This window comes from Solea solea, chromosome 19 (genome assembly GCF_958295425.1).
Source record: "Solea solea chromosome 19, fSolSol10.1, whole genome shotgun sequence".
Classification (NCBI taxonomy): domain Eukaryota; kingdom Metazoa; phylum Chordata; class Actinopteri; order Pleuronectiformes; family Soleidae; genus Solea; species Solea solea.
The window spans coordinates 15430764-15544715 of NC_081152.1; the positions used below are offsets into that span (position 1 = coordinate 15430764).

Consider the following 113952-nt stretch of genomic DNA (forward strand, 5'->3'; position numbering starts at 1 on the left):
CACTGGCACCCACGGTTGTCTGTGGCCTCCCATAGGGTGACAACAAGAGAGCTCACCGGTGTGAAAGTAAGGGGGGGGCAAAAGTGTGATATTTATAAAATAAAAGCAGGACTACAGACTAGTATTAATCCGCATGATACTGATACATTTTTGGCAGTTAATCTGAGATCAAAGTTTTATTCTTCAAACATTCAGATTAATTCAATGGAGACTCGAAGTGTGGGGGTTTGTGTGTGTGTGTGTTCTTGTTTTTGGTGCCTCCTGAGGACCATCTTCTGCGGAGAACACTGACCTTGTCAGGACCAGTATCGTCTTCATGGAGACTAAAAACCTGGTCCCAGTGAGAGAACCTCATTTCTGATTAACTGGTTTAAACGGAGGATCAAATGCAATGTGTCTGTGTGTGTGTGTGTGTGTGTGAGAGAGAGAGAGTATTCAACAAAACAAATATGGTAAACAAATAAACAAACAGAAAAAGTGCTTCTCTTCCATGTTGTCCTCAGGTGCGTTATTGGCGCAGCTGCAGCAGCAGCATGGACCTGTTGATTTTGGTTTGACGCAGTGACACGCGTGGATAAACTTGTGCAAACTTTGCAAAAACTCACTCGGAAAGTGTGTGTGTGTGTGTGTACCTGGTTTTCCTTATGTTGTGGGGACCTACATCTGTTTATACAGTCGCATTATGGGGACACAAAAAGTCCCCATAAAGTAAATGACGACATTTTAAGGTGAATACGTGTTGTAAAGTTAGTTTAAGGTTAGATAAGGATTAAGCCAGTAGTAAAAATGGTTATGGTTAGAGTAAGTTGATGCAATGTCCTCTGGTGTGTGTGTGTGTGTGTGTGTGTGCGAGAGAGAGAGGGATAGAGCGAGAGCGCGAGCAGTGTGACATCACAATCTGACCCTGTGTAAACTCCAATGACCACCTCTCTCTCTCTCCCTCTTGCACTCACACACACGTGAAGCAGCAGCAGCAGCAGTGGTCGTACGTGTATGGAAGTGAGTGTGTGTGTGTCCGGGCTGCAGCATGTCTCTGTCCGGCGGTTTGTCGGATACTTGTCAGCTCGTTTCGCGTGACCGCATGGAGCCCGAGCCGCGGTGGGAATAACAGCCGCCTCCGTCCATGCGTCCACACTCTCCGCGGATCCGCCGCTGCGACACGTTGTTGTGAAGCTGCTACCGTGCAGACTTTGGAGGGACAGCGCTAACATGCGGGTCACTTTGGGCGCTTTCATTCAGTCCAGTCTGTTGCTGCTGGTCCGTGCAGACCAGTGGAGGCTGAAAGACTCCACCAACTGCGAGTTAAACAAGAAAGTAAGTTTGTTATCAATAAAGTTTGCAAGTTTGTGGGCACTCCAGAGCAGCAGCATCACTTTCCTTTATTTGGGATGTGTGTGTGTGCTGTGAGTGCTGAAGCTCTTCCCTGCCATTTACACTCTTCTTTCACTCTGACACGATATTATTCATCTGATTTAACAGCAGGGAGCAACGTCTCCACGCTGAGCTGCATCTACTCAAAGGCTGCTACTTGTTGAATGATTAAACCTGGATCCCCAAGTGTTTTCAGTGTTAATATATTGGAAAAAGTTCGGATTGTCTGAAAGAGATCCCCCTGTAATGTTATGTGTAAGTTAATGCTTCTTTGTGTCATTGATTATTTTTTCCTATTAAAGGAAAAAAAAAAAGATAAAAAATCCCAAAGCCAAATCATTTCAAACCAACTTAACAATCTGATACAAGGGAAATGAATTTGATGATTTATGTTATAGACATATAATATATTTTATGATCTTTCGGTTCATTTTCAATAGACTAAATTCTTAATAGTTAACTGGAAGGGTGTAAGCTGAAGCTAAAATCTTATTCTTTTACAAAAACATAGTTATGGCAACAACACAACTTGAGTTATGTGAACATTATTTGCAGTACCTTACAGTTTATTAGTGTATTGCAAAGTTCTATTCTTAAGCGAGTCTTAATTAGTTATTTGTTGAGCAATCATCAATCACAAACTGACTGCTTGTCTCTGCTGTAGGTTTGTGTATTGGATTTATGCAGCACACAGGTGTGTTTACAACAGAGTTCTATAAACACTATGTGATTTATTAACCCCCATTTTATTGATCGCCTGCATGTCTTTCTTTTTTACTTGTGTTTTTTATTTCAATCACTGGCTTGATACGACAGAATCAAGCCCCAGTTTGTGGGGGGAAAAAAAGTCTGACAGTCACTGACGTGTGTATTGTTTGTTTGGCACTTGGGTCCTAAGTGGCCTGTTAATAAGTCATTAACAGTCTGTTAGTCAGTCTGTCTACTAAAGTCTCACCGTTGGTGTCAGACAGACCCAGTGACACATGAAGAAACAAGTTCAAACTTCTCACGTGTGATTATTTTGTACTGTTTCATTTAATTTTAATAGAAGATGTTTGGATCTTAAAACTGATGGTGAGACAAAACAAACTTCTGAATACTAGGGATGGGACGATGCCACTTTGTTGTGTCCGATACCGATATCACAAACTGGATTATCTACCGATGCCGATATTAGTCCAGTTTTAGACCATTTATGAACTATGAAGCTGTTAATAACACATTTGTGCCAGAGGCAATTCAAAGACACAATTTTCCAACTGTGTAACAAATATTGATCTCACAAGAAGAAGAACTAAACAGCCTTAACATGACTCAGCTAAAATGATTTTACATGATGGAAATAACCCCAACATTTTCATCCTGTCCTCCAGCAAACGGACTTAAACTCCTTCCTGTGGACGATCAAACGGGATCCTCCCTCATATTTCTACGGAACCATCCACGTTCCCTACACACGCGTTTGGGACTTCATCCCAGAGAACTCCAAGCAGGCCTTCCAGGAGAGCAACATCGTCTACTTTGAGCTGGACCTGACGGACCCTTACACCATCTCGGCCCTGACCAGCTGTCAGCTGCTTCCTCAGGGTGAGAACCTGCAGGACGTCCTACCCAGAGACATCTATCGGAGACTCAAAAGGCACCTGGAGTATGTGAAGCTCATGATGCCGTCGTGGATGACGCCAGATCAGCGAGGGAAGGGACTGTACGCCGACTACCTGTTCAACGCCATCGCTGGGAACTGGGAGAGGAAGAGACCGGTTTGGGTGATGCTGATGGTGAACTCTTTAACGGAGGCGGACATTAAGACGCGCGGGGTGCCAGTGTTGGACCTTTACCTCGCTCAGGAGGCAGAGAGGATGAGGAAGAGGACCGGGGCTGTGGAGAAGGTGGAGGAACAGTGTCATCCACTCAATGGCCTCAACTTTTCTCAGGTGAGTTGGAAACTTTCATGCTCAGAAATGCTTTTTTTGTTGCACACCTTAAGCGATTGTGTGACTGCACAGTAACATACCAGTGTAAAAATCAGAAATGCAGAATTCTTCATTCTACCATTACATAAAATCATCTAAAAGTCATGACTGGTTTTTAGGCTATAATTGAATCTTACCAAAGGACTTTGATGTGTAATTTTTCTCCATATTGAAAAATATATATGAAACCACAGCTACATGTCAATTTAAAGTGGCAACCGGTCGGGACGTCACCCGTAAGAGTCTGAAATCCAGTTTTCAAACCCTCACATTTGCGGTTTATCCAGGGCCATTTTGTCCTCTGCAAACACATTCCTACCATACGCTGTCAATCACACTGGTGTCCACTCACATGTGCCATATCTAATCATTGGTTTTCTTCTAAATGGCAACATAATTTACAAAATTGACATTGTGTGCTGTTGAAGAAGATACGGAACTAGTTATTGAGGATGTTTACTGATGTTCTGTATCAAGTGAAAAGTAGGCGCATTTTCCTATAGACTTTCTTTCAAAAAAAAATTTTTTTTTCACAACTTATGGAGTTGCCCCCTGGTGGCTGTTTACTATATATTTACTTCCTTTTTGGCTTCAGTAGGAAATTGTAAGAGTACGCCAATTTTATTTGGTTAACTTACACATCTTGATCACTAGGGATGAGCCTCTATGATATTCAGTATCAATCCTCTACTCCACACATCCCATCTACCAAGTAAAGGTACCGTACTGTACTGTACCAAGCCAGACAGGTTTTGGCATCAACTAATGCTTTGTTATGTGGTGCAGCTGTTGGGTTTGACCCCTCGGATTTGTTAGGCTTGTCTCAATAACAACGGAAACACGTCTCGGCTCTTCTGAAGAGGCCCGTTTTTTCCTCAAAGACTGTAGCGCAAGAGACTCAAGATGTGTATTACTAATGACGCTAAGTCAGATTTGTATTTTCTTGACAACAGCGGCGTGCACTTCTCTCTTTTCCCACAGCTCAGCCGAGCGGATAAAGGTGTGGTGTTAATCAGCTGTGCAAACATTCAGCCGTGCTCCACCACGTCCTTTGTTATTAAAGAAAAATGGATCCTAATGACTCAAGTCTGAAATTGCCAGAAAAAAAGAAAAAAAAGGGGGAACCCTGTTCCTCAAACCAGCGCACTTAAGTCCCCTTGTCCGCCTGCCTGTCTGTCTGTCTGTGCTCCCGGTGACCTTTCTCCAGCACTACAAACATCGCCCAGAAGCAGCCATCACTGTGAAATCATGTCGAGTATTATTGAGGAATTTCTGCTAATGTTGGGGGGGGGAGCTAAGGGGATTACACTTGACCGTTTACCCTAACACCCAGAAGCTTTAAAATATTGTTATTTTAAAGTGGGCCTTGTTGGCCCCTCAGACAAGTCTGCGCCTAAACCACTGAGCAGCAATTTTATCAGGATTATCCCCAGTTGTCACGGGGGGATTTCAACAATTACGGCATAGTGTGTAACGTGTAATTAATCAAATTTAAAACTACATGACATCTTGTTTGCGTAGGCAGTTAAATGGAAATCAGTCTTAATGTAATGTTTATTTTTTTTGATAATCACAGGGACAATGGGTAAAAATTAATAATTGCTTGGAGCATAGAATTTTCTTCCCATAGTTGAAATGACAGTAATGCTAAAGTAAATTTCACCTTCTCTTTCTCGCACCTGAAATCGTAACTTTTATTTACTTCTGTCAATTTAAATCAAATTTCTTTGGAAAGTGCCCTCTTATGGTACATGTGAGAGATTAATTCTGACTATTCAGAATACAGTTCAAGATATCATTGATTCTCATTATAATCTAAAATTGGAATTATGGGAAGCCATAATTTAGTTGCAGATATCTTCATTTTGCGTTTTGGATACTGTGTATCTATAATGGAATTAAAGGTAATCCCATGTGCATGAATGGAAAAAGTTAGCTCTAGGAAGAATGAATGTGTAGATATGATCTAAATCTCTAAAAAAGATTATCTTTTGTATTGGACGTGTTGTGATGCACAGTCTAACAGAGAAGAAAGTGGGACTTGTCAACATACCTTTTAAAAGACTGAAAACATCGCTTATCGTTACAACTCTCTGTGAACTCGGTCCACAGTATGTCGAGGTGGGCTCAACAATGAATCCTAGTGTCCCAGGAACAACCTCTATACCCCGACACGGCACCGGCAAGCACACAACTTGGCACTCCAGTATTTCCACACTCAGTTTCAATCTAATCAGCAGCAGCTTGATGGACGCCCTCACCCTGCTGGCTGGAAGCAGGCAGCCCATTCAGTAAACATTGTTTTTTTTTTTTTCATACTCAGTTTTTGCTTTGGCATAACTGAAAAGGGCAACTCCATTTATGACCTTTTAGCTCAACTCGACTGTAAGAATGTGTTGAGTGAGATACGCTCTCGGTGAAACAATGCTGTCGCCTCAGCCGCCATTCTTGACTGAAAATGCTGTTGAATCAGGCTACAACCAGAACACAGTATTTGTGGTCTGTAATAGTCTCTGCAATGTTTTCTCTGGCAATTTGTATATTTGGCATGAGACGGACCGTAAAAGAAAGGGGAAGGAAAATGGAAAATAAAGTATAGGTGTTTTGGAGTTGTGAGAAGTGCTGTCCCCGTGCTCTGGTTTAAGGGGAAACCAATATTTTAGGTTAATTATAATCATTCAATTAACTCTTCACTTACAAAGACTTATTTTCCCACTAATCTTCAAACCCTTTATTGAACCATTGTGTCATAGAAATACTCCTTTCTATTAAGAAAGTGCCAAGAATCAAACGTCATCTCTTAGTAATTCAAATGTCTATAAGTCCATCATAAATTCAGCCACTTTAAATTTTGTCAAATGTGATTTTTAAGACACCACACTTCATAAAAATGCAGCCTTGTCTCCCAGACACTGGGAACCAACTGACAAAACCCACTGGAAGAGTCCAAATACTTACACTGCTGTCTCTGTATTTGAGGTCAGAAAGCCTCAGGATGTTTTTCTTTGAGATGCTTGTGCCGTTGTTCTGCTGTGGTGGAACATTTCATTTTAACACAGCCTGCAAAATAAAAATTTAAGTAGGGTCTCATTTTAAAGAATTATCATTCTTTTGATGATTGGACACAGACTGTTTTGGAGGAAAGTGCTATTTTTAGCCCCCCCGGGAGCAGGAGGAACGTAAACAGTGTAACACATTTCATGTAAATCTACATGTACGCCAATTTCCGTTGCTATATTGATTGCTTGCTTACTTCACGCTGTTCTGTTCCATTACTGTGGCAAAATTCCGTCATCTGTTGCAGTGTTTCCCTGAACACACACACACACACACACACACACACATCACTTTGCCAATCAAGTGGACGTCACCCAACCCAGTTGATATCTAGATATAATACAAACTGGTTTTCAGTCCGAGTTGATGCAGATGTTTCCTCTTTCAGAGAACCATCAACACAAACCCTGATTGTATGAAAGCACTGGTCTGTTTCTAGACTTTCTTTCTTTCTTTCTTTTTTCATACTGGAAAATCATGGTGGCCCTTTTGGTTTAATACTAAAAATGTAGATCAGAAGTCTGAGGTAAGAGTCAGTCTTGCTATATCCTTGGCCAGGATATTCTAAACCACCCCACATATTTAAGTGGATGGTCCATCCACCAGCTGTCAGGCTCAGTTCATTCACAGTGGATGGTTTGTTAACTCCGAAATCTTAGACTACATCTATACTACTGCCATTTTTACGACAAAATGTATACATTCTCATCCGGATGTGTCTGTCTTTACACCACTCAAGCATTTTAGAGTCCCCAAAAACTGTGTAAAACACAAAACTCTGCGGCTGCATTTCAGTATATACCAAGAGAAGTTAGGAAACAATGACGCAGTTACTCACAATCATCTCGACTGGTCCTTAGCAGCCACGACACGCCTATGGGATCTGAATGAAACGCTTAATTTAAACACTTTAAACACAGTTCTAGCACAACTGGGCTTTTTCTTTTCCATTAGGGATAGTACGTGGTACCTGGTGCTTTTTTGTACCTGCTCTGGCGAGGTTCCAGGCGAGTTGAGGCGATACTAAAATGTGACGTCAACAGTCGGCCACTGATTGGTCAGAGAGTTTCGTTAATGGAACCGAACGGTAGAGCAGACTTAAAAATCCTGAAAACATGCGTTAATCTCCAACATTTAGCAAAGGAAATGTATAAAATCTCAATATTTAACAGAGGAGTCCAAAAGCCGGCGCCTGTGAGCCGAATCACTACCTGTTCAGCCGTATTTCAGTTCAGAGACTGTGTCAGACGGAGTCTGCTCTCCGGTCATGCAGGGAAGCACTGAACTAATCTTTTTAATGAACTGATTCTAATGATTCAGTTACACTAGTTTGTGTTTGTGTCGCTAGAAAACAACGTCACGGCAGTTTCATGCAGTCATGCTATGACCACTCCACCCATGTTGAGGAGGTACTATAGTAATGGAAAATGAGAAAGGAGAATGTGTTGATATTATGGATGAAGGCGTGCACCACCTGCTTTGTTGTTTTTAATGCCTGTCGAATCCTTTTGCTCTTGGAGCGATGTGACTAAAAGTTGGCCTTATACCTTAGCAATGAGTTGAACTCATACAACATGCATACATGTTTCCCGTGTTTTCGGCCTTAGTCTTTTGCCCAGTGCTGTACACTTGAAATGGAGCTAAAGCGCTTGTTTGGACACTGATTGCTGTTGAATGAATACATAGTGGGCGTAGATTTAGCCTTATCATGGTGAGAATGGTTGTTCTTGGCTTTATAGGTCAGCGTATGGACACTCGTCTTTTTTAAGTGAGCCTGTTGAGGACAACAATGGCTGTATGAAGGCCACCGTTCTCTGTCACTGTTGTCGGAAACTCGCGGGACATTCCACACCTCAGTGGAGCAGACCTGCTGATGAAAGTGTTGTTTCTTTTCCTCTCATCACTGGGAGTAATGGTGCATGGAGAGGTGATGAATGCAGGTCTCAGTGCACGTCTATGAGAACAGTGGAGGAATTTTGGAAGCCCCATTTGGTTCATTCATGACCAGGAGGGACTGAAATGAGGAGAGTTGAGACGCAGACTGAGATCAGTAGAGGAGCCATTAAGGAGGGACGGCGTCGCTCGGCCTCCATTAAAGGTACCGTGACGTTACCTGTGTTTGACAACCTTGTGACTTCACTTGTGGTATTTTCTTTTCATTTGAACTTGATGGGCTGCAGGGCTCTGGGTTTCACCAGCCGCTGCCTGACAAAGACGAAATCCCCCCCAAAATAAAACGTACTCCTATGCAAAGTTGTCAACTGAAACTACGGTTTGTTTTCTCGTTTCATGGAACACTTCAGTTCTTGTTAATTCTCATCTCGCTTTTCTCTTTTTTTTCATCTCCCGAAAAGAGGCATAAAATATGAGGACATTATTTCACTAATCAAAACCATGTATTAACTTCCCAATAGGAAACTGAGCATGAATCAGGCTCAAGAGCACTGGTGATTTTAACGCAATTATCATATCTTCCTGCCTGACTGTAATTTAGATGTTTCCATACTCAATTTCAGAAAAATGCTCTTCCGTGGTTTCAACAAGCATATCAGGCTCACATCCAAAAACTCTTGTGTCCTGCTTACATCTCCTTATATAACACCTGTAGAATTGAGGAGTGCAGTGTTCAGTTTCATTTTTTTTCTTTTTTTCAACGGAGCATCTTGATCCCCGGGTCAAGAAATATTATTTGCTCACATGGAGTGTGATCTGTTCTCAATTACAACAAAAAAAAGGTTTGTTTTTTGATTCAGCAGATCTGTGGGAAAACGTCCACTTTCAGGATTCAGATCTAAGAGGTCACGTGCAAACAGATGTCCTCATTCTGTATTCAAACTCACTGTACAGGAAGGACAGACACTGTCACAGAGTGTGAGTGTGTTATCTTGTTAAGTGCGATGGTTTTGTAAAAGTTCTCCAAAGCAGTGAAGCTTCACGTTGCAGACAGTAGAGCGGCTCTCCTTATTTTCCAGCCCCGGCTTTGGGCAGCGCTTTGGGCAAACTGATCTGCGAAACCTACCCACAAAGGAAAAATCTGTCTCAACCCCCACAATAATCTGATTAGATGGCAAGATGAGAATGATGATGAGGATGTGTGCGTGCAAAATGTTCTTTTGTTGTTGGCGGTCACTTCGTAAAGGAATGTCAAGGTTGAACTGTGCGTTGTACAGACTTAACCCTGTCGGCTCCTAACAACAAGAACTTATTATAAAGACTGAAAAGGCAAATTATTTGCAAACAAATAAAGAAAGCAGCTGAAATTACAGAGCTCCTATTAGCAGCTCAGCACATGGTTGGGTACAGGTGGAAAGTGCATGACTATACCTGTATCTTTGGAGCCTACACTTTACACTCCTGTATATCCGATTTATATTAACAAACAGTACAGCATATAAGCATTACATGTCCAGTGTGTAAGAATGAGTAACATCTAATAATTAGATAGATTTCACAATTAGATTCTAATTGACCAATATATGCTGGCCTTCACTTGTTAGAAACGATGTTCTTCATTTGCATAATTAGCTTCAAACTACTTGTTTTGTCTGTTCAGGCTGCTGCAGAAACATGATGGTGCAAGATGGTGTGTCTTTATTAAAATACATAGAAAAATGCTTTTTTACTGGGTTAGGTTTAGGGTAACTTCATACTTCAACTTTGAAGCAAATATACACTTATACAAACTTTACAAACCAAGTTTACAAAGCACGGAGTTCTGTCCCAAGTTTTAAAAAGCAAGGATTGCTACAAATATTAATGCTAAATGGCTGGAAGATGGATGCATGCATGGTGCATCTCCGGCAAAAATAGAATAGATAAAGAAGATACGAGCAGGTCCACTTGTGTCTTACGTTCCCAGAGCCAAAGCCGATAGAAGCTCTCGTCGTTTGGACTGATTGCTGATTTCCACTGGTCAAAAACATGTTTAAACCTGGGATTAAGTGGGTTTTTTGACCAGTAAGAAAGGGATATAGGGTCGTAAAGTTTGCGGGTGTGAGTGACTGAGTAAGAGATAGAAAAAAAAAAAAGAAGAACATATGCTGGCATAATGACAGTAATACACAGTGACACACAGACAGCCCAACAAATTAAATCTCATTTGTCCTAAAGTGGAAGGAACCACAACTACCTGGCACTGATTCAGTGATACAATGATCATTTAAGCAGAATAGCCTGCAGTGATGTTACACGTGTACACATGTACTCACACCGGTAGACACCACAAAAAAGAAAAAAAGAGACATGAACAGCTATAAATCTTAACCTGCACAGAGATTTATTAAGCTCATTATAGCTTTAATGCTCTGCCAGATGATCGCCTCAGCTCCATTTGTCATTTGGAGAGATGATGGATGGTCTGGACACTTTTTGAGAAATGGATGAAACGTTTGTTCCAAGTAAATGTCGTCGTGTGAGATATTAACAGGAAACTGTATAATTTCTTTTGTGCCGGTCAGACTGAAGAGAAATATTAAACAAAACCTCAAACATTCACCTGTTAACCAGTTCAGTTTTTTGCAGCACAGCTACACATGACCTCCGTTCTCATGATGCAAAGTGATTTTTCATTTGATTCATGAGCTGTTGATTTGAAATTCACCTGAGGTAGTTTTGTAATTTTACCCCATTCTACTGTGATCAAAGGGAGTCAGTGTTGCTTGTTTAAAGGTTATCAATGTAAAATATGCACAACAGTGCAGCAGCACCAGAAGTAAGAAGCGGCATATAAGCAGCATTACACCGTATTCATGCACACACACACACACACACACACACACACACACACACACACACACACACACACACACGTAACAGTCACTTCGTCTATCTTGTTTTCATAATTACTGAACCTATTTGGTTGATTTTAGCACCTCGGCAACAAGCGGAGATTGAAAGTGAGAGAACATCAAATTACATTACATTACATGTCATTTAGCAGACACTTTTATCCAAAGGGACTTACAATAAGTGCATTTCAACATTTGGGTACAAACGAGAGGTAGATGTAAGTAAGTATACTATATACTAATATACTATATACATTCAATCTCACCAACAAAGTGTAAGAGAGCGAGTGAGAGACGGTCAGTGTCTTCAATACAATACAAGACAATAAATCGGGTTTTTTTAATGTCAGTAAACATGTTAGTGCGACTAAAATCGAGCTAGTCTTAGTCAGACTAACATACATGGATAATGCGATTCATATTCCGATTACTCCTGCATGTTTAAGCATAGTCGGACTGGTGTCTGACTTGGCGTTCTGCGCATACTCCAACATTTCCTCCCTGGTCTTTTACCCGGAATTAGAAGGAGACGAGGTATAAACTGCATTACTGTAGCCAGACATCATACGATGGCGTCGTCTTTTTTCCGACAACACAGCAACCACTAGAGCCATGCTCCATCTAATTTGTATCACGATGAACATGTACAGCAGGTACGCAACATGCATAAACCACAGCACAATCCATCTCACCGTCCATCTTGCTGTTGGTTTTGTTTTTCTGTTAAACTGCATGTAAATGTACAGACTGTTTTACCTCCCTGTCTTGGAGAAAAACATCCCTATTGGCATGTTCTCATCTTGTTCTTTGCCATCAGCAGTCTATATTTGAAGGCATCTCCACCACAGACCCTTGTTTTTCTTCGTTGAGATGTTTTTCAGAGGTGTACCAAGACTTTTTTTTGGGGGTTTGGCATCGTTGAGTATTTCTGCTCTCTGCTTGCTCTTCTGGTGGCATCCCATGTGTTAAACCGCTACTAGCTTAATTACTGAATGGCAGTGGATGGTGCCGCCGGGCAAAACACCAAACCAAAAACATAAACACAGTTTGCAGCCCGCAAATTAAAATGTATTTATTCATTCACCATTGAAGCCAGTATTTCATTTTAACATGTGTATAATTTCTGATGACACATCACAGTCATTTTAGGTCTTAATATAATCCATTTTTTGTGCACAAATTCATATTCGTGCATGTATAACGTCCCGTGAATTGAATTTCCTACGTGTCTTCACAGCGTCCTCGGTCTCATGTGGCACGGAGGTGCTTGATTTCCTCCCCACTGTTGACCAAACAGTTCTGTATTAGATGTCTGGCATTTCCTCACACACTATCTGTCCATCTCTGTGGTTACGTGACACCGCAGACAAAGTTGCAGAGCTCCTCTCACTTTAAAAAAAAAACAACCCCTTCTTCCAAAAGCTTTATAGACGGAAATTGAAGTCTGTCAGCCAGTTAATATAAAGAAAAGGCTTCTGAACAAAGAATTTTGTTTGCCCTGCCGATAATTGATCACTGAGAGCTGTGCATCACTGCCGATTCGTGCTGCTTCTTTGTGAAAAACAAGGCAGAGGTTGGATTCGGCTTGAAACACGCAAGTAAATAAGAATCTGATGATGTGGTCGTCCACCAGAACAAGTGACAAAACACTTGCAGGTTTGCATTTGGTCTTTGACTTTTTTTTAAAAAATACTACAAAGTTTCCAATAATAGCTTAAAGCACTCGATTTTCCATTGCTGTGCAAATCCACTCATTTGTATGATTTTTGTTTTTCAAGCTTATTTCATTGAAATTGGATCAGATGGCGCTGGTGCCAGCTGTGTGCCAAGAAAACGCGCTCAGATCCCTGAAAGCGTGTACAGTAATACACTGGAGTGGAGAGGAGAGTCAGACCTCTGTAGACTGCCCTAGGCTTTTCCTGGTTGTGTAATACAGGCTTCTGGAGCTCATAGGGATTTAATAGCTTGTCTCCCTTGACTTAACACCGGGTCAAGAATACTTATGCAGATCACTGCTCTGTACTCACACTCGTGTTTGGTGCTGATAAAGAATCTGTGTGAGCTGATGCAGTAATTCTTGTTGAAAAAAAATGTATCTGCCCTTTTCAAATGGACATAAAACTCCTATTTTGAGGCCTTTACAGCCACTCGGCAGTAAATAAAATACTTTGCTGATTTTGGCGTCTTTACAGTACAGTGAAGTGCCCTCGGGGGATCGTTACAATTTATACACAATCGCGTTTAACTCAGTGTTTTATTGTTATTTTTAAATAGACCGTAGAAATGCATGTGCAGTCGATATTTTACGTCCTCTGTGGATTTATTTTTAAGATGTCGGCGCGTAAAAATACATCGGGGCTGATTACACAGACCAGAGCTCGCCGCGACGCCTCACTTGGCCAAATGGGTCCGAGGTAACAGACATTTTCATGACAGATAATTAATCAGTGATGCGATCTTAATATAAAACAACTGGAGTGAGACGAGTGAAAGTAACTCTAATTACAGATAAAAATAACACTTATCTACAACAGTGCTTTTTTTTTTTTAGTTTTCCATTTCTTATCCCAAACCATGAAACCATGCGGAGGACAAACAGCAGTTGTGTTTCTGCTGTCTTGCAGTGTGCCTCCCCTTTTATTGGCGTTACAAAAGCGCGGCATCCACATCCAAACGCACTTAGCACTCACTTAAGAGCGGCGTTCCCGTCCCTTAAGGCTAATGAAAGTTGGACTTAAAGGCAATTAGAGCCATTATAATACCAATTTCAATTTGTTTGGTGCCCATCATCCCCTCTATTGTTGTGCAAGCGAAGGTTTCTGCTGGCGAGGTTGTTGTTATTGCTAAGCTACGACCAATCAGCACCGAATTAGCACGTGAGTGATACGAAATTAAGGAATGCCATACATGCTGCTTTGGGGGAAGACATTAATTAATTACAGTTCTTATTGTGTATTGAAAATAAATAAAATAAAGCTTGAGTTTGCAGGAATAATAAACAGATAAGAGTTACAGTAGTCTTATTGTGCAGGTTGGCAGATGTCTTGTGTTCCATAAAAGAGGGGAGATTTAAGTTAACGTTTTCATTCAAAACACTCGTAAATCGCCTCGCGTTTGGGGATTTATTGTTTCAAAAACAGAACTCAGAGGTTCACAGCTCACAGTGACTCTTTTGTTGTAAAGATTTAGGCTGCAGTAAAATTACTCCTATGTATGTATAGGGTTTTTTTTATTGTGGGATAGATTAATAATGCATAACTTTCTTAAGGTTAAAACTGTGACTAGGTAATTCAAGTTATTAGAAAAGATGTGACCTGATTGACTGCGTTGTTTGTGTAGAGACGCAGGAAATGGACACTGATGAATTTGCATAATGCAACATTGAAGTCAGCCGAAAGAGGAAATCACAAAACACGGAGCACTTTGACTTATAACACTTGTATCTAGGGATGGGACGATGCCACTTTTTTGTTTTCGTACATTTTTATCTGCCCAATATCCGATCCAGTGATTCTGACAAGTATCGGACCGATACCGATACTGATACTGACCGATACCGATTCCCATGCCTACTTGTATTTTCCCTTAGTTGCAAATTTGACTTTAAAGCTTGGGCTTTGATATTAGGTTTTGCCTGTGTGTGAAAAGAACCGAGAAGAAGAAAAAAAACACATTAAAAATTCATCCTCAAATAGAATTTGAGTTTCTAAATGAACATTAGCCTCTCACAATTCCACATGAGTCTTTCAAATTGCTCCCAGTAGCTCATACTTTTCTCTGCACCGGCCAGGTCTGTGGATGGTCTGGATTAAGTCCAGCATCTCCACCGCCCGCAGGCACGAGCCAAACCTGACTGGACGTCAGCCGAGCATCACAAGGCCAAAGCTGTCCACAAGCTCCAGCACACAGGATGATTAGTGTCACCTGGAGCTGGTGGAAGCTTTTGTACGGCAGCCACTTTGCCGTTTAGAAATGAAATTGATTTAATAATTGTGACTGCAAAAGTGAGAGAGGATTAATCTTTGCTTTGAGGTAACCGCGCAAATGCACAAAAAAGAAAGCAAGTATTTGGGCATGTGCTCGGTTTCCCAAGTCCCAAGGCTCTTTGAATAGCATGACGCTATGTCGTAATGACTGCAAATTGCAAAGCAAATCGTATTTAAACTATCACAAGTTGTACAAAATTAGTATTCACCACAAAAACAAGGGTGATTTTACATGATACTTTCCAAAACTATTTTCTTTTTATTTTTTTTGGCGACTTTAGTGGAATTTCACAGGTGTACGGCACACGGGAAGGATTTGTAAGACTTTGCTGTTTTCCACGTATGTTTTGACCTCAGACATATCTTCACATGTGACCAGGAGTGTAAGGTAAAGAATTTCTTCCAGCCAGGTGACGTTTTTCATGTGACACTGCAAAGTTGCTCTTTGACATTCATGTCGTCGCTTGTCTGTAACTTGTCGAGTTACTGTCTCGATAACTCCAGGTTGTTTGAATCATCTGTATGCGTGCTTTAGACATGGTCAAGTGTGATTTAGAGGTGGATGTATGGCTATGGAAACACCAGACATAGAGTTCTACTTTGAGAATTTGGATCTTAAGGAGATGTGGCACCAAATAGTGTGTTATTTTACATTATTTGTTGTATTTTACACTTCACATTCTTACAAGTTCATATGTGTGATCATATGGTGCTTTTCCATTGTACAGTTCTAACACGGCTTGGCTCGGCTTCTACTTTTTTTTTTTTTTTTGCTTTTCCAGTAGGGGTAGAACCTCGTACCTGGTATTTTATTTTTTTAGTACCATCCACTGATAGGTCAGAGAGTGTTGTCACTGGAAGAGTCACGAGCCACGTGACTCAGTCACGACGTCTGACACAAGAATCGAACCGAACATTGACGAACTGTAGATCAGTTAAAAAGACTTTAAAAATCCTGGAAACATGCGTTAATCTCCCACATTTAGCAAGTGAAATGTCTAAAATCTCAATATTTAACAGAGGAGTCTGGTGTATTTAGCGACGGTACTGATGAAAGCCGGCGATCGTGAGGCGAATCACAACCCGTTCAGCTGTATTTGAGTTCAGGTCATGCAGGAAGTACTGAACTAATCTTTTTAATTTAAGTACACCGAAAACAACGGCTTTCCTCTTCATTAGTTAGTGTTTTTATGACAACCTCGCCCACACGGAGGAGGAACTATGGAGTAATGGAAAACTAAGTGCCTGGTACCCAAACTGCGCTTGTGCTAGAATAGTTTACATTAGTCAACACTTGATTTTCAACCTGATTTTCCAGTTTTCTGGTAATTTTTACCAAGCGCTGTCAAAAGCCCCCCCCCCCCAAACATTACTTGAAATGACTTTGTGTGAACTCTTGTGTTTAGAGATCTCGCTGATGTGTAGCAGGCCCCCCGATCAGATTTACAACAGAATTGACATCGGGAATTACTCTCATTTTGTTGCTCCTTCTTCTCGTCATTAGTATCGCTAGAAGTGTCCTTTATTCCCGTTCCAGGTTCCAAACAGATTTCTTCAGTGACAGCTCTTTTTTTTTTTTTTGTCTTTTGTCAAACAAGGTTTTGTTCTTAATCAAATCCAGTTAAGCGACACACTGCCGCAGTAATTCTACATGTACTTTGAAAGGTCTGTTGCCTTGTTTCCTTCCCCCAAATAGAGTGTAAACCTGTTTGAACTTTTCTGTGTCCTGACTCAGAACAGTCGAATGTTGGATTGTGTTTCTCGTGGTCTACACATTTTCCCTGCAGCATGTTCAGAAAAAAAGAAGAAAAAAAAAGAAAAGGGGGTGAAGACAGCGATGCCAGCTCTAACAGCCTGTCATTGTAGCTTTTAGATAAGATCTTTTCAGGGGGAAGACATTTCATTTTGATTAATAGCTGTTGCTTCTTGGATGACTGACAGATATTGGTCTGAACACAACTGGAAATGTGATGGTCCACTGCTCTGACTTGTTATGCATCCGTAAAGGAGAGAGCGGGAGAGGAAGAAGTGTTGTATAAACCTGTGGTGTGTGGTTGTGTTCTCGTGTGTGGTGCACACTCTGTGTCTATTTAAGGAAATATGACATTTTTCGTTTCTTCTGTCCTCGTCTTTACAAACACAAACACTTTACAATGATGCCATGTCAGTGAAATTGCAAGAAAAAAGGTCAAAAACAAATCAACCAGCTTATCGTACGCCTGATTATGTCCTGACAATCTAATATGTGTGACACAGTGAGCCTTAGCCTCACCTAAATGTGTATCTATGCAGATATCTGCTTACGGATTACATGGATAACACCTAAATATTGCTGCCTCGTGCTGTGTTCATCAATGTTATTTGTGCATGTTTCCTGTGGTTGTTTGTTGTTGATGTTAATGTAGTTGTCCAACTGTACGAAACAAGGGACTGAGAGGCCTCTATTTGTTCAAATTCAAGCGTAGTTACACAAATGTGCACTGACACATTATTAGGAAAAACCAAATGATTGTGCGAGTTCGTCTACGGCAAGACTTTTAAACTACACGCCCAACTGATACTAAGTTAATTTGAATTTCTCCATGTAAGACTAAGACACACAAAGTGTTTGTGATTGAGTGGGAGTTAAATTACTATTGCGTAAAACTGGCCTTGGCGCTCTGCACATGCTCCACTGATCCCACCCTCTCTCTCTCTGGCTTTGAGCTGGAAATAATAGAAGAAGCCGGAACATAGCGAGGAAAACTTGGCTGGCGTTGTATAGACTGTGGAGGAGACCATTTTAATTTAATTTTAGGTTATTTTATGTTATTTTATTGAATCGGCTCTCAAGTATCATGATACAATCAAACTGTGTCAAAAGCATATCGTCCCAGCCCTTGAATTTATGCTGCATTAAATATTTTGAAGTTGATGGATTGTAAAATACTAATATTCTCATACTAAAGTCGTGCGGAACGGTTCGGTTTGGTACAGTATGTATTTTTTTTCATTTCCATTAGGAATAGTGCTCAAATAATTGGCCCTGACCTTTCAATTTTTGGAACCCGCCTCTTGGGATACCAGAGTAATGGCACGGTATAGTATGGGTGGAGCTAGACCCACAACAGTGAGCTGATTGGGTGACAGAAAAACGCCGAGCAGAAAAAAAAGAGCTGCTGGATTTCTCCTTTGTTGTCTGTTGCGTCGCGTTATATGCTGTTGTCCACACACCAAGTAACGGTACAAATTCTCAGTCGAAACGCAAGCCTGACCAAACTGACCAAACCGTATCAAACCGAACCGTACCATGGCAGAAACACGGCTTAACAAGCTCAAAGGTGGACAAACTTCATCCAATAAATGGGCAGAAGTCCACTCAATGATACATGAGTACACACTCAAGAGCCCACTGATGTGTGTGTGTGTGTGTGTGTGTAACCTATTATAGTATTTTTGCAAGTGTCCACACACGTCAGACCAACACATGCGTAAACATGCATGTCAGATTCCTCCTGCCACGCGGACTCAGCCCCTCACACTTCAAGGTTCTGTACCTATAAAGACTGTTTGTGTATTGGGGGGCCGGGTGTGTGTGTGTGTGTGTGTGTGTGTGCCTGCAGTAGCTGAGATCATAAAACCTCTGTGAGCTTAACAGCAACGCCACTGTTTGGACTCCCACCTCATTTCAACACGGTGTTTCCCCCTCAAACGGTGTGTTTGTTCTCTCTTTGTTCTTCTCCCTTTGTAAAGGTTAACAACTTCAGTGTTACTTTTATAGTTCTGGAGGACGTTTTTCAGTGTAATAATATATGAAGTGAATTGCATAATGGCCACACACGTAAAGTGAGTTAATTGAGAACATGTACTGTTGAAAACCAATTCTCAACGGTTCAGTTTTCTAACTTATGATTTCATATTGAGCTGCTCTCTGTCCCGTTTATTCACGAGCAATTCTTCCCCATTGCTCGACTTGGTCTTGGAGTTGTTTTTTGTGATTTGTATCATTTGAGTAGATTCGACAGTTGTTATTTTGGTCGTAACCTCACAACACACGAATGTGTTTATGTGTGCAGCATCTTTCGAATGCAAGGAGACACTTTTCTGAAAACAGAACGCCCAACACATTTAGGTTGTTTGAATTTTTGACATATTTTGTTGGCTGTTTAGAAGTTTGTGGTCGTGAGGCTGTGGGTCGAGGCAGACGGCTGCATAAAAACATCTGTCTATCCATCTATTTGTGCCTGTTTATCACTTGTATCTGGGTTTTTTTTTCCTGTTGGCACAGCTCTGTCTTTCCATCCACTGACCTTCTCTACATATTGCTTTTGATGTCTATCTCTCTCGTCTCCTTCTCCGTTGATTAGTCTTCAGATACGTCTCGCAGATGGTGTGTGATGTGTGCATGGTCGCTTGCCAGAGGTGCTTACTTTGGTTCTGACTCTGAGCCAGAGGTTTTGAGGGATTCGCAAGATTCTCGTGAAAACTGCTGTGTGGGATTTTTGCTGCCTGCTGTCTCCGTGTCAGACTTCTACAAAGTCAAATGTGAGAGACTTGTGTCTGGCGCTGTTGTCTGCTGCTTTTGTTTTCCAGTGCCAAGAAAATGTTGTCTGAACAAAGTTGTTTCCATCATCCTTTGCAGTGGGGGGTATTCAGGGTCTGTTTTTTTTTTTTTTTTTTTTTAAAAGCAGCTTTTAAAACAGCAAGTAACCCCCAATTTGTAACATTTAATATAAATTTACCTTTCAAATATTGAAATTGTCATTCTCAAACCAGATTTTTGACATGATTGGAATGATTTTTCACCCGGAAACACAAAATTATTAGTTGCACACAACAAAAAATACTGCTTTGTTTGACATAGCATTTCTCAAAGGTAGTAGAAATTTGTCAGAATGTTTGGATTAAGGATTATGGCAATAGCGATAAGAGATAATAGAAAAAAAGACTTGCGGAAAAAAGTATTTGATTGATAAACAGGCAAGTAATTAGGGCTGTCATAATAAATTGTGATTAATTCAGGGCCCAAACCCAATGTGTTGTTTTCTAAATCACGTTAATCTTGTGTCACGTCTTGTGCACCATGTTGTAAATGTAGCGTTTTTTTATCAGTGACGACAAAATTATAATTAAATGGAAGTCACTTTAGATTTTAACATATTGCAATGAAAATAAAAGTGTTACAACGCTAAACTACTTTTGCTATATTATGCAGTTTTAGTGAAATATTACGGGAAATTCCTTGACATTCTTGTACATTATACATTTGTGATTTCTATAACAATCTGTTTCGCTCTATAGAACAAAAATAGATGCATTCATACCAAGGTTATTTATGTTATTGTCAGTTTTAAGGAAGTCCATTCATGACATTTGGTCTTGGGAGGTGCAGAGGTCTATGTTCCTGTCCTGAAATATGAAACACAACTTAAGTGTGTAGTAAGCGCTTGTGACTTAATTCTCTTTTATTACCTTGCTAAGTAAATCACCTACAAGTGTGCTTGTAGGTGATTTTAGGAGTTTAGGACTTCAGCTCTTATAGGAGCTGAACTGTAGAAAATCAAGCACAGGACAGTTAACAGTCAGTGAAGACATAAGACATCCTCACCCAAACCCAACTCCTTTCAAAGTTGAGAGGACCAACCAGAATGTCCCCACAAGGTCAATATGTCCTCACAGCCTATTGCAGATATGTTCTCTCTGTCACACACACACACACACACATGCGGTCAGATGTGGACACCTTGATGGTCAGTGTGTATCCACACTAAGTGCTCACAGCTGCTTTGCTTTGACTCTCGGCATGAAACAGTTGCGCAGTGTTGTTTTTGACTCGCGCCGTCCCGGAGATTTAACAGTGTTCCCTCAGTCAACAGACAGTCGTGGAGATTGATGGCTGTTTTCCTTGTGGCTCGCGGTGTTTTCAAGACCCACGTGTTGCTTCGTAGTGGGACTGATGGACAGAGAGGCTCTGCCGGCAGCTCTGTGGGGTTTCGCGTGTGCATATGTGTGTGTGTGTGAGAGAGAAGGGGCAAAAGGGAAAATGACAGAACGACTGAATATCTAAATTACGATGTTTCTGACATTATTATATGACACATATATATTTCTTAAGTCAGTTGCTTATTGGCTATAGCTTTAAAAAAAGAAAAGGCATTAATTACATGACACCATCAAAAGTAGTATGAACTAATGTACTGCAACACAACAGTGAGAACTTAAAGACACATATTGTTTCCAAAATGCACAATCAACTATTTTCATTATCATTTCATTTTTGATTATTTTGATATTCAGTTTACTGTCACAAAGAAACCAGAGCATATAAACATTTAAGAATTTAAAATCTTATAACAAACTAATAAATAGTTGACATTAATTCATTAGTTGATTAATCGATTAATAATTGATAAATTGTTGCAGCCCTAACTAAAAAAACCTTGACAAACAGAAAATCAGAGGCAGGAAAGCTGGACTAAACTATAGTCTGACTAAAGATGGACTAAACTGTAGTCTGATTAAAGCTGGACCCAAACTATAGTCTGACTAAAGCTGAACTAAAGTGTAGTCTGACTAAAGCTGAATTAAACTGTAGTCTGATTAAAGCTGGACTCAACTATAGTCTGACTAAAGATGGACTAAATTGTAGTCTGATTAAAGATGGACTAAACTATAGTCTGACTAAAGCTAGACTAAACTGTAGTCTGAGTAAAGCTGGACTAACCTGTAACTGAAATTGTACTAAATTGAATTTAGACTAACACACCCAGACAATGTGTTTCATAGTCGAACTACTGCATGTGTATCCTCAGTCGGACCAGAGTCGGACTTAAGTTGACCCGGGTGCCAGAAGAAGCCAGGACACAGAAGAATACGACAGCAGAGACAAAAACACGGAGACATTCATGCTGGTACATTTATTGGACTGACAAGCAGAGCGATTTTATGCTCCGTCAGCTTAAAGAATTTGATATTTTGAAGTTAATGGATGGTAGGAAGACATGTGGTAGGCATTCGATATACTAACAACGAGACAAATGCTAAACTGGACACCACCTAATACTAACAAGTTAAAAGGGGGGAGCACATCGTCCTGTAGCAGAGCCGAGGTGGGACAAGGACAGTAATCCGAATGAACGCCGTAGTCGAGCTTCAACCGTGCACGCAAACGTACTGACTTAGAGCTTGTTCAGGGTATAGTGAAGCAGGAGAGAGTTGGGGGGTTTGAACGGTTGCCATTTCACCCACGTGCACATGCACACACACCACACACAGACACACACGTGCACACCACACACCTTCAGCCATTTGGCTTGAGACTGATTCTTCTTGACAGCCTAAATATTTGGCTGTGCCCGAGCACCAAGGTAAATGCCCCGTGCAAGAATGTTTTTAGAGAGAGAGGCGAGATTTTGGACAGAGGAGATAAAGAGAACACACAAAGCAAAGGACGGCTGTATTCACACAGCTTCATATAGTTCATGTGTTTATATGTGAATTATTTTAAAGTTCATTTTCATTGTGACAGCAGATGAGGGTTGGATTAGTGTCAACCAAAAATACAGGGATATTACTGTGGGCACTGGGATGTGTAGATATATTTTAAAGAGTATGATTTAAACTAGAGGCAGCTCAATTAACTGGATGGGCTGAATAATTGGAATTGGTCGATTTTTGTCAATGGGCAAATTAAGAAACTTGAAAGATGCTGCTAAAATCATTAAACTGTTTGCACCAGAAGTTCATAGTTTTCTCAACAAGTTGTGTGTATTGTACATTCAGCTAGGGCTGAACAATGAATTGTAATTTGATCGAAATCGCAACACAACCTACTGCAGGAGGCGCAATATTTTTTAAAACCAAAATGTTTGCCAAAAATCAAATTTTAGATGAATTATTGTGTTGATCTATACACATCTTATTCGACAGACTGAAGATGAAAATGAGGATAATGATTCATATAATATATATATGTATATGTTCCTGTCCAAATAATCGCTAGATATTCATTAGATATTATTCAGAATCGCTCACCTGTACATTTAGCCTATACATGTGTGTTTTTCTGTAAAATATCTTTAAGTAAAGCAATTTTGTGTGTAATTTGTCAGAATTAAACTTTTGTAATTGCTTTGATGGTGGTAAAAATTTAAATCGACCAGTAAAAGCAGCCAAAAAAACCTCAACCACATCAGTGTCAGCCATAGACTGATGCACTTATTTCTAAACATCAGCATCCGTCATAGAACAACCCATGTCACTCGACTTCTGATTTTAATTATAGGAACTGGAAGAGCTGTTTCGTCCAAAAATGAAAGTAATAGGATATATCACTTACGTAGAAGATAGATTGTCCTTACAAAAATACAAGTTAGGGGATTTTTCACCGTGAAGTTTGGCGAGGAATCATATTTTTCTTCAGGTTTTTCTGTTTTTTGTATCACTTTTACCCCCCCCCCCCCCCCATTTTCTTTTATTACCATGTATTTGAAAATTAATAAAGATTAGTTCAAAGGTCTGTCTTTTTTGCTCTGGAGAAGCTGCAGTAATCCATGATAATGAGGCTTTGAAACACACACACACATACATTGTGCACATAAACACACACAGAGAAACAACCTAATCTTGCACAGGTGTATACACACTTACATGCCCGAAAAGACACACACTCGACGAGGAGGTAATTAGTGACCTGTGGAATGTAGGGGTCAAATCTTAAAAGACCTGGCTGATAGAGGGGATATGTAGGATCAAAGGGGGAGAATAGAAGGAACGAGAGAGATGGATGGAAGGAGGGACAGGAGGAGAAGGAGGGAGGGAATGTACAGGATCAAAGAGGGAGAGAAAGGGAGGAATGAAATAATGGTAGCATGAATGGAGGAGTGTGAGAGCAGAGGTGTAGGCGAGGTGGGAGGAGGAATGCGATTATGTGCTCAGGAGAGTTGGAAGAAGGGAGCGGAGAGGAGGAAAAATGGGGAGACGGGGTCGGAAAAGGAGGCAGAGGAGGGAAAAGGTTGGAGGGAGAGGAGTAGAAACAATACAGATAACTCAAAGTGACAGGTGTGTGTGTTTCTGGGTTTAAATGGCCGCGTTTCAGCCAGAAAGTGAAAGCTCACTTGTGCGGCGGTGAAAGATTTATGCATATATATATATATATATATATGTGTGTGTGAGTGTCAGTGACTTTTTTCTGCCTGCAGCCGCAGTATCCATTAGCTACTGTTTACACAACCATTTCTTTACCAGTGTGAATACATGTAAAACTACATGTTTTTTTTCATCTCCGTTTTGGTTTTCTGATCCACAACAAGCGACAGTTCCCACCACAAAAAATATATTCTTTGGACACGCTCAGGAGTGTCCCATGTCCGACCACTTGTGCCGTACAGGATTTTTTTTACCACTATGGTCGAAGCTGTTTCTCTCCTCCTGCTAAATACTCGAAATACTGCACTGTCACTACGTCATGTTGGCAAAGCAACAAACCAAGAATAACGGTGGCAGTTAAAGCCTCGTGGAAGAAAATGCATTTCTGTAATTTGAATGGAATTGTCAAAGTCTCCGAAAAAATGACATTTTACCAGTCCTGAATGAGAACTTCACTTTGTCTGGAATATGGAATGTCAGACATGGTTACTTCCTGCTTTTAAAGGGGATGTGCGTAAAATATGAACAGCAGTGATCCAATTCAGAGTTTTTGGACCGAGCTGCACTAACCTGGCGTTACACTGTTTTCATACATATGCACACTCATATGAAACTGTCCCACTGTCTAATATTCATACTATTTGATTCATTTTTGTGTGTCAGTGGTCTACATATCAATGCATCTCCACTGCAGACCCTGGGATTTTCCCCCCTCTGGTTGACATGTTTTTGAGAAGGGTTGTGAGGCTTTTAGGTTTGGTAATGTTGGGCATTTCCGACTTACAGCAGGCAGCTAACTCTACGTGTTAAAACAAACCAAACATCAAACAAACATGCACAGTTTTATCGAGCTATGGCCAAAGTCCGACTAAGACAGGCAATTGGACAACTTGCCTAATCCGAGTATACATGTCGTGGACAAAATAGATTTATTGTTTGTGTACGTCTGACTCCGCCTCTGTAGGTGGCGCTGTATCTCTCTATAAGCTAATATAGCTAATAAGACCTTTTAAAACAGAGAATGGCAAGATGGACTGTGCTGTGGTTATGTATGTTTCGTATCTGCTCTCTTGTGGTTGCTTTGTTGTCTGAAGAAAGACGCTCCTGCCGTATGTACAGTTTATACGTGGTCTCCTTCTACTTCCGGGTCAAAGACCGGGGAGGAGATTTTGGTGCACGCGCAGAACGCCAAGTCCGACTCCAGTCCGACTAAGCACATACATGCAGGAGTAATCGGACTATGAATCGTATTCTCCAGGTATGTTAGTCCGACTAAGACCAGCTGGATTTAAGTTGGACTAATGTTTTTATATGATATTAAGAAATTCAAATTATTGTCTTAAACAAAAACAAACAAGCATAATAACACTGTATAATATTATATACATCTTTGGGAGTCAGGGAGATGTATATTTCATCATGAATCGTGTTTATCATATTTTATGTGTGCGAAGCTCTGTGCGTATGCTCGTGTTTCCCGCTGTTGACCGCGCCGCCGCTGCGCTACAGGAGCTCCCGCTGCACATGTATCCTTCAAACAGATTAGAAAGTACTAGTTTAATGACAACAATACAGTGCCTGTGCTGTTCACAGCCATCTGTGTGTGCTTCGGTAAAGGAGCATAATTGAGGCTTAAATGTTGGGACTGCCCGAGGACTATACTTGAGTCAGTCTGAGTCACTTCTCTGTAAAATCCTGGCAGTGCTGCCATGCTCCTGATAGGTCTTGTTTTAAGGCTGACTAGCATTTCACTGATAACATCACTAATAAGTAACTCACAGCCCATATCTGTCTTTTTTCTGTCTACCTGTGGCTCCCCTTCTCTGAAATTTCACAGATAAAATCAGCGCGTCACTGTCCCCCCCCCGTCACTCCATCTCTTCCTCTCTCTCGTTGGTTTGATTTGGCAGTTTTCTGATTTCTGCTCTAAGACAGCGTCTGGTCTCCTGTTTGAATGCTACATTTACATGTGGGTGTGTTGCAAGAGGGGAAGAGAAAGAGGGGGTTATGTTACTCTGATAACATCGCAGACTCGGGAGGAAACTGAGGAGCTGTTGGAAGTCTTCATTTGTGCTTGGGAAATGGCCAATGCCCACTCAGTTGGCTGCAAGTCCTGTGTGTGTGTGTGTGTGGACAAGCTACTCTTGAGGCACCTGTTAAAACCCACTGAATTGTTCATTATGTTACTATAACATTTGCTGGCGCTTACAATCAAACAATGAATTAATCCTTATGATAAGAAGGTGTTCACTTTACATAGAGTTTGCAGACAAAATGTGCCGCTGACATATTGTTGCACGGGTTAAATACTTCTAGTTATCCAAGTTATATGCTTATGATGTGTAATAAGGTTCAAATGTTGTGCAGATGAAGTGAACAATGTGTTGGAACTGCTTAAATTCCGGCTCGGTCAACAACGAGGAGTCAAGACACGCGGTAATGACAGGGAATAAGGGAACATCTCGCAAATAAGATGACACACGCAGATGAGCTCATATACAGTTAGATCAGATAAACCTGACCATCTAGAGTGAGCATCTATGTGATGATCGAGTGACAAGGAAAACGGATTGTGTAGGTTATATGTGCATGATGCTGCTTTTTCGTGGACGAATGCAGTCTACTGCCATCTGCTTGTAAGGAAAGTCATTTCCTCTCACACTCAAAACTTTTTGTTGGTCAGTTCTATTCTGTTGGCTAATCCCAGACTTTACAGCCTAATCTGATCACTCTTTAAATTACATTATAGTGACAATCTGGTAATTGTGTGGCAATGATTTTCTTACCGGAAAGCTAAACTATTGCAATAGCAACTTATTTTATAGTAGTCACCAAGTAATAGCTTGGGAATGGCAGTGGGAAATGGGTGTTGGACAAAGACAGGTTGAATTTCCACTTAATAATAGTGGTAAAGATTTATTTTCATGTGAATTTATGCACACTGTAGCCTACACTAATTCTCACTACTAAGCAGTTTCCTGGATATAACTGTGGCTATAACATGGTATATTACCCTGCTATTCCAAATTTATTGCCGTACTATTACCGTGTAATCCCACATTTGCCTTGTTGTTAATTACTGTAGATGAAAACCACAGGTGATATAATTACAAATCTGTTAATCATAATTAACAGATTTGTGTCTTTCAAGTGACTCATTTGGTGGAGCTCATTCTCCGTTTTGGGGCCATTAGTTGCAGAAGAAGAAGAAGGTGCAGGGAGATGAACAATAAAATAAGGCTTCAGTCAAACAGCAGATGCGAAAGGAATGTGGAAAACAAGAGGGAGATATAGCATTTCTGTTTGTTTTATGTATTATTTGGGAGTGTTACACTTTCTTGATTTAGCCTGATATTGTCTCATCAGTGGCGCCGATGCCTCAGTGCAGGATTTGTTTCCATTCCATTGACACATCAACTTTTCAGCCAAGTGTTCTCTATTCCTTAATTACCCACACTGACATCCAGCTTTTTTCTTTTTTCATTTTTTTTAATGTGCAAGTTGAAAATCCACTTCAACAGGTTGTCTTCACCACCACTGGCTTCTTCCAATTGGGAGCCGTTCAGTACTAACTGTTCAGGAGGTTTTTTTTTCCCTGGCGCCAAATAACCCCCCAAATAAGTCTCCCAAACAAACAGTTCATGCAATTTAAACCAATAAAAACACTGAATAAACGAAATACACATGAAACGTTTGAGCATCACAGACCTTCTGACGTGTTAGAGCTGTGTGAGCTGATGCGCCGCCAACGTTTTGTTTGCACGATAAGTTAAAATCCCAACATCTGATGACGGAAATCCATCATTTGATTAAAAAACATGTTTAGAAACAACAATTTGGACTGTTTTTTGGACAGACAGCCTCCTCACTGGTGCATGCATACTACCTTGATTAAAATTACGGACTCCTGAGAATTGCTGCAAACGTTTGTTATAACGTCTCATACACAGCTCATCAAACCCTTTAATACACATCCGGTTGATTTAGGAGCAGGTATACATTTCCACTCATGTTCAACAGATTTGAATTTCTCACGAAATGCTACCGCAACTCACTACAGCTGCGTCTCTGTAGTCCACCGCGTGTCGTACGCTCGTCAGACGGGCCACAGTGTCTCGTGTCTAATGATGCCACTTGTGCAGAGCAAACGTTTTGACTTTAGTGCACACTTGTTCCACACAATTCCAAACACAAACTGCTGCCATCTGTTTTTGTAATTACATTTCTCTGCAGATTAATCATCTTTTAGGACTGTTGGACGGTTTCATAAATGTAATTAACGTAAGCTCTCCTCTGAGATCCTTGACTAAGCTCGGTCGCAACTTTTTCTCTTTTTTTGCCAACACTAAAGCCAACACACTGCAGCGAGAGCAACAGTAGTTTTTTTTTTTTAAGCAGAGGAGCTGAACACTCCAAATCTCCACATGTGGGAATCTGTCTGTGATGATGTTTGCTCTGGATGCACACAGCCATCCCACTCCATCTCAACAAGAGGGGGCATTTCCATGACAAAGGGCAATTATTGACTTTCATTGGCTCCGCTTGCTTTGATATCAGTAAGGGGTGTGTCTGTGTGTCAGTGTGTGCGTGCTCGAGGGGCGGGACAGGGGGCAGCAGTGGAGGAGAAGAAGAAATGATGAAAGGGGCCGAGTGGGAAAATGTACCCGCTGACCCACAGAGCACAAACAGAAGTGGAGGATCACGGCAAAAGCAGAGAAATCAGTCGTTTCCACTGTCTTCTCTCTCATTCCTCACTTTCTTGTTTGTGGTTTTTTTTTTTTTCCCCTTGTCCCATCTATTTCCTTCTCTAAACCTTTAACTCTCTCACTTATTATCAGGCAAACTCCGATCCTCCCCCCCTCTCTCTCTCCCCGCTCCCTCATTCTCCTCCTCCCTTCACAGCCATAATTTAAGGGGCTGAAAGGCACGGCGAGCAGAGAAAGAGAAGGGAGAGCTGAGAAAAAAAGGGGAGACCCTGCAGATGAGGGCCTTCCTTCACGGACGTGGCACAGATGTGAGGGTGTTTTTTTGTGAAATGAGTTGGCGGGGGGGGGTGGCGATAGGCTAATTTGCGCGGCATAAAGACAGGACTCTTTTCATATGCAGAGCGCCACTTTGATGCGCGGCCGATGAAAGCTTGAGGGAGCGCAGAGGAGAGGAGAAGAGGAGAGGGTGACGGAGGGCTCCTTTGTCCCATGACAAGAAGGCATCTGCTCCACATTGCCCTCCTCTCCTTCTCTCCTCGGCTACACTGTGGCTCCCACAAAAGTGTCATCGGAGCACCTTAGAGAACGGAACACAGAAAAGCCTCTGGGGTTACAGCGTACGGGCACGCATAACAAAAAAAAGAAAATTTGACACAAGATGCACACACGCGCATTGATGAAGTCCACAACATTTGTAAAAAAAACACGCAGACATACCGCACTCCTCCGTGCCACCACAGCTGACAAAACCCATCTTCACTTTGACAAATTGTTCCTTTTGAGAAACAAATTCACCATAGAGTCCTTCGTCTTTTGTTGCCGATCAAAATCACAGGCCTGCAGGGTGAAAGGTGTGCATGTGTGTGGTGCAGAGATCAGACGGAGACCATGAATCGGTCTGAAGTAAAAGGGCTGACAGCCTCAGCTTCTGGGAATGGACAGTGTGGGACCCCCAGTGCGAGCGCGTTTGTGTGTGTCTGTGTGTACACATGCATGTGCCCTCGCGGTGGGGATCAGAGGCGGCAGGCCTCACCGGGGCCCTCTCACCAAGCACAGGCCGATTTCACGCTCACACAATGAGCTGAATCCCAGCGGCAGAGGAGAAAAACTTAAAACTGTCTGCTTTTGCAATTGCCATTATTAGTTCAGATCTAAACCATTTACTTGTTTCACACAAGAAGATTTATTTATTTATAAAAGATTAAAGATAATAAGCTAAGATGTATTTTCTGCCTGTTCTTGTCTCATCATAAACATACAGTATGTGTTACTGTTTCTCGCGTCATTTATTAGACTGACGAGGAGCACGGCTTGAAGAATGATGGTGTCGTTCTTTTGGTTTGATCAACCTTCAAATGGAATTTACATTCATTCAGAGGATTAATTCTATAAGGACTGCTGTGATCCTCTGCCTTGTAGTGCCAATGTGAAGTTTAAAATGTTGTATTTTTGTCCCTGATATGGCCACATTTTAAATGTGTTACCAAATCTAAATTTCACATTCGGGTTTATGACTAAATACTTTAAAAATGCAGGGCATAACTTTTAAATATACATACAAACCAGTGTCAAATGAGCCTATCAGCTCTATATAACTGTTTAGATCTCGTCACCCAACAAAATCCGTACACTGCACACAGGAAGTGATTTGTTTCATGTCGAGACAGATGTAAAACAAGATGGTTGCCCTCGAAAGGTTTCAGGAGTGAATTTTACTTGGATAAAAGAGGCCTAACTGATAGTCACTGTGTTGTCTGTAGGTAATCTTTGCCCTGAACCAGACGTTGCTACAGCAGGAGTCTCTGAGGGCAGGAAGCCTTCAGGTTCCCTACACCACTGAAGACCTCATCCGGCACTATAACTGTGGAGATCTCAACTCCATCATCTTCAATCATGACACCTCGCAGGTGAGTCGCTTATACTGTTGTCTTGTCCAAGCGGCAAATGGTTGTGATGTCCATCCATGGGAATCTATCCTACCTTACACTGAACCCTCGATATTTACACTTTGGCCAGCGCCATGTGGAGGTTTTGCATCTGTAAAATAACCCTAACGCCACCTGCAACCAGGCTCCTACTGGACGATACCAGTTTTCAGTCACACTGGTGTCCACTCATATGTGCCATCGTCTATTTTCATCCACTTGGAAAGATCATTAAACTGACATCATGTTTTATTGACCCGAAGACCTGAAACAAGCAACTGACGCCATTAAATCCTCAAGAAAATGAGAGATAGGCAAACAGGAAGTCCATTTTTTTACGATACCGTCTTTTCTTTTAATCTGTAGCTATGCAGTTCACTTTCGCCGCAGTTAATAAGCAAAGAATCATTTTGACCCCTTGACCTGGTGGAGTGTCTCAGTGACACAACCCTTGACCTTCTGCCTTCACCCCTAACCCTTTAACTGACCCTTCATCCCCCACAACTTCTCGGGTGTCCTGTGTATTCTATTGCAGCTCCTCTATACTGTTGTGCATTTACTTATCCTGGTTTTCCCTCTGCTCTTCATTGTCCCTGCCATGTTTCCCTCACGTTTTCAGTTGGAAGTGGAATTTTGGGAAAAAGAACAATCCAAAAAAAACTGAGCAAATCCCACTGAAATCCTTCCTATTTTGTGGGTTTGTGTCCAAACTGTCCCCTTCTTAACCAACAGGTTCCGAACTTCAATAACGTGACACTGCCACCCAGCGAGCAAGTGACCGCCCAGGAAATCGACAGCTACTTCCGACAGGAACTCATCTACAAAAGAAATGAGAGGATGGGCAAGAGGGTCAAGGCCCTGCTGGAGGAACATCCCGACAAGAGCTTCTTCTTCGCCTTCGGAGCAGGTTAGTGTTCGTCGGCTTCACAGAGTTTCTGTCCAAAATGTCCGCCCAGAAAGAAAGGCTGCAATTTACATCTTCATTAGTCTTCAAAGCACCTGATAAGCTTGCTTTTATCCCTTTGACAAAATGATTTCAATTCCTATTTTTGTTGGGAGAGCACTTCGGCAAAGGGAGACAGAGAGCGTCTTAGTCTGAGCAGCTTAACAAAAGACAAAACAGAGACAGGGAAATGAAACTGGGGCCAAAAATCCCAGCCGACCAGTGTAGTAGTTCTCACCGAGAAGACTTCTTCAGAGCTTTTAGTAGATACAGAAATATAGCATGCAATTTATATAAAATACCAAGATTTCACAACATACTTTGTCGAGACAGACTGTAGAGAAAAGGATCACAAAATCCAGGTCTACCAGTGACAATAACCTTAAGCTCTTTAACCGCGTCCCTCTATCAGTTCAGGACAGAACAGAGACAGACACGTGGCCTGTTTCAATCCGTTCACATACTGTAGCTTTAAAAATGTCACTTTAATGCTTTGAATTCCTCTGTAACTATGCGACAACCTCATGACTCATACTGCATGTGTGATAAGATAAGATACTCTGGGTGAATCAGGAAGAATAAAGCTGATAACAACGGAGAAGATTAGACAAAACTTTTCTATCTCGCCTCGGATGTCTCTGTGTGTGTGTGTGTGTGTGTGTGTATTCGTGCTTCTTATTGGGGGGGGGGAGTTGTATATTTGAGGCAGACATTCTTTGTCCCGGCTGGAATCTTGCCGCTTGTTTGTTTTGCCTCAGGTTGTTCAATCCATGTGTTGTTTACACGTAGTAAAGGTGACAGATGTGTCGTAATCATTAGTCTAAAGTTAGTTAGTACGTACCTCACAAGAACAAGACTTGTTTCTGGCAAAAGAAAAGCATAATATGATTTCTTTCTTTTTAGTCATGAGATTTATGCACTTCATCGGATAAATTATGCACTGCATCATGCAGAAAAGATACATGTCTTAGGCAATCTTGCATTTGGAAAGCATCTTGCATTTGCATTTTATATTCTTCTGTTGATGTATTTGTATTTACGCCTGTGCTGTTTTTGGAACATGTCCAGTGAGAGCTTCTACTACTTGATGCTAATTTGAAATGAAATCAAGATGCTAAATTTACATTAAACAGACATCAAAGAACATCAAAAATAAAAACTGATCTAGAAAAAGAATCATTCTGTCTTTTCCATTAATGTATGGAAAAATGTAGTTCAACTTCAATTTAATAAATATCTCTTTTGCACACTATGACGTTCCACCACGATTCACAGTTCGTAGTTCATCATGGGATAAGTTCGACGGGGAGAGAGTGCCAACGATATATTCAGAGTCAATTTTTCCCTAATAATGACATTGTCAGACATTTGTTTAAAAAAAAGAAGTTCTCCTCAGTCCGAAACTGCAAGTTTTGCAGAAGGCGGAGAGAGAGAGGGAGAGTGGGAGAGTCGGTCACAGTCTGCTGGTCTCTGAGCTGGCAGGAAACAGCTGAGGAAAAGCAGACGCGCACTCACTCACACACACACACACGCTCGTACCCTAACAAGGAGTACATTTCACCACGTATCCCTAAGGAGGCACCTTTTCAAGGGCTAGGTCTAAAAAGGTGTGTACCTCTGTGTGTACGTGTGTGTCTACATGTGTGTGAATGAGCCGCTGAGTGAAAGCGATACGACCAATCAGCCCAGAAGCACCGGTTTTGACACACGGAGGGCAGGTTGGGTCGGTGTATACAAGGAGCGGAATGGGGCACATCGTCGGGGTGCAGTAACACACACACACACACACACACACACACACAGAGGTTAGCTCAGCTATTCCTCTGAGGACATGACATGGACTTCTATTCATTTGGACAGCCTAAACTAAGTTTTCTCCCTAACCATAACCAGTTAATGGCTAACACTAACTTTAATCTAACCACAATTCAAATCTTAGCCTTAAACTTAACCAGATCCTCAGAAATGAGGACCAGGTTTTGGTCCCTGTGAGGACGACTGGTCCTGACAAGGTCAGTGTGTTTAGAGGTAACAAGTACACACACACACACACACACCAGCCCCCCCAGTCCATACCCAAGGTAGTGCAGGGTAAAATGTGTCCTTAATTATCCCTAGAGAGGTCAAAGGAGACCCACACACTCGTGCACACACACACACACACACACACACACACACACTACAATGGCGTCCATTATGTCGCTCGACTCAACTTCCCTGTAACAATTTGCTGTCGGTTCTATCGGCGAGCATCTCATGTCTCCCTGATACTGCGGACAAACACGCCGGTGAAAGACGTTGTTATTGTCTTTTGTGCATTTTGTGTGTTTTTATAACGTCTGCCACTTTGACACTGATTTTACTGTTATTTTGACAGTTATTCTGATGGCAGTATGATCCATACTTGGTATTGGATTGATCCTTTTTGCATTATGTGTAATTTTTCTGTAAAAAAAATCAACAAATCAATCAAATTCTCTCATCTGTCGAACACATTTTTTTTTTGCAGAATTTAATCATAATCCTGTTTTGTTGCACATCTTTCACAAGTAAATGCACTGACATTTGATTTGCATATGCCATATGATTATTTTGAGATGAATTGAATAATTCTTTATCCTTATATTGTAATGCAGCGTGTTTTCAGACAGCAGGATGTTTTGGCTGCTTGAACTCCCTCTTGACATTATTACAAACTAAATTGGATTCAGAGGAATTAGTGTAATGCTTTCTTCTTCTTTTTTTCTTTTTTTTCTTTTTTTAAAGCAAAGCACATATTTAGCATATTTCTCTTCCCAAGTAATGATCCCACATTAGCCTGCAGGGGTTGGCCTGCAGATTCCTGACTGACCCATATGGAAAATTCTTGAGGGCTTCCATTCTGCCCTCTATCAGCTTTATCACCACAACAAGTTAGCAAAACAGTTTATTCATTATAATTAATTTCCTGTCAAACTGCCGGGCTGGATGCTGATTACGCTTTGTGAAAGGAAAACCGAATGAAAGTTATCGGCGGAGTGTTTATGGACGTTTTTTGAGAAGAAAGGATCAACGTTTTATCTGATAAATTAGATGCAAGTTGATTATATGAACGTTTGATAAGATATAAAGATATAGTTATTTACTGAGGTTTGGGGAATTGTTTAGGGAGAAAGACTGCCAACAACTGGAGTTAACATTTTCTGAATTAGAAAGGGGCTTGAGACCAATTTTGCATTCTGTCCTGATGTTTTTTTTAAAACAATAGTCCAGTGAGTGCAGAAGACAGGAAAGGAACAGTCAAATAAACACAATACATAGCTGGGGAGTTAGCCTTTAGCCTCTTTACACTAAAGTTAGTGGATATACCAAGGTTTTTTAAACCTGTGGTTAAAGCTGTTTAAAAAAAACAAACAAACAAAAAAAAAACCTGATTAACGCCATTCCCAGTGGTTGTTCTGCTCTGTGGTGTTTTGTTTTTTTTGCTTGTGTGTGAATTTTGACATCGCAGCTGAAAGTAAACTACTCAGAGGAAGAAAGATTTAGCATTTTTTACTTTGGTCTCTCTATAAGATCCTTTAGATGAGTATGTGATGAAATAAAGGATATTGAGTGCTGTCCCAAGTAGTGATGGGACAGCATTAATCATGAATGAAGAAAAAACAATATTTTACGTGAGACACTTGGAAATCCAGTCTAATTCAGTGCTTTTAGTTTATTTCTTAATGTGCCTATGGGAGCTGCATCTTTCCTCATGACTCATGAGTCAAAGTTAGATCTTATTAACTAACTTTTCCCCAAAAATATGTATCCTATCTGCTATCTCTCACCTCCGTAACTGCAGACCAAAGACTACAACTGTTTAAGGATCTAAAAAAATACTTTAAAACACATTTTTTTCAGTCATCGCAATAATATCGTTGATTGCAATTGTTTTGGTCGGGATAATCGTGACTTTTAAAATCACCCCGATGCCTAGTCCCGAGTTTTAGAAAAGTAAGGATTACAGGATTAAGGATACAAAGTAGCATTTTGTGCTCCCATTGATACCAATCAGAGCCAAAGCCTATAAAAACCCAGGTCCGTTGCGGAGTCATTTGACCCGAGGTAAATGCTGATTAAACACATTCCCACTGGTGAAAAAAAGAAAAAGAAAAAGAAGTTTAAACCCAAGATTAAACAGGTTTTTTTGACCAGTGGGAATGGCGTATTTATCTGACTTCAATATGAAGAACAGACATGAATAAGAGACTGAGCAGTGATAAGAGCTACTTACAACAGTATCACACATACATACACACACACACACACACACGACCACCCAGTGGTTGATAATTTGGATTTATTGCAAGATGATTTACGGAATAAAAAAAGAAAATGAGTGTAATGCAAAGTTCCAACTTGCCTTATTACAACCAAATGCTGAACGGCTTCCAGCTTCCCTCCGCTAAATTAAACAAAACAAAACGAAAAGGTCAGTAGGGTAACAGGGCCGTTTCTTTAACATTTACTGACATTCACTTCCATCGCTTTGTGAATAAAAAGGCCCTTAGAGCAGTTTTTTGGAACTTGGCAGGCGTTCATTGATCTGCTTATTTTTGTAAAGCAAAAGAACTCCGAACCTTGCTCACCGCCTGGAGTAGTGTTTTTTTTTTTGACAGATAACGTTTGCCAGTTGTTGCTTCAAGAAGCGTTTGACTCTCGACAGGCCTGCAGTGAATTTCAAAGACTATCATAGGACTTCTGTTCATGAGGTTAGACATGAGTTTTGTTTTTTTCCTTCTACTTTGTATGTGCAAAACTAAACTCCTTCCCTATTTTGTGCCTGCTTCGAGTGTTGGGGCATTGTCATGCCTGTCTATGCTTCACTCTACTGTAAGTAAATACCTCCTAGAAATTTGTCTTTTCCCTCCGTCTGTTTGTCTGAAATACCACGGCCATCACTCAGAGTAAATGATGATGTTGAAAAAGAGCCATATGTTCAGACAGGCATATGGAAGCTGTTATTGCTCTGCTCCATAGGTACAGTAACCAAACCCATGTATATAATCCCAACCCCATGTTGCCTTTATAATCTCTGTCATACCCTGGCACTCTTGACTCTAATAAAATGATGTGTTTACATATTGCTGAAGGCTGAGGGCTCCGTTTCGGACGGCTCTTACAACATTTCTTTTTTTTTCTTTTTTTCCTCTTCTCTGGGATCAACTTGAACGCATCCGTGTTTCAGTGTCGGCCCGCGAGCTGCTTAGCACATCATGATTCCCCTCAAACTCGGCTGCAAAGCCACAAATTTAAATATTTGTGGCGATGTAATTGCCAGTGCGGTCGACGGGCTCTAACGGTTACTGTACTTTGAAATGTTTGACTCTTTTCACAGACAATTAAGGTTTGCCTTTTGGATCTTTTGCTATTTAGGTTGGTGGGGCCACGCTAAGAGAATATCCCCCGGTTAGTGAGCTGTGATGTGCGGTAATAAAATGGAATGCCTTTGGCTCGTGCCGTAAGGTTGACATGAACTCATAACTCACACGGCAGCACCTTGACTTGTCAGTGTGTGGGTAGCTCTCCCTGCTGGAGCGGGGGAAATATTCTCTTAATACACTGTACTTACTTGGTCCGCTGCAGCTTAGGACTCAGCACCGTGAAGTGACACATCCAAATGGTAAATAGTGAATTAGAATTAAAGCTGCTGTAGCTAAGATTCCTAGAAAAAATGTAGATTGATGCCATTACCAGGTCCTTAAAAAATTAAAAAAGGCTTTGTATTCTCAGCCAATAACACGGCCGTCTCTCTCTTAACTGCCTCGTGATTGGTTTGGTAAAAAAAACTCAACCAAGGCTGGAAACAGAGGAGACATTAAGGTTAAAATTTACTCTCAGACCACTTGATTTACATTAAACTAAAATTATTGATCAATAACGCCACAAATGACTTACCCACTCTGCTGCTTTTGCTGTAGAATCAGCTTGTTTGCAAATAAGAAGATAAAAAAGGACACAAACAATATCAAAACTGTGCATTATTACAAGAAATGCTGCAATAAATAATACAATTACTCGCTACAGATAAAAATACACCATATATTTCGTTTTATTTGTGACAACGGCAAAGTGAAACAACAATCTGAGTCATTAAATGGTGCATAACTTTTTGTTTTTGTTGTTGACGCTATTATTCTGCCTCGGTTTGGTCTTCACGAGCAGAAATAATGTTACTATATGCCGTTTTTCTTTCTGAAAACAGGCTCTGTCAAGCAAAACTATCAGACGTGATAGTTTGTGTGTATATAGGGGCAGGTGGGGTTTAGCTGCTGAGTAACTGGGTTTTTTTTGAGCAGTAGAATTCACGTCTGAAACTTTTTGTGGACGCTTCTTTGTAATTTACGTTTACAGAAGTCTCACTTTACCACTACAATGTTTCTTCCGTCTGTCAAATGACACTAAACACTGCTATAGTTGTGTGGAGCTGACAAGACTTAATCTGCATTGTGTAAACTCATTTGGTAATGATTTGAATGGAACTAGCAAATGTTTATATGTAAAAGTTAAGTACCACACATTTAAAATCACAAAAACACCACACACTATGGGCGCTCACATTGTGCAGCCACACAATGAACTTTATTCCGAAGGTTTCTGAAGATGCCACATGGCCCAGAAAACTGTCTAAAAAATGTATTTCCATTGGATTAAACAGTGCTGCTGCCATGAAAAGCATGCAGTCTTTTCCTGGATCAAACTGATCCAGAAAAAAAACAACTGTCTATGATACGAACAAAGCGTTTGGAATAAATTCATTTTAACTTTATTCAGCAGTGACACCAAAGTAAATTCAGGGAGTCTGAAAAACTAGATTCTTCTTTCTAAGCCTGAGTGTATACTGTATAAATTAGCCTTTAACTACCCCCATGTGCGTAATACTTAAGGCTCAGAGTTATAGCCAATTGACTGGATATTCCCACCCAAAGTTCTGTCCTGAATTCTGAGGCCAAACCTTACGCACGCATACCTGGCCCAAATCCCTCCAGTGTGTTTTCACACCGAGCACTACTACATCACTGCGGTCACGGGCGCCGCTTCCTTTTTTTTTATATTCCTCCCCCTTTTCTTCCACAGATGGTGTGAACGTCAAAAATGTGGTGCTTTCTTAGCAGCGCCTCACCTTCATAAACAGCCAGTTTACAACTGTTTGGGGCAGTTGCTGACATGAGTACACACATGTCATGCGGCACCATTAAAACCCAGACCAGACCTACCACACACTTGGTGGGGAAGCGGGCGGGCAGGCGGGTGGGCAGGGTCTGAAAAATCTGCCAACCCTGTTCCACATTCCAGATTTTAAGTTTGAAACCCACAGAGACACTTTTTTTTTTTTCAAACTTTTTTTAAACACCACATAGAATTAATATCTGTCTTTAAGTCAGATGTTGAAAACACTTCACAAGTATTCAGTACTCGCACCACTGCCTAATTCCAGAGGCATCCGTACCTGGAGGCGATATTAATTATGACTTGTCTCCCAGATGCAAAGATGGACATGAGAGGAAATTGCTAAAAGCACTGGGATGTTAAGATGAACAGGTACTTGCTACAACAAGAAGTTTGACATGATTGACATGGACGTTCACGTCCCACTTCCTGTTTGAGCAACAGCTATTTTTGATTCACTTTTAACCATTTTGGGTCTAAAAGTGTTATATTTCAATGTTTTGGGAGACACTTCCAAAACATTTTCTTTTTTATTTGTGGCATTCTTCATATATATATATATATATATATATATAATTCATAAATTTGGTGTTTGGTCTCTGAAAAAAGGAGCAAAAAGTGATGATCGAACCCTCAAAGTGAACCAAAGATTCAGATTCAGTGCAGATATTCACATTCAGGTTGTTTTAATTATTAAAAACAAACAAACAATCAAAGTGGTTTATTAACTGTCAGTATAGTTGGCAATTATTGTTTAGAATTGATTCATTGTTTAGCCAAACAAACTTATATTCATTTATTAAAGAAGCCTGTAATGTAAAAATGTAATAGAACAAGATTCCTAAACAATGAAAATCACAATATTCAGACACTGATTAGCTACAATATCATACATGAGACAAATTCTCATGAATCTATTTTACAAAATTGTCAAATTGTAATAAGAACATTTCAGATGAATATACAGGTATTCATTTTGGCCACATCGCCCAGTAAATTAGCTTTAATAGTGTCTTATCAGTGACTTTCAACTCCCTGTCTTTGTTTATTCTGCTTTAAAATATCTTTTGCAACAGATGGTCAGTGTTACAGACTGGACAATGTTCTCCTGTCAGTCTTGGTGGGGCTTCCTCTTCCTCTTCATCTTCTCTCCCTCCCTCCCTTCAGAAGTCCTAGCGGCATATTTATAACCTTAAAAGCAAAAACGTAGATAAAGATGAAAAACATAGAACAAACGTTAGGATGTTAAGATGTCAGGAGCATCTGTAAAGTGTCACTGGTACATCTTCTTAAATGGGAACATAAACCTGTCAGCCACTCCACGAGTAACTAACTGGCTGCTGAGTGAAAAGCGCCCTAAACATATACATTTTGTGGCACTCATCAGGTCAGAGGCCTCCGTCTCTGCACTCCAAAGACATAGTTCATGCAGCCAACACTTCTGCCGCAGTCAAAGCAGCAAAACGCTTGTCACAACAGCTTGTTGTGATTTATTGAAAGCGTTGAACTCCTCACCCCTGATCCCATTCAAGCCCAACAGTGTTTTCTTATGCACCTGGAATGGGCTCTTTTCTTTTTCGCCCACAGGCTAAACTTTCATTTGGGCCAGAAATTCCTCACTCCTATATGAAAGGAGGAAAAAGGGAAAGGGAAAATTATATATCTTTACCTCGCGAGCAGCAGCAGCAGCATCTATTGATGATTCTGAGTGTGGGGGAATTGTTGTAAAGGAGCTGTCCCTTTTCATTTTGGGAAAAAACATGAAGGAACATAGAGGAACGGCAACAACGCCTAGAGGGGGGGTGAAGATATGAAGAGACAGACGAAAACATGCCGTGTGTGATTTGTGGCTTCCACTCTCTCTTTCGCTCTCACTGTGGGAATATTGAATTCTTTTTTTCTGATTCAGCCAAAGCAGATATTTTTCTGGTTCAAGGTAATGAAAGAGCCTGTGTTGTTTGCCATGTGTGTGTCATCAATCACACGAGCAGAGCAGGATGCCGTGATGCCACAGAGCACTAGTTTCAGTATTTATACTCAAATAAATTTAATATCCGTACGCCCAGACCTTGTGATGTACTGTATTTGGCGTTACAGTCAGACACATGTAAGAGTTAGGGTGTCTGGGTTGACATCTAATCATTTTTTTTTCTTTCATCTTCTTTTTCATTTTTTGGCACACGTGTATCTTTAATATTTTGTGTTATCCTTGTGTCTTAGAATGTTAAAAGGCACAGGTTTTGGCACACAGAGCATTTAGGCTGCTTTTTTTCTTCATTACTGTGTTAAAACGTATGTACAGAGGCTATAAGCATGTTCAGTATGTAGTGTCTTATATCCTTTTTTCAGCTCAACCTACAGGCAATCTGATGATATGATTTTCTTTTTCCATTTTCACCAACTATACTGATACTATAACTGATCAAAAAGTACTCACATTTTTAAAAATTAGATTGAATTTGTTCGCTTGGCTCGTTTTTATGAACAAAATAAAAATAAAAACTGTCCATTTTGTGACTTCTGCACAAGTATCACTACGACAGTAATCATGACTTTTACTCAACAACATAAGAAGACAAAAAAAAAAACCCTGTCTTTTATAAACCCTGAAGATGTGACCTATAAACCCTGGATGTCCATATAAGGAATTGTGTCACAGCTATAACGGCAACATTTCATTCTAGTATTTATAAAACCAAAAGACAAGGAAACTTAACATGATGATGCTCTTGTGTAGTGTAGTGAAATTAAGTAATTAACCATAGATGCCAAAGCATCTGGCAAATGAAAGAAAAGTCTCCTGCCATAGCAGGTTTTCTAACTTCTGTTTTACGTCACCTGCAAAGGTCTGGAGCAAAGGAGAGATTGCAATCGCTAATCTAGATTTGCCGTCGTAAAGCGTTGCTCTGTAGATGTGAAATTTGTCGATTGTGATGGAAAAAGCATTTGCAGAGAGGCTGAAATGGTTAATGAGAAATGGAGAAAAAAGACGGATTAGGGTTGAAATGGGATTAAGATGCGGGTTAACAAACATTGTTATAGTAACAGTGATGTATAGGAGGAGAGATACCGTGACACACGACACCCCAAATTGCGTCTGTGATAACTTACAGGCATGTGTCCTAAAGATCTGCTCTCTGTTATAATCTAGACAGATGATACGCAGGCCTTGCTGGACATCTACAAGATCTCTTGCAGATTACTTAAACTAAATAGGCACAAAATTGCTCTCTAAGCCACATGTTTCAGATGTGACGTGGAATGCCTTTAAGAAAGTGAGCAGGCACCGGGAGTCTCCTCCGGTATCCTTTTTCGGGAACTGTGGGAGTTGGGAGAGGCTGTGTTTGAGAGGAAGCACAGATTTACAGGAAAATAAAGAAAGAGAAACACTCACTTTTGTTTTGAGACTCTCCTCACTCCTCTGAGTGATTATAATCAAACCCCTGTAGTGCACGACGATCTGCGCTTGCTCTAAAAGCATAAAATGGCTGGTCATGTTTGGAGAAGCCACAGAATCACAGTTTCCCCGCATCAGTTCAGTGGCATCTTGGAACAATTTAAGATAACGCGTTACTGAAGAGTCACAGTTCTATTGCTGCTCATCGAGTTCCGTTCAATCAACGATCCCCCCCCCCCCCATCTATTGTATTTGGCTCGAGATCACTTGGTCGATTAACAATCGAAAAGAAGTAGTTAAAAGTGTTTGCAATTCTTCTGCAAAACAAAAAACCCCCTCAACATTTCGTAATGATATAATTTATCTGAAAATGCTGCATGAGGCAGAATTATTTATTCATTTTTATAGTGTATAGTTGAAAAGATAAATGTAACCATTTGACGCACTGTAGCAGATTAAAGTAAACAAAGACAATGCTTCAGACTGTTAAAAATATCAAATGAAAAGATATAAAAAATATTCATTTAAATGGGGTATTTTAAAAACTGCGTGTCAACCGAAACATTTGTCCAAATAATCCAATCTCATAATTAATTTAACAAGCAAAAAGAAAATGTATTCTTTTCTGTACATATATTTATTTACATATTAATGCATTATTTTTTTAATGCTTTCAGATAAAAAAAAACCTTTAAGTTAAGACCTTGTTGGATCTTTGTATCTTGTTGACATAATTGCTCGTACCAGCACTTTTGTGGTTTCCATAAAAACCCTGCTTTCAGCCAGTTTCAGGTCACATGACAGGTACGTCCACTCCTCTCCCCCACCTCTGTGGAACGACTCATAAAATCCTTACACTCGCTTTCATATTAAGAATAAATAAAATGAGACATCCTGAGTTGGCGGCACTCTTGTTTACTTTGTCAGAACTGCTCGTTTGGTTTTTTTATTTATTTATTTTTTTCACAGAATTTTTCAAACTTTGATCATTCTTTGATTCAACCAGAGCGAATGAGCCGGCGTGTGTTCAAGCGCCATCGTTTTCTTGGCAGCGAGAGAGAGAGAGAGAGAGGGAGAGAGAGCAAATGGCGAGTGCTGTGCCGAGAGCTTAGAGACTGTTGAAGCCTGACATATGTAATCCCGAACACGGCTCCAAAGTGCTGCGTGCCACCACAAATTTCAAGTGAGGGTTTGTTTAAAAAACAACCTCACACCACAGCCCCTCTTATGTGCACTGTTTCTCCTTTATTCGCCGCATAAATTCAAAGCTGCTCCACGCGATCTCAAGTAACCCCCAGACAGGCACTTAAGCAGCTTTCACACTGACGTTTAACACCGTGAATTATAATTTATATTTAAAAAAAAAAAGAAGCTATTCTAAGTCGTTAAAATGAAGGCGTTTTTACTCCGGGAGCATTGTAAGCTAAACAAACCGCCTCTCCCATGATCCTTCCTCACATTCACACAAATACCACCCTTAATAAATAAAAAAAGTCTGCTTTTTAAGAGGACATAAGTCTGAGGCGGGAGACGTTAGACTCGGAAACCTGGAGAGGAAATAAATTAGCATCAACAAACAGCAAGCCGTCGTCATACGTGTGAAAATGATGGAGTTTGTGGTGGATCGTGAAGAAAGCCGTCACTCACATTTCTTCTTCACTATCCTTTAAGTCTTTCCACTCAGGATTTACAGACATAAAGAGCCCTTCACGTCTCTTGTTGCTGCGTATTTGCTTTTCCTAGAATATTCTTGAGCCTCTTTCCTCACTAAAGTTAGTGAGAGTACACCCAGGATTTTTAAACCCAGGTAAAGCCGCCAAAAAAAGAAAACGGTCACTAACAACATTCCCGTTGCCAGTGTTTTTTGTTTTTCCTCACTCCTGCATCACCCGTGCGTCAGTTGTGACATCCTCGGACACAAGAAGAGTCATAGAACCCCTTCATACTGTAGCTCTCAGTGATTATGTTATGGTGGTTACTATTGTGGAAGCACAATTATACAGGGAAAGGTCAAAGGCCAGGGAACCAGCAAGTTTTCATATACAGTAACTTAGGCTGTGTTGTATTTGGTTCCAAGTAATGGTTGTTTCTACTATAAACTATTTTATTGAAGATAAACTAAGACTTTTTGGATGACGTTAATGTTTGGAAGCGAGGGTCGATTTTGTCTCTACTTTTACTTTTTACTATGTTCATTCCCTCTCCAAATCAGTCCTTTAGATCAGTGCTCCCCAAACCTTTCCGACCCCCGTCAGACATTTGACCTCCAGCCATTTAGATAGATCTATTCAAAAATGACCAGCATTTTCATTGAGCAACACTAGTTCACTTTTTGAAAAAAATAAATAAACCTACCAAACATTTCTAAGAACATATTCCGTTATGAATCCACTTGATATTTGCCAGTTTCAAAATGTAATCCATTTTGGAATCTCTGCTTTAGTGGATGTGATTGATGATTAAAAATAAATGCATTTCCTAAGTTTATGTACAAGTGTATTCATATAGCGCTTCTCTCTTTTGATGACCGCTCACATTCACCCATTCGCACCCATATTCATACAGTGAGTGGTTTCTATCACACATTTTTCATGTCAATATCCACATTGGCACGTAGACTAGCGGAGCCAGGAATCAAACCCACGACCTTCCACTCGTTCTACTACTAAGCTATTGTCACCCCGAGAAAAGAAAGAAAAAAAAAACAAAAAATAGCAAAAATAAAAACAGACAAAGACGAAATCAATGTGTTTTACCTTCAGTCAGCATGAAAACTCTACATTATGGCTCATTCTGGGTTAATGAAAAACAACAATTCATAAGATCAGACCACGGCTCCATTCCCTCGTTGTATAACAGATTTTACGTGGGCATCAATACAAACGTGTTCAAGGCCTGACAGGATTTTGTCCTCAGTTATCACAGTCTGGGATCAGATGACTTAACATTCCTGTGTTGTGTTATGCACGCTTTATTCCAGTCTGTATTCCTGTTTTTACTTCTCTGGCAAATTCGGCATCCGCCCGTCCCTGCTCCCCCCCCCCTCCTTCATCAGCCTCCTGCGTCTGTGTATGGAACCGTGATCGGTATCAGTTTTACAATACAGAGGAGCGACCCCGTTGAATCCAGCCCCGCGTTTGAACTCCAGGCCTCTCACGACGCCTGAGAGAAATAGAAAGAGAAATGTTTTGGTGCTGGTGGAGATGTTAGCATTCTTTGGCTCATTTTTTGTGGAAGGGGAGGTGTATTTCTGCCCTCGACTTGTGGCTCCGGGTCTTTCAAACTCACGCGGCCAAATCACAGCTGTCTCTTATCACCGTTTTTTCTGTCACATGTATTATACGCTCATGTATTATCACACCTCCGGGGATTTTTTGAATCGGTCGTACATTCTCAGATTATTCTCAGATTCCGTAATGGACGGCGTCTTTCGAGAAGCTGCCAGTAACAGCAACTCGGAGACTTTTGCGAGGTGCGATTTATTTTTTTATTATTTCAAATCGCATCGCAGCTCGTAACTCATCACACGGATTTCAAAAACAACAGTCAACAACAGTCAGTCTCTACAAGTTTCCTTTGGCGGCCTCGTTTGGCAAAAACACTCCCCCGTGTCTCAAAGAATAAAGCTGTGCCTCCAAGAATTTGAATTATGTCGAGAAACACACCAGTATGATCCATAATGCTTATCCAGACGGTGTTAAATCAAGAGCAACTGCAGAGATTTTACACTTTTGGATAACCAGGACCTGGATAAACGAGAATCTTTACACAACTTTTTAACACATTTTAGCGGCATTAGTAGTCAGCATGCTCGGTCCGGTCTGTAAACAGAAACAGCCTCTGGTGCATCGTCAAAAGCTTTGAAAGGTTCGTTGACTTTACTCTTTTCAAGGAAATTGTGACATCATCTTCAGAAAGCAGGCCCACACAGCAGGTCATTAACGACCGAGCGGTGGAAGCACTAAAACAACCTGTGGAGGTTTGGCTTGGCTCGGCCTGTGGTTTAATCCTTAAACTGGACATGTCTGGTTCTGCGTCATTCTACTGTATATGTGTGTGTGTGTGTGTGTGCGTTTGTATTCTATATACACATAAGTGGGATAAATCACATGTAATTTTTTAAGTTTGACGTGTCCTTTTATGGGAAATAGTACAGAGGAGGGGGAGAATCAACAGCTAGAACAGTGTGCAGTGTGAAATGCATCTTTCCTTATAAGAGTCTCCTTATTCCACTGGGACGTTGGATCTAAACGACAACATATAGTTGAAAATAACATCGCACTAAATTGATTCCAGGCAAAAACCTTCATTTTTGAACAGTTTTTTTTTGTTCCATGGCCGTTCCAGTGGTGAAGAACAGTGGTGCCGTCTTGGATGAATATTATATTAACATTAAGAGACTCTTCGGTCTCGACACCACAAATTGGCAACGCGACGTGAAAGTTTCACTTAAAAAAAAAGAAGCACGGGCTGCTTTCTGGTAATTGAATTGTGGTGGCAATCTTTTTATATAAACACAGTGCTCCTCTGATGCATACCCATCTTGTCGCCTTTCAACATTTTCAGGCACGCTAGCGGGATTGTAATGTCAGTCTTCTAGTCGAGCCGCTCCTCGCCACAAAATTGGGTACAGCTAACCGTGGCGCCCAGAGTTTGAACGCAGATGGAGTATCGCTGACTTTTCCACCAGCGCTACGAGGCTTGAGTCAAATATTTTGCATGGCTTTTTAATAAACAGTGGCAGATATTCGTGTTCCTGATGGGATGAACTTAAATAGGCCCTCGCTTTTCTTTATCTGGTGCCATCATGATGAAAAAAGTATGCGCTGTGTCCGAATAAAGCCTCAAAGAGCTGCATAGATCTTGTCTCCGTTAATGAAAATCCACCGAACACCTTCTCTCAAAACAAACAACACAAGCCACAATTAGGATTAAATCCAGTCTGTTGTGTACGTTCCTATTTATCTTGCATTCAAAAAAAAACAAAACGTAAAAGTAAAGTAAAAGCTGCGGGACGGATTGTAGCTTGAGCTTGACAGATTTTAATCATACCGTCTCGGCTTTGAGGCCAACTCCCACCGTGGCCTGTTCTTTTCAAACAAATTGTTTCTGACTGAGGTTTAAGTCTAAGACAGGGGAGGAATTGACTGTCTGTCAAAGACATAAAACAGCTTGCTTCAACCCGGGATAAGAAGAAGTGCGCTGTAAGCAGAGCCCCCGTGTCTCCAGACGCTTCATATGTGGAGTTAAGACACTGGGATGACTGTGCAAGTGTGATTTTTATGCCAGTAGATAACCAATAATTGTCCTGTTATTTGTCTCCTGGCTGTCACATTTAAGGGATGACTGCGTGTCCTTTGCATTTGAAGACACTGTGGTTTTGCCTGACTGTTTGCAGCCAAAACAGTAATTCCCCGCCATAATCTCTGGCTGGTCAAAAAAGCTGAATCTTACGTTTATTATTTCATTCCGTCAATAGTTTGAACTCTCTCTCAGCTCGCCAGCTGTGTGCTCATTCTGAGATGCAATGCACGGTCGATATTTTCTGAAACCACCGTTGTGTTAAATAGCAAAACACGAGCACTCCAACAGTTTGTGGCTTTATGTCATCAGTGACATCGACCAACGAAAACACGGCGCGTTCAAGATTCGGGACTGCACCAGACACCTGATTGCCATCTCCCGCAATAAAAGGGTTCATTCAGTGCTCAGCGATGGTGATTATGGGCTTCTGGGGCGAGCTCACTATAGCAGGGAACATGTGTACATAAACAGCTAGAAAAGGCAATATGGGGGCAGAATGGCCTCAGTGCTGCCTGTGGCGTTTGTTTATCCAACATGCTGTAATGTTATGAGAACTGCCGCTCGGGCCCTGGTTACAAGTAGTAATGTAAATACTGATGTGTATGGAAAAGGACTGCTATTTAAGGCTTACCATATGTTCTAATAATTCAAGCTGCTGATTGAAGAGCAAGGGACGCGTGGTTTTCTTGTGTTCTTGAGCGGTGTAGGTAGGGTTCGGGCTTCAAGTTTGGGGTCTACTGTGTAAGGAATAGTGACATCTGATGGTGAAACTGCAGATGCAACAAACGGGGGACTCCTCCTAGATTAATTTAACTCGGAATTTCAAGTTAAGCTGATTAATGTTTTGAAATAGTTTCTACTTAAATGTACAGTATTTCTTATCCGTTTATTATTAATTGTCAGTCACCTTAACATACACATACTTCATTATAGTAATAGCAGTGGCTTCAATTGCTTTTTTTTGTTCAAAAAGAGAGAGATCTCATATCTAAAGATGATCTTTTAGAGGGATCAAGACTCCACTGAATGTACTGAAGTCACTGCACACAGACTTTCAAGGCAACACTGAGGCTTAAAAACAGTATTTCGTTCCTTTCATGTACTTAAGTCATCATTAAATGCTGCCATAGATCACAGACATACAGAAATGTGGGATTTTATAACCGTGACATGCTGATCTGCGTCCGCTCCAACCCAGTGAGTTCTATTTATGAGTGTTTCTTCATGTATGAGAGCGGACTGTGAATGAAAGCTTTCACTTCTGTCCCCCGTTCTTTATCTGTACCATCTCTCCTCTTCCAGTGCTGCCGGAGAGAGACACACAGTGAACACATTGTGCACTGGTGTGCACACACACACACACACACACTTTTGGTCAATTCAATAGATTTAAAATGTATGAAATTGGCCTAAATAAATAATGTGTAAATAAATGTCAGATGTCACAGTGTGTCACTCCAGAAGTGTGCCTCTTAAGTTTAGGTCGGGGCTATAACGTGGGCTGCTTCTTATATGTGCAGAAACAACAGCCACAATGAAAGTGGCTCATTCCGGGTCCCGGGGTCAAAAACCTCCACTGTAATAACCTGCGGATCCAAGTAATGTATTGAAGCGGTGCGGCAGAGATGGGTGGAATTATTCTCGGGATTTAAAATGATTAAATTTATATAGTTTCAGAGTAAACATCTGTTTAGGGTACGGGCGAATGTTTTTGTTTTGATTTTCCATGAGACAACGGACGAGCAGAAAAACTGATTGTGAGTCTGATTCAACATGTTAAACGGAACCATGCGCGATGGAAACATCTGCACACTTAATACCGTGCAGGCGGACGTCATAATGTTTATGTGTTAGCAGCATTAGCATTTTTTATAGCGAGCATGTGTGCTGTGCATTTTCAAGAAAAAAAAATGGAAGCATTTCGGTAGAAAAGTAGCTGTGGAAGTATTAAGATTGTGCAATAAAGAGTCATATTTCCTTTTTTTAAGGCTTTGTATACATTGAAGTTGAAATGTCTTTATCAGCCACAAGGATATTGACATGATTTTTTCCGCTTCAAGCATGAACTCATCAGTGCGTGCGCGTGTGAGCGTGCACACGCTCGCATCCCCAAGTGTGTATGTCCCCTTTGAAGTCTTTATGTCCGCCCACCCTTCTGTGGCCCTGCATTGTGCCAAACAGCTCCATTTGTCCCACCTTAATCCCCCCTGACGTAAACTCACATAAATCACGCTGAGTTGTTTCTAAACGCGAGCAGGCCCGGAGAACTCTGTCCGTCTCTCTGCTGCTCGCTGTTGTTTACAACCCCCATGGAGAGCACAACGGCTGCCGGCTATTCATTTAGAGCTGACGACCTGTATTGATAATGATTGCTGCTTTAAATGAAAATAAACGCACATCTTTTTTCCTCCTTTCTTGCATTCAAACAGTTGGCCGTTCTCTCACGAGAGCTCTGAAATCATATCGACACACCAGAAATAACAAAAATGTGAAACCACATAAATCTTCATCAAGTTTGATAAACTTTAAGGACTTTCCTCTTATGGCTAAGATGACATTGAAGATGAATTAAGGGAAAAGTCATTTTTCACTGACATTTTTCGTTGGCTCGGTTATCACTTAAGCCAAGATTAGTCAGTAAAATGAGTCTCTCTATTGGCGGCTCACGGTCAGATTATGGTTTAATCCACATGGAAGCAGAACGACATAATTTAAAGAGAGTGTCGTGCGGATGAAGACGTGGGGAATGTGCGTAAAGCATGTGCCGTGTACAGACTTATTTTTAGGCTTATTCAATATTCCATTTGATATGTGACAGTCACAGAAACAGGGACGGAATCAATCGAGCCAGGAAAGAAAATAAAAGCTGTCATATAGTGAAAAGATTAAACAAACTCCAATCACAAGAATAAAAAGATGACAATGACATAGATAGTGAAGTTCCCTCAACGCTGGGTTCCGTGTGTATTTACAAAAACATTTCTAGATTCTCCTTTAGTTGTTTTCATGTGTACGGGGCCCTAAACTCCCGGGGCTCATTGTTTACACAGCTCGGTGTTGCCACGGCTGAGCAGACCTAAACAATGAGCCCCTGCTTCCCTTTGTCAGAGCGAGGGGGAAGAATGGAGACCTCTTGACATGGCAACCTGAAGCCTCAATGCCCCCACTTCACCTAGCTGACAGCCAGGGTCAGAGCAGGAGAGAGCGGAAGAAAAAGGGGAAGTCAGAGATAAGGAAGGAGAGGGAGAAGTAAATGGAACTGGACGATGAAGGTTTGATATGAGGGGGGAGGAATGGAGACAAAGGGATACAGGAAGGGGTGCACATCTGTCTGGTCCTGACCTTACAATCGTAGCATGTTAAACTTGTTAAAGTAAATCCATGCTACTTCATTTTCATTTTAAACCATCATGTGCACTGGTGGAAACAGGGAGACGGTGGTTCTCTCCTCTGCAGCTGTTTGCTTCTTTTCTGAAAGTACGATAAATGAGAAACATCGCGGCGAAAATGAAGAACAGGGATTATTTTCAAGGACAGACAACAACAAGAAAATGAAATTATAAGCAACTTTTTTTTTTGTTCAAAAATAGTCAAAAGGAGACAGGAAGTGAATGTGGTTTGTGTTCGTCCAGACTGACATGCATCGCTTGGTTTTCAAACACAAATGGAACGTGGGGGTAGTGTGATGAAAATGAAAACAGATAAGTTTGAATGTCGCCTGTGTGAACCAGGTTTTTCAAACATAACACGGAGAACAATATTGGGAAATCATGGCTGAGCTTTTACGAGTGTGTGTGCATGTGTGCGTGCGTGAGCTTTCTGTATTTTTGTATGCGCGGTTATTGTAGAACCAACATATTTTTCTTATTCCCCTTTTGTCACGGTGCAGTGACAGGCATGGTGAATGTCTTGTTTTCATTGGCTGGCAATGAAACTAATCATTAGCATTCAAAAGTGGAGGTCAACACTTCTCTCTCTCTCTCTCTCTCTTCTTGGTCGCAGGTCACTTTCTTGGCAACAATACAGTCATTGATGTGCTTCGTCGCCAGGGTTACGAAGTGGAGCACACCCCTGCTGGGCAGCCCATAAACAGGTAAATTGACTACTGAAATGTCCTCATGCACACATGCGCTTACACACTTATTTAACAGCAGTGATTTATTGTGGGAGCAAATCTCACTAATCCCCTAACTTTATACGTGGGTTCAATTTGACTAAATAACAAGGTTTTATTGTTGTGAAAACAAGAGTGTTTTTAAAATAATTTCTTACTTACTTTCATCCAACACTGAAGTAGTTCCTAACAGTATTTAAACTGCCATAAAACACACAAAAAAATTGAAATATTAGGATTTCCTTCTGTTCCAGTGGTTTGGAAAATGTATTTATTTATTATTGTATTTATTTTAATTTATAACAGTTCTCCATAATAATCAGAAGAAGTCTTGAGAAGAGCGAGAAAGAATAAAGCAGGAAACCTAGACGACCGAAAGAGAGATTTTCATTTCATCTGAAAATCTCAAAAAAAGTCCACATTTTATCGCTTAAAATAGTGTAAGGTTTCTCGTCCAGGCCACGTTTTATAGTGTAACTGCTGCTTCGTGGAAAAAAATATATTACTTTAAACGGTTTCACTGACAAAATTCCAAATGGGAAATCGTTTTCCAAGTACGCCGCGACTCCTCCGTTGGTTCGTGTTCACTCGCAGACCCAAAACAGATGTTTAAACTCTGCTTCAGCCCTCGCAAGAGATGTGTTGTCTGCAATAAATCAAAGACTGCGCTCAGTAGTTTATCCGTCGAGTGATTATCCTTCACTCTCCTCACATGTCCCCGAACAGTGAGTATTTTTTTGAAGTTTGACATAGGTTTATTTATTTACCTCCTCCATTGACACTGGGGATTTTTTTTCGCTTTGCTTTACTGGACACTAATCTGTTAATCAGAGACTCATTTCAGTGTGGAACGCTGGTGATCACAGAAAAGAAAATAAATAGTACGTCCGGGACACTATTATTATTAATTCTTAGTGCTCACACAGTGCTGATCTGTGCCGCAGGTGCACCCACGGTAAATTGCCGTGGGAATAATACACAACTCCTTATATGGACATCCTGGGGGTGTGTGTTTATAGGTCACATATTAAGGCTTTAAAAAATGTGGGTTTTTTCTTCTTCGAATGGGTTGTTGAGTCAAAGTTGGGATTCATTTTCTACCACATTTTTAGTCGTGATATAAAGCAGCAATAATTGTGCAGAAGTCACAAAATAGAAGTGTTTTTCTTTTCTTTTTGTTCATAAGAACGAGCCGAGTGAACTTTGAACTGTGACGCATTTCCAAATTTCACAAATTCAATCCGATTTTAAACATTTTGACTCAAACTGTCCCACACGCACTACTTATACTTAGAAATTCAGTCCTTGACATGTCTCATTTCCACATCTTCAGCTGTTTCCACAGAGCAGATTGCAGCACAGATAAGTCACGGTTGAAGAGTTGTTGAAAGGACCAACCACAGCGGGACTCCCACAGTCCCTCCTGCTGTGAAGCATGTAGTGCAGTCTAGCATGCCGCACGGTGCGGGTGGCTATCTCAAGTGTGAATCTGTGTTGGGTTTTTTTTGTTCAGCGCGTGAGCGAATGAATGAGTGAATCTACTTTCGTACACAAATCCGCTGTTTGATGTGGGCTCATTAGTCTGGCAGCTCCAGAGTTCAAATATATAGTTTTATGGGTTTATCCCAGGTGGACGTTGTGTGTGTTACTTTGAAATTGCTCAGCTTAGCTATGCCATGTATTACTGTGGTTTTACTGTAACTATACAGTTTACCAAATCACTATGAGTTATCTGTATTTCCCTTTATACATTTTATATTATTAAATGATTTCCCTGTTTGAAATAATCTATAGAAAAAACACTTTAGTTGAGTGTCCAAACAACATGGTGTGATGTTGTGAATTATCAGTTAAGTTAACTGTGACATTTACATTTAAAGCCTGTGAAATCCTGGAAATAATTATAGCAGTGTATAGTTACTGACATATGTTGTGGAAGTTCGTTTTTTAGTTTGTTTTTTTAGACAAAAGGAGGTTTTCCTTACTTTTGTTAATCAGTTTTGGCGTCTTCTAAAAAACTAACCAACAAACTGTAGTTACTGACCTTGTGATGGCCGGCGGTTCATCAGAAGCTCAATTGTTTCTCATCAAAAAGATTTGTTTTTGGTTTTGCTCTCATACTTAGAATACTGGACCTTAAATTGTTTTTTCCAGAAAATGTTGGACATGTTCTCTGTTAGACTGCAAATTGGTTACTGGAACATCCACAGCATGCTGTTGTTACATAGCAAGGATAGATATGTCTCGTCTCCTTTCCTTTTCCTTTTCCTTTGCACTCCACACATTTTTGATGGAGTTGTTGCTCGTGAAGAAAAATGACTATGAAGACGTCTTAAATGTATGCATTTGCTGCAAGCTTCATCTCTAAATAAATTCAAGAGAACACATTTTAAGGGTCTGTGCTTGTGGCACAGCATCTCCAAAGCTTATTTCCCTGTAATGTAGGAAAGAAAAGTCCAATGACAGACACGCTGATATTAATATTAAAATTAAAAAGAGCACACGCTGTGTCACAAACCTTTTCTTTACATTTGAACTCTTGAAAGTTTTAAGTTTTTGTGACGTGTACTTTCCAGGAGATCATCATCATCCAGAGCAGAGTCTGAGGACCACTATGACGAGTCTCCTCTCCTGGAGCCGTTCCTCCACGAGCTCCCGCACAAAGAGGGGGATCAGGGGCGTCCCCTGGAGGACGACCTGTTACCCCACATGCTGCTGCCACCAGACAGCCTGGAGCTGCTGGAGAAAGCAGAAAGGAAAATGTTTAAGAAGAAGAGGAGGAACAAGCAGAAGAAGCAGCGGCACCGGCATTTTAATGACCTCTGGGTTCGCATCGAAGAAAGGTGAGAGAACAAGGGCCTGTTGGGTCAGGTTTCTCTCTGCAGTCGTTGTCGACGATTCCTTGGTTAATTGTGTGATTGGAGCGGGAGAAACGTAGAAAAGGTGAGACTTGCGCAGACAGAGGCGAAGACAAAAGGAATGGAAAGGGTTTAAGGATAAAAGCACAGACAAGAAAGACAGAGAGGATGAGAGAGAGAGAGAGAGAGAGGAAATTGGAATATGTTATGCAGTCTTATGGTGCCGCAGGCTTAACAGTCGCCATATCACATCATCATATCTCTTCAGGGAGACCGCACACACACACAAACTTGTGAGGACACCACAGAGATGGAATGCATTCCTTAGCCTCTTACCCTACCCTTAACCATCACAACTAAGTGCCTAACCCTAAAACCAGGTCTTAACCCTGAAAAAGCCCTTTAAAAAATGTCAAAATGTCCCCACAAAGGTTTGAACCTCACAATGAGTTAATACATGTACACACACATACCCATCTTGCTGTGTGGTATAAGTCCTTACTAGCCTCTACCTGGTGTAAGTGTCTTGGATGTGAAAACAGCAGCCTGGGAATTCCTACCAAGTATCTGGTTTTGGTCTCTCAGTAGCTCCAGGCAGGGACTAACCAGACAACAAAACAAGCTCACCTTTCAGACAAAAGAAAAAGAGACCACTGCACAAGGTGTGGTCTGCCATCTTGAATCTTCTCCCCTCTTTTGTGGTAAGGGCAAATGTTGTGATTTTGCACGTGCACAGGAAGCAAAGGAGACTCAATCGATCCATTTTCTACACCTTAGGTTACCGAGAATCAGGTTACCATACCTTGGAGGTTATTGTCAGTCTCGACAAGAAGCTTAATCAAAGGGCAAGCACATTCATTCAGACCTTAGGGCAGCAAGGAGTTCCCGATAATTCACACGTCTTTTGTCTATGGAGGGAAACTCGGCACCTGATGTTAACCCACGCAAACGGAAGGGAAACGTGGACATTTCACAGAACAGTGTCCGAAGACAGAGCAAACCATTAAGCTGTCGTAAATCTGTATTTTACAAGCAACTTCAGCTGATTTAAGTCCCACCTCAGTGTCTCATTGACTCTGAATAAACTCTCTGGTCTTCTTTATAGCCAGGGCTATTGTTAGACAGAGCAATATTTGAAATTTGAGTTCGTTTCAACATGCCATACGGTTCATGTGGCGCGCTCGTTTGCTTTCCTTATTTATATGTAAACTGTAAATGACTGTATAGCGTCACATAATAATAAAGAGATGGAATTTGGCAGCATGGTTGGCACTGTCATCGAACACTTCCTGCTTCCTGAGTGATCCCTCGGCTTCCTGTGTTTTCCTTGCAAAGTCCAAGGATGTGCAGCTCAGGTGATCTAGGGACTTTAATATGGTGTTGGTGTGGATTATCTCTTCACATGTGTGGGCATGAATTCGCTTGACAGAATCGCCAGGAGAGCCGAGTCTGAAGTTTGAATATGCTGCTGATTATGTTTGTCTGACTGAAACAGAGACTGATGACGGTTTTGCACATTCACTTCATGATTGGTTCTTATATTTCACCATTGTTTTTTCTAGTTAGTACTTTTTCGGAATCAAATGCAGAGGAAATAATTAGTATCCTGTTTACTCTGGCATACACATGCCCAGCGATTAGGGGTGGGTTAAAATATCGATTATTCGACAGATATCGTGATGTATCGCTATATGATTGTCTTGCAATACATTGATTATTACAGAATTGTCATATCATGATATTGGTATCGTGGACCATGTATCAGCTTTTATCATATATCGTATTGTGAGGCACCATGAGATCATGTAGAAACATCGAGCAGTCTGGATTTATTATGTTGTAATAAACACGTAGAGTGTTACAGTTACGGTTGGTTCTGAAAATAAATAGAAAAAGTTCCAGCTAATCAACAGGTACTACACTTTGGACCCGAGAAAGACTCTGCCCCTCAGCTTTTAAATGAACTTGTGTTTTCTACGTACAGTACGGACTATTCCACATTAGTGACGGAAAGAAAACTCCACCCATGTAGCGTCTGTTCCTCACAGGAACAGAGGAGGTTTGTGAACATTTGTGTACATTATGTCTGCAGAAATGATTTCGGCTCTGTGCCGCTCAGCGCGGAGGAAGCAGACTGTTTGTGTACACTTTGTAAAGTGTACACCGTGCACATCTTTGTATATTTGAATGTCTGAAAAGGTGAGGGAGTGCGCAGGACAGAAGCGGCCACAGTGCCACGGCTCTGTGTTGTGTTGTGCGTGTCCACAGAGTGATGAGCCACACCTGGTTTCCTTACGGCCTCTCCAGGTTCTCAAAACTAAATAAACTTTCATTTCACATTCTATAACTTAAAAGTTAACATGAGACTTTCTTTGAACATTGTATTGCTTGTATATATTTGAGTCATGTCGTTTTGTTGGTGGTCACTGGTATCTTTGTGTGCTGTGTTGGTTCTGCCACTGACTGACCTTTCCAAGGCTTTATTGGCATAAATTGAATGTACTTATGAGTGTGTAATTGCTTTAAAATGAAAATCCTTTGGCCTTTTATAGGTACTTTAGGCAAGGGCCATTATGCGGCTTTGTTTCCACATCAGGCTGAAAGAACAAGAGCATTTTGAAGCCTGACCTTTTGAATGCAAATGAACAAGGACATCCTTTCTTGTATGTGAAGGCCACCTTAGTACCCGGAGACACTTTTGGCACTTTTCCACTATACAGTTCTAGCATCGCACGGCTCCACTCTACTACAGTTTCTGCTTTTCCATTAGAGATAGTACCTGGTTCCTTTTTGGTACCTGCTCTGAAAAAGGTTCCAAGCGAGCTGAGTCGATACTAAAATGAGACATCGACAGACTGCCGGCCACCGAGTGCTGTCACCGAAAGAGTCGTGAGCGTGACGTCCGACACAGGAATCAAACCGAACAATGACAAACTGTAGGTCAGTTAAAAAGACTCCTAAAAACGTGTGTTAATCTCCAACATGTAGCAAGGATCTAACAGAGGAGTCTGGTGCGTTAGCGACAGCTCTGCCGAAAGCTGGCAATCGTGAGCCGAAACACAAGTCGTTCAGCCGTATTTTAGTTCAGTGACTGTGTCAGCAGGAGTCTGTGCTCTAAAAACTAATCTTTTTAATTAACTGATTCTAATGATTCAGTTACACCAAAAACAACCGCTTTGCTCATCACTGCAGTTTCGTGCAGCCGTGATAGGACGACCCTGCCCACGTCGAGGAGGTACTATGAAGTAATGGAAAACAACGTACATGATACCCAAACAGAGTAGAGTCTAGCCGAGCCGAGTCGAGTCGTGCTAGAATTGTATAAATGGAAAAGCTCCATTAGAAAAAGGAAGAAGAGGTGTTCTGTGTTTGTCACAAATGTGCAGTCTCACCACAAGATGTCACCAATTCTTACACACTGGACCTTTGAGCAGTCAGCCCCCTGCACCTGCAGTCCCTTTTTTCACGTTTTCCACAACGATCCATTTCAGCTCACACTGATTTGTCTGTTGTCAGTATAATAAGGGAATAATCATTTAGGGCTGGGACATGGTCCTGTGCTGAACTCGTACATGTTTTCATTTTTCTTAACCTTTGTGCTTGTCAAAACAAAACCCGGCAACAAGGAAGCAGCACAGGCGGACTTTTCTTTCAATATTCTGTGTTGTAATGCTGTGTCAAATTGCCGCTGCAGCCCACTGGTATCTCGAGATCCTGACTTCAGGAACCCGTGTGTTTGTTTTGCCTGGCCTCGTCCCAGGATAAACCACACAAGCACCACACGCACAGCATCAAACAGGGAGGGGGGGGGAGCAGAAATGATTTAATTGCAAGACTTGAAAAGGACAGATAAAGAAAGCAGTGTAGACAGGCAGAATATGTAATGTGAAGAATAAAGAAACGCAAATAAATAAGTAAAAACAGGCACTTGGTTTGCAGCTATGTGCTGATCAATGAGGTGCACATCGGGGGAGGGGGGGAGGGGGGGTATCACTCAGGTCTGTTGCAGTGGATCCATCTGTCGAGACGTTTTCCCTTTAAAGATTCCATCATCATTAATATTTCCATTGTTTACCTCCCACAGTCTGCATATTTCCTCGAGCAGTTGTAGACAAAGAGGGAAACGAGGAGGAGGAGGGGCCTGTTTTTCATGCAGCTCGCAACAGGATTTTCCATTTAGTCCCAAAGAACGACACATGGCATAAAGGCTCAGCAGTGCAGAGAGAGCGTTCTGCATGCCTGTCTGTCTGTCTGTCTGTCTGTCTGTCTGTCTGTCTGTCTGTCTGTCAGATCTACAGGACTGTTACAAAACGACAGCGACCATTTCCGTTAAATTTGGGAGTGGCTGCGGATCACGTTCATTTACATAGCGAGAGAGGGCGTTGGCCTTCGTGGAACTGAGCCATGCTCACCTCAAACCAGTGAAGGGAAAAATCAAAATACATAAATCACATAAACCTCTGACCAATTGTGACAAGTGTTAGTTCATGTGTAGCTTCATGATGTACTGTCGGAGGCCGAGACCTTTACAAATATCGATCTTCTCTCCTCTCCTCTTCTCTTCTCTTCTCTTCTCTTCTCTTCTCTTCTCTTCTCTCCTCTTCTCTCCTCTCTGCAGCTCCATGGTGCAGTCGCCGCCTCCGCCGCTCGTCCGCATCATCAACGGCTACATCACGGTGCAGCCGCCCGACAGAGTCCACAGCCACTACGACTACCACCACGTGCCCTCGGCGTCGCCCGCGCCGTCCTCCTTGTCCTCTTTACTCCTCTTCCTCTGCACATGTCTGACAGGAGTCCCACAGATGTGGACCGCGCTGCTCTAGTAGAGACTTTGAATTTCAAACTCTGACTTATTGAGTTTCATGTATCAGCTCATAGAAAGTGAGATCTGATCATGCATCATAAAAACTGCAGCGCGCGGCGACTCCCCGAGACCGCGCGACTAAAAAGCATGGAGAAAGCACGTGAAATCAACTCGAGCTGTCAGGTAACAGTACACCGCCACGGATGTTAGGTGAAATTACGTCTGCGTTATTGGGACAGGATGGTAAATCATGTCAAAAGGAGCGTGGGGGCTCTTTACGAAACCTGCGAGCTGTGTAAGTGTATACAGCCCAGAGGTTTCTTGAAGCATAAAAAAGGTCTCATAAGGTTCCGGTTACTTAGCGTACGCAGCGGGGGGGGCGAGTTGTGCGAGAAATGCGGCATGAAAGAAAAGGGGAAAGCTGACAAACAAGGAAGTATTATTGGATGTTACGCAACATCCCGGTGCCCTCGCGGGGGTCACAGTGTTACAGTAGACGCTCATCGTTCAGAATGCAGTGCCTCGGAGAATATTAAATCTCACCGTTCAGTGACAGAGATACAGGGACATCATTAAGAACCGTTGCTGAATATCAAATACCTTCAATAAGTTCAACTGGAACTGTACACTATGTGCGCGTGTGTGTCTGTGTGTGTGTGTGTGTGTGTGTGTGTGTGTGTCAGTCAGCGCTTAAACCCATTGCCTTGCAGACAGGCGTTCCTCCTCCTCTTCCATTTTTGGAAGATTTTTTCATAAAAGCGGGGGTGAAATTGTACATATTGTGTCTAAATATCATAGATGTATTTTAGAATTATAAAGAAAAAAAAATATCGGATGTTGTTTATATGAATGAATGAATAAATAAATAGATATGCAGTATATTTTTTTGGGAAAATAATTCAGGAACTAACCACCGTAACCTGCGTCATGTGTCTCATTGAAATGACACATATGATTGTGTTGTATTATATTGTATGTACCAGTGTTATCACTCGCTTTGCTGAAAGGATTCACGTTAATGTATGTTGGAGCATTTGTTTAATTTATTTAACAGTTACTACCATAGTGTGGCTGTAGGCCATGTGGAATATTCTCTCTGTTTTTGATTTTTGGCCACCTTTAATGACCAAATGTGTTCTTTCCAATGCAATAATAGTTTTTTTGCGACCACATACAACATGCAGAGCTTTGGGCTTTTCATAGTTCACATAATATGGCATGAAATAAGTGTAATAGTATTACCATGACAACAATAAACATTTGTGTGTAGATTAAAAATCACATTTTAATGTTCATGCTTGGCTGTAAAGTAAGAGAGAGTTTGCGAAGTGTTAATAGAAAATACAGTGGTTGGATTTAATAAGCAATTAAAAAAATGTCTTCTTCAGCAATATTTACCTGAATCAGACTAAGGATGTTCATTTATTCATTCATTCATTCATTATCTATTACCTATCTATTGAGTGTCACAGGTGGAGCCAGCGAACACACAGACGATGGTAAGTTTAGGTTCCTCAAATAACATAACTCCAGTTTTAAAGTGGCTGGAGAGAACCCAAGGTTTCTCACTCAAGACCAGGGACACAAATGCTTAGAGGGAAAGACAGTTGTGCAAATGACATTTTCATTAAAGTTATAAAGGATAACTGTTCAACTTGAACTTCATTATCATCCTGACAGAAATTTGAGGGAAGGAGGGAAGAAAAAGAAACTCCTTCACACCTTTTTTTTTTACTAAAGTGATGAAGTTTTTGGCTTTCGGGTAATAAAAGGTAATCATGACATGTGTACTTACCTTGTCTGTCCATCTACTCGACGTCCTTTATTCTTGTTGGTGATATTCCGTTTGTAAGTGTGTTAAAATGCCAGGTTAGCCACTGATTGTTTGCGCTCTCTTTCACCTGGTGGAGGTTGATTGCTTTGATTGGCAGCACCTGTGTCAGGGAGGCGTGACCTACTTTATAAATCAGTGCCAATGTTAACTATTAAGACCTGAAAGCTGAAATGTCATCACTTTTTTTTGGGGTTTAGTTTATTTATTTCAAACACAAAGAAGAACAAATGTTCATTAGTAATTAGCAGACATGAAACCAAATCATTCACATGCATTAGTTTCTTCTCATGTTTGAAAAAGGAGCGTGAAGATGTTTAAATCGTATTTAATCTCACCTCTTCTCCTTCAAACGTGAATTCAATGAATCAACACGACTTCCTGTGACATCTTTCTCCAATATTTCATCACATAATCCGTACTTACATACACACACATTAGAAAATATAACTGACATAGAAGGAAATTAAGGGGGAAAAAGGACATCCCCATAATGCACCAAAGCACACGTTTTAAGACTTCTTTTTTCTCTCATTGATCAAAAGTCAAAGAACCCTTTAAATAAAGATACACTCTGAACCAGAAATTAAAAAAAAAAATTATTATAAATGGAAAAATACATTGTCAATTCATGTAAAGTGCAGGTGACCAAGTTGCAGCCATATAGCAGTAGATCTATATACAGTATACTATATGTACAGTATATGCATTATGTTGTCACATATTCCATGGTTTGAAAAAAAATCTGATTTACCCTGGCAAACAGGTAAATCAGATTTTTTTTTATTTTTAAAACAAACCACTAGGAGTCACTATAGTGATATCATAAACAGATGCTTTGCTAATAAAGTGTCTGGGAGCCACACTACAGTTTATGTGGAATACAGTGTAGATCTACATGTGTGTGTCACTGGATATTGATGCAAACGTCGCATTAAGACGCTTAGGATTGTTGACACAAGCCAGTAGTTTGGTATCACTAAAGCATAACAGTGGGCGTGTGTGTTGTGGCTGTCTTACATTAAATTGTGGGTGGCTCCACACACACACACACACACACATGCTGCCCTCCTGCCCTGACCCAGGGCTCATGGCATGTTTATGTGAGGTTAATGTGCTGTGATAAGGCCACTATTAGACGGCTGTTTGATGTGTGCATGTGGTCGGCCGCAAACAAGGGCAGCTGCTCCGCCCCGTGTGCGCCATCGCTGCAGGAAACAAACAGGAAGCCGGAGCCCGTGGATTCTTTAGATGCACAGGAAATGAGGGTTAATTGATTTGCTATGTCAACAGGAAAAGAAAGCTAATTGACTTGTTAGTTTGTGCTTTAGGAGGGGCCGCGTGCTCGGAGAGGTCATCGGGGGCCGCGTATGACTAATGTGCACGGAGCAGGAAACGTAAGACAAATGAGGTGCGAGGCGAGGGAGGTAAGTGATTCAATGCACAACGCTGAAGATGTAATTGAATGATTTCCCATGAAATCCAGGATTTAGTCCTGTTATTTTCTCCCCTCCACTAAAAAAAAAAGCATTGTGAGAGGAAATATGGGAACAGTAGAATAAAATCTCTAACTCCATATATTTATCCACTTATTTTCCATTTAGCAAACATAGATTCTTAAATAATTATAGGGGTGAGGTGAGAGAGATTCACCTGCAACATGCTGCCTTAATGCCTGAATATGTTCTATAAAAAAATAATTATCATGTGTGTGATTTTCTGTCTAGCAGATGCTAAAGTAAGTGGAGATCATTCATTTTAGTATAGCACATGCAATAGATCTAAATTTAGGCATGCAAATTCATATGGAATCCCCGCCCCTGAAGCTTATACTTAACAAACCTAAATCTGCAAATAGCTTCCACAATTTTTGTCACATGTAGTCTATTCTGATATATCAGCAGTAGAAGCTACCAATCAATTGGCGTGTGTCTTCTTCTTAGCACAACTAACCTCACATTTGGAGAATTTCCTGACATTAGCAGTCAAAATCTGTGTTCTGCAAGCCAACAGATTCCCTCTCATTCATACCAGAAACCGGGTTGAGACCTCCTTGTGACACTTTAGATGTTGTCCATACTACTAACCTTGCTTGTGTTGATATAATCCCATAATAAACGTTATATTTATAGCAGATTTCTTCACGATGTTCCTCAAAAGGCACTTCAAGGAACAGAAAGGTTTAAGGGCAAGATTTAAAAGTAACTATTACTGGGTATTGATTTCCATGGTGTGGAGGCTTCAGGAGCAAAAGCCCACTCACCCATTGTCACAAACTGTGACCTGGGATTAACCAGGTCACAGGGTCACTGCGTATTTGTAATTTTCATTGTGTGGAGGGGAAACATAGTTTAGTTCCCAACTGTAGCCACTGTCAGCCGCTCAAAAAATTATCAAACTAACGTCACATTATAAATGATACCTTTCTTTCCGCGCCATCGAACGCAAGCACTTTCCAAACAGTGGAGCATGTAAGCCATCGAGTCCTTCCCTCGCAGAATAAACAAACAGAGGTGCAGGTCACACCTCTAATGGCCTCCTGTTGAGTGCTTTCGCTGACAGACGTTACAGGTCGTTTATCAGATACGTTGTATAAAGAACGGTGTGGATTACACGTGTCAAACTTGAGTAGTGTATGAGCGAGTCAAGCAATGCAGTCAAGACGTGAAACCGGCGAGACTTTACACAAGGACCGACTGTAGTATTCAGTTTTATTTTAAGTGCTGTTTTAACTTCTTGTCCTTTCACATGTAATTTTCCTCTGTAATTTCATCTTTCGCTGAAAGTGAGTCTCATTTACCTGAATCCAAGTGTTCAAGGTTGGATTGTGTTTCAATCACAGTCACCTGAATCAACATCAAGAGCAATATATGCAATGTTGTGATTATGTATCCATGAAAAGATTCAAACGCACAAAGTGCTATTAAACCAGCATCTGTTTACATGCCGCTAATCTGAGAGCGAGCATCTGTTTCATCACATTTGGCTGCCAAACAAGCCGGGGTCATTCTTTTTTTCCTTTTTTGTTGCAGTCATCATCATCATACGCACATTTGTTACAGAATGGAAACATATCCGTACGACAGTCATCGATCCCCTTAACACGCAAATTAAGAACATGAAAACATGCCACACCAGACAGGAGGTGGGGTTGCCAGATTGGACAAAGTAAACCTGTAGGAATTGAAAGCAGATGTCCGTGCAGACGTCTGTTTCCTGTGCAGTACGAGAAAAAAAAAAGAATAAAGACAAGGCATTGTTAGGTAGTTGTCAGTCGAACATGTTTTCTTAATATTTCCTGGACTGTAATCTGAGGTTATACAGCCCTCATTAATAATATCAGGTCCTCTGTCACAGGATTCAAGTGACTGATTTTTTACAATAGCAATAACCCAATAAGAAACATATCATTCACCTCAAAGTAAATATAAAAACGATCATATTCTCTGTGGTCACTTCACACACAACCATGTTTGACTTCCTCAGCCGCTTTCCCCTCTCGATTAAATCCATATTTCTTCTCATTTTAAATACAGACGACATTGATATACCCACATGCCAACAATGGCCCGGTCATGTTTTCATAATGCTTTCATCCAGCCATCATCATCATCATCATCATCATCATCCCAGTCCCCATTTTGGGCCGCGAGGTCAAATCACTCTCCCATTGTTAAAACAATCTCACGCGGGGTGTGATTGTTTGGTCGATCCCTCACAACCTTGCACAAATAAGCACACGTATGCGAGGTCTCACTGTGGTTATTATCACGGCAGTGAGTTAACTGAGACGCTACGCTACACGAGTCTGCAGTCTATTTACACAGCTAATCTCCATAGGATTGTATGTTATATGTTATTTGTGCTTTAAAGGATGTTTAATGTAGATTGATCTTTAATAGACAGCACTCTTTTTCCATTATCTCTTAAGTGTTCCTCACTTTCCCTCGTCTTTGTGTTCATGTCGTCTTATCTTATACATATGTTCTTCATATCTATCTATCTATCTATCTATCTATCTATCTATCTATCTATCTATCTATCTATCTATCTAATCTAGGTAAGGTCATGTCCCTTTTGTCATGCTAACATTTCCTCTTTTATTTTGAAATTCATAAGTTGTCTCATTTCAGGTGTTTTCACTTCCTGCCCCTCCTGTGTTTCCCCGCCCCTTTAATTACCCGCACCTGCCCCAATGTGTTACACCTGTGTCTCCCCTCACCCATATATACACACCTGTCCTCCCGCAGTCGCTGTCCTTAGGGACAAGCTTTCCTGCGTTTCTGTCCTCTGTGATATTTCCTAGCATATTTAAAACCTCGCTTTTTGGCTTTGTTTTTGGACAATTCTGCCATTGATTATCTTATAAAACCTTAAGTTGTGCATTTTTGGGTTCGACCTATTCCTGGCACTGATAATAATTCACCTAGTCACCACTAAAGACAAAAAGAAACAGGAATAATCGTAATAGGAGAAGAGGAAATACAAAAAAGGCATAATCCAATTTATAAAGTACAAGTATTTTCAGTCTCTCTGAAAATGATTATGGTCTCAAAAGACAAACGACTGCTTTCTCGATCCTGATTGAAATACTGATTATTTATTATTAAATCCACAAATGAATCCACTTTGAACATGGATGCAGTTTTAGAAAGATAACTCTGAATTTATTTGGGGTTACTTTTCCAGGGGGAAACAAATAACCTTGAGGACATTTAACCTTGACAATCAGAGGTTTAGACATATATTACACATGTAAATATTGTTGCTGCCCCCTCTGGCCACAGAAAACCACACAAAGCTTCGGGAAAACTGTTAGCTGGAGTTGGAGTTGAAAGCATTAGTAGGAACAATGGACGATGAATATGTTGGTGAATATTCAGAATTCTATGTTGATTGGCGACGTCTGGGGCATCTGGTCCTCCTCCATACTTTACCCTGCACAGAAACAAAAATATGAGAGCTTCAATAAAAGAAAAAGAATTATTAAGGAAGTCCAGATATCAATATTGAAAAGTTCTAATCTATCACCAGCCCTCATCATTAGTTGTTAGTATAGATAGAAGGTTCTCACAAGACTTTATATGATCTAGAGGGAAAAGTATTTTCAATTGAAATCATTTATTACAGCAGTATGATTGTTCTGATAAGGTTTGAAAATAAACATGTTGTGGCCCTTTGGTGAAGCAAACACCTGTTGCCCCACATGTAACCATTCTCTCACATGGAAGAAAACAGAGGCCAGTGACATGCAAACACGGGGGCCTCCTTTTAAAAGATTCTCCCTACGTTATGAAAAAATGAAACACAGGCGGTCGTTGAGTTAGAAAAGAGACAATACAAAAACAAGGAGTCATTTAAACAGCCGTGTAATGTGTGTACACTTATATTTGAGTTCAGTAGGAGTTATAGAAAAAAAAGAAAAACATTGTTTATGTCTCTCACTGTCTGCTGGTCTGTCTGTGATTGTCAGCACGTAAAACAAATGGACTATTTCTGTGCGGGTGCTGCACCACACACAGGCTGTCACTCACTTACAGCTCAGGTCAACAGAACTTTAAGAAGTGGTACTGATGGAGCTCCAGCTCAGAGTCTTACACACACACACACACACACACAAACACGCATTTTATCTTCATTCATAGTGAGGACCCTCATAAACCCCACAAAAAGCCCTTTTAAAGTTGTGAGGACCAGCTAAAATGTCATCACTCCATATGGTTTATACTGCAGGGGTGTCAAACGTACGGCCCACGTGCAAGAACCGGCCCACCAGAGGGTGCAATCCAGGGATGAATTTGTGAAAATTTCACATTATATAATATAATATTATGATAATAGATTCTAATCCTATATAATCTAAAAATGTAATACTATATTTTTCAGTTCCAGATACATGTGAATGTAAATGTTTTGTTCCTTTGTAGATCCACTGGACGTTGTAATGCCTAAATTCAGTTATAGGCATAATATTATTTTGTTTTTATCAAGAAATTTCAAGTTGTTTTTCAACTCTCTCGACCGAGCCTTTAGACCCTCACATAAAAAAAAACATGTACAGGGAAAAAAATGGGAGAAACCTTGATATAAAAAAAAAGATATACTCCATTAAATGTATAACAAAGGGAGACATGTGTTGTTGTTGTTGTTTAGGGTAGGATAGGTTATTATGCTATTATTTTAGTGGCCCACTTGAGATCAAGTTGCGCTATATGTATACAATTAGATTGACACCCTAGGTTTATAGGATTGTTGGTCCTCACAAAGGCACTAATACAAGAATAGACACACACACACACAGCTGTATATTCTTGTACAGCATCCATAGTGAGGACAAAGATTCGAGGATCAGTCAAAATGTCCCCATTTTCCCAAGATTGTTTGTTTTTGGACCACACAAATATACATACACACACACAAATCACATCACTACTGTGTGCACATTCAAAGGGGTAACACACACACACACACACACACACACAAACGCAGTCCAACTTGACCGCATACAGGTTCTGAGTGGGGTTCTTCAATATCTACTTCCCCCTTTAATAAACTCCCACCCACTAACTTGAGGTTTCGCCCCCCCCTCAGAGGTTCTAAGATCAAACTTGAGGAACATGAGCTCAGGGTCAACTCAGACACTGGGAGAGAGAGAAAGATGAAGCCTAAAGGTCACGAGGACTTAACGGCGTGGAGTTGGCCTCGTTCTCCTCGTTCCTCCACTTCCGTGCATCCCCTCTGCAACCCACCCCCCAAATGTAGATGATTGACAAGTGATTGTTGCCATTCAAATATCAATGTTCCAAGTAAAAATGATCTTTAATTGATAATGATAAATAATTACAGTCACCTTTTCTTATATTTTGGACCATTTTTCCTCATCGGTATACCCTCTGTTAACTTCATTTTATTTAATCATCATCCTGTGACTTTGAGCAAGTTTAAGTCACATTAGTCACTGACTGAAGAGTGCTATAATATATACCCACACACATATATATAAAGTCTGATTGATTGGAGTAAAAAGAGAGGAATTTAATGAAAATTATAATATATACACACACATATATATATATATATATATATATATATATATAAAGTCTGATTGATTGGAGTAAAAAGAGAGGAGTTTAATGAAAATCTTTGACAAATTGTTGACATCTGATAAAAGACTGAGCAGTGGAGACAAATGGGTCTCATACCAGACTTCTGTTTGTTGATCTTTAATTTGATCCATTTTATTCATGTTTACTCTTGTTCTGGTTCCAGGGGTCCTGTGTGTTTCTTCTTTGTCTACCATCATCATGATTTCAGTTCTTCTTTAGTGGCGCCTGCAGCACTTTTATCTCTCGTTTGTTTTTACTGCACTAATTACGTTTTTGTCATAGCCGGGATCAGCACCAGCAGCTGGTGACCCTCATGTGGAGGACGCAGTAGATGGATGATTGTCATATTTGTCATGTCTGTGCAGCATATAACATGTTGATGTTAAAACTTGCCTCTGTCTTAAAACTGAAAAAAAAGGCACCTGATTGACTATAATAGCTATTAGAATGAATATAAAGCATCAAATGATGATAATAGCTGGTTATATTGTGGAACGTCCGATGGAAATCCCACACTTTCCAATGAATCGTGGTGTATTAAAGTTATGTGCAATGCTGCTCTCTGGCTGTGATCTGAGGCACTGCTGAAAATTAACTTGCAGCTTTTGGATGTGGTTGATCCATAGACCACAGACAGAGCTGGAGATGGAGAAGAAAGACAGTAAATAAATAACTTTAAATGTTGAGACCACAGTTAACACTAGATTCAAATCTAATGTAAACTGCTCTTTAAATGGGTCTGTACATTTAGTTCCAAGGAAATCATCACAAAGGCTCATGACAAGGCTATTTCTGTTTCACACTTTGTTATGCCGATCTTTTCTTGTCATGCATTTTTTCTTCTTTTATTTTTTCTTTATTTAAGCAGGAAAAACCCATTGAGATTAAGAACCTCTTTTTCCAGGGAGTCCTGTTCAAGATAGACAGCAGCAAGATATGAAACACTCAACACAGTCACACATGTACACAGTTAAAACACAAGCAGGAAACAAATAAAACCTAATCCAGATTAAATTTTACCAGCACATTATGACAAACACATGCATGTTATGGAGTCGGAGTGTCGGTTAGTTTCCAGTCTTTCTGCAACATATTCCATGCAAAATCAAAAACAAGCCCTTTAACCCAATTCATATGGAACAGAAAGCAACACATTCATTGAATTCATTTATTTAATCTCTTAACTTTTCTGAACAGCAAATGTAACATTAAATATTCTGTATAGATCATTTATGATAATTACAAAAAGGCTTCAAGGACACTGCTTTATCCTCGTGGGAGTGAAACAGCTTTAACCTGCTTTTGTTCCAAAAACAGATAGAACTAATAAGACCAAACCAGAGTGAATACACTGGTATAAAATACTGCACATAGAGTGAAATGAATGCAGCCGCAACATCGTGGCGTCCATATCATGTCCCTGTCTGGAAGGATCCAGAATGAAAACACTGACCCAAAGTCATTAATGCATAATGTAGATTTACTGCAGTGAAATCAGTAACTGTGTAATGTGCAGTGTTGTGCTTTAAGAGTCAAAAGTTTGGTGCCCACTCAAAATCAAACCAATTGTTATTTTTGTACAGCCCTAATTAAAAAAAAATCACAATTTGCCTCAGTGTGGCAACGTCCTCTGTCCGTTAAACACTCAGGTCAGGCGAGGTAATGACAGTTTGGGGAGAATAAACCACACAGATGTATAATCAAAGTGTCAATAACGTTGCAGTGTTTACATAAATAGTAAAAACTGTCTATGAGTCAATAACTGAAGGCCAGCGTTTATAGTAAACACTTAAATCACAGAATGTGATATTGACACTCTGGCGTCATTATCTGTTGTTAAAAATGGCCTCATATCCGTCTCCTGTGTGTCCTCTCCCTTTCTCTGTCGTTTCCACCATTAGCGTCAATTATCTGCGGCTGTGCCACGGAAACACCCCGGGAAAACACACACTAATGCCCCCTCGCCTTTGCTCTTCCCCCTCCAAATGCCGCCGCCTCCGCCGCTCCTCGCACCGATGCTGCAGTGGCATTTTTTTTTAAACGAGTGTCTATTAAAATGCCATTATAAGGAATAGGGAGTGATGTTGTCCCTGGCAGGAGTTTATTGGAAAGTAAATGTAAGCTCCCACACATGGAACACCTCATTAACCCAGTGGATATTTACAGCCCTGCAGCACTGTGACGCACAGGTATAGGGATTGAGGCCTTGCTCGTCTTAATAATGTCTCCGCTGATAACACTCTGCGCCTATTCATTCATTCATACATGCACTCTTAATGGGACCTACTCCACTGATAATGACCCTTATTCATCCCTACATGATGACTGCTTTTTTTTTGGACACAAACAACCTCGTTCAAGGGCATTTTGACTGTCCGGCAAAGGCTTGTATGGTTTGAAACCCCATTTCCAGTGCCAACGATTGCTAACAAGAATAAAAATGGCTCAAACTGAAAAAGAACTAAGCGACAGAGCAAACAGTGGAGTGATTTGTGGCTCCTTTCCCCCCCCCCACCAGCATACCGTCCTGAAGACAAGTCCTTGGTCTTTAAATCTGCACCGCCGTTGGAAGGGTTTAATAACAGCGGGGATGAGCCAGCGTTCGTTTTCCTGGAGGTATGATTGATTTTAAGGCCAGTGAGCCCAATAATGCCGCTATAAAGAGATGAAAATGTCCTCCCTGTGCTTTCTGTGTGGGCCAAGAGAGGACCGTAAATTCACTGCATCGCGCTTAAACACTTTCTCCCATCGACAAGGCTGTCAAATACAGAGGAGCGTCCGCTGCGTTCATAAAAAAAAACAGCTGTGCACCCACACAATAAAAAATTAAGTCACATTGAAGTTGTCACCAAACGATGCATCATTTCTCTCGTGACACTAAAATCAAAACTTGCAATACGACGACAACAGAAGCACAGGAGTAATATTGGAGGCAGTGACACATGGTAATCATCCACTGAGAGGATACACTGATATCTGGGCAATGAAAGAAGAAAAAAGAAAAATAAGCCACCTGGAGCTGGTGATCACAAATGAGAACCCCCGCACCGGGAGACTTATTGGATGTAGTCCCTCAACATCTTGTCCCAATAATTTATATGAGAGCTTTGGAAATGAGCCCTTCTGGCAGGAAGATTCTATTACTATTATAGACCATGTGCTGTCCGTGTGTCTGCCGTGGACACAGACAACAACACACACTACAGTATATTGAGATGTTTCTTGTTTTATATGTGGACACGACTGCCGTATAAAGGATAATAGTCTCCTTTTATAAACTCTGAGACATTTCCGCACATTATTGATAATATTCTGACTCCGTGCCTCGCCGGGAACCAATCACTCACGTTGGTCTGTATGTGAAAAGAGCTTTTTTGCATATTTATTTATTTATTTCAGGTGTTTAAAAGTTTCAGTCTTGATTGAACGGCCACTGAGCATGCATCGTTTCCCAGAGTGTGCATTATGATTTGATTGGACACATTAACCAAATGACTTTGTCTAAGGATATGGCTGTTGCCTTTCCCCCCTCGTGTTTACCCTTTGCTGTTCTCCATTTGCACACAGCACTACTCATTAAATCATCCGTCAAATCAAGTAAACGACACGCTTCGTTCCCTACAAGGCTGTGGTTCAGGGAGCACAGCGTGACAGAGAAAAAACGGCTCTCGCACAAGGATCCAGGAGTTAAAACCTCCGAGGCGAAGGCTTTCTGGAGGAGTTTCACTCTTCCTCTAAGTTGAATGCATCACCGTTTCTGAAAGCATCGCCTCTCAAATTCCTAACCATTCTCTACACGTGGGAAGCCTCTCCATGTAGCCTGTCTCCTCACCTCAGCCTTTTCTTTTCCTAAGCAACTGGAGATAACTTTATTGAACGTAACGCACCCGGGACCTGGCTCCTCACACAATTTCAAATGGGAGGCTGTAAAAAGAACAAAACTCTGTGAAATATCACCCACTCCCACAAATACCCACACATATGAAACTTTTTCATGGAGAATCTTAATGAATAGGATTAAATGAAGACTTTTTTTTTTGTCTGTGTCACAAATTTCAAAATTCAAGACCATGAACTAAATCAAAAATTCACACGGGTTAATATACTTATGTCCGGGTATCGGTCAGCATCGGTCCAAAACTGGTCAAAATCACTGGATATCAGTCAGATAAAAGTGTAGAATAAAAAATCAGCAAAAGCATTTTAGCTGAGTCATGTTTGACTGTTGGCTGTTTATTTCTTCTTTTTTTGTTACACACTTGGGGAATCATGTCTTTGAATTGACGCCGTTAATAAAATGTGTTGTTCATAGTTCATAAATGGTCTAAAATGACTGTATCGGTAGATAATAAAGTTTTTGATATCGATATCGGTATCAGACACACAAATATACTACTACTATCCCTAAATATACTACCCTTAAGTATGTTTATAAAAGTGAATAATAGTATTGAAATGGTAATCAGTGGGTTTTTGTGGCGTTAGAATAAGGATGAGTTCACATTTCGGCTCAGGAAAGTCACAACAACCTCACAAATCCTGACATAGGATTCCAATAGTAAAAAAAAAACATTTTACTATAAGAATTCAATAGTCAGTCATACATGTAGTACTGTTCAATTCTGTTCAATATACTCATTAACATCTTGCTATGCTGTTTGCAAAATACTATCAACTATTTTTGTTAATTCGTGGTGAGGACTCTTGCCCTTGCAGCATGAAGACTCGGGTTCTTTGTGCATGGAGTTTGCATGTTCTCCCTGTGTGTGGAGGTTTTCTGCAGGCTCTCCACTTTCCTCCCACAGTCCAAAAACATGCAGACTTGGGGATCAGGCTAACTGGACACTCTAAACTGACTGTAGGTGTGAGTGAGAGAGTAAGTGGCCCTGTGATGGCCAGACTGTACCCCACCTTTCGCCCTATGTCAGCTGGCATTGGCCTCGGTGGTAGAAGATGAATGAATGAATGAATGAATGAATGAATTAATGAATTAACGGTATTGCTAAAAACAGCTATTTACACTATTTTAACTGGAACAGCAGGTGACGTCACTCCCAGTTCCTTGGTCCCACTTCCGATGTCAATGAAACTAAAACCATAAGCCATAAGGATAGACTTTAGGCAAAGGGTTCGGTGGCCAGATTGTGCCTCCATGTTTCAGCACAAACCAGCCAGAGCTTGAGTTTACGACACAAACAAACAAGAATTACATTCCTCCCAGTATGCAAAGCCTGCCGTAACTCCCCGACACAATTTGGGAAAGGGGAAGTGGTGACAGGAGAAGTCCTCTGTGTCTGCGTTCTCGCCCTTAGATGTCACAAATTCAAAATTAATGGTCAACTCTGGCCCCTAGGTCCAGCACAAACACAAACATCTCAGTTAAAATGTATTTTGCCCTGAGTATCCCCCCAAAAAGCAAATTAATAGTTTCAGTGTTTACCTGCCGGTCGGAGTGTGGCCTGTAGAGACAGCAATTAAAATGAAGCCGTCTCTGGACTGTGTGCTTTCTGTCTAATTTCTGTCTCCGTCTCTCTCCTTGACATTTCAGTCTAACGTTAGTGCGAGGGAGGGAGGCAATTCTTCATTAAATCAAAAGTTCTGCTACTGTGTCACAACATGATCATTGTAAAATATTCAAAGTTTGTTTCTGCGCCGAAAGTGACAACAACACTGGAAATTGCTGCTGTTTTTTTATTTTGGTTGTCATTTAATAATGCATGTTTCTGCAGGTGACACTGCTTTTCTCCTCGGCTGCTGTCCACTCTGCTTTTCACTCTACTTTCCAACTAAAATGCTTTCTTTACTGAGGCTGCCACACGTTTGTTAGCTCTCTTGTTAAACGCCGTGTTGTGTGATGCATTTATTTTTGCACAAACGGACATTGTTTTTCTGTCCTTTCAGAAAAGAAATAGACCCTGTAAATATGTTTCTGTGAACAAAATGTCAGATTTTAATCCCAAAGAATTATCTGAAAAATGGAAACCTTAGTTCTCACACGGCACAGGTGCACTCATGGTAAATTGCCGTGGGAATAATACACAACTCCTTACATCCTGCAGGTGTGTCACATAGGTCACATAATCTGGCTTTAAAAAATGTTTTTTTTCTTCTTTTGTCTTCTTATGTGTTGTTGAGTCAAAGTTCTGATTAATTTTACATCACGTTTTTAGTCGTGATATAAAGTAGCAATAATTGTGCAGAAGTCACAAAATAGACCGTTTTTTCTTTGCTTTTTGCTCATAAAGACGAGCCAGGTGAACTTTGAACTGTGACGTACAACCAAATTTCACAAATTCAATCCGATTTGAACCATTTTGAGTACTTTTTATTCAGGTGTGCTTATGTAGTTGGTGAAAATGAAGGGAAAAAAGTGAATCAGATTACCTATGTTATGCTGTATATACTACTGTATACTCTGTATATACTCTACATTTTAACATAGTTAAAGGTTTTCAAAAGCAGCTATCCATTCATTTGAGACAAAACCAAGAGGCAATTCACAAGTGCCTTCGCGTTAAATAAATGTTTTTTTATATTTCTAATATAAAGCAATGGATATTTTACATGACGCTAACGATAACAGGACGTACAGAGCTAATGCTATGGGAGAACGATTTTATTAAGGGTCTTAAAACAGACCCTGAGGTGCACAAAATCGATTTACATAATTTTTATGTAGCAAGCCTCATTGCCCTTCATTTAACCCGAGATTGGAAGAGATTTTAGCCTTTTTTTTTCTCTTTTTTTTAACGCTCACTGTGACAAACTTGACCACAGTATCGCTTGGATACCGCTTGAATACGCTTGGCAATGAAGCGCAGTGAATAAAACTCTGAACATCTCATCAAGAACACTTCACTATTAACAATGAATTATTCAGCTAATGCTGGAGGAGCTCATAGCCTGAGAAAAAAAGACAAACCAGTCCCGGATAATCCAATCACCAAAGGGACTTACATCTAATGGCTTTGTCATTCACTGCATATCAGTGCAGGCTTGACTACATGGCAGGACTCATCCTTTATTAGACTGGATCCACCCTGAAACAAGCGATTGAGCCTTTGTGTCTGCGGCTCCAGACTCCTCGAGTATTCAGGAGCGAGGCCCAGGTAAGTGACACCGACAAGGCAAAGCTCGAACAGATGAACCTCATCGACACTTGGAAGCGGCGCCGATTACAGCCGTGACAGCGCCGGAGTGGGAGAAGGACGACGGACATGGACAGGAGTGGGAGATTTGGGAGGGGATGTGACAGGAGGAGTCAGAGCTGATACACGCGGTCCAAGACGGACCATTACTCCAGGAGTGAAGAAGCCTTCAGTCATCCATGACTTAAAGGAATTGAGCGACAGTCAACCAGCAGGAATATTTGCACACTACAGGGCAGTTTGATGTGTTCTGCAAGATAATGCTGCCTTCACGTGCTATACTGGAGAGATGATACTTCCCATTTGTGAAATCAGAATGTGAAAAATGGCTGACACACATTTTTGAATTGTTAATTCACATGCTAGAGCATTAACATTAACACTTTTACACAAACAACAATAGGTGTGAGAATGAATGGTTGTTTGTCTCTATGTGTGGCCCTGTGACGGACTGGCAACCTGTCTAGGGCGTACCCCTCCTATCACCCTGTGTCAGCTGATATTGGGGCCCAGCACCCCTCGCTTCCCTCCCGTGGAGGATAAAGTGGTAGAAAATAAATGGATAATAAAGGAATTCTTTACCAAGACAAATCCTGTCTTACTCTGCGCCATCTTCAAATGTCAAAGCTCAACTCCTCTCGGGAACTCGCGTATCAAAATTGTCTCCCAATTTTCCCGCTGGAAATCACAACGTTAGGGTGTTCATGTGCTTTTTGCACGTCGGGAACTCGTATTTGCTCTAATTCCGATAAGCATGAGGCTGGAACTGAACACAATCACTGTTATTGCTGTTGTTTGATGATAGTGACTGAAGTGATTCTAATCAGGTTTAAATTGTCAGATATCCCATCTGCTGAATACTGTAAGTACTCTATGTTGACATTATTACAACCACCATTAAGATAAGATAAGATAAGTCTTTATTCACACAGAAATTTGTGTTCGCGAAGAACAAACAGTGGTAGAAAAAAAACAACTTCCAAGAAAAAGAGGTTTAGGTTTAGGTAAAACTCAGTTTGTAGTTAAATAGGAAAAATATACACACAGAAATAATGACACTATAAAACAGGGTTTTTCTAATCCTGGTCGTGAGTCCATGCTCTTTATTTGAACCAGGTGTGTTGGAGCTGGATAACATCTAAAATATGCATGACAAGGATTGATATACAGTAGCTACACTCAACACAATGGTCATGAAGCAGTGTCATGGCTTCTGTGCTTATTAAGACCAACAATAGCAGATGGAACAAAGACATTGAACCTGTTGCTGCTACTTTTGGGAAGGCGATGAACTGAAACCCTTGTTTCTTTTGCTCACTGTTGTATCTCAACACCTTTGACCGTTCCACGATTATTTAAAACATTATTTGGAAAAGCCTTGGCACGGCTTGATGAACAAGATCAATTATCCACAAGCCATGGCTGAAGAAACCAAACATAACCTCACACCTCTGGTTCCTCTGCGCAGGTTTCTGCAGTATTTACTACATCACCTCGAAGTTTTCATGACATCCACTTCACACAAAACACTAAAAGTTGCGGCTTGATTATTTTTCTTTTCTCCTAAGATCCTCAGAGAAAAGCAAGTGTTTTTTTTTTATGTTTGTTTGTGCAGTAATTTGGTGTTAAAGGCCGGAAAAGTCACCTTCTAACTTGAAAAAAAATCAATAGATAATCAAACATTTTGACACACAGTCAACTGGGGGGTGTCCATAAACCCAGGTAATGATGTTCTGTTTGAGTACATTGTAAAAAAAAAACCTGTCATTTGGCTCTGGCCAGCTATGAATGAATGAAAAAACAACATATATATATACTGTATATATACATATATATATATATATATATATATATGTGTATGTATATGCATAAATATGTATATATATATATATATATGGATGTATATAAATGAGTACACCCCCTTTGAAAAGTACCATTTTGAACAATATCTCAATGCACACAAAAACAATTTCCAATGTTGACAGGACTAAGTTTTATTTAACATCTGTTTAGCTTACAACATGAAAGTAAGGTTAATAATATAACTTAGAGAACAAAATGTTTAGTTTTACTCAAATTAGGGTGATGCAAAAATGAGTACACCCCACTGAAAGTCTCTGGAGCAAGGCTAAATTTTAGACTACAAATGTCCAATTTAACAATAATCAACCCCAGGTGAGTCTAATTATTCATCACACAGGTGTCCAGCAGACAGTTGACTATAAGAGTGTGTAGAAAACCCCTCCCCATTTTCATGTTGTTAGCAGTGGCACCACATGGAAGAGAAACGTCTCAAGACCTGAGAAAGAAAATAATTTCTTTACACCGCAAAGGTGAAGGCTACAAGAAGATCAGCAAAGCTTTACTTATCAGTCAGAACACTGTAGCAAAAGTGGTACAAAAATTTAAAAAAGATGGAACTGCAACCATCTCACAGAGACGTCCAGGTCGTCCACGGAAGTTAACACCTCGACAGGAGCGTCTCCTGATGAGAAGGGTCGAAGAAAATCGGCATGCAATTCTGCCTGCAATTATAACTGCAGTTATCGAAGGAAGTAGAAAGCCAAACTGGGGGTGACTATTTCCTGTGACACAATATGGCGTACACTGCAGAGGAATGGCATGCATGGGTGCCGTCCCCGACGGAAGCCTCTCCTAAAGCCCAGACACATAAAAGCCCGCCTAGAGTTTGCCAGGGCCCATGCTGACAAAGATGAAGACTACGGGGACTCTGTACTTTGGAGTGATGAGACCAAAATACATTTTTTTTGGAAGTGATGGCTTCAAAACTGTATGGCTTCGCAAAGGTGAGGAATTCAAAGAAAAATACATGGTGGTGGCAGTGTCCTTATGTGGGGCTGCATGAGTGCTGCTGGTGTCGGGGAGCTGCGTTTCAGTGATGGCATCATGAATTCACAGATGTTTTGCTCTATACTGAAAGAAAAGATGCTACCATCACACTGTGCCTTTGGTCGTCGTGCACTTTTCCAACATGACAATGATCCTAAACACACATCTAAGGCCACTGTTGGATTTCTGAAGGGAAAGGTGATTCAGTGACCAAGTATGTCTCCTGATCTGAACCCAATTAAACACCTATGGGGAATTCTGAAGAGACAAGTTGAGGATCACTCTCCATCCAGCATCCAGTCTCTAAAAGAGATCATTCTTGAAGAATGGAAAAAGATTGATGTAGCAAAAGGTTTCCAACTTGTTCATTCCATGCCTAGAAGACTTGGTGCTGTCATTAAAAATCATGGAGTCCATACAAAGTACTAGATTTAGTAGTTTGTGTTGTAGGGTGTACTCATTTTTGCATCGCCCTTATTTGATTAAAACTGAAAAATGTGTAATCTAAGTTATGTTGATGACCTTACTTTCATGTTGTAAGTTTAACAGATGTTATATTAAACTTATATATAGTCAACATTTTGAAAATTGTTTTTGTGTTCATTGAGATAGTGTTTAAAATGGTACTTTTCAAAGGGGGTGTACTCATTTACACCCTGAGCACTATATGTATATATATGTATGTGTGTAATATGTGTGTATATGTGTGTGTATATATATATATATATATATATATACACAGACAGACAGACAGACAGACATACACAGCAGTGCCTGGTCTCTACCCTGAACCAGCAGCAGGGTATATATATACATACATATATATATATATATATATATATATATATATATATATATATATATATATATATACAGACAGACAGACAGACATACACAGCAGTGCCTGGTCTCTACCCTGAACCAGCAGCACAATTATCCGACTCATCCTTCTGATTCACGGTAACAAGCCGCAGTGCCAAGTCCCCTTTTGGACTTTGCTGAAACCTGAAAATTAAAAAGGCACTCTGAAAACAGCACAAACTTTTAATACACCCTCATTGTAAACTCCGAGATGTTTGATAATGGAAAGCATAATGGCACATCAGGATAGAAACCCTGGAGGGATGGCGGAGCCTGAAGAACATTACAAAGAATTGATTTTCTCCCCCTTTTCTATCAGCACTCATGTGGATATATTTCATTAGAAAGGAAATTGCTCGCAATTCAAAAAAAAGTATGTATTATGAGGGTTTTTTTGGGGGGGTGGCTTTCACAGAAATGACATATGGTCACAGAGATTTATTTTTATATATATATATATATATATATATATATATACAGTATATATATATAAACATATATATATATATATACATATATTTTACCCTTGTTTAATTTAACAACGCCAGATATGAGTTTTCCTTTTCCTTTTCAAAATTAGCCCAGAAAGTAAATGAAAAGTAAAATGGGTTTATTTGCCAAATAGATTATTGTAAAGAGCTTCTATTATAGTTGCAGATCATTATGAGCGCGAGGCAGAGTTAGATCGCTCAACACGGAATATTACTTTTTATTCAGTCCTTTATCTTTAAATCTTTTCTTTAATTTGCTCATTATGCACAAGGCACCATCGTTTCATTCGTGCCATTTTGTGAACTGAGTCTATTTTGTCCTGCACAGTCCTCAGAATGCTGATGATTGGAGGCCTTAACTCTACTACAGCAGCTTAACTTCCCTGTCATCATGGAAAATGGATTGTGATGCTCACAGGAAAAAAAACACATCAAAAGTCCATAAGAGGCTCTCAAGGCAATAGCACTGAGAGATAAAGTTTGGCACAGCAGGAGGAACACGGCAAAACAAAAAGTGGCTGAGCTCACTCGTCCCTCTCTACTCCACCTGCAGAACCAGAGTGATCAAACCCTGCTGATTGTATGTATATTATTATCCTACCCTACCTGTTTTCATCCTCTCGTGTTATCTCCTCCTCTGATTGTTTCTCTCGTTTCTCATCTCGAGCTCATTTCGCTTTTAGCCGTTTCCTGCTGTCTTTGCTCGGGGTAACAAACACACTCTCATTTTCTATTATTTTTTCCCCACAGATAAGAGATAAGTTAAACAGCAGAGGCAAAGAGACGCCGACAGAACAACAGAACATGGAAGTGTGTGCTTTTAACAGATCGTTTGCATGTACAGAGAGCATGCACATGATGAAAGAGGGTGCCTCTTTTTGAACAGACCTGTTGGTGGCAGTGTTGATGCTTACAAATCTGTGAGGAGTTCTGTGACACACACACACACACACACTGATAAATGAGACTGCAAACAGGTTTGAAGAAGAATTTCATTCAGAACTATTTTATCTGAATTCACAAAAAAAAAAACAACAACAACAACATCCTGACACTGTAATAAACAATAAACATGCTCAGTAATGGATACTGTGTTGTATTTTAGGGGGGTGGGGGAGTGGGACATATCTTATGCAAATGAAGACTGCTTTTAATATATTATTTATTCAAAACAGTATCATATTTTCACCCCCATCTACACAATTATTGCTACTGTATATCACTACTAAAAATGCAATATCGAACAAATCGTAATGTTGACTCAACAACACATAAGAAGATGAATAATATGCAGAATATGTGACCTATAAACACCCCCCCGCAGGATGTCCATATAAGGAGTTGTGCGTTATTCCCACTGCAATTTACCAAGGGTGTACCGGCGGCACAGATCCGTGATGGACTAACCATCTAGAGATAGTTTTCCCGGTAGGTCAGTCACCTTGTGCGTCATCTGTGGCTACTTCCTGTTTCGGTGAGGGCTTTGACAGGAAGTAGACACACTTTGCAGAGACTGACAGACGCCTTCAGTTTAAATCAGCGTCGACCGCCTGCAGCACAACACGTTCCAGTCCATAGTTATATAGACATGCTCTTGTATTGGTCCAAAGAGATAACAAAGAAGATGGTAACCATGGAAATCGCGGAGGTTATACGAGGAAGCCTACCCTCAGTGTGCCCACACATGTATCAAGTTAGTGCACAAAGTATGCAGAAGGAGAACACAAATGAAGGCAACTTCCTGAAGAGAATTTGCCGCTACACTGTAATGGAATATGAAACACGACCTTGTGCTGCACATGCAGGCATTAAGTGGCTCTTAGCATACGTGGAACATGATATAAGTATGAGTGTGACGCAGCTCTTATACGGCTCTTTTGTAAGAGTTCTATTTCATGACTGTGCACTAAGTGCACGGGGAAAAAAACACCCTGTTGTTGATCATTGTTTCTAACCAATGCATTTCATCCTGAGAGGGACATGACTTTTGTTTTTACTCTACTAGAGAGAAAGTGCACTGACAAATTGGAATGAGAAGACAAGGGCAGAAGAAACAACAGCAAAATGAAACCCATTTCCCCCCGAAGATGCTCTGCTAATACTTCACTGGACTCATTCTTACATTTATTTGTACACACTTCCTTCCAAAAAGAAGATTACATGACAAATGCTGGAGGAGGTGTTTTTCTTTGGTGAAGATGGAGTCTTTGATTTGATGACAGGCAGAATGTTTATTTAGAGCCATTAGAAGAAGCAATAGTTTAGGGCGACATAAAACAAACTGCAATTACCATCTCGCTTAATTGCCTGGAGCTGTGCACTGACTGAAGACCGGAATAGAATAAATAAAGCATCTTGTGCGTCTTCCAGGGCTAAACTGGTAAGTAAACACAATCTGAATGCAAATTCCCTGGCTGGTGACCACCTACTGATCAACAAGAACTCCACTATATTAACTTTGGCCGTACAGGAGCAGGAGCATTGTTCTCTTCTTCTTTGTTAGGAGTGCGTCCTATTCCCTGCGTCCAGACTTGTACCGCCACCCGATGGTGAAGTCCGATACTACAGGACCCTGACGCGCAATGCGTCACGGCACAGATCTGTGCACCCTTGGGAAACTCCTTATATGACCATCTTTATGACTTAATAGGTCACATATTCAGGCTTTTTAAAAATGAGCTTATGTATTGAGTCAAAGTTATGATTCATTTTATATCACATTTTTAGTAGTGATACAAAGTGAAGTTTAAGGTTTTAAAAAGCAGCCGAAATCCTCTGTGTTCTTAGGTTCAATGTCTGGATCCAACTCAGTTTTTTAAGTGTAACTATTGTATCGCAGGGATGAGTACATAGTATAGAGCACAACAAACAGCCACACACACATATTGCTTATTGCATTATATTGTATATTCTGTGTTGAGTGACCACAACAAAAGCTGACTCGCAACAGCAAAGTGGTGCTAATACAGAAGTCAAGCCAATTAGCCGACTGTTTTGATTATTTTCCTAATGAACATTCAAAATGATGTTGTCAAGCACTGTCTGGCCGAGCCGTTTGTGTAACCATTATATTAGCTTTAATGAGCTATGAATAGACATTTTGTGCTCCGCATCACCAGAGAGTCTCTCTCTCTCTCTCTCTCTCTGACTGAATGGTGTGAAATACATTTATTATGAAACCAAAGTCTGCAGAGGATTGTCTGGAAGAGAGAGACTCTGTGCAGACCACAAACGTATGCACAGAGCATTCACTCCAGCGGAATCATCGCACTGCAGCAAAGTCAGCAAATGGATTTTGTTTTCAGCTCAAAGATCCAGTGTGTGAGAATTAGTGACATCTAATGGTGAGACTGCAGATTGGCTCGAACTTCCCTTTCCCAAGAGTTTCAGGGAACTACAGGGGCCTTATTGCAAAATATGCATGGACAACATGGTGGTGGTCTTGAACAAGGCCATGTATAAAGTACATATAACAGAGATTTTGAATGAATGTATGAATATCTTTATTTTGGTTATATTCATATAAAAGTAAACGTACTGTACATTTAGCCAATAACTGAAAAGTGCGTTGCTTATTTTTTGCCTATTCTGTCCAATCCAACGAAAATTCATAAAACATTACACTTTTAGATTATAGTGCTGGACTTTCAGTTCACATTGTAAGCTGTAATTATTTTACATTTGAAAACTTTTTTGAACCCCAAAAGAGTTTTACACAATTTCAATTCATCACTGAGTTCTTTTTTGTTTGTTCTCACTTTGCTCATTTCAAATCAATAATAATCCTCGTAAATTAGAATTTCCTTCTCTTAGTTTAAAGAATGTCTGAATGCAAAAAGGAAGGGGATTTGTTCACCACACGACATTTTAACATGGAAAATACTATGGAAAAACTGGACCTTTAATGACACGAAAAACAAGTTTATTATGGTTTTATAAATGGCTGAAACAGTGTATGTTACACAGAGACTCAATGAGAATCTCACACTTGTTTTAACTTCACAATAACTGTATCAGAAACTGGCAGCAACAATATATGACAAACACTGTTTACACATCAGATATGTCCCAACATTAGCATTAATTCAGAGTTGTTCTTGGTTCTGCATTGTACTGACCTCAGAGAGCTTGAGGTAATCTTTATCTGTTAGCCACGCTGATACTGTACAGTCCTGGACAGCTACTGGGCAGAGGTTATGCACAGTGGACCTTTATTTTTTTTTTTCGTTAAGAGCTGCTGTCTGTGACTGGAAATGTTAAAGGTTGACTATAATTGTGAAGTTTGTGGCTAGAGAAAGAAAAACGACTCTGTTCATGCTTCACAGGAGTGAGACAAACAGCTGAGTTAGATGATAATTACATGGAAGTAGCACATCTTTTTTAAATTATATATAACACAATATAATTGATATTATATATTACATGTTTAGTTTTTAGTTTTAATTCCTGAATGAAAAGGAACAGCAAGAAGAATAATCTTATTTTACTCTGCCCCTAATTCCAATGAATCAATTTACATAGTGTATGAAACAAAATTACAATGATATATACACAAAATAAAACAGGTAAATAAAGAGTCATAGTCCAACACAGCCACTCACTTTCCTCAGTTATTCAAATTGAACACTTTTCATTGTATGTCTTTAACATACTGGTATTTATTGGATTTTTAAATGTAAAGTTGTTTTTTTTTATGAGCTTTAAACATCATTTGGAAAACACTGTACTCTACTAGTTCATAAAATGGTAACTTTAATCTCATGTTGTTGTATGGACAGAGATCCACAGTCACAGATGTTCTTGTTAATCCGGACAATTGGTTGCACCTGTGTTGTTCTTAGACTGGGAGGTTACATAAGCAGCTCAGAGTGAGCGCTCTCTTCAGGTGGAGAGTCATCTCCTCATGTTGTCTTGCTTTTTTTTGGGGGTTGTTTTGAGGGGAATTCTGAATTGTCTGTGACTTGTGATTGTGTTCGTTCATTTTGTTTCGTTCACTTTTTCCTGTGACTTTTCTAGTGTTTCTCTGTGAGTCAGCTGCAGACTGTGGGCCCTTTTATTCTGAATCAGCACCTTTTTAGAATCCAAACGGCCCATTTTTTGTGACATTGCAGTGTTTTCCAATAAACTGCCACACACCCTCGCCCTTGGGTTTTGCTTCTGGGGAAACGTAACGCGGTCTGTCGCAGGTTGTCTGTATAGAGCAGAACTTTTTCTTTCTTTTTTTTACACCTCTGTTCCAGTCATCCTAGCACTGGGACTGATTAGAATTCTGGGGCTTGTTCAGATCTCATGCTTCAACTATTGCATCATCATCATGTGCCTTATCTTCTGGAAGTGTGGCACCGTTCCTATTCCCACTGACAAATGAACCTTTAGTAAATTGTGGTAGATTACCGTGGGAATAATACACAACTCTTTATATGGACGTGTGTGTTCATAGGTGACATATTCAGGCTTTTTTTTCACATTTTCTTATGTGTTTGTTGAGTCAACGTTCAGATTAATTTTATATCACATTTTGAATAGTGATATAAAGTAACAATAATTGTGCAGAAGTCACAAAACAGATTGTTTTTGTGTTCTTGTTGTTCATAAAAACGAGTGAACTTTGACCTGTGACGTATTTCCAAATTTCACAAATTCAAGCTGATTTTAAACATTTTCAATACTTGCTGAAAAAATGGCCCAAATGCTCTGTGTTCTAAGGGTTAACAAAAAAAAAAACCAACATTAAACCAAGATCTGTTGTTTTGACAGATGTTTTCTTGCGGGGGTAAAAAAAAGGACAAATGACAACAAATGACAGTTTTGTTGGCGCCTGACGGACCAAACTGCTCGTAAACCTTTTGGAGTGTGTTCTGTTAAAATAAACTATAAAACTCAGCTGAGTTACTTTAGGACAGCAGCGCACAGGAAGTGAATCAGTCCTACTTGTCTTTTTAGGAGCCTCCATATCTCTTTAAAGATTTTATTATCCAACTTAACAGCGCAGTAATACGCGTTCCACTGGGGCTTCTATTGAAACAGTACAACACATAATTTGCGACGAAACCTTGGCGAGAAATAATTTTTGCAGCGCCGACGAGTTACATAAGAAAAACTTTGTCTTTTTTTTTTTCCACAGAGACACAATTTGTGTAAAAAGTTACCAGAGAGAACCTTGTGATTAGATTTCAAATGTATTGTTTTTCTGCGTGTGTGCTGTGTAACTGCTCATGCAGCAAAGAGGTTCAAAAGCATTTGCAGAGGCGTCTAAAGCATGTCCTTGGCTCCAGATATTATTTCCTTATCACATTATGTGCGCCATAGTGACACGGTGGCCTTGATTTATTTATATATCAGAGCGATTGACAGTGACGTTGCCTTTTTGATATTCCCGGCAGGCTCCCCGTGCTCAGTGCTCACTAACCCGTCTTCATCAGCTCTGCAGGAAACAATGGGGCTGTAAAGCAATGGCAGCAGTGATTCAGTCCACACTGCTGTTCTTCCAGGGGAGCGTAATCACAGAGTGTGAATTGTGTGTCATGAAAGTGGTTGAGTTTCCCTCCTCCTCCTCCTCCTCCTCCTCCTCTTTTCTGTCTCTGTTTTTAGTCTGTTGCCTCTCGTGTGTCTCTCCCATTGATTTCTACGACGAGAAATCCAATAAACCTGGACGTGTGTGAGAGCGTGATTCGGGGGAGTTATGGCACGGAGATGAAATGAGGCGAAAGGAAATTTAAAAAATGAAATAAGTCAAATGAAAATAAGCTTGTCTCTCCACAGAATGTGTCTGTTTTCACTGTCAGTGTATATGAGTCAGAGAGCATTTCATGTCCACCCGTGCAGATGGTGCAAAGATACAGCCCTGAAGCAGGGGTGTCAGACTCAATCACAGACATTTAAAACATGGTCTTATGTCACCTCAGAAAGTCGTCCCTCGGTAAACGGCTGCTTTTGATTTGACTGTATCTTCTTCCGCTATAAAACAAACTTATGACGGCGGCTTCACTTTGTCACACCAGACTCTTTTTAAACTCTTCTACATTCTGTAGCTTCCGCTGTGCGCTCAGATGTGTGGACTCGTCCTCGTGTTTCTTAATTATGGCCACATTTAGCATACGGTTTACCACCAATGTCAACAAACGGGTACTCTATCTCCCACCTGTTTTTGTTTGGTCAATTCATTTTGTTAAGTATTCACAGTGACTCATCTGTCAAAACTATTGAATAAGAACAATAAATAGTCCTAAAAGAAATACAGTATAATTGGTGCATTTATATTACCTTCACGGGTGGTCGTCCATTTTGGGTACAGACAAAAGTACCTCAGACTGTTGGATGAGACATTTATGGTCTTAAGAGGACGGATGGTGTTGATTTTTGTTGGCTAGCTTGCTGTCTAGTGGATGCTATGGTATTGTCGGGATTGTTAATTTTAATCTAGCACATATGTATGATGCAAATTTGGGACATTAGGCATTTTAGGAATCCCCTTCCCTGGAGCTCTAGGGAAGTCCATCAGCAGTAGAATCAACCTAAACCTGTAAACTTTAGCATGTTTAGCATGTTCTGCCTTAGCATTTATCTTAATTTGTAACACTTCTAACCCAATTAAGTGCTCTTAAATTACAATTTCCTCAAAAATGATAGTTAATTGCAGCCTAGTACATATTTAAAACAGTTCTATGTACCTGTGCTAAGGTCTGTGCCTCCCTGACGTTGCATCTCCCACCCCACACACTCCTGAGAATGTAACATTTAAAATCCAGGATTTATAGTGTTTGCACTCTCAGGAGCAAACCACATTAGTGCTTTGAGTTATGATGGGTGATGAAAATCCAAAGAATCTCATTTCTGCAACGGAGCAGATTTTGGATGACGATGCACTTTCCTCCTTTCATACAAAAAAAGAAAAAGAAAGAAGTGTGCAGTAAAAGTAGCAGGGAGCAGAGACCATGGAGACGGCGTCGCTCCTCACAGATGGCTGTGTGATTGTGCCACACTGATGGAAGACAGGCTGTCATTTTGCATGTTTGGGTTTTTCAGGGTTATTTGGACTAAAAATGTTGTTTGGGCATGTCTTTTTTTTTGTTTTTTTTGACTCTGCTCTCGCCCAAACACAAACTGAATCTCTAGTTTTGGCAGACACAATCAGGAGATGGATCCGCCAAAGTTTTCATGATCGTATCGGTTTATTACCCACACGGAAGCGGCATTTTGGGAGTATTTATTTTTAAATAAACAGGTCCCAGAGTGGGAAAATCTCAAGTTGCCACCTGAGTGTTTTTGTGTATACAACCAATACACTTTGGCAAAATGATCTTATGCTTGCATTAGCTGTCGCTTATTCTCCTCTTGTGTTTGGAGATTGTTTTTACTGTTTTATGATGACATTTATGTTTCTTTACACTGTCATGTATACCCAAATAGAATATTTAAAGCTTTATTTAAAAAAGACAGCGCTCATACCGTGTTGCTGGTTGGCACGTAGGGCAGCAACAATGTCTCTCCACTTCAATCTGTCTTTGGCCAACTTCTCTATGGTCCCCCAGCGTGTTGACGGGGCTCCTTCTCTATGGTGCTGGCACCAGGTCATTTAAGGCCTCCCTTTCTTTACTTTGGCTTCTGGAGTCCAGTGTAATGCGACTCTTGGGATCGCGTTGATGTTCATTCTGAGGACATGGCCAGACATGATGTGTGATGCTTTCTGTGGTTCTCCAGCACAGTGTTGATATTATGCTGATATTCTGGTGTTTTGTTCTGGTGCTGTATTGGTTTGAAGTCCATATATATAAGTCTTGTAAAGCTTGTGCGTACTTTGTTGATTTTGAATGTCTTTACTCGTTTGAGTGGTGCTTCCAAGATATGTGAAATTATCCGTGTTCTCCAAGACCAATTTCCTGCAACAACGGCGTGTTTATGGAGCACTTTTTTTTCCAAAACAAAGAAAGATAAAGATTGTTTTTCATTCTGTTCCATTTCCACATGGGCAGGGCCTTTAGTTTGTGAATAGACACAGCGTTGATTCCTCAAACTACACTGCTGCTAAATGTCATATGAGTTGAGGTGTAAATTGTCCCGGGAGTGTGGAAAAAAGGTCAAAATCTCCTCTTCTATCTTATCGAAATAAAACGAAAATAACGCCGAAGTGTAAAGCGGCAGCTTTTGGCACAAACTTTTAGTTAAATTCTTCAATTGTGAAAGAGCAGCTTTCTCTATCTCTCCAACTCTCCTGAGGTTTCTTTATCTGCACCATGAAAAGAAGAGAGGAGAACTCTCTCTAATGTCACCGACAGTGATAACAAAAACCCCAACAACCTTATTATCTCATCATTCCATTTCACTTCCCTGTAGCGTCACTGTTTACTTCTCTCGTCAAGATCTGCACTTTTGATGAATTAGATGTTTTTATTTCGCAGATTCTGCCAGGACCGAGTGTATATTTACTGATGTTAGTTTATTTCCCTCCATAAGTTAAGTGGCCCATGGGGATGGATTATTTATGCAGAGTGCAATAAAATGCCATAGTGCATATATATATATATATACACTATATGCAAATGCAATGGATTATTTAATGTGGAAACTACGATAAATACATTTTCCACACCAAACATTATTTAGTGTGTAATCATATTTGACAGGAGCCACAATAAGTCACACCATACAATTTATTTAGGTGCGATTGGCAAGAAAACCCCCTTTTTTTGTCTGTTTTAACTTTACTTTGATTACTAGTATTTACCAATTAATTACACTGCCATCTTACACCCCCCCCCCCGTAATTGCTGTGAAATGAAGAGACTGTAAATTGAAAAAGGTTGCTGTTTTTCGCCTTTTTTTCTTTTTTTTTAGATGAAGCATCAAATAATAATAATAAAAAAGGCTTTGTTGCCTTTCAACAAAACAAAACAACTTTGCTAAGAGGTACAACAAAATGCATCAACTTCCATCAATACTTTGAAACCACAAATATCAACATCATATCCTTTTTATTCCGTTTTTTTTAAGGTTTGTCCTCTGAGATAAAGTTGAATTATTTGGTTCTATTTGTCTGTTTGTTTGTTTTTTCCATCTACTCCCTCTGCACTGCTCTCATTCCTCATATTTCCAGAATGTGTTGTCTCTTTTATCTTTTGCCAAACAGTTTTGCATTTGGCTGCATTTTTTGCTTTGGTTGTTCGGAATTTGAACTACATCTCCTTTTAAATAGAAAATAATTGAACTCTTACGAGTGGGGAGGTGACCTCCCAGAAGTTTTGGTAAAGGTTGTGTTGACGACTCGTTTATTTGTTTGTTTGTTTTTGAAGTCTTCAGCCTCTCACTCATGGTCAGCGGTGCCTCACTGAGGCGCCACTTGTTTACCCAGTGTTTACAACCTCTATCTTTTTGTCTTCATCACCCTTTTTACCTTGATTTTGCCTTTGTTTTCCCTGTCAGTCTGACGCCAATAACAGAGTGGTTGTTGTGGTGGAGTGTGTAATGTCACACTTATCATTGTCGCTGTCACAGCGGTCGCTCCTCTGTGTGTGCGACAGGGAAATTCTTATCAACACACTTTAGGTGTGTGTGTGTGTGTGTGATTGACTGCTTGTAACCCACTGCTCAGCACATACACGGCGGGAAACTGATAGAGGATTTTCGGTAAATAAAAAAGCTGTTACACACCTATCAACTTAAAGCCTGGAAAAGACTCTGTGTCCTCGGGACATATTTCCATCGTCTGTTTCCTCCAAGACTCTCAGATGGTGCTTTTCAAAATCAGTCGTTTTTCAGATGCTTTTTACATATCCACTGACATCTGTATGTGTGAGAGTGTGTATATATATAGAATTAGAATAAAGTAGTTGCATGCAGGGGTTAAAGATGGGGTTGGAGATCATTGAGAAACTGCCCAAAAGCCCTTTTCTTCAGACTTCCCCTCAGAAGCCACACCTTCAGAACACAGCGAACACAGATTCACGAGCACTGTGCAGTGTCGGTAACTTTCGGTACTTTTAGGTGATGCAAACTTCTGTTGGATACTTACCGAAAAACAACAAATACTCTCAAAACATCACAAAGACATAGGTTTTCAGTTGTCGCCACCATTCACACGCATCAGTCCAGGGGGTGCAATGCTTTTAACCCATGCGTCAGCTGGGATTGGCTCTAATGACTCCCCATGAGCCTAATGTGGAGGATAAAGCAGTAGACAGTGAATGACTGTTAAAGTTAACGCGTTACGTGTTGCAATTAATGCAGCCGAGATTAACGCGATAGAATCATTTAACGCAGTTAGCGCACGTTTGGTGTGCACTGACCTCCGACATGAAAGCCTTATACTATACTTATACTAAATAATTTCACAAGTTCAATTTGTTGATTTTAGTCGTGATTTCCATAAGCATCATCAAAAGCTTTGGAAACATTGTTTTTTGTGTGATGACAGATGGAATTAGTTGAAACTTTTTTATGTAACAGCACTCTAGAGTGATTTTGTTTGACTTTATTTTAAAAGTGAAGGGTCACACTGCTGTTTGGCTGAGCAAAGTAAAAAATCCTTTCCTTAACTTGAGAAAGAGCAATGTCAGTGCACAAGTTTGTCAATACAGTCCCGTCCATCAAAAGCTTCAATGAGACCCTGGACGTTGTGGACTAAATTCACTTATCTAATCAGGGACAACCTCTCAGCCTCAATGTGAAACTTGACAGCCAGCTTAGAACAGTTAAACACAAATAGGTTTGAAGGACGTGTAGGTGTGGCAGCCGCTGCTCAAAGTGATGTTCATGGGGGGAAAAAACAACAGGAGTGTCATTGTGCCTCAAGTGCATCCATGAAATCAACTTCCTGTTGTCTTCTGGAGGCTTCAAAACAGGAGATCAGAAACTTATGGGCAATGTCGTGACCACAGCAGAAGACGTAAAGACCCGTAAGATCCTCTGGAAACTATAGATAACCAGAACAATCCCACTGTGTGGATGAGAGATACCTTTCATCACATTACACAGAATGAACCCACTTTTTGCACGTGTTAAATCTTGATTATATTAGATTTTAATACGTCTGCACACGTATTTAAAACCACATCATCAATGTATACAGGGTTAAAAAAGAGATCAGATTCATAACATCTGCCCGAACCACAGAATCCTAGACAGACAGGGTTTGAAAGGTAAAGATACTGAGGTGTAAAATTGGCAGGTATGTGTTGGTTTTGATCAAACGAGAAAATCTCCTGCAAGGTGAAGAATTATTCTTCATACGTCCCACTTCCACTTCATCTTAAATGTCAGCGCCGTGTTTCCCTCTATCTGTCACACGCGTGCGCTCATCTGCACAGTATATACACACACACACACACACAGGCCTATAGTTTTGTTATTGTTTCAGCTGTAGTTTCCAGAACTGTAACTCTAACCCTACTGACGTGATTTGCCGACACACATACACAAAGAACAGCAGAACGTTGGACAGCAGTTATCAAGTTATAATAGAAAAGATTCAAGGAGCCATTTTGCTCTATCTGAGATCCACCTGAGCTGGGAAAATAAAGATTGAATGTGCGGGTGTGTGTTATTTAGTAGACGACACACGGGCACGGGCATGTAATCAGGAGATAAACCACAGGCGGTAGTAAAAGCTGCCAATCTACTTAGATCCTAATAAATTTGAATCTGCCTCCATATGCGACTTCGGAGAATCGCTTTATCCCCGTCATGAAGTGACAGGTCTGTTTTACACGTGGCTTGTCTTTGGAGATTCAGATCTGTCTCCCCCCCCCCCCCCCCCACTCCCCAGAACGTGACCCTCCTGCAAGGCCCGCCTACTTCATCACTCAACTCCCCGAACAAACTGCGCGAGATGTCAATTATACAGTGCAAACAATGACGCGGTGCCGGCGTAGTGTGTGGGTAATGAAATCCATTACTTAAGTTGCCCCGTGTTTTTATTTCACTCGTCTTATTGGTCCAGAGTGTATCTCCACTCTCTAATTGCAGACCTCAACGTGAAGTCACCTTGTGTTAGGACACAGTGGCTGCTGCTGCTGCGGGTGTGAGATTACATTTCTTTTTCTTTTTTTCCCCCGTTTTGGGTCATTTGATACCCTTTACCTGGAAGGATGTTGATTTACCGATGTTGTCATGGTGGTGTACTGTGTAGCATGAAGTGCAAATTAATAAAAAGGAGGAGGTGGAGTTGCAGTAATGTCAACCTGTCTAACTTATATTGAATTGTTATTGTTTTGGTGTATTGTTCTTTGTGATGTTTCCTGTTTGTTTTTTTATATCCAAACATCCTGGTTTGTGGTGTGATTGAACACAACAGGCAACATTTATGTCCTGAGGAATAATGACCTGTATCAATCATTTACATGGATGGATACACAGTTTTGCTTTATGCTATGAGTTACATTTAGTTTTTTTGTGTGTACTTGTACTTTTTAAAGTCATATTTGTGAATGACGACGACAGAATTGGCGTTAATTGTCTGCGTGAGTGAGAAAGTGAAAGCATTTGTGACCTTTGACCCATTTTGACGGATACATGTGGGTTGTCAGCACCTTCATTTGTAAAGGTTTGCCTTTTAATTAAAAGGATATGATAAGATAAACTTTACTTATCCCTCATCGGGGAAATTCACTCGTTACAGCAGCAAAAACGGCAAAACACAAGACGAGCAAGGGTTAAAGAAAGATAAAACAGAACTATAGGCTATGTGCCTTATGTACAAGAAAAAGGTTATGGACATTGTATACACAGAATAAAAATACAGTGTATTGGCGATGACTCAGTAAAGAATATAAATACTTATTTATATTATAACTATTGCACAGGATAATGCACTGGTGTACAGGCACAAGATGGTGGAGTAGTGCAAGTATGAGAGATTTGTGTCCCCTTGTTCTTTTTGCACGAATAATCACAAAACCCAGTTCAAAAGAAGCTATTGAGAAAATTTGATAATTTAATATTTATCAATGTTTATGTGATGTAAATGTTATGTAGAATCAAAAGTGGGTCGTGTTCAGGTAGTTATCCAATTTGACTTTGGTTTGGAGTCAGTGAGTCATGCAACATTGGAAAATGATGTTCTTTTTGTGAATATTAATATTCACTTAAAGTAAAATAAGCATTAAGCATGTCCTGTTTACCGCAGGAATATTTACTCTGCTCATAGCTCTAAACGATGTTGAAAATCAAATAAGACAAAAGTGTAATTTCCCAGAACACGCAGGTCAATGACTTAATGAATGGTTGTCAAAATGCACAAATTTACATTAGCTTTCACGAGAATAAAGCAAAAAAAAAAAGTCATGTTTGACAAGAATTTGACAGCAGGATCTGAATATATCCAAAATGATTGCATGTACAAAAATAACCTGCCATTTGTACACGCTCGAGCTATGACGGTTGACAGAATGACAACACGTTGGAAGCGAAAGTCTTCACTTTTCCTTTTGCTCTGCTGTCGGAGGACAAAATATCTTTTCTTCCTCTGATGTGCTGAGACATTAGCGACGCGCACGTGCCGTTTCTTACATCTCTGAGCCTCCTGTGAAACCTGCAGATGAGGTCACTTTTAGTCAGAGCATCTATAACGGAGAGTTATACGTCCTCCTGCAGGGAAAATCAATTACTTATGCTCCAGGCAAAACGTAATGTATCATCGGGAGGAGCAGTAAGTCTCGCGGCTTATGCTCCGAGGTCGTCAATTGAAGCGGGTCAGCTGCTGGGGGCGCAGATTGGCGAGTGCTTTACCCGTCAACAAACGTGTATACTTAACATACGCGAGGAGGATATTTATGTGTGAAAAGAAAAGTTCATAATCAGGAGGAACAAGCGGCGATTCATCATGCGAGGTGCCGCAATTAAGGCGCCGTAAATTCGATCTCCAATACTAGCACCGTTGTCAGGTTTCCTTGTGTGGAGAAAGTGTGCTGCAAAAGACGAAAGGAAAAATAATCACACTGGGAAAAGCCACGGGAAGGATAGTTGAATTGTCCTGATTACACGTGTACAGAAAAGTCTGGGCCAAACCCATTATTTAGTTAGTCTGATTAATTATCCTTGCAGGTTTTGTTTTGTGTTTGGCGGTATAAGGCCATTGTACCAGGCTGAGCTATCGAGGGTTGGTATAGATTCAATTAGTGGTGTCTATTTCCATCCCATGGTGTTCCAATGATTGTACTTGTACCTTTCGAGGCCGTTTGGCTGGAGAGAGGTGGTTGTTTTGTGTGTGTCTCACTAGCACAGCTCCTCCGTGGTGATTTTCGGGCTCCAGGGAGCTTCCCTGAAATGTCTGGACCAGGTTGTTTACTGCTGCTGCGTGGCATTCAGACAGACAGAGAGCACTGGTGCCTCGAGGGCCATGTCATTGAAATACTTAGGAAGAAGTTGTTGATGTAAACAGAGACGCGAATGATGGATAAAACCCAACCTTGGGATTTTCCCCCAGAAAGTTGTGGCTGCAGATTTTGAATTTTAATCATAGAATCCGGGCTTTGTTGATTGTTGCACTGTCATCATCACCACGCTGCATGAATATTGTCAAATATTTACATTTGCTTTAATTAGCTTTTTGATATAGCGTGGTACTTGGAATTGTGTGGATCAAAAAAAGACCACAGAGTTAAAAAATGACAAGCTGTAAGACTTTGCCACGTAAAAATAACCTTTTTAATTCACTCTCTTCATAGTTAACAATAGCAAATGACCATGTCTCCAACAGTAGCATAATATTCAATATCGGTCCAATACAGATCAAAATCACTGAATTGTGTATAGGTAATGTGAGGGAGAGATTTCGGCGATCATGTCAGGGATGTCGACTTATTCTAAGATGAAAGTGTCATTTTCTTCAGACTTATATCTTTATCAGTAGATACTCAAAGCTGTGATTTTGGTATTAAGCCATCCCTAATATATCCATGGTCATAAACAGAACTTCTTTGCTAGAGTTTAAGGGCACATTCACGCCATGATAGTGCAGGGACCAAACCACACTGCACAACATCCCACAGTTACCACAGCTGCTTGTTTGGGATGGTAGGGAAAGGTTTTTACTTTGGTGTTCAAACCTAATTGTTTTTTTTCACAAGAAACTGCCTCATTATGAGCAGCATCCTCCCTTCCTGTCTTTTGTTTGCTTGAGAGTCCGTTTGCATTTCTCACTGTAAACGAACCGCACCACAGTTCACTTGCAAGAAAACCAAGACCCACGTATTCAGATGGACCGGAGTTTGCTCGTTTGGCCCTCACCAGAGTTTGGATGAGCTTCCACACCTGCCTAAACGAAGGAAACAAACTCTGGTCCAAACAGCTCTGGTGTGAAAGTGCCTTAAAAGAGCTCTTACATTAAGAAAGCAAACCTCTTCCTCTCTCTTCTTCTACATTAGTTACACTGCTGCACGCTGCCCACTTGTTTGTGTTTACTGTAGCCTTTGGTTCCGTCGTTGTTGCCAACACAGCAGTCGATGAAACGACTGTTTGCTAATGAGCCGGCTACAAGATCTCTTTCTTATCTGTTTCTTTCTTGGCACCTTGTCACCAGCCAGCACTGGAATGGTTCCCAACCAGACTCCAGGTGCATTCAGGATCTGTAAAGTGGAACCAAAGTCCCACCACCATAGGTTGTCGGTGGGGGACGTTGCTCAGTGCTACACTGAGCTTCTCCAAGATGGAATTCAGGGAAAAACAGACTCTCCGGTAAACTTTTTCCTCTTCTGGAGACTCCACTGCATGTCCTTTGTTTCCTCAACAGCTCGACAGCTTAAACTAACACGTCCACTGAAGATGTAATGGTTTGAAATGGAAAACCAAGTATTATTTGTTTCCTGGTGTGAATGAGCCAGCTGGCCCAACATTTTGTTTGGGAACTGGGACTGTGCCAAAGTATCAGGGCTATCTGTACTTTTGAACAAAGAGGAGAGGAACTCAGTTCAGCGAGTGCCGACTTTACAGGGGATTTAGAATAGTTCTCAGGAATAACCCAATTGCCTCTGAGGGAAAACAGAACAGGTGCATCTAAATGTTTTTGACCATCTGTCATTTGTCTGGAGGGGTTGGATCCATCCCCGTTTATGTCCCAGGACAGATGCAAGCTCACCTGCAATATCTCACCTCCGCTGCCAGAAATAACATCATGATGGTAAGACAAAGCCATTTGCTGTGTTTGTGTACTACCTTTCTGTTCTATTTTCAACCAAAAAAAAAAAGTGCATCATATTGCACAGAGATAAACCGAGAGAAACGGTTTGTCATTAAACAATTTTGAAGAGAGAAATGGATTTGCACTGTGACATGCAAGTATACAGTACGCCCATAAACCTAAAGACATGCAGCCATAATTCTGTCATTTATAACAAAATGTCAACGTGACTGTGTCCACAGAGCTGTCGTGGCCAATGGCGTTCAAAACTCCAGTCTAATTAACTTCTCCATTCTTGTTCTGTCAACTCTGCAGTTGGCTGTCGGGTAGAAAACCAACAATGCATTTCACAAGGACCATAAAATCAACAAGATCTGTTAAAGTGTTTACTTTACAATGGAAACTTTGGAGGACTCCTAATGCTGTGACCTAAAGGGCCAGTGTGTATAAAATGTAGGCGGGTTAATTGGCAGACGTTAAACTATCTCTAATTATGCTTGTACAAGTGTATAAGTGTTTAAAAAATTCAAATAATTAGCTTTTTGTAGCCTTTTTTATATGTACTTTAGGCACGGGTGGTGTTTTATAGAAACCGCCATCTTGCGTCGCCCTTTTTACAGCAGCTTTAATAGACAAACCACCCAAAGTGCGTATTTTTAATTTTGAAGCAGAAGCTTTTGACACAAATAAAGGAGAACAACATCTTTTCTAGTATGTGAAGGCCACCGTGGCTCCCCGATGTGCTTGTGGCAAAGATCTGAGTGCATAAAAAGGCATTGGAACTGGGATTTAAATATAAAAAAGCTTTAATAAATATTTCAAAATTCCATAAATAGCACATGTTGAATTTCCTAAAAGCCGTGATACACTTCACGTTGAGTACAGCACAACATCTCCACAAATGAAGTTTGTTATTATGCACACACTCATAGTCGGTGCAACACAACAGGTGAATAAGAAAGTTTTAAAAAAAAAGGTTTTTTTCTCTACTACAATGAAATAAGCTGCAAATAAACTGACACAATTAGTTGCACTGAATTAATAAAGCAACCTGGAATGCTTAAATGTACAGTTCATTATCATATATTTTCTGCAAATATACACTAAAAAAACTGCTCAAAATTAAATAGTGAAATTAATGTTCACCCTCAGATATAGGCTACAGTTAATGAAATGTATTGCTTCTTAATTAACTTTAATTTTTAATCATTTCCTTTGTAACTTCAGCCAAAACATTAATTCTCTCTCATTCAGTTAAATATTACTTTGATAGTAAATGAAAAGCTACTTTAGCTTAATTTGGGGGACAGTGCCATGTAGTTGAAGCTGGAACTCTCATTTAAATTGCAACATGTTCTAAAGTAAAATAATGAAAACCAACCTGACAAATGCAAATAAGACTTAAGGGAGAGTTTACTGTGGCAATATGGTATTTAATGTTGAGCTCAGTGTAAATGAAGACATTAGACTCTGTCAGACTCTAATAACATGTGAATAAATTGACTGTAGTAGTCATGTAATAGGTTCTCTTGAAGTAAAGTGTCAAGAAAAACACTAAGAAATAGGAAATCTGGAGGCGTCATTATCCTTTTGTAAAGAAAACAACAGTGGAACAGCAGAGGCTAAAAACTGGATGATGTAATCCGTCATGTTTGCGTTATATAAACAGTGTTTATAGCTATATCCTGCCCTGTGATACATAATTAATAAAGTAATACCATGACCCTGCTTGAGGATTTATGAAGCACATCGTTTCCTATTGCTATGTTTTTTCCAAGTCGTGCAGTGTTTACTGAAACAGATGGCGCTACACACTCTGACATCAATATAACAAGCAAAACAATCACAGCCAGTGATGTCTGTGTAATTATGATTCTATTGTAAAGCCAACAACTAATAAAAACTATAGTGAAGCCTGCAAAACATTATATAAAGAGCAACATATTCACTGCAGTCACGTTTGACATGACTTCTCTCAGATGTCAGTATTTTATCATCTGATTTCATAGTTATTTCATTTTAGAAATACTGCAGTGAAAATACACAATTAGACTGTTTATTAGGTAGATTAATTCACATAATCACCGCGCTCCTATGCAGTTGTTTGCTGTTGGGTTAATTAAATCTCTTTATCATTTTTGTTGACGTTCCATTAATGAACAATTTAGCAATCCTTCAAGTGCCAAGCACTTTCATCCAGCCACTCCTAAATGATCATGGGTTTCATTCAACAATCGGTCAACCATTAAACTGTATTATATGGAAATATACAAGGGTATATGGATCCGATTGTGGGTGAACATTTTGGACAAATTATTTATCATCTTTCACAGAAGTTAAAGGGAAGTTGTCGTAGAAGTGTAGTGAAAGTGACGCATTAATCAAAAATCAATAGGCTTTAGTGGTGTGATTTAAATGTGGTATAATCAATGTTGAAAGCATCTGAGATCTGAGACACTTGAGGGTGATGAGTTAGAAAAAGTTTAATATTTCATGGCTATTGAATAATATCAACAGTAAAAACATAGCCATTGTCTTTCGGCACGATCACTGCAGACACATCGTGTCCAACATGACAAATCACAAATGGCAAATCAATAAGTGAACAAGAAAACCTGGATACACTGCAAAAACTTGGATTTTCAGCCAGTCAAATAAACCTAATTTCTGCAAAATTGCTCTTAATTTTCTTTGCCTAAAAAGAAAAATAATCTCATTTTAAGAAGAAAGAATTTTAACTACTTTGTCTTAATGAGATATTACAGCTCACTTTAAGCTTTAATTACCAGTAACAGGCTAAAACAACGATTTGTGAGTTCACTACTGCTTTGTGTTGAATGCACAAGTAAAAATTCACTGGCACACATCTGTGTGTGTGTGTGTGTGTGTGTGTGTGTGTGCAAAAGTTTGACATTTTTAAGTCACCTTATTTAAGGAAAGAGACACATTTTAAGTAAACCTTTTTTTTCCCGACATGACAGAATGTCTTTGCTTGTTTTAAGAACAAATTTTGCCCAGTTTTTTCTCGTTTTTAGGAACATTACAGACTGAATGTGGCTACATTTACAAGCTGGTTTTAAATAATTCTAGTCCAGCTAAATTTAATTATAGGCATTGGCTGATTATTTTTCTTAAAGCAAGAATATTTGTCTTATTTCTATATATCTAGAATGATACATCTTTATCAGTCTCCTTACTCCGGCAGATTCTGCAGAATATTTAGTTTATTTCTCTTACCGTCTGTTTAGTTCTGCCAACAGAAAAGCAGCCACACGGACGCCGGAGTCTGAAAACCATTAATGATAGATTGCAATTTATAAATCATTATGTCATACCTGTGGCCTGATGAAACACGCTGGCACGTTATTATCGTAGATTTCTTTCTTTTTTCGGCTTCCCTCTTTCGGGGCCGTCAGCTTTGTTCCGTGATCTGGATATTTGATTTGGCAGATTTTTATTTATTTTTTTTTTTTTTTCAACACTGGATGATGCAACCCCCTCATGGATGGGGTCAGTTTCAGTACAGCAATCAATGAGGAGCAATTGGGTTTGGATACCATGTCCGTCTGAATCCTGACAAGTCAAGGGCTTTGTACAACTGTCTGGTTACAAGCCAAGTCGCCACTCCACTTGGCCATGGGACGCCCCATGTTTTTATTCATGAAATATCAAAGGCTTTTTTTAACTCGTAATCCTCTCAAAATCCTCAGGTGCTTTTTGTTATTGATACAGTTTGTCAATGATAGGAGTTTGGTTTTCAAATTCTGCGATCACGTACCGTTAGTTTCCGTTTTTTAATTTTTTTTTTTTACCTCTTCCCTCGCAAAGAAAGTGGCAGTGGAACTGACAGAGCCTGGACATGTGGTAGAATAGCATGGGAGCTTGTTGTTATACCCCAGTCAGTTTGGCTGAGCTTTAACGATAAGCTTTGATGAAAATGAAACTGGCATGAGCCACGTTATTGCCAACCTTGGCAGAACACGGTCTCCCAAGACTTCAACCTTCCTGTGTGTGTGTGTGTGTGTGGGTTGGGAGAGGAGGCGGGGTGGGGTGGTGCGGGGGGATAAATTAGCCACTGAGCCACTGATTCATCTAACCTAACAGTACATGCACAAAGAGACCCCTGACAACTTTGTTTATATAACTTCATTTCTACATTTATTTATATATATTTTTGCAATTCAATGATATAATATGGTACTTTTTACTCTGATGGTAGCCAACAGTTATTTCCTGGATATCACATTGGAAATAACATGGTATTATTATAATTATCTTCTCGATCTTGTTTTGACCAACACTCTGACCTGACCCAGGACCCAAGGGTTTCTCCAGGACTGAGGTTTTGTTTCACTTGAGTCCATTGTTGACACTCCTGTAGAAGAGGCAGATATTCCAAAATAGATCGGCTAGGTACTGCACTTTACCAGCACTGATACAAGAGGAAGAATACAGTCGTCTCAGGCTCCAGTATCTACATCTGTCTCGATGTTGGCAATCACTGGTGTGTGGCAACGCCATCTCGTCCTGATTTCCCGAGCAACTCAATTTTGTCCTTGTGTGGACTGCGGTTTCTCTGACACAGCAAACACAGGCGTTTAGTGTCAACCTCTGACATTTGCGTGTTAAATCACTGCGTTTGGACTGGGGGTAGCATTCGTGACAAAGCCACTCCGTACTGATCTGACAGTACCAGAATGTAAAGTGTTACCTTCAGATCTGCCGTGACCTTTAAAACATCTCCTTTTTCTTTAGATGACAGTGTGCCCGCTGTGACATGCAGCGTTGACACAGGGTGGATGATCGAAGTCATGATCAATTAAAGCTGCTCTTTTATCACTAATATTAATCTTTCATTGATGTTAGACAAGGCCATGTATTATTTATGCAGTCTGAATTAGGTGCTGCACAGGATTTGATTGCGTCCAGCTGAAACAGAGTTCCTCGAGCCTGCACATCAAAAGGAACCTCGGGCCAAATTAAATCCCATTTTATTTTCAAATCAGCCGGCTTAAGCCCCTACTGGACAAGAGTATTTAATGACCCGCTATTACTTACCACTGAAGCGTTAAATAATGTTCCTCTCTCACTCCAGACTTGTTGGTTGTGATAATAACAACACATTTTTACAATAAAATGCTTCAGCATTTTTTTAACGGAATGATTTTAAATGATTTTATCAGCCATTCAAGCAGGTCTTAAGGTCAAAGGTCACCGCTTAAGGTCTCTACTTCAAATGTAGTTCAGAAATGTCTCCTTTTAATATCAACATAAGTGTAATCTGTTGCAGTCCTCTTGATTCATTCATGAATTCATCAAGTCCCCATGAATGAAAGGTTTTTGCTGCGAGTAAGAAGAACTGCAGAGGTTTCCAGTGTCGCCAGCCAAAGCAGCAGCAGCAGCAGCAGCAGCAGGATCACACTCCCAATAGTCAGCACACCCAAAGATTGATGGGCTTCAAGTGTTTCAGGGAAGGTGTCAGGTTCACCTGGCATCTGCATAACGAGCCTCTTTGGTGTGTTTGGGTTTCCTGATGATCGTTGGTGGGCAGCGATCGGTCGCCGGAGTCCAAAATCTCCTCAAATGTCTCGTAAGCGGGACTGAAATGTGGCGTGTCACAAAACCGCAGCACATGATTGACATTGTTCATCAAAAGTTTGTGAAACCGTCTGCATTTGTTATAACTTCTTCATGCATTTATTCATCCTTTTTCTTCACGTGTGGAGTGAATACCTAATGAGTGTGTATGTGTGTATGTGTGTGTGTGTTTGCCTGGCTGAACCGCAGGGGATCTCGGACCAAGACACCCATCAACCTCTGTCCTAGCTATGAGTAAATAGCCCCGTTGCCTTGTGGGTAGCTTAATGAGGCAGAGCTAAGAAAGCACACCTTCGACAGAAAAACAATATGCTGCGCAATTGGTGGGCCTTAAAAGAACCCAGGACCCAGCACCACCCTACAGCCAGGATGGGGAGCTAGTAAACCTGGGGCTAACTTAAGCCACCACACATCTTTTATATGTGCACACACTTTATGGCCTTTATGGAAAAAAAAAATCTCCTTCCACATGTATATGCACCTCTGACCACGGTGAGAAATGGCTGCCCTGCAGCGTGCTAGATGGTCGACTAACGCTCTGCTCGAGGGCAGAAAACGCATTTAAAAGACCGGATGAAAACAGCTTTAACCCTTTAACACTGAGCGTACTGACGACACGTTTGCACAAGCGCACTTTTGCGACGTTTTGTGCTATCAGAAAATGTATTTGCACGTCGAAGCCAACATGTGGTTATTACGGTAATTTCACTCGTGCTGTTGCAGCGCTGTTGCAGGAGAGAGGGAAGCACGCACTTGTACACAGTTTCCATTTTTTGGCCTGTTTTTGCACATTGAGAGACTCAAAAAATGTTATTGTAATTATGTTTTATACTGTTCAAATGTCAAATTTAAATAAATAACTGCATAATATCTTTTTTATGATTAAAATAAGCAAAACCAGGCGGACATTTCGAGGGTTAGGTGTCCTGATGACATGACACTATAGCGCTATAGAAGCTTGTCCATATTTATGCATTTCCAGTTAAAACAGGCTACGAGAATGTCACTACTGTATATTGAGTGGTGTTTAAAGGAGTCCCTGCTGAATTGGCTTTACGACAGAGCAAACATGGACGACAGCCCGCTCTCTGTTGTGGAGGACTTCTTGCCACCAGGGAGGAAGCTGAGAGTTTCAGAGGAAGGAGAGGATGATGACGAGGGATTTTCTACAGTGAGCCCGTACATGTGTGACGGATGCATGATGCAGGGGAGTCGCTGAGGCGGGACAGACAGTATAAATGCAGGCTCATCCCCACAATGGAGTTGATACATCAGAACGGTGCTTTGGTTTGGGGCTGGGCCTCAAATGATTAATGCAGCGCTTGATTGGATGCAACCTAGTATACTCCCTTGAGTATATTAAGATGAGTCATCGAAAATCAAAGTGGATTTGAGGGCATATAGCAACCTCCAGAGTCCAACAGGAATACTGGGAAAACTGTGTGTGTAGGTGACATTGAAAGCAACTTACATTTAAAGCACATTGGGACTTTACAGAAGTGTCACTTTAGACCAACTGTTAGAGGAAGAAATGGCTGCCAGGAGACACTCGTTTATGTTTGCCTGCACAGTTCTGTTGACCTTAACGTCACATGTTAATCGTGATTCAAATTAGATGGAGCATGGCTGTTGTGGTTGCTGTGTTGTCCGAAGATAAGCTGCCGTCGCCGTACGATTTCGATATACGATAAACGTATACACGAAGGAGTAATCTGACAATGAATCACATTATCCAGGTATGTTAGTCTGACTAAGACTAGCTCAATTTTAACTAACGTGTTTACCTGAACCGAATTGTCTTAGTCCGACTAAAATTGGACTTTTAACATGCATGTAAACGCATCGAGTAAATGTCAACACCCCACTCATCCAATATGTAGTCTTCAGAACTTCCTGCTGGAAGAAAAATCATCGGATTTAAAGTACTAATTTCCATAAAACAATAAATAGCAGCATATAGATTGTGCCCTCCTGGAGTGGGTTTCCTGAGGTGCATCCAAAACCACCTTCCCCAGCATGTTGCCACTATTACATCTGTGCTCCAACTGCTTTTCCTCCAAATGCCTCATGCACTGAATTATTCACAGAGCCTACAGATGCACAGCTGCTCTAATCTGCTTTCATTGTTTCCACACCGACCACGGGCAAAGTGTGTCCCACATTAACCTGTCACTTAGCACAACTAACCTATACTCTGAAGTCAGTTAACAGGCTCCAGTTCAAGTCCAGTCCCCTCCTCTCAGGTTGGATTTAACTCGAACCGATCCTGTAAACATGATTAAAACGAACAAAGGTACATCTGCTTATCTGCTGCATCTGTGATTTTAAACTTTTGTGGGTGTCACTGGTTGGTTAAGGTACCACTTTGTGGCGCTGCCGTCAGTAAATAAACCCTGGGAAAGCAATTTAAAGAAAGTTAGAGTGCAGGGAAATAAATAAAGACAGATATCCTAGAATCAGACGGGGTGGGGTGGGGGGGGGGGGTATGAAAGAGAGAGTCCAGAGAGAATCAGCGACCGTTTGAAGAGTCAAATACACACAGTCGGCAGCAGAGAGGAGAGGAGGAAACAAAGAAAATCATTCCTCGACATCAGAGGGCGCAAAAGGAAAAAAAAGAGCACAGAAAAATGCACAGAAATAGGGGGATGTGATCCAGCTGAGAGCTTTAGCGAGGGAAGAGAGGAGAAGGAAGCAGAGCCAAAATACTATTTCTTGTATTGCTCACTTGTGTGGGTGTGAAGATAAAGTAGGAGAGAGAGGGGTCGCCTGTGGTGTGAGGATGGCGGGAAGTCAGGGGACAGCCTGTGACGCTGCCGACAGATTCTGACAGATTCTCAAATAATACTGTGAGAATATAGTACTGAGAATTTAACTTACTGTATATACGCCTGCAAAACAGAGAGTGCTCGTTTGATCGCGGCGTGTGTCTCTTCAGAGAATTTAATAATCTCTCTTTTGGGCTCCTAATTATACCAAAAAGCTTATTTCTGCTTTCAGTCATGTAACATACCGTTAAAATCATTTAAACTCAGTTTATTAATGGCAAGTTTGTAAATTAGGAAATGTAATATACAAACTGCTGGGCCGTGTGTGACAGATGAAGCCGATGAAAGCGTCGCTTGTTTTCCAACCACACTCTTAATGTCTGATTAATTATATCCCTGTAGATCTGTGATTCTTCATTTTGTTTCTGTATGATTTTAACTGAAAAACAACATAATATTCAAGGTCCAGTGAGTAAGAGGCGTCTCCTCAACCCCTCCTGTTCCTTAGTGTATCATGGAACTACGGTGACCTTTCCAAAAGTCCATATGTGGACTCTGAGGATACAAAACCTGAACGGTTATTCATTATGCAAACATAGTTATGGATAGTATGGATGCACTTTCTCCCCGTAAACCGTCCTGAATGATAAATGCTTAATCTTCTTTTCTTTTCCTTTTTTTTTGCACAAAGTTAATTAATTTGGGATTAAACCTTATAGGCATCTATTGATTTGTTGAGAAACACAGGTCATTGATTGTGGGCAGTTTATCTTGCACATGCGTGCACAAATGTATTCATATATTAGCTCTTTTCAAACCTCACGCCCACATGCAAGCACACACAGACCCTGACAGTTGTGTTCTAACATGAACAATCAACTTAAATTGAGGCTGAACACTCGCTGCTGCTGCTGCATCACTACACATCATGATGTGAGATGACATTCTCGGGGGAAAATGACAACATGACGGACAAATGTAATGCTTCGCGGCATCCATGAATTCTATATCAAATGTCCGTCTGTCTGAGGTGATTTATGACAAGAAGCTAAAAGAGACTGAGATCTACATTCCGAACACATACAACTAAAACTCTGCTTGGTTGCACAACAGAGAAGTGCTGCACGTTTTCCAGCAGCAACAACAGCAGCAGCAGCTGACTGAACTGGTTAAATAATCACTTAATTTACTGCTGCAAGAAACAAAATAGTGGGATTAAGTTCCACAAACTGCATCAGCCTCCGTCTTTAAAGACATATTCATTGCTAATGAGAAGCTAATAGATAAAATGAATGCCTCCGAGCCTAAAGTAGAAAGAAATTTGAAGTTGACTTTGCAGAGAAAAAAATCAAATCTACAGGCATCAAATGTGTTTGCATTTTTCTTTTTTAGTAGGTAACTGTCATTACACTAATTAGCCCTGGTCTTCATTTAACAAACCCCCTCATTATTTTTTATTTCACCGCCTTGACTTAGAGGGAGAGTTATATTTTGTAGCACGTTCTGCCAAATGGTTACCTATAAATGGTGTGCAGTGTACAAAAGGCTCTGTTTTTTTTACGAGTTTTTTTGTCGAGGGGGGAGGAGTGAAGGAGCTCTTGATCGCTGAATTGAAAGCAAAGATGTCTTACTTTACTTTGGGTTTTCAGACATTGGGAGATTCTCCCGTCATTAAGTCATATTGATGGAATTGTTATTAGTTTGTCGACTTTGCGCAGGCAGGCGCCTCAGGGCAAGAACACTCGGCTCTGCTGGAGATTGCGATGTTCCTTCAAGATCATTTGAGTAAATGCTTCAGGGACAGTGGCGGAGCTAGACTTTTACCTTTGGGGTGGCCATGGCTATTTCAGGGGGTTAGGGTCATTAGGCAACCACCGTGAAACTTAATTCAGAATGAAGATTTTACTGTCCATCAAGGCTGTTGGCGATTCTTCTTCTTCTCCTAGGAACTCTTTGTGGTACATAGCGGCAACTACTGTACTGTACAATCATTGTTCATGAATATAAAATCATGCACTTGAACTGACTGGGCAGGAGGGCTATTGTGGGCTTCATGATCCCGCTAGAGCCTCTCGTCTAGGGAAGCGTAATGCAACCGGCATTGGATGCGCTGAGGAGCAAAAAGCAAATGCGTAGGTGAGTGCAATACGCTTCCGTCGTTCTGCTGTATAAAAAAACTGTATCATATGCTGATTGATTTAGCAATCAACAAACATGTGGAGTAGTGTGAGTAACAGCAGGTCACGTGCTCTTTCAGGAGGGATAGTGGTGCTTGTTTCTTACAGCGTGTGTGGGTGGAATTCCTCACCTTCAATGAAAAGCCAGTCAGCTTTTGTCTCGCTGTCTTTTAACCAGGGTTTAATGGTTCAATATCATTGTCTCGTCATCCTCACAAAATATATGCGTGTGGGTGTGAAGTTGTACAGCAGAACATAGAAACCTGCGTGGTTTTGAGTGCATACCCTCTTCTTCTGAAGCCATGACTAAGAGTGTCGGTGCATTTCTTTTCCCTCCCCCCTCTGAGGATTAATGAGGTGAGTTTATCCGTCTGCACTCTGCAGCCTTTGGTTTCACTACTTAAGCTGCAGGTGTGTTTTCCCCTCAGTCCAGCTGTGGCACAGCAAGGGGGGGGGGGGGGGGGTCTAACCGCAGAGCCTGTGCACACATTCATCTACTTTTTTTCTACTTTATTTTGGAGGTAATGCTAAGATGTCATCAGAAGGTGAAGCCGTATCTAAACCCAGTTTACACGGACACAGAGGTGTAGTGTTGAATATCCGTACCCCGTGTCTCCCCGTGTGGGTAAACACGGGGAGGGCTTAATCCACTTAATCTTCTTCCCAGCAAACACTTGGACGCGTCTCTGCAGACACAGTGCGAAGTAATAACGCTGGTTTAAGACTCAGTAACCTGTTATTATTCGACACAGCTTAGAGGAAAAAAATAATCTCACACTCATTACAGTGACTTGAACACTGAACAAACGTCTCTTTGGATTTTGAGAATATTGAACATACGGTAATATCATTTAAGCAAGTGCTTTTCCAAGTTATCTTGGCAAGGTTATTGGCATGAATATGTTTTATTTTACTTTGTACATAAGAATTCTGATCTACCACAACCTGAATCTTCATCCTCCATTGTATCAAACATGTTAAAGTTAGTATTGTGTCATTATTTTTAAATGCCACACACTTTTCTATGCACCCTCACTCATACTTTTTTAATGAACTTGATTTTCTTGGACTTATGTGTGTGAAATGGATAGAGTAAAACATAAACAAAGACATGTTCCCTGCATTCAATCTTTATCCTTACTTTCTTATTGACATGGACATAACAGAAACCTTAGCATGTTTTGGGGGCAGGTAACATTTTTTAAAAGATCTCTTTAAAAAAGGGGGCAGAAATCACCACAGATTAACGCTATCGACGCTAATCTAAATCTGGATGGGGAGGCAAGCGGGGAGCAAAATGAATCCTTGTTTATAGCCCCAGTCTTGTCTGTTGCCACCAGAGAAAATAAATTAGTCACGGTTATCGGCAGCCTGAAAATTAAAGACATATGCCAGGAGAACGGTGCCGTTTAATGAGAAATCTAATTAATTATAAACCCTGTGTCGTTAAGCGCACCGGGCACAGTTGTTGTGCATGTCACAGACATGGCTGCCTGTTGGTCAGGTCAGATGGGAAACAGGAAGAAATTGTACATTATTTTTGTGTTTATTTTGACATTTTGAACAAGACATTTTGTCCTTGCGTGACAAAACAGTGGCCCGTGTTCTTATTCATCCAGGTCACAGTCACCTTCATTAGGTTGCTGTAGGCATCTGGACTTAGATTTGAGGCTCCTCTAGTTTGAATAAATCAAGCTCCTGGTATTGTGGTTTGGAACATGTCAAAAAAGACAGTGTTAATGTGTGAGCTGGACGAGGAGGTCTTTTGTTTTGAAAATGTATTTTGCCACGAAGAAGCCACTTGTCAAATGCACAAATCTTAAATGTCGTTTAACCCTTAAACACTGAGTGTACAGTAAGTGCACTTCCGATTGTGCATCGGAAAAACAGTTTATGAAAGCTGAGAAGTCGCACGTGAAAAAACATGTGGTTATTACGGTAATTTCACTCATGCTGTTGCAGGAAGCCGGCGATTGGCATCTTTGTCACCAGAGAGGAGAGAGTAGGAAAAACGCCTGTACATTGTTTCCATTTTTTTTTAACACATTGCAACAAAAACATGCTTTACACTGTTCAAATGTCAAATTCAACATGCAAAATCTGGTGTTCATGTACCACTGTAGTGTTTTAGTAGAAAACCAAAACGTTTCGGTTTTCTTAATTTTAAATTGTTACTACATGCAGTAGTGTAGTAAATAAAAGTTATTCTGGAAAAAAATGGGCAAAAACACTTACTCACAGCACATTTTCTGGCCCTTTTATGGTCAGAATAAGCAAAAAAGACGGACATGTTGAGGCTTAGGTGTTAAAGGGTTAAATAAATGCTTATAAATTGTCCTCCACAGATTTGCATGAGCTGAAACGCACAGAGTGTGCGACTGTGAAACTCCCAAGAGACGCTACGTGGAGGACGCTGCTGAATCGCCGTTAATTACCACAGACTAAAATCACATAAGTGAAAAACACACACGACCAAAAGGCCTACATGACAAGAATGTCCTCTGCTTTTTTTTTCTTTATCGTGAGTTCCATGAAATGTAAAAAAACCTGAACTGAATAATAGACAGAGAAGCAGCGGTTCTCTATCACAGGACACTGCTGAGAAATACAGATGAGCCACTTTACCACTCCATCTGTAATGAATGTGAATTACCTTCCAAATAAGATGTGTAAATGAGGGCAACGGTGAGTCACGCACAGACCACAACAACTGAAAACAGATAGAGGCGATGTTCAAAGACAGCTGCAAAGATACCTCAGCCTTCCCTTTCAAGCGTGCAGAGTTGTTGTACAATTTGATTCCGTTCAGCACATCACAGAATTATTTGTGTGTTCATTGTCAAACATTGAGAAGGGAAGGATGCCAGAATAACTGAACCACACCACTGTGCAGATCAGTTATCCGCACTAGTTTTTGTTGCGGTGCCAAACACAATGGTCCTCCAATCCTACAAGCTGCAGCGAGACACACTCATTGATTTGTTGACAGAGAATCATCAGTAAGGAAAAACCTGCTGATGGTTTTTTTTTGTTTTTTCCCCCACAGTCTTTCCTCAAACAAAGCTTGTTTTCTTCTTGTGATAAACAAGAAGACGGAAGAAAGAACTGCTGGATGTCCTCCGCTGCTGCTCTTTGTTTACGGTGTTGTGCTCGTCGTCTTTGTGGTAGTTACTGACGAGCTATAAGTTACGGCGCTTTTCCATCACACAGTTGTAGCGCTACTCTACTCTACTGGGTTTAGTATCAGACACATCGTCCTCCATGTTGTCACAGCACGGCAGCGTGGAACTGCTGTGATGTTGTTTTACACGTGATTCGTATTTTCGCTCTTAGGGAACAAAATGTTTGCTGTTATGGGTGAGGGTGTTACGTGGCACTTTTTCTCTGTTGTCCTCCCCCCTCCTTTTTGTCCTCCCTCTGAGCAGGTACCTGCCGACCTCGCCTGTGCTCAGCCTTAATCACTCCTGAATCCATCTGAGAATGAACTGCCTCGCCCTCTTGGTTCCTGAGCAGACACTCAGCAGGTGGCTGAGCATGTGAATGTGCTGCGTGAGCTTCTTCAGTCCTCGAGGGATGTTTGCTTTCTGTAGCCTTAGTTAGGGTTCGAGCACAAGGTGCGTAGATTATTATTATTATTATTATTATTATTACCATTTGTTCCTCTTTTAACTTGGACAAACACAGGTGTTTGCAACCCTAAACCCGACACTTCAACCAGATTATAACACACAAACTAGGGATGAGCAAAGCAGTTGTTTTCAGTGTAACTGCATCATTGGAATCAGTGAATGAAAAAGTTCTTCCTGTATGAACGGACTCACTGAACTGAAATACGGCTGAACGGGTCGTGATCGCCGGCTAAATACACCAGAATCCTCTGTTAAATATTGAGATTTTAGACATTTCCTTTGCTAAATGTTGGAGATTAACACATGTTTTCAGGGATTTGAAAGTCTTTTTAACTGATCTACAGTTCGGCATTGTTAGGTTTGATTCTTGTGTTGGACGTCGCACTCCTGACCGATCGGTGGCCAACAGTCTGTCGACGTCACATTTTAGTATGGGCTAGAACTGCTCTGTACTGCTTGTTGGAAATGAGGCTCTCAGAGAACATATCATTAAAACCCTAAAGGTGTTTTTAGTTTGTCCATGAAAATCATGGTGGTCCACCATGATGAAAACATTAAGAGCTCATTCTGTGGTAATAGAAACATCAATTTACACTCACACACACATCAATATAATTCATTTATGTTCTTTTTCTCCCGAATCTTACACAGTGGACCTTTAAATCTGTAGCATTTTTTCCAAACAATCCTTTACAGAAAAGACTGGGTTAATACATTGTGTGTTCCCCTCTTTCCTTTAATATGTATGGTTTTAATATCATCGCTGAATGTGCCGTTTGTTCCGCATCGCTGGATTTCCATTTGTGTCCACAGCAGTTAGCAGAAGCACTTTCGTCCCGCTGTCATGCTGCGTCGCCACCGCGACACACCTGCAGCAGATCCCGCTGTGACAGAACCAGCAGGTGGCGACGAAGAGTTGGAGCTTTAGAGTCCATCACTGGGTTTGTATAAGTGACTTTAAGGCTCAAGGGAGTACAAATATGATGAATTCCAAGAAGAAATAACAAGGTGAGGATAAAACATGGTGTTATACAACAAATCTACCCAGCACTAACTCAAGGCAAGCATCGGTAGATTAATCCAAATCTGTTTTCTACATGGAATGATGGACTGCCACAGAAAATCATTGGGTCTTGTGATTTTAAATCATTCTTTTTTTATTCATCCTGTGAAGATTTTTATACCAAAGCTACAAAAAAAGCCGTGTTTTAATCAGAGAAACGCCATTAAATACTCACTGTTCCAGACGTATGGGCTTGTATTGGATATAAAATTCATAATTATGTTTTTTTTTTTGTATATCAGTGGGAATGCAACAGTGAGGAGTTTTCCGTTGGCATCTGCAGACTCAGTGATGCTGCCTGAATCTTACACACACTGGGTTTTTAATGTCACAGATGAAGCTGTTATAAGATTGCAACATGTGCAACCACTTTTAATATGGTTTGAGGCCATTCCAGTGGCAAGTGAACAATTAAGAGGGAAATCTGAGTAAAAAGTCAGCTCACTTTTAAAACAGATCCTTTTAAACATTCTCCTGACTGAAAAAAAAAAGAAAATGCTGCATTGTTAAACATATTTAAATTATCCCCGAAGCGAGGGGCAACAGCACAAACTGTTTAGAGTTTAGAGACTTGGATAAAATGATTCCTGAGCTCCCAGTGCTGCGTTCTGAGCAGATTATCCATTCCTCAGAGAGAGGCGAGGCCTGTACGAGCGCGTGAGGTGGGGCTTGTTTCTCTGTCCCACATCAACTGGCCTATTTGACGGGGATAAAAGGCAGGCAGGGAAATAAGGAAGGGAGAGAGAGAGGGAGGGAGGGAGGGGAATCGCACTGGGATTCAAACGAAATAGATTGTTGATAATGTGCAAAATCTGTGTGTTGTTGTGTTGTGTAGAATTGTGGAACGATCGAGACGCCACAAGATGTGCAGAGAAAATGTCAGAAATTGGAACATTTAAATTTCACAAATTCTGACTTGATGTCAAATAGAAAAGAAATGTATAAAGATCGATCTGTTCTGAAATATTAACTTTTTTGTGTGTAGTGTAAAATGTGTCTGTATCAGACTGAACTATTCTTGTGAATGGAATTTCTCTGCAAGGAATAAACTAAATTAAAAGAGCAATAGAGTCGTATGTTAAAAAAAACAAGTGAGGATAAAGTCTTTCCTATTCTGTGCAATCACATGCAAAGTTGTTAATTATTGTATTTCTGTATCCTTTTTATTGTGTTTTTTCCTAAATGTTGTGTTTATTACTATTATTTCAACTTTTTCTTTCTACTTTTGTATTATTTATTTATTTTTCAGAGTACGTTTTGATGTTTACATTTGAATCCCTTGGCATAGTATGGGCTCAGTGTTGCTTGATATGTTCTCATTTTTCTTAATTTTCCTCTTTTTTTATTATCTAGAAAGCACTTTTTGCTTAAGCTCGAAAAAGTGCTATACGAATAAAACTGTTATTAAAAACCAAGGTGCGGCGGCGCTTCATCTTCATTAAAACAATCGCTGAATGATCAGAGAAGCTGAATGACTTTTATGATGTAATGCAGAGCAAGACATTCAGTTAAACTTTGGCTATAGACTCACATTTCGGGGCTGTCCTTTAAAGTCAGTGCGCTGAGATTATGCTGAAGGTTAGTTATGAGTTAATTACAGAGACAAAGTTACAACCTGACAAAGTTTTATGCTCATAGTTGTATTTATATGGACAAGATTTTTGCCGTTGTCAGGAGTAAATTTAGCTGGAACTCACGCCTCAGTGATTTATGCTTTGAAACTGTACTTGCACACAGAGTGGACGAAATCATCAATATTTACTTATGTTTACTTATGTTTC

General features: G+C 40.5%; 1 protein-coding gene across 1 annotated transcript; it reads left to right on the forward strand.

Moving 5' to 3' along the window:
• Positions 1 to 923: 923 nt before the first annotated feature.
• trabd2a (TraB domain containing 2A) lies at positions 924 to 60935 on the forward strand. The gene is made up of 7 exons (XM_058616463.1): positions 924 to 1314; positions 2745 to 3305; positions 30767 to 30913; positions 31664 to 31838; positions 51769 to 51859; positions 54457 to 54723; positions 59357 to 60935. Exons 1-7 carry the CDS (start codon positions 1210 to 1212, stop codon positions 59559 to 59561), a joined length of 1551 nt encoding a protein of 516 aa, XP_058472446.1. The 5' UTR covers positions 924 to 1209; the 3' UTR covers positions 59562 to 60935.
• The last annotated feature ends 53017 nt before the right edge of the window (positions 60936 to 113952 follow it).

Excerpts from the sequence above, each read along its gene's own strand:
- trabd2a (XM_058616463.1), top strand. The coding sequence starts at position 1,210 with ATGCGGGTCACTTTGGGCGCTTTCATTCAGTCCAGTCTGTTGCTGCTG. Across the intron at positions 30,914-31,663 it reads TCAATCATGACACCTCGCAG|GTTCCGAACTTCAATAACGT; the intron begins GTGAGTCGCTTA and ends CTTAACCAACAG. Across the intron at positions 51,860-54,456 it reads GCTGGGCAGCCCATAAACAG|GAGATCATCATCATCCAGAG; the intron begins GTAAATTGACTA and ends TGTACTTTCCAG.